General features: G+C 46.1%; 1 protein-coding gene across 2 annotated transcripts; it reads right to left on the bottom strand.

The window, feature by feature from the left end:
* Nucleotides 1-11587: 11587 nt before the first annotated feature.
* Nucleotides 11588-121522, bottom strand: plekhm3 (pleckstrin homology domain containing M3). Of its 2 annotated transcripts, none has more exons than XM_085985476.1 (8): nt 121371-121519; nt 113528-114977; nt 105960-106850; nt 67788-67933; nt 58859-59052; nt 47118-47181; nt 27246-27403; nt 11588-14805 (listed from the first exon to the last, which is right to left on the bottom strand). In XM_085985476.1, exons 2-8 carry the CDS (start codon nt 114111-114113, stop codon nt 14631-14633), a joined length of 2214 nt encoding a protein of 737 aa, XP_085841602.1. In that variant the 5' UTR covers nt 114114-114977; nt 121371-121519; the 3' UTR covers nt 11588-14630. The 2 variants fall into 2 exon arrangements, with proteins under 2 accessions (XP_085841602.1, XP_085841603.1); XM_085985477.1 differs by having other exon boundaries at nt 14714-18218; nt 121371-121522.
* Nucleotides 121523-130792: the final 9270 nt, after the last annotated feature.

The raw sequence follows: 130792 nt of genomic DNA on the forward strand, positions 1-130792 counted from the left end.
TGACTGTCTAGAACGTTTGTTCAAGTGATGTTGATATCGTTAAATTTACTTGGCGAATTACCCATGATTGTTGGCCTCTTACTGGTGTCTTTTCGAGTAAATATCCCAGGAAGTAATTGTTTAGTACGTTAACTAGTTCAGTTCATCCTCAGTTTCAACCACGTTAAGAGATCTCAAACTTACTCTGATAGCGGTCTTTCCTCCCTAAACCTCTCCGCCTCTCTACCTCCCTCTCCTCCTTTAAGAGGTTCCTTAAAACCTATCTCTTTGACTAAGCTTTTGGTCACCTTTTCTTGTATCTCCTTATGTGGCTCAATGTCAATTTTATTTTGAATATGCTCTTGTGAAGGGCCTTGGGACGTTTTACTATGTTAAAGGCACTATTTAAATGCAAGTTGTTGTTGTTATCCTTACAGTGCTGAAAGAGTTTCAGCTCCAGTCTCCAGCAGTTCTCATCAGGTAGACCCATGGCACAGCACGGAGAGCCGGATACACTTTCACTGGACGGTCAGATGGTAGGTTTTGAAAACATTCTAGAAAATTTTAAAATAAAACAAAAACAGATCCCATTCTTATTAAGTACATAAATCCGGGGTCTGCGCTCCCCAAGAAGATTGGCTCATTACGCTTTTCCTACTTTAGGCTGACAATGTTGGCACGGTGGGTAACACTCTTACTGCTGAGTCAGAAGGTCATGGGTTCAAGCCCCACTCCAGAGATTAAAGACAAAATCTAGGCTGACGCTACAGTGCAGTGCTGAGAGAGTGCTGCACTGTCGGAGGTGCCGTCCTTCGGATGAGACGTTAAACCGAGGCCCTGTCTGCTCTCTCAGGTGGACGTAAAAGATCCCAATGCACTATTTTGAAGAAGAGCAGGGGAATTCTCCCTGATGTCCTGGCCAATATTTATCCCTCAATCAACATCATTAAAACAGATCATTTGGTCATTTATCATATTGCTATTTGTGGGAGCTTGCTGTGTGCAGATTGGCTACTGTGTTTCCTACATTACAACAGTGACTACACTTCAAAAAGTACTTCATTGGTTGTAAAGCACAAGTTGTGAAAAGTGCCATATAAATGCATGTCTTTCTTTCTTATAGAAGCAGGCTCAGATTAATGCTTTTGAGCGTTTTTGTTTTGTGATGAGTTAGCAAGAAATTAGTGGATCAAACTCCATTTGGAAAAGTGGGGTCATATGCTTAAGTGGACCATCAGGGATCAGAGTTACTCCATAAATTGACCACCTGGGATCAGAGTCAGGTCCATAACCTGATCGCCCGAGATCAGAGTCAGGTCCATAACCTGATCGCCCGAGATCAGGGTCAGGTCCATAACCTGATCGCCCGAGATCAGAGTCAGGTCCATAACCTGATCGCCCGAGATCAGAGTCAGGTCCATAACCTGATCGCCCGAGATCAGAGTCAGGTCCATAACCTGATCGCCCGAGATCAGAGTCAGGTCCATAACCTGATCGCCCGAGATCAGAGTCAGGTCCATAACCTGATCGCCCGAGATCAGAGTCAGGTCCATAGCCTGATCGCCCGAGATCAGAGTCAGGTCCATAACCTGATCGCCCGAGATCAGAGTCAGGTCCATAGCCTGATCGCCCGAGATCAGAGTCAGGTCCATAACCTGATCGCCCGAGATCAGAGTCAGGTCCATAGCCTGATCGCCCGAGATCAGAGTCAGGTCCATAACCTGATCGCCCGAGATCAGAGTCAGGTCCATAGCCTGATCGCCCGAGATCAGAGTCAGGTCCATAACCTGATCGCCCGAGATCAGAGTCAGGTCCATAGCCTGATCGCCCGAGATCAGAGTCAGGTCCATAACCTGATCGCCCGAGATCAGAGTCAGGTCCATAGCCTGATCGCCCGAGATCAGAGTCAGGTCCATAACCTGATCGCCCGAGATCAGAGTCAGGTCCATAGCCTGATCGCCCGAGATCAGAGTCAGGTCCATAACCTGATCGCCCGAGATCAGAGTCAGGTCCATAGCCTGATCGCCCGAGATCAGAGTCAGGTCCATAACCTGATCGCCCGAGATCAGAGTCAGGTCCATAGCCTGATCGCCCGAGATCAGAGTCAGGTCCATAACCTGATCGCCCGAGATCAGAGTCAGGTCCATAGCCTGATCGCCCGAGATCAGAGTCAGGTCCATAACCTGATCGCCCGAGATCAGAGTCAGGTCCATAGCCTGATCGCCCGAGATCAGAGTCAGGTCCATAACCTGATCGCCCGAGATCAGAGTCAGGTCCATAGCCTGATCGCCCGAGATCAGAGTCAGGTCCATAACCTGATCGCCCGAGATCAGAGTCAGGTCCATAGCCTGATCGCCCGAGATCAGAGTCAGGTCCATAACCTGATCGCCCGAGATCAGAGTCAGGTCCATAGCCTGATCGCCCGAGATCAGAGTCAGGTCCATAACCTGATCGCCCGAGATCAGAGTCAGGTCCATAGCCTGATCGCCCGAGATCAGAGTCAGGTCCATAACCTGATCGCCCGAGATCAGAGTCAGGTCCATAGCCTGATCGCCCGAGATCAGAGTCAGGTCCATAACCTGATCGCCCGAGATCAGAGTCAGGTCCATAGCCTGATCGCCCGAGATCAGAGTCAGGTCCATAACCTGATCGCCCGAGATCAGAGTCAGGTCCATAGCCTGATCGCCCGAGATCAGAGTCAGGTCCATAACCTGATCGCCCGAGATCAGAGTCAGGTCCATAGCCTGATCGCCCGAGATCAGAGTCAGGTCCATAACCTGATCGCCCGAGATCAGAGTCAGGTCCATAACCTGATCGCCCGAGATCAGAGTCAGGTCCATAACCTGATCGCCCGAGATCAGAGTCAGGTCCATAACCTGATCGCCCGAGATCAGAGTCAGGTCCATAGCCTGATCGCCCGAGATCAGAGTCAGGTCCATAACCTGATCGCCCGAGATCAGAGTCAGGTCCATAGCCTGATCGCCCGAGATCAGAGTCAGGTCCATAACCTGATCGCCCGAGATCAGAGTCAGGTCCATAGCCTGATCGCCCGAGATCAGAGTCAGGTCCATAACCTGATCGCCCGAGATCAGAGTCAGGTCCATAACCTGATCGCCCGAGATCAGAGTCAGGTCCATAACCTGATCACCCGAGATCAGAGTCAGGTCCATAACCTGATCGCCCGAGATCAGAGTCAGGTCCACAACCTGATCACCCGAGATCAGAGTCAGGTCCATAACCTGATCACCCGAGATCAGAGTCAGGTCCACAACCTGATCACCCGAGATCAGAGTCAGGTCCATAACCTGATCACCCGAGATCAGAGTCAGGTCCACAACCTGATCACCCGAGATCAGAGTCAGGTCCATAACCTGATCACCCGAGATCAGAGTCAGGTCCACAACCTGATCACCCGAGATCAGAGTCAGGTCCATAACCTGATCACCCGAGATCAGAGTCAGGTCCACAACCTGATCACCCGAGATCAGAGTCAGGTCCATAATTTGACCACCCGAGATCAGAGTCAGGTCCATAATTTGACCATTGGAGAATGGTGACAGGTCCATAACCTGACCACCAGGGGTTGGGGACAGATCCATTTGCTCAGTTATGAGCACCATCCCTTTGGAAGGAAATACCAGCCTTGGATGAGGTACAGTGCAGATTCAACAGAATGATACTGAGGCTTAAAGCGTTAAATTATGAGGTTACATAAACTAGGCTTCTGTTGCCTGGGACTTTCTGGGTGGGAGGCTGAGCAGGACATGGCGGGAGTGGGGGGAGATGGGGAGGATCTTCACGAAAAACCTGGACTGCCATATTCATTACGACCTTTGGGAGCCTGCACCCCACTCCGTTCCAAATCCGGAATGGCTGGAAGTGCAGGAAAGAACAGGAAGTATGTAGTAGTGGGTCCTTAAAGCTTTAGTACCTCTACCATTCCTCTAACAGAAAGGGGCATTCTTTGTGGCTTTTCTGTAGCTATGGCAGTTTTGGTACCATGGGTTTTTTGTGCGCCCATGGACACGAGGGCAGATTGCATCACAGGTAGGTAAATTCTGACCCACTGGAAGGCAGTAGGGTTGCCAGCTGTGGTTGGACATATTCCTGGGAGTTTCATCACATGAACTCCCGCCTCCACATGCCCCACCCAGTCAAAGAGCCTTTTTATCCGTCTCCAATATTTTTACAACTAATAAATGAATGTGTTCAAAGATAATGAAAAAAAAAATTAAAATTTTAAAATGCCGCTATGATTTTTCTCCTGGGTTACTCGCAGTACTGTCCTGGAGATTAGTCTTCAATTCCTGGAGACTCCAGGGCAATCCTGAAGGGTTGACAAACCCTAAAAGACAGTGACCCTGTTGTTAATGAGAGGGTCCCTCATTTTCACACTCGGTGTGTTACCTCTCACTCACAGAGTCAGGGCGAGCCGGCAGAGAGCTATCAATGCACTGTTTGTCTTTTACACCATAGCACAGCACAAAGTTCAGGTATGAGCAATCCTAGGTGAATGATTTATTAGTGTACTCTTTTAAAGGGGCCTTGTCAGCAGTATAAAGGCAGGGGTTATAGTGGCACAATCGACTATGCCTTCATGCCAGCAGGCAACTGATTGCATCCAGCATTTGGAGTTGCTTGTTTTAACTTTTTTTAAATAACGTTAAATATAAAACAAAAGTTGGGCATTGGGATGTGGGTTGCTAGGCAAAGCACATCACAATCGTAGTGGGAAGACTAGAGGGGAAAGTTGAGCCCTTTGGATAGAGAGACTATCAGAGCTGCTCCGTGTTAGTAAAAGAAAGATCTGCATTTCTATATCGCCTTTCACAACCTCAGGGTGTCCCAAAGTACTTTACAGCCAATTAAGTATGGTTACTATTGTAATATAGGATATGCTTGGTCAAAGGGGTAGGTTTTAAGGAGCATCTTAAAGGAGCAGAGAGAGATAGAGAGGCCAAGAGGTTTAGGGAAGGAATTCCAGAGCTTAAGGCCAAACCCCTGTCTCTGTGCAAAGCTCTGTGTTTATGTGATTTGTTTTAAATTTGTGCCCTTTTTGTTACTATCTCACCAACCAGTGGAAATAATTTATCACCATTTACCATATTATAACGCTTGGTAATCTGGAAGGCCTCGCTTAGGTCACCTCCTTAACCTTCTTGGCTGCAGTGGAAAAAAACTTGATTACTAAAGCCTCTTTATTCTGCAACAGGCTTGAGCTGTCCTAATCTGAGAGTGCTCAGTGCTGACACTGGATGCTCATAGTTTGAAATGTGCTCCATTTCCCAGCACTGACTTCCTTTAGATTTTGAAAAATTCATTTTTGGGATGTGGCCGTCGCTAGCAAGGCCAGCATTTATTGCCCATCCCAAGTTGCCCCGAGAAGGTGGTGGTGAGCCGCATTCTTATTGAACTGCTGCAGTCCGTGTGGTGAAGGTGCTCCCACAGTGCTGTTGGGTAGGGAGTTCCAGGATTGTGACGCAGTGACGATGAAGGAATGCCGATATATTTCCAAGCCGGGATGGTATGTAACTTGTAGGTGATAGTGTTCCCATGCGCCTGCTGCCCTTGTCCTTCTAGGTGGTGGAGGTTGCTTGGTAAACACAAAACAAAAATATAACCAGTAACAAAATAGTCATGTAATTTGCAGTGTTTCAGTGCACTCAGAGTAGTTAGATTTGGGTCCTTCCTTACTTCTCTCTGGCTGTGATGACCTCACGTTGGGGTAGATTTTAAATTTCACCATATGGCACAAAACTGGCCTGTTATACACCCCGCCTGATTTTCAAGTCAATGGAAAGGAAAACTGGTTAAAGTTCAAATCTGTCCACAAAAGAGAGAGTGGGTGGGGGGGAACATAATGAGGTTTGCAGGGGCCCTTTTGCAGGACAGCCTCTGGTAGCTCAGTGATATATCTGTACAGGGTTTAATCAAAGTAGACACAGAGAACGACATGTTTCTGGTTAAGTAATAAGTTTTCACACAATGATTAAGGAAGAAAATTGCAACTCATCGCTGTCTCTCCATCCTTGGTAATCACTGCTGTAAAACCATAAAACTATATATATATAAAATTTAGGTGATAGCCGTGGCCCAGTAGTTTTTCAAAGCCTCCTTGAAAAAGTGCAACACCCCCACCGACACCTGGGAATCCCTGGCCCAAAACCGCACAAAGTGGAGGAGAAGCATCCGGGAAGGCGCCGAACACCTCGAGTCTCTTCGCCGGGAGCAAGCGGAAGCCAAGCGCAGGCAGCGCAAGGAGCGCACGTCAACCCAAGCACACCACCCACCCACCCACCCCTTCAACCACCGTCTGCCCCACCTGTGACAGAGACTGTAGGTCCCGCATTGGACTAATCAGTCACCTGCGAGCTCATTTTTAATGTGGAAGCAAGTCATCCTCAGTTCCGAGGGACTGCCTAAGAAGAATAGTAGCACTCTCGCCTCTGAGTCAGAAGGTTGTGGGTTCAAGTTCCACTCCAGAGACTAGGCTGACACTCCCAGTACAGTACTGAGGGAGTGCTGCACTGTGGGAGGTGCCGTCTTTCGGATGAGATGTTAAACCAAGTCCCCGTCTGCTCTCTCAGGTGGGCATAAAAGAGCCCACGGCACTATTTTGAAGAAGAGCGGGGGAAGTTCTCCCTGGTGTCCTGGCCAATATTTATCCCTCAATCAACATCACTAAAAAAAGATTATTTGGTCATTATCACATTGCTGTTTGTGGGAGCTTGCTGTGCGCAAATTGGCTGCCCCGTTTCCCACATTACAACAGTGACTACAGCTAATTAAGTACTTTTTTGAAGAGTAAAGTGCTTAGGCATGTCCTGAGATAGTGAAAGGCGCTACAGAAATGCAAGACTTTTTTTGATAGATCACATTCCCGTTTGAAACAGCACACAAATCTCAAATATACAATTTGTAAAATAATGCTCGCGGCTGTATCTTTTAACATGATATCCAACGTGTTAAATGGCGTTAAAAAAAAAGCTCGATGTAATTTAATTAGCTTTGGCCTCCTTTAGTTGTTGCTGAGAGTGCGCCCAGGTTTCATTCTGGTTTAAAACAGCTGGATCTAGCTGCCCTATACCACTACGTTCTGTTCGTATAATCAGTTCCAGGACAAGTAAATGGTCCGCAAGGGCTGCTTTTGATTGCCGCAATACTATTGGCAGGCTATCCCAGACAGTTGGCATTGCCGCTGTCTTTTAAAGGCAGGTAAACAGCAGGCTGTTTTGAGGGGGTGTGACACTGTCTCAGACCAATGCTCTACAGTTCAGGCAATGGCTGAGAAAATGAGAGGTGAAGTATAGTGAGGAAGGAAGTTTCAACAACAACAACTTGCATTTATATTGCATTTTAACATAGTAAGACCTCCCAAGGCGCTTCACAGGAGCATAATCAGACAAAAATTGACACCGAGCCACAAGAAATAATTCATAATTCTCAATGAATATACATTCCCTTGAAGAATAAAAACTCCACTGGAAAAGTGGTACAACCCTGGCTAACTAGAGAAGTTAAGGATAGTATTAGATTCATAGAAGAGGCTTACAATGTTGCCAAAAAGAGTAGTAAGCCTGAGGATTGGGAGGGTTTTAAAAATCAGCAAAGGATGACCAAGAGAGTGATAGGAGGGAGAAAATAGAATGAGAGTAAACTAGCAAGAAATGTAAAAGATTGTAAGAGCTTTTACAAGTATGTAAAAAGGAAGAGATCAACAAAAGTAAATGTGGGTCCCTTAGAGGCAGAGACAGGAGAAATTATAATGGGAATAAGGAAATGGCAGAGACGTTAAACAAATATTTTGTGTCTGTCTTCACAGTAAGAGAGCCAAGGGTCTAATGAGAGTGAGGAACTTAAAGTAATTATTAATAAAGAAAAAGTACTGGAGAAATTAATGGGACTAAAAGCCAACAAATCCCCTGGACCTGATGGCCTACATCCTAGGGTTCTAAAAGAGGTAGCTGCAGGTTTTGATTTTCTGCATTGGTTTTGATCTTCTGGAATTCTCTAGATTCTAGAACGGTTCCTGTGGATTGGAAGGTAGCAAATGTAACCCTGCTGTTCAAGAAAGGAGGGAGAGAGAAAACAGGGAACTATAGGCCAATTAGCCGGACATCAATAGTTGGGAAAATGCTAGAATCTATTATTAAAGACATGGTAACAGGGTACTTGGAAAATCACTATGATTGGGAGAGTCAGCGTGGTTTTATGAAAGGGTAATCATGTTTGACAAATCTATTAAGAGTTTTTTGAAGGTGTAACTAGCAGGGTAGGTAAGGGGGAACCTGTGGATGTAGTACATTTTGGATTTTCAGAAGGCATTCGATAAGGTGCCACGCAATAGGTTGTTACACAAAATTAGAGCTCATGGGATGGGGGTAATATATTAGCATGGATTGAGGATTTGTTAATGGGACAGAAAACAGAGTAAAAATAAATGAGACATTTTCAGGATGGCAGGGTGTAACTAGTGGAGTCTAGAACTAGCGGTCTTTGTCTCGGGATAAGGGGTTAGCCATTTAGGACTGAGACGAGGAGAAATTTTTTCACTCAAAGGGTTGTGAATCTTTGGAATTCTCTACCCCAGAGGGCTGTGGATGCTCAGTCGTTGAGTATATTCAAGACAGAGATCGATAGATTTTTGGGCACTAAGGGAATCAAGGAATATGGGGATCGGGCAGGAAAGTGGAGTGGAGGTCGAAGATCAGCCATGGTCTTATTGAATGGCAGAGCAGGCACGAGGGGCCGTATGGCCTACTCCTATTTCTTTATGTTCTTATAAGTTGATATTAGAACAGGTGACCAAAAGATTGGTCAAAGAGGTAGGTTTGAAGGAATGTCTTAAAGGACGAGAGAGAGGTAGAGAGACGGTGAGATGTATGGAAGGAATTCCAGAGCCCAGCTGAAAGCACGGCTGCCAATGGTGGGGCGAAAGAAATCGGGGATGTGCAAGAGGCCAGAATAGGAGGAATGCAGATATCTCAGAGGGTTGTATGGCTGGAGAAGGTTACAGAGATAGGGAGGGATTTGAACACGAGAATGAGGCATTAACACCGGGCAAGATAGTGATGACCTGTAGGATCATCTCATCGAAGCACAATATTGGTCTAGGAAAGGTGTGGCATTTTATTGTATATAATATATAAAACATTTGTTGCAAAAGCAAGGCCGCTGGTTTGAAGCTTTCAATAGAAATGGGCAACGTGGTGGAATGGAATCCCAAATCACTAGTAAAATTCTCAGAATCCCCACATAATAAAAATTGGAATTTTACTTATCACAGAATCACACAGAAACCCCACAGTGCAGATAGAGGCCATTTCGGCCCATCGAGCCTGCACCGACACACATATCCCACCCTATCCCCGTAACCCCACGTATTTAATCCCCCACTTAGAAACCCAGTGGCCTCGATTAGAGGTCACACTGCACCTTTGCATATACTAGACAATGTGTAATTTTTCCCATTTTCGAGGAAAAGGCAGTCAGAATTATGGAATGTCATCCCTGATAAGTCATGGAATTCTGAGCAATAAAATGGAATTTGATTTATTCAGTCACTGTAAATCCAGTGACCCTAATTGCAATGCATGACTGTCCATGGTTGAAAGGTCTTCATATATTTGACTGTATGTTGTCTTTTTTTATATGTCATAGAATCTTACAGCACAGAAGGATGCAATTCGGCCCATCGTGCCCGTGTTGGCTCTTTGAAAGAGTTAGCTAATTAGTCCCTACTGCCTCGCTCTTTCCCCATAGCCCTGCACATTTTTCCTTTTCAAGTATACTGTTGCTGGATAAGGTTATTTGTAAAATAGGAGAGAATTTCTTGTGTGTTTATGGGCCAGCAACGTTTTAAAATAAAATCCATGTTGCTCTACCAAAACAAAATAGTTCAGGGATATTAAAGAAAAGGAATCGGGGAGGAATCTGCCTCTTTTAAACTTTAAAATAACTGCAAGGACTTGTCTTTTGAAAATAAAGTTCCGTTAGAATGAGGCAAGCAGTGTTCTTTCCACAGCTGAATCCACTAATTACATCCAAGCCCCCCTCGAGTCTCTTTGTGCGGCGAGGGAGGGCTTGAATGGGAGGCTTCCACTCCAAGCTTTCACAGGGCTGGGACCTTACACTGCATCGCAGCTGCTTTTATTTCCTGATGGCATTTTCCGTCCATGTTGCAGGATCTCCACACCACCCCCCACCCCCTCCTCCTTCTCCTCTCCCTGCCCCCCCCCCCAAATGAATCTTGACTGCCCGCAGTCCACAAGGGAAGCACAGAAAGCCCCCATTGCGCTTGCTACAGTGATGCTATTGTGCGGCTCGACAATGCACTAATTGGAAGCGACAACGAGGCACTAAGGCCGCTCACGTTTAATTTGCGAGATCCTCAATAAAATCACTCCACCAAACGAGCTAGACGACAACAACAAATTGGTTACCGTTGATATAAAGTCCCACGAGTTAAACAGGGGGAGAGAAGCGTTGCCAAGCACCCCCCTCCAGCACTTGGAGGCTGGCAGTGTGTTGACAGCTCTAATGTGCTGGTACTCATGGGAAAAGGAGAGTTTGGGGGCGGGGGTCGGAGGGGGTGGAACATGGGTAGAAGAAAAGTACAGAAATGTAACCTGACTGAAACGTTTAGCTTCCATTGAAGTGAAAATCCAAATCTTGCAGAATCAATCAAACCGAATAGGTGAAAAACATCCCAATGGAAATCAGGCGTTTCAGTTTGCTCATAGGTGTCAGCCATGGCTCAGTGGGTCACACTCGCGCCCGAGTCAGAAGGTTGTGGGTTCACAGTCCCATTCCAGAGATTTGAGCACAAAAATCTAAGTTGGCACTGCAGTGCCGTACTGAGAGAACATAGGAACACAGGAGGCGGCCATTCAGCCCCTTGAGCCTGTCCCGCCATTCAATTATCTTAATCCAACTACTCGCCTTGGTTCTGAGGGAGTGCTGCACTGTCGGAGGTGCCGTCTTTCGGATGAGATGTTAAACCGAGGCCCAACTACCCTCTCAGGTGGATGCAAAAGATCCCATGACACTATTTCGAAGAAGAGTACAGGAGTGCTCCCCGGTGTCCTGGCAAATTCTTATCCCTCAACCAACATCACAAAATCACATTGCTGTTTGTGGGAGCTTGCTGTGCACAAAATAGCTGCCACGTTTCCTACATTACAACAGTGACTACAACACTTCAAAAAAGTACCTCACTGGCTGTAAAAGCACTTTAGGGCATCCTGAGATCATGAAAGGCAGCGCATTCCAGGTCAGAACAACACGCTGCGTTAAAAAGTGTCCTCATTTCTCCCTCCATCCCCCCACCGCCACCCCCCCCATTTCTTTTATCAACTATCTTAAATTCTGTCTCCTCTGATTACTGACCCTCCTGCCACTGGAAATAATTGCTGTTGTGCTGTGTGTTTGGTAAAGAAGGTTTTTCCTCCATGGGATATTGAGCCCAGGCATAGTGCCTTCAACCTCATTGTAGCTGAGATCAGCGAAGATAGCACAGATCGGGGATCAAATCTGGGATCTTCCCGATTTGTACAGCCCATTGAAAGATAGCGCTTTGAAACACAATTAACAACATACAAAACGGTGGTGCAATAGAATTAAATACCTTTATTATTTTCAGGACAGCTTTATGGGCTCCAACTGTACAAAAATGAATCTCAGGATAATTGTTCCTGTCAAGATGTATATACATAAATATATTTTATATTATAAAAGCAGCAGACTTCAAGTTAAGAGTTTTACAATTGCAGCAGGTATTAAGATGAAAGATAATAGTTCACACATGTCTGGTGCAGTTTCTATACATCTATGGTAGACACCTTAGTGCAGAATTGTTGATTAGAGGTGTAATCCTGTCACGGCAGGACAGGGCAGATTGCGAGTGATGGTATCTCAAGTTTTTTTTTAAATGACTGGATGAGACGGTGTCCAGAGTCGGAGGCAGGTAACAGCAGCCAAGTCAATGAGGCGCGACCTCCCCTGCAAGACTTCACAAGACACTCTGCACTGTGATGTGGTGTCACGAAATGGTACCGAAAAGTTACATTTCCAGTTGTTTTTTTTCCCTCCATCAAACCTTCACTTCTGCTTTTCACTGTTTTAAAAAGCAACGCCGCTCACTTCACTTTTCCAAAATACAGCAGCACTTCTGATACATGACATCATTTATACACACACATTAACTCGACCCTGAGTGCTTTCATGCTCAAACCCAAATTGACATCCGTGCTGTTGAAAGGGTTAAACAGCGGCCTGCTGCTGTGTTTCAGTGCGATCTCTGCAGCACCACCCCCCCCCCAACCCAGAGAGCTTGCTGTTGTACTAGGAAACCTTACTTAAAGGGGACTGGACATGGGTCACATACTAAACCTAAAATGGCTGCGTAGCCCACACTGAATTAGTACATGTACCAGTTAGTGGGACTGCACCCACAGCAGGGCAGGTACGGGTAGTGCCTACTGTTACAAGAACCCGAAACCTGACCCTTGATTTACAGTAACTGCTTTGCTCTAAACAGGCTAAAAAAAAAACACACCTTTTTAAAACCCTCTCACTGTGTGCCAAATACAACTTTATTTTGAACACAACTAAAATTAACTTTTACAAATTGCTAATTCTTTTATTTTTATTTGCTCCAGGCGAACTTTAACTGGAGGAAGTGACTCTGACAGAGACGAAACGTACCTTGGATGACAATGAGGTGGGTTAGTCGGAGAGATGGGGAGAAGCTGGAACATGCTGTATTAGATGCAGCAGAATCTGATCAGTGGGTCTTTACATTCAAAACTGCAATTCCAGAATGTGGGTGAGAAAAATGTATTTTCTATGCTGCCTTTAGTTACCCTCAAAATCCCACTCCTCCTCAGGATCTTCCACAACCCCCCCCCCCCCATCCTTAATTGTGTACCCACTGTGATCCCAAAGTGTACCCTTTATATCCCAGTTTTCCCTCAGTGTACACATTCTATGATCTCACTGTTGCCCACTGTGCATTTTCTGTAATCCCACAACCCTCAGCGATTATGTAGATCTGAACTCCACCCATGCGCTCCATGTACAGCAATGACTGTCAACGTTTGCAACTATGCACACGTTCATTTTATTAATACTTTGCTCTAATTTTTCCATCTTAATAAAAAGGAACAAGAGTGAGTTTTTACCTATTTCTAGTAAGGCTTTTTGGGGCCTAATCCGCTTTGTCTTAACGACTTTCTTCTTTCTTTTCCATTGCTCACTTTGACCCTTTCTCTCCCCATCACCAACCCTCCCTTTAAAAAAGAAAAAAAAAAAAAAAAAATTCCTCAGGAATGTGCAAGGCCCAGTGATTGGGAGAATGGATTCCAAATTTGGAGGCTTGACAAATGTGCATAACCTTTTATGTGGGACTAGAACAAAATGGCCACTGTGAAGTGTCGTCACCCTGGACGGTGCAATGTTTAATCCTAAAGAGGTTAAGATTCTGGTAAGCGCCCGCTTATCTAATGATCCCTGCGAGAAGTCAAGAAATCTTCTCTCATGTTTGCTTGTGAATCGCTCTACTCTGTAGATTATGGGCCCAATCCTGGCAATTTGTCACTTCAATCTGCCTGCGACAGCTTGCGGTGCACTCGAGCGTAGATCAGTCGGCCCTACGCTCTGTGTATTGCTCCTCCCGCTGGCCAACCAACGCCAAAGAGAAACAGAATGCTGTCCCAGAATATCTGCACACTCTCCTGCACACAACTTTAACCGGAAAAGCAGGAAACAAAAAGAAGAAAAATATATTGTGGAATAAAATAAGTTTTAAAAAAGGGAAGCAGCTATGGAATTGATGGAGAATCTGATCAGTTCGAAAAGCACAAGGGAAAATTACTGTTACTGTTAAAATATCTTTTCCCCAATAATACTCAGCTGGTTGTCAATAAGTAATAGATCTTGGATAGTACCCTAATGCTTTTCAGATGAATTGTTAAAATAGAAATTGTACTAACCCCAATAGGACACCGGGAAGTGTGTGTGTACATTCCTGTTGTCCTAGAGTAAGGGGTGAATCTTGTGCCAAGGTGAGGGATGTTGGGATTGGGAAACGGAATATTTTAACCACCCTTTGGCACTCAGTTCCCACAACAAATACTCCCAGGGTCGGGTATGGTTAAAAATGAGATGCAACGTAAAAGTGTTGTCTGATCCAGCCCAGGAATGCACCTCAACCCAACCTAAGAACCATACCACAGCAAAGTGGCCCGACCATTTTTCACACCAGCTCGGAATGAGGATGCTAACTTGGCGCCAAATTAAAAGGGACTTCTGTGTACCCACTGGAAACCAATCCACGCTCATTTCACTCAAGAGTCTTCCAACTATCAGAGAGGAGATGGTTCTTACATTGCACATAGGGACAAGACAACAAACTCTCAAAGGATATATCTTAAATACAATCTACATTGTGCATTATGTGAAGGGGGAGTCTCTTGCACTCCGTGCTTCTTTCTTTACTACACCTTGTCCCATTGCACCCTGCTTATGTTCACTAACAAAATATCCTCTTTCAATTCATTGTGTTGCTGTACACGGAGATCAGAATGCCTTACTTCTCCATCAATGAAAGATTAGCCGGAGAACTCTACACTGTGCTAAATCTGACCTGGACATCAGGTGTTTGGACAAGAGAATTCGAACGCACTGCAAAGCTCAAAGTTGTCGTCCAAGTTGAGTTCGCGCCAGAAAGACCGGGGCTTCTTCTGCAGCTCCCTGTGCACGCACCGAGGGCAGGGAACGCTCCTCGACTTGCACTCAGCGTGGAAGACCGCTCCACAAATCTCACACCTACAGAGAAAGAACAAAGCCTATGTACACTACCAAACTGTGATACTTGTCCAGATTATAAAGAAAACAAAAGAAAGAACTTGCACTTGCGCCTTCCATGACCTCAGGATGTCCCAAAGAGCTTTATAGCCAATTAATTCCTTTTTAAAGTGCAGTGACTGTTGTGAAGTACATCACTAGGAGACTTTAATAAGTATCTTATATAAACAGGGAAGACATTTAAACCAGTAGAGCCACACAGCAAAGGCGGCCATTCAGCCCATTGTACCAGCGAAAGAGCTATCTAATTAGTCCCACTCCCCATAGCTCCGCAAATGTTTCCTTTTCAAGTATATATCGAATTCCCTTTTGAAAATTACTTTTGAATCTGTGTCCACCACCCTTTTTCAGGCAGTGCATTCCAGATCACAATAACTAGTGCCTAGAATGTCCACAGGGATACATTATTCTATCATTTATATGGGAGTGTTGAAACTCAGTAATGCAGTATTCTATTTTTTTTAAAAACATATACAGACGTGTTAATGACTTCAGTAACACAGTGTGTAGTATTGTACTCTATAACATATACAGGAGTCAAATTTACCCCCCCCCCCCCAATGTGTGCAGATGTCAGGTGAGCAGACAGGAATGGTGTGACACCCCCACAGTCAAATAGCCCACTGCCACTTACTGTCTAGCTCCACATGTGAAGACTGGACACTTGGACGAGGTACCGGAGCCTGTGGAACTGGAGTCATGTATAGGAAGGAGAAAATCATTGGAAGAACCTCCCATGATCAGTGATCCATTTTGTCTCTTCGTTTCTGCACTAATTATTGGTGCGTGAAATAGCGAACAATTCTATAGTTTCTTCAAATCTGGCCTATTCATGAAAACCTAGAAAGCCTAAGGAACAAAACCCACCAACTACCTTCTTCATTTTGTCAGCCCTGTGTAAGTAACAGCACGCATCTCTTTAGGTTAATCTTTACAGATAAACAGCAAAACAATCACTGCTATCACATAATCTTGTGAACCAGCTATTAAGAACTCAGTGATAAACTCATTGACAGCATATTTGTTATAACATGTCCTGTCAGCACAGTGGCTTAGAAAATCGTGTGGGCCCGTTTTCAAGCCTGAAATGGTCAGCGCGTTTGGAGTGGGTGCCAGAAGCTGATGACCTGAAAAAGCACGCAGAGTGAGACACAAGGCCCGGGGGGGGGTGGGGGTGGGGCTAGGGAGGCCCAAGGACTCCTTGCGAGACCTAGGGGGAAGCACTCCTGCTCCTCCAGGCCCACAAGGAGTTCACAGCAAAGTTATTTCTTTAAACACTTCTGGTCACTTGGCGGTTTCGACACCAGGCAGGCCTCAGAATCATGCGAAAAATCACACTGCAGTACCAATGACATCATTGGGCCGCGACCTTTACATTTAAATTAGGCCCTCGCTTGCCTGCAGCAAAAAAGTCAGCGAAGGTAAGATGTTGCAGGGCTGGAACGGTAAGAGAACTCGGCCAAATCTTAACCCCCTCCCACGTGCCATTCTCGCTGGGTGAGGGGAGTGTTAAAATCCTGGACAGTGTGTTTTTTATGATGGGGCGGGGGTGCGGATTGGACTGGTACCACAGCACCAGTGGGACAGAGCTCGACACAGCACGAGCTTGAAAAGCCAATCAATTCCACTTGGTCCAGAATTAGAAATAACAGAAAATGCTGGAAACACTCAGGTCAGGCAGCATCGAGGAGAGAGAAACAAGAGTTAACTTTTCAGGTCGAGGACCCTTCGTCAGAACTGGAAAAGGTTAGAGAAGTAACAGATTTTTAAGCAAGTGCAGGGGCAAGGACAGGGAGGAGGGGAGGAAAGAATAACGAGGACTGTGATAGTCAATCTCTCCTGCCTTCCAGTCTGACAAAAGGGATGATGGTACAAGGCAAGAAGAGAAGGTAATGGGACAGGTTAAGAAACAAAAGATGACTCGAGATGAGGTGTAAATGGCGATGGCAGAATCATCAACAGCTACCATGTGGAAAAAAAAAGGGGAAAAAATATAGGGGCCGAGGTTATAGTCTGAAATTGTTGAACTCTATGTCGAGTCCAGAAGGCTGTAAAAGTGCCTAATCCTTCCTCGAGGAACAGCACCTCATCTTTCGATTAGGCACAGCCTTCTGGACTCAACATCCATCCTTGCACCATCATCCCTTTTATCAGTCAATCTCTCCTGCCTTCCACCCGATCACAGTTCCTCCCTTTGTTCTTTCCTCCCCTCCTCCCTTTCCGTGTCTCTGCTTAAAAATCTGTTACTTCTCTAACCTTTTCCAGTTCTGACGAAGGGTCCTCGGCCCGAAACGTTAACCCTGTTTCTCTCTCCTCGATGCTGCCTGACCGGAGTGCTTCCAGCATTTTCTGTTATTTCAGATTTCCAGCATCTGCAGTATTTTGCTATTGCATTGGTCCAGAATTAGAACTTCCAGTTCTTGGTCCCACTTAAGATTAAACATGGCTCTGCTTTGGAAAATTTTACAGATGAGATGGCGAGACTCAATTGTGGATTGATGAATAAAATTTCAGAGAACAAGTCTGTTATCTGCACTCTAATCGGTCATCGTAATGAGCGCTCTAGTGGGCTCTGTCCGGGACCTTGGACTGATGATGAAAAAGTATGTCCGTGTCTTGCATTCAATCCTCTATTCCAGCCGTGGATCAGTGGATAGCATTCTCGTCTCCAGAGACTTGAGCCCATAATCCAGGCCAACACTCAGTGCAGTACTGAGGGAGTGCTGCACTGTCGGAGGTACCGTCTTTTGGCCGAGATGAAAATCGTGGCCCTGTCTGCACTCTCTGGTGCCTGTAAAAGATAACGGCACCTTACGGCACTATTTGAAGAGCAGGTAGTTCGCCCCGGTGTCCTGGCCAATATTTATCTCTCAACTAATAGCAAGGTCCCAAACTGAAATAAACCTGTGTGCAAATTGGTTGCCACGTTTCCTACATTGCAACAGTGACTACGCTTCAAAAGCACTTCATTGGCTGTAAAGCACTTTGGGACGTCCAGAGGTGGTGAAAGGCGCTATATAAATACAAGTCTTTTTTTTTGTGATTTTACACACAAGACCACCTTCCCCACCATCCCCAGTGCAGTGCCCTCCATGATTGCCTTTAAGTTAAAGTGCCGTTCCTTTGGTTACAGAGTGAATTCCCGTCACTAAGAGGCCAGGCGTACTGCACACCTGTGCTAAGGCAAAAGGTGTGGCTCTTCTAGACAGCTGGGCTTTGCTTCAAAGGAAGTTGGGTGTTTCTGATGGACCATTTATCCATCCATCCATCCGTCTCCCCTCAGCTGTCTCGGTTTTCTTTGTAGCCTTTATGACTTTCAGAGGAGTTATTATTGGTCTCTGCACGACCTAAATGCTGGATGAATCACGCATTCTCTTTGAAGGGAAACGGAACAGAAAAACACTAGAAAAAATACATGCATGGCCCAGAATGTTTAAACAAACATACAGTAACACAGTCTAGTTGATGAAGCACAAGGAGTTTGTCTTGTGCTAATACTAACAATTCTCAACAGATATGAACAAGCTTTTCAAAATAACCACAACCAACTGCTTTAAACACACCTCTTGTGTTATTTTAGAAGCACCTACCTCACCAAAAGAGGCAATGACTTATTTTTGCTGTTCTCACTTTCTCTTATTCCCCCCTCAAGCACCCTTGATATCTCTACCTCCCTCCCTGATTCTAGAAGCCTTCACAAAACTCAACTCTACAAAAGATTCTTGGCGTCCATTCCTTTTCTTCCTCTGTGAAGTGCCCTGGGATGCTTTTCTGTGTAAGAGCTGGTATGTGATAGTCATGGCTCAGTGCGTAGCACTCTCGCCTCCGAGTCAGAAGGTTCTGGGTTCAAGTTTAACTCGAGAGACCTGTGTACAAAATCCAGGCCGACACTCCCAGTGCAGTACGGTCGGAGGTGCCATCTTTCGGATGAGACGTTAAACCGAGGCGCCGTCTGCCCTTTCAGTTGGATGTAACAGCAAGGGAGTTCTGTCTGTGTCCTGGCCAACATATATCCCCTAACCAACATCACAAACAGATTATCTGGCCATTATCACATTGCTGTTTGTGGGACCTTGCTGTGCGCAAATTGGCTGCAGTGTTTTCTACATTACAACAGTGACCACACTTCAAAAAGTACTTCATTGGCTGCAAAACGCTTTGGGATGTCCGGAGGTCATGAAAGGCGCTATATAAATGCAAGTGTTGTTTCTTGTTTATAAATGCAAGTTACTGTTGTTCTCCTTTCCCTCCTCTTCACGTCCCTCCTCCCAAAGCTACTTTCGTGATTCGAAGGTTTCTCAGCTCTGCACTGGCGGTTCCATCATAAGGGGGTCTATCATCCTCTCAGCTATTCCTGGTGAAATTGAGGGACCGGCCACTCCGCAAGCTGCAATGTAGTCAAAGCCTCCACTGTGCTTCAGTCGGTTAAGTGTTGAACTGAACAGTGCAGAGCGGGAAAGTATCAAGTTCCACCCGTGATCCGCACTGACCTAGCTAAGTTCTCAGCCAGATTGTGTTCAATTCTGGGCACCACACTTTAATAAGAATGTCAAGGCCTTGGAGAGGGTGCAGAGGAGATTTGCTGGAATGATATGAGGGATGAAGGACTTCAGTTAGGTGGAGAGTCTGGAGAAGCTGGGGTTGTTCTCCTTAGAGCAGAGCTGGTTAAGGGGAGATTTGATAGAGGTGTTCAAAATCATGAAGAGTTTGATAAGAGTAAATAAGGAGGTACAGTTTCCACTGGCAGGAGGGTCAGTAACCAGAGGTCACAGATTTAAGGTAATTGGCAAAAGAACCAGGAGGTGAGATGAGAATTTTTTGTTTAGACAGCGAGTTATGATGATGTGGAAAGCACGGCCTGAAACAGTGGTGGAAGCAGATTCAATTGTGGGAATTGGATAAATACTTTAAGGGGAAAAATTTTCAGGACTATGGGGAAAGCTATTGGGAGCAGCAGCGAGAGCGGACCGACCTGTGAGGGAACAAGCGAAGGAGGAGCGAGGAAATAATGCCCGAGGCTCGAGGCCCAGACCTGTGAGGGAACAGGCGAAGGAGGAGCAAGGAAATAAAGCCCGAGGCTCGAGGCCCAGACCTGTGAGGGAACAGGCGAAGGAGGAGCGAGGAAATAAAGCCCAAGGCCCAGACCAAGCCATTGGGAGCAGCAGCGAGAGCAGACCTCAACAAGCAACATTCGAAAGTGACGTCAGACATTAAAAGTGATGTCGGCACAAGGGAAGGAGCTGATTGGTAAGTAGGGCCTGGTGAGTATTTCTACAGTCCAGTCGTTAAAGTAAAAGTAAGGTCTCTCGTTTAGAGTAAGTAGTGTTTAAAGTGAAGTAAGGTCCCTAGTGTATTTAATATTCTTTAATTTAAAGGAAGTAAAAGGAGTAAATTAAAGGTAGGACATGGCAAGGCAGCTCGGAGTGCTCCTCCTGTGCTATGTGGGAAGTCATGGACACTTTCGGTGTCCAGGGCGAACACGTGTGCAAGAAGTGTCTCCAGCTGCAGCTACTCGAAATTCGCGTTTCAGAGCTGGTGCTGCAGCTGGAGTCACTGTGGAGCATCCGCGAGGCTGAGATCTTCGTGGATAGCACGTTTAACGAGGTGGTCACACCGAGGTAAAGAGTGCACAGGCAGACAGGGAATGGATGACCACCAGACAGAATAAAAGAACTAGGAAGGTAGTGCAGGAGTCCCCTGGGTCCATCTCCCTCTCCAACAGATTTTCCGTTTTGGATACTGCTGGGGGAGATGGTTTCTCGGGAATGCAGCAAAAGCCAAGTCCATGGCACTACGAGTGGCTCAGCTGCACAGGAGGGGAGGAAACAGAGTGGGAGAGCAATACTGATAGGGGATTCTATTGTAAGGGGAACAGATAGATGTTTCTGTGGCCACAGACTTGACTCCAGGATGGTATGTTGCCTCCCTGGTGCCAGGGTCAAGGATGTCACTGAGCAGCTGCAGGACATTCTGAAGGGGGAGTGTGAACAGCCAGAGGTCGTGGTCCATATCGGTACCAACGACATAGGTAGATAAAAGGACGAGGTCCTGCAAGCAGAATATAGGGAGCTAGGAAATAAATTAAAAAGCAGGACCTCAAAAAGGTAGTAATCGCAGGATTACTCCCAGTGCCACGTGCTAACGAGAGCAGAAATAAGAGAATAGACCAGATGAATGCATGGCTGGAGAGATGGTGTAGGAGGGAGGGATTTAAATTCCTGAGGCATTGGACCGATTCTGGGGAAGGTGGGACCTGTACAAGCTGGACGGGTTACACCTCGGCAGAAGCGGGACCAACATCCTCGCAGGGGGGTTTGCTAGTGCTGTTGGCAAGGATTTAAACTAGTTTGTCAGGGGGCTGGGAACCTAAGTTTGGGCCCAGAACGGAGAGAAACAAAGCTGAAAGTGCAAGTTAGAAAAGTAGTTAGCAAAACTAGTAGGGAGCAGAAACAAAGGCCAACAGTAAAGAGGGTCAAAGTGCAGAAAAATATTAAACAGGCAAAGTTGAAGGCACTTTATCTAAATGCATGTAGCATTTGCAACAAGGTGGATGAATTAGTGACACTAATAGAAGTAACTGGGTATGATGTAATTGCCATTACAGAGACATGGTTGCAGGGTAACCAAAGCTGGGAACTGAATGTTCCAGGGTACTCAACATTTAGGAAGGACAGACAAAAAGGGGAAGTAGGTGGCGTAGTGCTGTTAATAAGGGATGAGATCGGTACGGTAGAGATAAAACATCTTGGCTTGGCAGATTATGATGTAGAACTGGAATCAGTTTGGGTGGAGCTAAGAAACAGCAAAGGGCGGAAAACATTGGTGGGAGTTGTGTATAGGCCACCAAACAGTAGTGGTAATGTAGGGCACAGTGTCAATCAAGAGATTAGAAGTGCATGTAACAAGGGCAATACGGTAATCATGGGGGACTTTAATCTACATATTGACTGGGTAAATCAAATTACCATTAACGGTGTGGAGGACGAATTCTTGGAATGCATGCGAGATGGTTTCCTGGATCAGTATATGGAGGAACCAACCAGGGAACAGGCTATTCTGGATCTGGTACTGTGTAATGAGAAAGGGCTAATCAATAATCTTGTGGTAAAGGGGCCTTTAAGGACAAGTGACCATAATATGATTGAATTTTACATTAAGTTTGAGAGTAATGTAGTCCAATCTGAAACTAAGGTCTTCAATCTAAACAGAGGAAACTACAAGGGTATGAGGGACAAATTGGCCATGGTAGATTGGGAGACTACACTAAAAGGTATGAAGGTGGACATACAATGGCTAACATTCAAGGAAATAATGCATAATTTGCAACAAACATATTTCTCTAGGGCATAAAAACCCAAAAGGAAAAGTGATCCAACCATAGCTAACAAAAGAAATTAAAGCTAGTATTAAGTCAAAGGAGGAAGCTTATAAAGTTGCCAGAAAAAGCGGTCAGCCTGAGGATTGGGATCTTTTTAGAAATCAGCAAAGGGGGACCAAGAAATTGATAAAGAAAGTGAAAATGGAATATGAGCATAAACTAGCGAAAAATATAAAAATGGATTGTAAAAGCTTCTATAGGTATGTGAAAAGGAAAAGACTGGTGAAGGTAAATGTAGGTCCTTTACGGTCAGAGAAGGGAGAATTTATAATGGGGAATGAGGAAATGGCAGAGAAATTAAATAAATACTTAGTTTCTGTCTTCATGGAGGAAGACACAATAAACCTCCCAGAAATACAAGAAAACCAAGGGTGTGATGAGAATGAGGAACTTAAAGAAATTATTAGGTAAAAAAACAGTACTAGCAAAATTAATGGGACTAAAAATCGAGAAATCCCAAGAACTGGATGACCTACATCCTAGGGTTTTGAAAGAGGTGGCCATTGGAATAGTGGACGCATTGGTTGTCATCTTCCAAAATTCTATAGATTCTGGAATGGTTCCTGCAGATTGGAGGATAGCAAATGTAACCCCGCTATTTAAGAAAGGAGGGAAGAGAGAAAACGGGGAAGTACAGACCTGTTAGCCTCACATCAGTAGTTGGGAAAATGCTGGAATCTATTATAAAAGGATGAACTAACTGGGCACTTAGAAACTAACAGGTAGAACGTCCCCAATCCGGCAACCTCAGGACTGAGGCCGAGCTGGTTTTCTTGGACTTCGGAACGGGTTTCTGATGTCCGAAGTCCGGAAACGCCTGAGCCCAGGTTGCGCTAGTTCCTGACTTCGGACATCAGAAACACGTGCCGAGTCCAAAAATGTCTGGGCCCAGGTTGCGCTTTTGGTAAGCCTCCCTCGGTGTCCAGATTCCGGAACATTTTACGGATTCCGGACCCCTGCCACCAATTGTCCCGGAGTCCGGAACGCTCAACATGTAGTAAGATTGGGCAGAGTCAACATGAATTTATGAAAGGGAAATCCAGTTCAACAAACCTATTGGAGTTCTTTGAGGATGTAACTAGTGGAGTAGACAAAGGGGAACTGGTAGATGTGGTGTATCTGGATTTTCAGAAGGCCTTCGATAACATCCCATACAAGAGGTTGGTGAACAAAATTAGGGCACATGGAATTGGGGGTAATATACTAGCATGGATTGAGAATTGGTTAACAGACAGAAAACAAAAAGAGTAGGGATAAACGGGTCTTTTTCAGGATGGCAGGCTGTGACTAGTGGGGTACCACAAGGATCGGTGCTTGGGCCCCAGTTATTCACAATCTATATCAATGATTTGGATGAGGGGACTAAATGTAACATTTCCCAATTTGCTGATGATACAAAGCTAGGTGGCAGTGTCAGTTGCGAAGAGGATGTGAAGAGGCTTCAAGGGGATCTCGACAGGCTCAGTGAGTGGGCGAGAACATGGCAGATGGAATATAATGTGGATAAATGCGAAGTTATCCACTTTGGTAGAAAAAACAGAAAGGCAGAGTATTTCCTAAATGGTGAACGATTGGGGAATGCAGATGCTCAAAGGGACCTGGGTGTCCTTGTACATGAGTCACTGAAAGTGAATGTGCAGGTGCAGCAAGCTATTGGGAAGGCAAATGGTATGCTGGCCTTCATTACAAGAGGATTTGAGTACAGGAGTAAAGAAGTCTTACTCCAATTATATAGGGCCTTGGTGAGACCACACCTGGAGTACGGTGTACAATTTTGGTCTCCTTACCTAAGGAAGGGTATACTTGCCATAGAGGGAGTGCAACGAAGGTTCATGAGATTGATTCCTGGGATGGCGGGACTGTCGTATGAGAAGAGATTGAGTAAACTAGGCCTGTATTCTCTTGAATTCAGATGAGGGGGGATCTCATTGAAGCGTACAAAATTATTACAGGGTTTGATAGGATGGATGCTGGGAGAATGTTTCCCTTAGTTGGAGAGTCTAGAACCAGGGGCCACAGCCTCAAGATAAAGGGTAGGCCATTCAGGACTGAGATAAGAAGAAATTTCTTCAGAGGTTGGTGAATCTTTGGAATTCTCTACCCCAGAGGGCTGTGGAGGCTCAGTCATTGGGTATATTCAAAACAGAAGTCGATAGATTTCTGACTAGTAAGGGCATCAAGGGATATGGCGATAGGGCCGGTGAATGGAGTTGAGGCAGAAGATCAGCCATGATCTCATTGAATGGCGGAGCAGGCTCGAAGGGCCGAATGGCCTACTCTTGCTCCTATTTCTTATGTTATGAAAGAGCAGGGGAGAGAGAGTAATTGGATAGCTCTTTCAACGAGCCGACACAGGCACGATGGGCGGAATAGCCTCCTTACGTGCTGTATGGTTCTATAAATTGTATTACTGCAAATAGTTACAGCCATTAACTTGCTCCTGAGGTTTCTTGTCTCACCGTTGTGTAGAGGGCTTACTGAGCATGGTCACAAGGTAAAGAAAGAAAAAAAGTAACTTGTATTTATATAACCTCAGGATGCCCTCAAGTGTTTCACAGGCAATGGATGTATAATCACTTGTTATGTAGCCAAATGCAGCAGCCAATTTTTGAATAGCAAGGTTCCACAGCAGCTAATGAATAACCAGTTAATCTGTTTTAGTGATGATTAATCAGGAGGGAAAAAAGTGATTATGGGGGAGGCAGGAATTTTGGCCAGGATCTTGACCGGGGAGAACTTCCCTGCTCTTCTTGAAATAGTGCCACGGGATCTTTTACGTCCACCTGAGGGCAGATGGGACCTCGGTTTAATGTCTCATCTGAAAAGATTCCATCTCCCACAATGCAGAGGGTAGCGGTCCCTCCTCTTCTATCTCCCCATGTGTCTGTTACCAGAAGCTCAGCTGTGGGCATGTATCTGTGCAGCTGTATACAGATGTGGAGGCCTACCTCCACCCTCTGATGACCAATGCTTTCTTTTTACTTTTTTTCCCCCAATTTACCCCACTACCGCTCCCCTCTAGAAGAGACTCATGCTCGAATATAGTTCCTTGGGTGCCAGCACCGATTCAATACCTTGCCCTGTGTAGTGATCAGCAGTGGGTGTTCCAGGTGATCTTCCTTCCCTCTTGAATTGCAGCATCTCACCTCTACACTTCCTATCTCTGTAACCTCCTCCAGCTCTACAGCCCGCAGATCTCTGCACTGCTACAATTGCGATCAACTGAGAATGACCAATTTCCTTCACGCTACCATTGACGGCCGTGCCTTGTGTTACCTCGGCCCCAAGCTCTGCAATTCCCTCCCTAAACCTTCTCTACCTCTCTCCTCCTTTAAGACGCTCCTTAAAACGTACCTCTTCGATCAAGCTTTTGGTCACTTGTCCTAATATCTCATGTGGCTTGGTGTCAAATTTTGTTTGATAACGCTCCCGTGAAGCGCCTCAGAACATTTCATTACGGTAAAGGCGCTATATAAATGCAAGTTGTTGTTTCCTGTTGAAATCACCCAAATCAACACAGACTGAGGATCAAAACGTGATCTTCTGTGACCATAAGTATATGTCGAACAGCACACAGTGCACCTACCCAGAGCCATTAGGAAATGTCACAACGAGCATTTTCAATTGTTTCCGTGCTGAAACATATCTCGTTTGTTGTGACCTTAACACATAATGGCTATAGCATTTTGAAATGTAGGGACAGTGAGGAACAGCGTGCTTACAAAGCAAGTCATACAGAGGAGGACCAGTAGAAGAAAAGGCTCCAAAATTGGCTTGCCTAGACACGAAATCCATGAAGATCACAGCGAGGCACAGTTGAAAGGGACGTGCTCAATAGTTTGAAGCAACTCTCAAACATAGAACTTAGATCACATTTCAGCAGTGCAAGGATCCATCAAGCATGCTTGCCCCTTTTATCGAAGTGACTGGACATTTGCCTGACCCGTTGGGTTACAGCAACTTGAATAGGCAACATTCTAACACTGGGATATACCATCTGCTATAGGGGAGCGGGGGTGGGGAGGCAGAGAATAGAGAAGAGGGCTCATTGTGTATTAGAAAACAAATATGTGCGCATACATGCCAGTCTATAATTAGGCCTGTTCCTGAACTCATGAGGTCATAATATAGACTCCCCATTCAGAATCATAAGCCAACTATGTCATAATATACCATTCCTCATGTTGCCAAGCTTAAGGCCTTAAAGGGGAAATAAGCCCCAGCTGTGAAGTCATTCCTTTTCACATTACTCACATTTCTCCTTCTTTAATTACTATTAATTAGCCTGGGGCTACAGATCACTACAACAGCAGACTTGTATTATTAAAGGCAAACTCTAGGTTGAACATGAAAGAAATTAATTCATGGCCAGGATTTACTTGCCCTTTAAGAGATCACGAGCTTATAAATTAGCTTCATTATATAGTGGCATTGGGTGAAGTTGACTGAGCCCAATTAAAGTTTTTTTTCAGGGGAAGAGGGCAACAAACCTGTATACAGAGGTGATGGTCAATATACATTCACTTTTCTGTGACAAAAATACAATGTTTGAAGATTAAGTAAATCCCCAGGAATCGGTAATATAAAAAGGGATGGGTAGTACCCTGGCAGAATAGATGAGTTCCCTCCAGCAACAACTTGCATTTATATAGTGCTTTTAACGTAGTAAAACATCCCAAGGCGCACCACAAGAGCGACATCAGACTAAATTTGAGAGGGACTGGCAAGGACATCGAAGGATTTGAACACAAAGATGAGATTTTTAAAATCGAGGCGTTGCCATACCAGAAGCCAATGTAGGTCAGAGTGTACAGGGGTGATGGGTGAACGGGACTTGGGGCGAGTTAGGACACGGGCAGCAGAGTTTTTGAAGAACTGAAGTTTACGGATGTTGGGCTATTCGTCCACTCTCAATTCCCTGCTCCCCTGACCCAAGCCAATTTGAAAGTGGGTGTCAGGCTGAAATGCTCCAGCCAGATTTGAACTCTACAATTATCCCATGCCTAGACACTGACAAACCAACCTTCTGGTGGCGGTTCCTTCGAAGGGATAGATGATTTGCCCGTTGTTGCATATTTCACAGATGAAGCCTTTCTGGCTGCATAGGCTGCAGCTGTACACGTGAGCACTGGCAAATTTGTTGATCTTCACGAGGAATGGAGTGAGCTTGCCTTCGAAGACCTGGAGAAGGGGAGAAAAGACCAGAGGTCACAATCAGGCTATCAAAATGGGAATGCATCTGCTGGTGAAACCCTCATCCATGCTTTTGTTACCTCCAGACTCAACTATTCCAATGTTCTTTTGGCCTGCCTCCTTCACCCTCCGTTAACAACAGCTTATCCGAAACTCTGCTGCCTGTATCCTGACTCGCACCAAGTCCTGTTCATCCATCACTGCGCTCACTGACCTATATTGGCTTCCGGTCCAGCAACGCCACAAATTTAAAATTCTCATGCTTGTGTTCAAATCCCTCCCTATCCCTGTAACCTCCTCCAGCCCTACAACCCCCCCGAGATCTCTGTGCTCCTCCAATTCTGGCCTCTTGTGCATCCCATGATTTCCATCGCTCCACCATTGGCAGCTGTGCCTTCAGCTGCCTCAGCCCCAAACTCTGGAATTCGCTCCCTAAACCTCTCCGTCTCCCTACCTCTCTCTCCTCCTTTAAGACACTCCTTAAAACCTACCTCTTTGACCAAGCTTTTGGTCACCTGGCCGAATATCTGCTTATGTGGCTCGGTGTCAATTTTGGTCTGATAACGCTCCTGCAAAGCGCCTTGGGAGGTCTTACTACTTTAAATGTGTTATATAAATACAAGTTGTTGTTGTTAAAGGCGCTATGTCAATGCAAGTCGTTGTTAAAGGCGCTTGTAAATGCAAGTTGTTGTTGTTAAAGGCGCTATGTAAATGAAAGTTGTTGTTAAAGGCACTATGTCAATGAAAGTCGTTGTTAAAGGCGCTTGTAAATGCACGTTGTTGTTGTTAATGGCGCTATGTAAATGAAAGTTGTTGTTAAAGGCACCTGTAAATGAAAGTTGTTAAAGGTGCTATGTAAATGAAAGTTGTTGTTAAAGGCGCTATGTCAATGCAAGTCGTTGTTAAAGGCGCTTGTAAATGCAAGTTGTTGTTGTTAATGGCGCTATGTAAATGAAAGTTGTTGTTAAAGGCGCTTATAAATGAAAGTTGTTGTTGTTAAAGACGTTATGTAAATGAAAGTTGTTGTTAAAGGCACCATGTAAATGCAAGTTGTTGTTGTTAAAGCCCCAAATATAAATGAAAGTGGTTATTGCTGCAATGGCAAAGACTTTTTTTTTTTTAAAAACAGTTTCTTCTCCTCTGCCCTCCTGAAGACATTACTCATTGGGGTAGAGATCCACTGGCCTTGGCAGTCTCCTACTGGCTCATCAAAGTGATCATTATTCACGTGTGAGCCTAGACATTGAGCACCAGTGGACCATCCGACTGTGGGGTATTCCAGTGGAGCCGGATCCCGTCGTCACCCAGAAAATCCGCACCAGCAGCAAGAACACTGCCCCTTGACCCTGGGGCACTGGAGATCCTTGACTGAGATCAGCTAACTCAGCAGAGAACAGGCCTCAAAGACTTTAATTCACATTTTGAGACTGCAAATATGAATTTCTGCTCACCCTCTCCTGGATGTGTTTTGTGACATTAGTAAGTCACAGTGAACTATTTCCTCAGCTTGCAAAGGCTTGGCTCAGTGGGTAGCACTCTTGCCTGTGAGGGTTCCACTCCAGAGACTTGAGCACAAAATCTAGGCAGACACTCCAGTGCAGTACTGAGGGAGTTCTGCGCTGTCGGGTGTGACATCTTTTGGAGGAGATGTTAAACCGAGGCCCCGTCTTCCTTCTCAGGTGGATGTAAAAGATCCTATGGCACTATTTCGAAGAGGAGCAAGGGAATTCTCTCTGATGTCAATATTTATCCCTCAACCATCATCACTAAAACAGATTCTGGTCATCATCACATTGCTGTGTGCAATTTGGCTGCCGCGTTTCCTACATTTCAAAAGTATTTCATTGGCTGTAAAATGCTTTGAAACGTCCTGAGGTCATGAAATGCGTTATATAAATGCAAGACTTTCTTTTTTCCATCTCTGCAACCTCCTCCAGCCCTACTTTAATTGGTCGGTCTTTCTTCCAACAATCTTAACTTGTGCTTTCAGCAGATTGGGAACCCTAGTGTGCCACGGGACAATACCTTTTAACCACAGCATACTGTATAAAGGACCACATGGGCTGCCCACCATGCTCTCCTGTCTCCTCCAAATGACAATACCATACAGTTAGACTTTTACATTCAAGCTAAAACTAATAACCAGAACTCCCATGTCCTCTGGTTACCGACCCACCTGCCAGTGGAAACTCATTGCTCAATCAAAACTTCGTAATTTTGAACTCCTCTGGTGAATCTCCACTTCACCTCTGCTTTAAGGAGAACAATCCCAGCTTCTATAGTCTCTCCACATGGTACCAGTCTGGTAAATCTCCTCTGCAACCTCTCCAAGGCCTTGACATCCTTCCTTAAGTGTGGTTCCCAGAATTTCACTATACTCTGGCTGAGGCCTAACCAGTGTTTTGTTTTTGTTTTTTAAAAAGATTTAAGCATAACTTCCTTGCTTTTGTACTCTATTCCTCTATTAATAAAGCCAAGGATCTGTATGCTTTTTTTTTTTTATAAAAACAGCCTTCTCAACTTATCCTGCCACCTTCAAACATTTGTGTATGTGAACCCCCAAGTCGCTCTGTTCCTGCTCTCCCTTTAAAATTGTACCATTTAGTTTATATTGCCTCTCCTCATTCTTCCTACCAAATGCATCACTTCATACTTTGCTGCATTAAATTTCATCGGACATGTGCATTTCACCAATCTGTCTATGTCCTCTTGAAGTCTGCTACTATCCTCCTCACTGTTTACTACATTTCCAAGATTTGCGTCATCTGCAAACTTTAAAATGATTCCCTGTATACCAAAGTCCAGGTCATTAATATATATCAAAAAGAACAACGGTCCTAATACCAACCCCTGGGGAACACCACTGTATACTTTCCTCCAGTCTGGAAAACAACAGTTCGCCACTACTGTCTGCTTTTTGTATTCACGGTGCCACTCTCCATTAAATCCCATGGGCTTCAATTTTGCTAACAAGTCTATTTATGTGGCACTTTATCAAACACCTTTTGAAAGACCATATACACAACATATTACAAGAAAGATCATTGCACAGAAGCGGAAAGACCAGCAAGTTACTGATGTTACAAATATTTAGAAAGCAATAGAATCAGTCCACAAGGGATTAAAATATTCTTTCTTTCTACAATATATTTCTAACAGAGTTCTTTACCCAACAAGGCTTTTGAATAAACAGTAACAATCCTTCAAGATGTGATGGTTGTACCTCAGTGTTACAAAATTTCTGCCCACTGCACATAGCTCAGCTGTCATTTAGAAAGTGCCCAAACTAAAGATATGAAGTGTTTACACGTCGTCCCCGCCTTGTTTATTTATTAATGATTTAATCATATACAATTTTATTAGCATAGGACAAAACTTCCTCACCTTAGGAAATTTACAGATCAAACAACTTGGGCTTGTCCTGTAGCCAATTTGCCTATAGGTCTCCATTGTGAAGTGGGACAAATAAATTCAACTTCCATCTCAACTCTGCCTCAGTTTCATACATTGGCCTCTCCTCTGATACTGACAAAGTAGGCTGAACTCAATTTTTTAATGCAATTTATGGGGTCAGCCATGGCTCAGTTGGTAGCACTCTTGCCACTGAGTCAAAAGGTCCTGGGTCCCACTCCAGAGACTTGAGCACATGATCTAGGCTGACACTCTAGTGCAGTACGGAGGGAGTGCTGCACTGTCGGAGGTGCCGTCTTTTGGATGAGACATTAAACCGAGGCCCCGTCTGCCCTCTCAGGTGGACGTAAAAGCTCCCCTGGCACTATTTGAAGAGGAGTAGGGGAGTTCTCCTCGGTGATCTGGCCAATATTTATTCCTCAACCAACATCACTAAAAAAGAGATTTCTGGGGCCTTGTTGTGCGCAATTTGGCTGCTGCGTTTCCTATATTACAACAGTGACTACACTTCAAAAGTACTTAATTGGCGGTAAAGTACTTTTTTTCCCTTTTCTTCTGCTGGATGAAGTTCCATCTCTCAGCTGTTAAGGGAACGTACATCCTGATCCTACAGAATAATGTACACAGCAGATCACCTTGTAAGGTCATACTCTGAAATGACAGAAGTAAAGTTGTATGCATCAATTATAATACACATGCTGGGTTCATGACCTCAGCTAGTGCTTGATGAATCCAGTGGGACAGATTGCTTTGCTGAGTGATAGAATATTAACAATGAGAAGTGCTTAAAAACAGAACTGAGCCAGTCTTATCCTGAACCTTCCCAGAATATTTGCATTAATGTGCATACTGCACGCAGCTTTTCTGTGTTAAAGCATCAGACATAAAGCTCAGGCCCTTGCCAATAAAGAGATTCTACATGAAGAAAGACTTGGGCCTAGAAATTCACTGGCCTTAGCGCCGCTTTTGAGGCGCTAGAGGGCCTAGCGGCGAAGTTATGGCCAGTTTTGAAATTGACAGGGGCCCTAAATCGGCGTTAGGCCGGTAGCGCTGCGCCGGCACCGATGACGTCATCGGTGTGCGCAGCGTCCCGGTTGCCATGGTAACCCGCCCGAACTCGGAAATTGAGTTGCGGCCGCCTCGCCCGTGGCAGCCGCAAGCAACGTTCTGGCAGAGGTGCCTTACAGAACGTTGCGCCGGCGCATTAAAGGCCCCGCGGCAGCCGGCCGCTTTCCCGCCGCCCGCCTGGCCGCAGCTCCCTCCCCGGACTTCCCCCCCCCCCCCCCCCCGGAACAGAAGCAAGCCCGGCACTTGTCCGAGGTGCCGGGCTCATTTTTAAAAAGATTATCGCGGGCCGCGGCCGGGTGCAGGCAGCTCCTCCTTAAGGGAAGGAGGAGGCCTGCACTTCCCGAACCTGCCGCACCGCAGCGGGCGCCGCAGCGCCGGAATAGCGCCGAAATTCAGCGCATAGCGCCAGTTTTCAGGCGCTAACAGCTTTCAGCAGCGCCGGCAGCCGTTTGGGCGCAGAAGTAGTGAATTTTTGGCCCGCCCAGCGCGACTTAGCTCCGGCACTAACTTCCGGCGCTAAAGCCGTCGCTGCGCCAAAACCCAATTTCTAGGCCACGCACTTCTACAGCGCCTTTCACATCCTCAGGACGTCCCAAAGCGCTTTACAGCCAACGAAGTACTTTTGAATTGTAGTAACTATTGTAATGTAGGAAACGCGGCAGTCAAATTGCACACAGCAAGATCCCACAAACAGCAATGTGATAACAACCAGATCATCTGTTTCAGTCATGTTGGTAGCGGGATAAATATTGGCCAGTACATCGGGGAGAACTCCCCTGCTCCTCTTCGACTAGTGGCACGATATCATTTACATCAATCTGAGAAGGCAGACGCAGCCTCAGTTTAACGTTTCATCATAAATATATTAAGAGTAAGAGGATAATGAAAGAAAGGGTAGGGTCTATTAGAGATCATGAGGGTAATCTGTGTGTGGTGGCGGGAGACGTCGGTAGGGTTCTTAATGAATACTTTGCATCTGTTTTCACAAAGGAGAGGGGCGAAGCAGACATTGCTATCGGGGGGAGGAGTGTGAAATATTAGATGAAATAAACAGTGAGAGAGGAAGAATTAAGGGATTTAGCAGCTTTAAAAGTGGATAAATCCCCAGGCCTGGATGTAATGTATCCCAGGCTGTTAAGTGAAGCAAGAGAGGAAACAGCAGAGGCCCTGACCATCATTTTTCAATCCTCTCTGGCTTCGGGTGTGGTGCCGTAGGACTGCTAATGTGGTACCCTTGTTTAAAAAGGGAGAAAAGGATAGACCGAGTAATTACAGGCCAGTCAGCCTAACCTCGGTGGTGGGAAAATTATTGGAAAGAATTCTGAAGGACAGGATAAATCTTCATTTAGAAAGACACGGATTAATCAAGGATAGTCAGCACGGATTTGTTAAGGGAAGGTCGTGTCTGACAAACTTGATTGAATTTTTTGAGGTAACAAGGAGGGTAGATGAGGGTAGTGCATTTGATGTAGTTTATATGGACTTTAGCAAGGCTTTTGATACGGTTCTACATGGCAGACTGGTCACGAAGTTAAAAGCCCATGTGATCCAGGGCAAAGTGTCAAGTTGGATTCAAAACTTGCTCGGAGACAGGAAGCAGAGGGTAATGGTTGATGGGTGTTTTTGTGACTGGAAGGCTGTTTCCAGTGGGGTTCCGCAGGGCTCAGTACTAGGTCCCTTCTTTTTGTGGTATATATCAATGATCTAGACTTGAATATAGGGGGTATGATTAAGAAGTTTGCAGATGATACTAAAATCAGCTGTGTGGTTGATACTGAAGAAGGAAGCTATAGACTGCAGGAAGATATCAATAAATTGGTCAGGTGGGCAGAACAGTGGCAAATGGAATTCAATCCGGAGAAGTGTGAGGTAATGCATTTTGGGAGGGCTAACAAGGAAAGGGAATACACATTAAATGGTAGGACACTGAGTAGTGTCGAGGAACAAAAGGACCTTGGAGTGCATGTCCACAGATCCCTGAAGGTAGCAGGCCAGGTAGATAAGGTGGTTAAGACATACGGAATGTTTGCCTTTATTAGCCATGGCATAGAATACAAGAGCAGGGGGGTTATGCTTCAACTGTATAAAACACTAGTTAAGCCTCAGCTAGAATACTGCGTGCAGTTCTGGTCACCACATTACAGGAAAGATGTGATTGCACTAGAAAGGGTACAGAGGAGATTTACAAGGATGTTGCCGGGAGTAGAGAATCTTAGCAATGAGGAAAGACTGGATAGGCTGGGTCTGTTTTCCTTGGAACAGAGGAGGCTGAGGGGAGACCTTATTGAGGTGTATAAAATTATGAGGGGCAGAGATAAAATGGATAGAAAGGACTTGTTTCCCTTAGCGGAGGGATCAAAAACCAGGGGCAGAGATTTAAAGTAATTGGTGGAAGGTTTAGAGGGGATTTGAGGGGAAATTTCTTCACCCAGAGGGTTGTGGGGGTCCGGAACTCACTGCCTGAAAGGGTGGTAGAGGCAGGAACCCTAACCACATTTAAAAAGTACTTGGATGTGCACTTGGGATGCTCCAACCTGCAGGGCTACGGACCAAGAGCTGGGAAGTGGGATTAGACTGGATAGCTCTTTGTTGGCCAGTGCGGACACGATTGGCCGAAATGGCCTCCTTCCGTGCTGTAACTTTCTATGATTCTAAAGGCGGCACCTCCGGCAGTGCAGCGCTGGATTGCCAGACTTTATTTTGTGCTCAAGTCTCTGGAGTCGGACTTGAACCCACAGTTTTCTGACTTGGGGTGAGTATGCGACCCACTGAGCCATGGCCAACAACATTGTGCCAACGGAACTGCACGTTTCCAGCTTTGTATAAGACAGGGAGAAAATCGAGCAGAAGGAAAAAAAACACAAGAGCTTCAACATGAAGCGTGGAAGGAAAGTTATAGGCCAGTCAACAGCTTGACTGTTAGAGGTATCCTGAAGGTGAGGCTCCATTTGTAAAAGGCGACACATTGACCAGACTCCCACTTCAATTAATTATTGTAAAATCTAAACAGTCTGCTTGTCCCTTCAAGTGATTAATGGCAAATTCAGTAAATTAATGAGGAAAAAAGTAGACTCCTGCCTCTCGCCGGGTTTTATTAATTGGTTAGCAGAATAGTTGAATCCTGATGAAAGTGCAATTGGCGAGCCAAGAAATATTACGCTTGAGCAAGGATCCCTATAAACTGTATTATGTAAAATAAAAACAGGCAATTTGCAAAATTTTGCAACAAGGTCTATTTGAATAAATAATGAGAGACCAGGATAGTCCCAGGTTCAGTCCCCGGGCTCTACTGGGAAGTGGCAAGGAGTCAAGGACACAACAGTTGGCCGTTCAATGCCAGTATTAGCGGGGAGAAATAAAATCAGTCAGGGTTCCTGGCCTGCTCCAGATTGCTTTAAAGAGGAACCCCCTGATGGAACAGCACGTGTGGACCGGATTGGGATTGGCTGTGATGTCCTTTGCACTTGAATAAACCCATCTCTTTAACCAAAGTTTCCATCTCTGTCTCTGCCACCATTTTTTGACCACGATTCTGCGAAGTGGCTTGGGATGTTTTACTACATTAAAGGCACTATATCAATGCAAGTTGTTGCTGGTGAATAGCTGGCCAATACTTACCATCAAGGTTCAAACACGATTAGTGGTGACTTGGGGGAAGATACCAAAAGGAAATCACTGCCTGAAAAACCAAAGACTAATTTAGAGAGTCAAGGCCTTCAGGGGAGTGGCTGAAAATTGGAATGGAAAACAATTTTTTTTTTTTTTTTTTTTTTTTTTAAACTTATTACACACGGAGAAACAACAATCTATTTCTGCTGGCTATTTGATACAGGTGGAAATATAGCACTGTGTCTCCAAATCAACCTACTAAGAAATCGAGACCCACCCGCAGGGTTTGTTTGCCCAATACAAGAGTGCTACGAGACACCAGTGATGTGCAGTGCAAAAGGCTGAGAGGAATGCGTGGCAATATTGAGGGAGGATTCTTACAGCTGCACAGAGGCTGCACTTTTGAAACAGGAACAAAAAGACTCAAATTTAAGCATAAATCTGCTTTTATATTGCATGAAACTCATTGCCTGATAGTAGCACCCGCACCTGATGCACTGCACAGGAAACCAAGAGTTATCTCACTGGGATTCACTTCAGTTTTTATCTGGTCTTCCTGCACAAGACTTAGCAAATCCAAGCAAGTTTACTTTCTAGTTGTAGCCAGCTGCATGAGATCCATTGTTAACAACCGACACCGCTAGTACAGGTCTTAGCGCAGTATAAAAGCAACTTTAGATTCTGGCCTCTTGTGCATCCCTGATTTCCTTCACCCCACCATTGGCGGCTGTGCCTTCAGCTGCCTAGGCCCTACATTCTGAAATTGCCTCCCTAAACCTCTCCACCCCGCTCTTCTCTTTTAAGATGCTCCTTAAAACCTACCTTTGACCAGGCTTTTGGTCGCCTGTCCTATTATCGGTTTGTGGCTTGGTGTCAAGTTTTGTCCGATAACACTCCTGTGAAGCACCTTGGGACGTTTTACTACATTGTTATTGTTAAAAGCCCTTTTTAAATTTGTTTACTAGATGTGCATGTAACTAGAACCTCTCCTCCACTCTGAACACTAACTCTACCCACTCTATCTGGTGGAATTACTGTTATGTAGATTAGATTTAGATGAGATTAAGTAAAGAATGGCCCGTAATTTCCAATAAGAGGCATCCTGCGTGTGGATGCCTCTTATCGGGAAAAAATCTACGCCCTTACCCGAGTGCCGGACTCTTCCGCTCCTGGGCCTCTCCTGGTGCACGCAAAGGCCCAGGTATCCCAGGGGTGCAGGCAGTTCGCAAGCGTCCCCGGGATCACGTGGGCCAGGCGAGCCAATGGGAGAAGGGAATCCCTGAAAAAAGACACTACAACATTAAATAATTTTTTTTTTTTTTTTAAATCACATTTTTAAAAGGAGTTAAAATGACATTAAATTAAATATTTTAAACAAAAATTTAATTTATTGAAAAAAATAATCCAAGTTTTTTTACGGGGCTAAAAATAAACTTACTTTTTTAAAAAGTATTTTTACGTTATAAATGAGTGAAATTTTTATTTTTTTAAACTTTTTTAAAACTCTAATGCTGGTAAAAGCAGGCCTTACGCCTGCTTTTACCAGGCATAATATTTTTTTAAGGGGTTTCAGTGGGCGGAGGTTCTGCAGAAAGCGGAACTCTCCACCCACAGAGACCCTTCTCCAGGGCAGGTGTGCGATCTGTCAAGAGGATTCTTGACAGATCGGAAGTGCCGGTTTTCAGCGCATGCGCTTCACATGCCTGAAACCGGCACTTACGGAGGTCTCTACGGCCGTGTACACAGTGCGTACCCACCCATAGGGATCGGAAAATACAGGCCATTGATAAACTTCAGGCCTGTTTTACCTTGGGTTAATTTCAAAATTCTAGTAATTTTTAAAGAGAGGAGAATGATTTTCAGTTCTCTGTTCAGCAAGAGATTCTGAGTCAAAGTGAATAAAGATAAAGATATTTCCTTTTCAAAAAAAAAAAGTGGGGGTCAACTTTAGAATGACCATAAACTTCACCAAGGATGTGTGGATCAGAGAAAATGAAAGTGACACGTGAATATCGGAGGTCTGAAAAACAGGGCACGAGAATAATTTGTTTATTTATAAATTTAAAAAGGGGACTTGGGCCATTGCAAAGAAAATGTACAATGTTTCTGGGACTTTCAGTATTACTGGCTTCCCTGTTAAGAATTGCATTCACAGAATTACATAGTATTTACAGCACAGAAACAGGCCATTCGGCCCAACTGGTCTGTGCTGGTGCTTATGCTCCACACAAGCCTCCTCCCACTCCTCTTCATCTCACCCTAGCAGCATATTCTTCTATTCCTTTCTCTCTCATGTGTTTATCTAGCTTCCCCTTAGATGTATCCATCCGTTTCAACCACGCCCTGTGACAGTGAGTTCCATATTCTAACCGCTCTCTGGGTAAAGAAGTTTCCCCTGAATTCCCTATTGGATTTTTTAGTGACTACAGGAAACTCTCTTTTAACCGGCAAAATTCAGGAGTAGGTTCAGGTAAGTTTCACTATATATTAGTGGCCGTGTAACCGAGGTTCCTGGATCTGTGGCCTTGTAACCAGGGTTCCTGCACCTGTGGCCGTGCAACAGGGACTCCTGGATCTGCTCCGTGTAACCGGGGCTCCTGCACCTGTGGCCGTGTATGGGGCTCTCGTACCTTGGTAAGTATACCTCTCTGTAATCTGGACTTTTTGATCAACCGGCACCACACCGGTCCCGGATAAAAAAAAGTTTCCTGTATCTTATATTTATGGCCCCTAGTTCTGGTCTCACCCGCAAGTGGAAACATCATCTCTACATCTACCTTATCGAATCCCATCATAATCTTAAAATACCTCTATTAGGCCACCCTTCTCTTTTCTAGAGGCCCAGCCTATTCAGCCTTTCCTGATAGTTATAACCTCTCAGTTCCGGTACCATCCTTATAAAATTAATGTGCTGTACTGATTTAGTGGACTAGTTACAGCAGCAATCAGCTCCCCCCACCCCCCCATTCCCATTAATCTGTTATCACGGCCTCTCCTGCGTGTGATACAGCCATTCTTTCAGCTCAAAGCTGACTAGGTCTTCAGAACGCCTTGGGGAGCCAGTGACGGGTAAACTGAATAACAATTGTTCCAGGGGCCTGTCACGCATCGTTTTTCTGCCTGTTGAGTTTGAATTGCTGTAATTAGTTATCTTGCCTTGCGAAGCAGGTCTTGAATAGGGGATAATGAAGTTACAGAGCAGGAAAGGAGAGGAGGGGGACGGGGGAGGGGGGGGTGGAGAAGAGAGGGGACCCCTCCCGTGAGAGGCATGCTTATGCAGCCTCTGGTGCTGAGCAGCTTCCATGGCTGGTTGGAGGCTCGGCCATGCGTGCTGAGGCAAACTGACCATTTACAGAAGCAGGATAATCATGTAGCTTGACAGCCCACAGCTTCCCATGTAGCACTTCACCTGCTGTGATCTGGTAAGACAATGAAAATCCCAATTTACCTTCAAGTACAGTAGGCGAGACCCTGCTCTCCACAGTATTGTCCTGGGAAGGAGCCCAAAAAACGCGGTGTCGCCAGAGAGCTGGGATGCAGAAGCCTATCAATTAGGACGGTCCCCAAACACATCTTGTACCACTTTCAGTTTGCTCTCCTGTGATTTTCTCATACTAATTTCATTCTCTAGAAGTGCGAATGTTTTAAACTGAAAATAGCCATTTACCTTCAACAACAATGCCTTGCATTTATATAGTGCCTTTAACGTAGTAAAGCGTCCCAAGGCGCTTCACAGGAACGTGATCAGACAAAGCTTGACACCGAGCCGCAGAGAGAAATTAGGGCAGGTGGTCAAAGAGTTAGGTTTTAAGGAGCGGCTTAAAGGAGGAGAGGCAGCGAGAATTCCAGAGCTTAGGGCCGAGGCAGCTGAAGGCACATCCACCTATGGTGGAGCGATGAAAATCAGGGATGCACGAGACCAGCAGAGAACTCTTGATGATATACCACTGGGGTTCATGCCTGGGACTGAGCCGAACTTTATTGCTAAATGGTCAAATGGTCCCAGATTCAATTGCTAGTCTGTACTGAGTTAGATGATCTCACCAGAGGGAGGGAGGGGGGCAGGGCTTCTGCTCGCTATCCAGTAACACGTTAGAAAGTGCACGTGTATGATTGTTGGGCGATTACAGGGTCAAGCTCAGCTCTGATCATCTATCGATACCCAGCAGCTAGGCTCATGCTGGAAGAATGGCCTCTTGGACATAAGAACATAAGAGCAGGAGTAGGCCAATTGGCCCCTCGAGCCTGCTCCGCCATTCAATAAGATCATGGCTGATCTGATCCTAACCGCCAATCCACTATGACAGGACTATCTCCTGAATCTAACAGAATTAGACACACGAAATAGGAGCAGGATCAGGCTACACGGCCCCTGGGCCCGCTCCGCTACCCACAGGGCCATTACCTATCCGAACCTAGACTCATGTCCAAATTCCTGCCCGCTCCCCGTAACCCTTAATTCCCTTTTCTTCTAGGAAACTGTCTATTTCTGTTTTAAATTTATGTAATGATGTAGCTTCGACAGCTTTTTGGGGCAGCATATTCCATGGACCTACCACCCTCTGAGTGAAGTAGTTCCTCCTCATCTCAGTTTTGAAAGAGCAGCCCCTTATTCTAAGACTATGCCCCCTAGTTCTAGTTTCACCCATCATCTGGAACATCCTCCCTGCATCCACCCGATCCAACCCCTTCATAATCTTATATGTTTCAATAAGATCGCCTCTCATTCTTCTGAACTCCAATGAGTAGAGTTCCAATCTACTCAACCTCTCCTCATATGTCCATCCCCTCATCCCCGGGATTAATCGAGTGAACCTTCTTTGTACTGACTCGAGAGCAAGTATGTCTTTTCTTAAGTATGGACACCAAAACTGTATGCAGTATTCCAGGTGCGGTCTCACCAATACCTTGTACAACTGAAGCAATACCTCCCTATTTTTATATTCTATCCCCCTAGCAATGAAAGCCAACATTCCATTGGCCTTCTTAATCACTTGCTGCACCTGCATACTAACCTTTTGAGTTTCGTGCACCAGGACCCCCAGATCCCTTTGTACTTCAGTACTTTCAAGTTTCTTGCCATTAAGATAATAACTTGCTCTACGATTTTTCCTGCCAAAGTGCATAACCTCACACTTTCCAGTATTGTATTCCATCTGCCAAATCTCTGCCCACTTACTTAGCCTGTCTATGTCCCCTTGCAGGTTTTTTATGTCCTCCTCACTCACTACTTTCCCTCCCATCTTAGTATCATCTGCAAACTTTGATGTGTTACACTCGGTCCCCTCCTCCAAATCGTTAATATAGATTGTAAAGAGTTGGGGACCCAGCACTGACCCCTGCGGAACACCACTGGTTACTGATTGCCAGTCTGAGAATGAACCATTTATCCCAACTCTCTGCCTTCTGTTAGATAGCCAATCCTCTATCCATGCCAGAATATTACCCCCAATCCTGTGATTTTTTATCTTAAGCAAGAATCTTTTGTGTGGCACCTTGTCAAATGCCTTTTGGAAGTCTAAATACACTACGTCCACTGGTTCACCTTTATCCACCCTATATGTTACTTCCTCAAAGAACTCCAGCAAATTTGTCAAACATGACTTCCCCTTCATAAAACCATGCTGACTTTGTCGTATTAAATTATGATTATCCAAATGTCCTGTTACTGTCTCCTTAATAATGGACTCCAAAATTTTACCTACCACAGATGTTAGGTTAACCGGTCTATAGTTTCCAGCCTTCTGTCTGCTGCCCTTTTTAAATAAGGGTGTTACATTAGCAGTTTTCCAGTCTGCCGGGACCTTTGCTGAGTGCAGGGAGTTTTGGAAGATTATTACCAATGCATCCACAATCCCTACCGCCACTTCCCTCAAGACCCTAGGATGTAAGCCATCAGGTCCAGGTGATTTATCCGCCTTGAGTCCCATTATTTTACCGAGTACCACTTCCTTAGTGATTTTGATCGTGTTTATCTCCTCCCCCCCCTATAGCCCCCTGCTTGTCAAGTGTTGGGATATTCTTGGTGTCCTCTACTGTAAAGACTGATACAAAATATTTATTCAGTGTTTTTGCCATCTCCATATTTCCCACCATTAATTTCCCGGTCTCATCCTCTAAGGGACCAACATTTTTCTTTTTATATAACTATAAAAACTCTTACTATCTGTCTTTATATTTTTTGCTAATTTACTTTCATAATATATCTTCCCTTTCTTAATCAATCTTTTTGTTATTTTTTGCTGTCTTTTAAAGTTTTCCCAATCCTCTATCCTCCCACTAGATTTGGCTACCTTATATGCCCTTGTTTTTAGTCGAATACTATCCTTAATTTCTTTACTTAGCCACGGATGGCTGTCTTTTCTTTTACACCCTTTTCTTCTCAGTGGAATATACTTTTTTTGGAAGTTGTAAAATAACTCCTTAAATGTACACCACTGATCATGTATCGTCTTACCCTTTAATCTATTTTCCCAATCCACTCTACTCAATTCCACTCTCATTAACTTCATAGTCTCCTTTATTCAAGCTTAGCACGCTTGTTTGAGATCCAACCTTCTCACCCTCTAATTGAATATGGAATTCAACCATGTTATTGGTCATTCCAAGGGGATCCTTTACTAGGACATTTTTAATTAATCCGGTCTCGTTACACAGGACCAGATCCAAGGTTGCTTGCCCCCTGGTTGGTTCAGTTACATACTGCTCAAGAAACCCATCCCTAATACACTCAATGAACTCATCCTCAAGGCAGCCCTGCCCAATTTGATTCGTCCAATTTATATGATAGTTAAAATCCCCCATAATTATAGATGTTCCCTTATTACAAGCCTCAACTATTTCCTGATTGATACTCCGTCCAACCGAGTTGCGACTGTTCGGAGGCCTATATACTACGCCCACTAGTGTTTTTTTCCCCTTATTATTCCTTATCTCCACCCAAACTGTTTCATTATCCTGATCTTTTGACCCAGTATCATTTCTCTGTATTACAGTGATTCCTTCCTTTATTAACATAGCCACCCCACACGAGGTGCAGGAGGAACGTTGATGCCGTGAATGTGTACGCCAACCATGACTAGCATTTCCAATAGAAGAGTTGGGGGGGGGGGGGGAGGGGGAGGAAAGCATTTAAAGAGGGCTTTGCTGCATTTAACAGTATTGCCAACAGGTCACTCACCCTCCTGAAATGTTAGGGAGGGAGTCAAACAAGAATGCTTCAATATTCAACGTACAAGTCCTGTTGCCAGTTGATATCCGTAATGCATCTACACGTGTCTTAAATAAGCATCAGCAGGAGGTCTACCTTCTGAGGTGCAGTTGGATTATGTTGGTGCCAATTCAGAACAGGGAATTTTATCACAGTAAACAGTTCAGATTGTACACAGGATCCAATCTGCAGTTGTCATAATACATGTTACCAAGCCCCCTCTATTTACCTTGTACCTGTGGCGTGACACTTAAGCAGCTTTCATAAGATCAGAGTCTGCCTGATTACACTGCAGGTACAGTAGGGTAGCTCAGAATAATTATAAAGCTGCCTTTTTAAAAAAATATGGGCCTTGGTTTAATTCAGATCCTGTAGACCAGCCCCTGGCGCTCACATCACTAAATTCAACTCTCTTATCCTGGTGGGAGATTCGTGGACCCATGAATGACTGGGACAAGGGAACTAGCTTTATTACTGCAAATGCTGGGAGCTGCCTTACAGATACGAGTCCGAATTAAAGCAAGGCCAATGTAAAAGTGGCTTTTAGAGTGTCTGAGTGACCACATCAAGAAGGTGGAGAACTTTGTCACACGACTGTCATCTCCAATACCCGAGCAGCAACTGGATTGTCGCGACTGATATTTTTACACTGTGCTAAGCAGTCAAAGGGAGACCTGCAAACTCCATAGATCACTCTGCCCTACTTACTTTTCCTCCTGTCACTCCTGATAACAAGCTTAGATACCCTTGATTCCCACAGCCAAGAGAAAGGGAGTCCAGCCCCATGGGTTTAGTTTTAAATGGAGATTTGATGGCAGCTTGTGGTGCCGTTTGGTCACTTATAATGCAGAGCACCACGGACAGTGGGAGAACTGTGTGTGTGATCCACAGCATTCATACAAGGTAAAGGCAATGTTACACTGGCGGGAGTGCGACTAGCTACAGACACACGGCACCCCCGCCATCGACAATATTCTACCATATAAATGGCCCGATCTCAGGAGATCCAACAGTCAGAGATCCACATTTTGGTGAGTCTTGCGCAACCTCCTCCAGCCCTACAACCCTCCGAGAACTCTGCGCTCCTCCAATTCTGGCCTCTTGCACATCCCCAATTTCCTTCGTCCCATCATTGGTGGCCGTGCCTTCAACTGTCTAGGCCCTAAGCTCTGGAATTCCCTCCATAAACCTCTCCACCTCCTTTAAGACCCTCCTTAAAACCTACCTCTTCGACCAAGGTTTTGGTCACCTGTCCTAATATATGTGGCTCAGTGTCAAATTTTATGCTCCTGTGAAGCACCTTGGGACATTTTACTATGTTAACGGTGTTATATAAATATAAGTTGTTGTTTCTTGTGAGTTGCCATCAAGTCTCCCATTAAACCTAAACACCCAGAACCAGATAGCCCCACTTTCAGCTATGGGAATCTCAGAGTGATGAGGAGCAGCGGCAGGAGGAAAAGTACAGCAAATAGGGAGAGCAGTTCACAGAGGTTGCAGGTCTCTGCTTCAGTCCTGCTGCCCCTGGGAACACTTTATATAATGTCGGAGAATTATCAAACACCTGTACTGTTCAGGTGTGATGGAGTTCCAGAGTTGAGGAGGCCTGATCACCAATACAACAATTTGCAGTAAAATGGTGTTCCTTGCGTCAGACAAACATGGGGACCAAAATTAAGCTGCTTTAATTCTGCCATGGTACCTAAAGGGTTAAAACACCTTTATCACAGAAATGGTTCCCCAGTTTAATTTGATGTATGTGTTACAGAATTAAGAAAAAGAAATTGCATTTCTATAACACCTTTCACATCCTCAGGACGTCCCAAAGCACTTTACAGCCAATTAAGTACTTTTGAAGTCCAGTCACTGCAGTAATGTAGAGAAACGTAGCAATCAATTTACACACAAAGATTCCACAAACAGCAATGAGATAAATGGCCAGATAATCTGTTTTGGTAGCATTGGTTGAAGGAAAAATATTTGCCAGGATACCTGTACTCCCCTGCTCTTCTTCAAATAGTGTCATTTATGTCCACCGTAGCAGGTAGACAGGGACTCAGTTTAATCTGACAGACAACACCTCTGACAGTGCAGCACTTGCTCAGTACTGCACAGGAGTGTCAGCCTAGATTATGCGCTCGGGTCACTGGAGTGGTTTGTCGGAGACTGCTGTTTGAGGGAGGAACCAGGTCAGGCAGTTCAAATGCAAACAACCAAGGTTTCACAAGTCTGTTCAGGTGGATGATAAAGATTCTGTGGCACTTTCTGACGAGGAACAGGGAGCTTTGCCAGTGTCCCTCCTTTAACTAACTGAACAAAAAAAAAATTATAGATCAACCGGCCATTCATCTCACTCCTGTTTGTGGGATGTAGCTGGTACAGAAATAGCAGCGATATGTCTCTACATATCAGTCGCTGCACTTCAAGTGAAGTGCCATGAGGTGTTTTGACGAATAAGTGCAACTATTATAATACTCACTTAGAATAAAAAAAGAAAAGGTATCACTGTTAAGATCAGGCCTTCCTGATGTAGAAAGAAGGAAAGAAAGAACTTGCATTTCTACAGCGCCTTTCACAGCCTCAGGATGTCCCAAACGCTTTGCAGCCAATGGAGTACTTTAAGTGTCGTCACTGTTGTAAATGTAGGAAATGCAGCCAAGGGTACAACAATTGGCCTCAGTGCCCTTGATTAGGGAGTAAAAAAAAAATCAGCTAGGGTTGCCTCTCCTGAACAAATGTCCAGTCAGCCCAGTTGGAAGAAGCACGGCGTTGGGTGGTGACCAGATCGGGCTCGGTTTTCACAACCCCATGTGCTCGAGTAATCTGCCAACACTCAGGCAAAGTTTGCACAGGCTGATAATGGACAGTGGTGCCGGGTGCCAACAAAACAAAATCAACGCCTTCAGGAGGCAAGAAAATTGGCAGGGAAAATAAATCAACATTAAGCCAGTAGAGCCTTTTTATTTTAACAAAGAATTACTCTGACTTCCTTTTTAATTGCACAGATTGTTCACGCAAGATCTGGACGTTAAATCACAAAAAAGCTTGGTTATTTTAGTTACAGTGAACGGTTCCATTCAATGCAACTTGCTGCTCTGGGGACTGCATGTGCCACTTCCTATGTCCACAGGCTGATCTGATCTATTGACTTGATTCAGGTCACACTAAGCTACAACCTACCGGGACCACTGAGGAACAGGTTTGAGCTTGTTTCCCAAATAAACAATCTGACAATCTGAACAGAAAAGGACAGGACAGCCCAAAGGGTTTTGAAAAGCTGCTGAAAGGACTCTGTGCCTGCAATATAACATTTCCATCTGATTAAAGTCACTTACACGAACTGCAGCACCAATCTGTTGGCTTTCTGTTGTCATTAACTGGCTTTCGCATCAATAGTGTGGCAAAGTGCCAGTGACAACTCCCCTGCCACAGAGGGGGAGCAATAACCCTTCACTGCCTGTGTGCAAACATCTCGCGCATCCCCGATTTCCTTTGCCCCACCATTGGCGGCCATGCTTTCAGCTGCCTAGGCCCCAAGCTCTGGAATTCCCTCCCTAAGCCTCTCCTCCTTTAAGACGCACCTTAAAAAACACCCCTTTGACCAAGCTTTTGGTCACCTGTCCTAATAGCTCATTAAGTGGCTCATATTTTGTCTGAAAACGCTCCTGTGAAGTGCCTTGGGATGTTTACTACATTAAAGGTGCTATATAACTGCAAGTAGTTGTTGTATAATGCTCTGCTTATATCGAATGGTTCCATTTGTGTGAGTCTTGACAAAGGGTTTGACCCGAAACGTTGACTCTATTTTCTCTCCACGGATGTTGCCTGGCCTGCTGAGTTTTTCCAGCATTTTCTGTTGTTATTTTGCATTGGAGCTGAATTTGCCTTCTTTTATGCAGTGAATTCAGCAACAGTGCATGGTCAGCACACACAACTTGAATTTATATAGCGCCTATAATGTAATAAAACATCCCAACTTCACAGGAGTGTTATCAAACAAAATTTTACACCAAGCCATATAAGGAGTTGTTCAGACAGGTGACCAAATACTTGGTCAAAGAGGTAGGTTTTAAGGAGCGTCTTAAAGGAGGAGAGAGAGGCGGCGAGGTTTAGGGTGGCAGATGAAGGCACGGCCAACAATAGTGGGGAGAAGGAAATCGGGGATGCACATGAAAATCGTGGGGGTCACATCAGAAATGGGCAGCTGATTTTTACCTACCCAAGCGGAGAGCTGAAATGCTGAGGCAAATTGCACTTTGCCCCTATCTTTGCTCTGGCTGAGACTGGCCAACACAGCAGAGACGGGGGATAGAACCCGGAACAATCTAGTCTGGATGGGATTATTTTTTAAACAGATGCTGTGTCTAGGGCATTACGGTGAATATCGATCGCCGTGTTACATACCTGTTGAAGGTCAACTAATGAGTACAAGTGCACGTGCTGCAGAATGTATTCCCTGGGAAAAATCCTACAGAGGGAACAAAATAAGTAAAATTGTTAGAAAGCTTTTTTTTGTTATTATATTGCAAAGCTAAATATGAATCTCTGACCCATCTAGTAAAAAAGCAAGCTTCGCCATTGGGGCTTTTCGGCACTACAAAGCATTGTTACGAAATTCAATATCCTTCTGCTTATTTGACCTAGCAGTTATTCCTGCTTCTCCCTCTCACACGCCTGAAAGCAATGAAGCCTGTTGGAATACATTTTTATGGGAACTAACAGCTGTCTCATCGAGTCATGCGGGAGCCTCAATAACAAGTTCCGGCTGGCTATTCGACAATGGAGGGCGCCACACCGGAGCCCTGTCCCATCGTTACCTAATGTCCGTACGTGACTTTTCCAGCGGGAGTCACCGGATAATGACTTCAATAGTAGGAAACCTGGACACATTTTTTTCTTTGCGTAGCCCGAGAACACTGAGGCCTTATATTAGTGTCCCAAAAAGAAAAAGGAAAGACTCGCATCTCAATAGCGTCTTTCATAACCTCAGGATGTCCCAAAGTGCTTTACAACCAATTAGTGCTTTCGAAGTGTAGTCACTGTTGTAATGTAGGAAACGCAGCAGTCAATTTGCATACAGCAAGCACCCATAAACAACAATGGGTAAGAAGATAATGACCGGATAATCTGATTTTAGTGATGTTGATTAGGGATAAATATTGGCCAGGACACGGGGGAGAACGCCCCTGCTCTTCTTCGAAATAGTGCCGTGGGATCTTATACGTCTACCTGAGAGGGCAGATGGGGCTTCGGTTTAATGTCTCATCTGACAGTGCAGTGCACCCTCAGTACTGCACTGGGCATGTCAGCCTGGGTTTAATGTCTCACCTGACAGTGCAGCGCACCCTCAGTACTGCACTGGGCAGGTCAGCCTGGGTTTTGAGACAATAGTGCTACCAACGGAGCCACGGCTGACATTCATCACACCTGGTAAAATCGGTTAACTCAGCACGGATCAGGGAGCGAACCTGGGACTCACCTGACCTGCACGAGTCAGGGTGACACCACCCAGTGCAGATGCACATTGATAATTTGGATTTTTAGAAAGGATTCTAATGATGCCAAAGCTTGATAAAAGGGTATTTATTGGGATAGAGAAATTGAACCCAGAACAATACTCTCGGATACACCAGGGCAGTGCGAAAAGATGGTACAGGTGTGGGGGTGTGAAGCTGAAGGAAGGCAGGAACTTGCATTTATATAGCGTCTTTCACTACTTCAGGCAGCAAATTTGCGCACAGCAAGCTCCCAGAAACAGCAATGAGATGCTGTCAGCAATGAACAGATAATCTCTTTTAGGTGTAGGTTGATCTTTAAATATTGGCCAGGACACTGAAGAAAACTCCCCTGCTCTTCTTCGAAATAGTGCCGTGGGATCCTTCACGTCCACCTGAGGAGGCCGATGGGGACTCGGTTCCAGCCCTCCCTCAGTGCCAGCCTAGATTTTGTGCTCAAGTCTCTGGAGTGGGACTTGAACCCACAATTTCTGACTCGGAGGCAAGAGTGCTACCCACTGAGCCACGGCTGAAAATATTGAGTGTTGGGGCTATTCACAATTGCAATGAGTCTACTAGCAGGGTTTGCTGGATGGGACTCAGGAGTGGGAACTTTAGCCTGTTGATACCGAAACTGAGAACAGCACCCTCACTGTGTACTGCGACCTTCATAATCTGCATGGCGCAGCATTACGCTATTTGCTGCATTTAGGGAAGCCATCAAGCTTGGTCTAGTATTTCAAACCTTTCATGTAGGACTCAGTGCTTCATCTGTAATTAACATTTCCCTTTAAGGGCACGTGACACTGAAGGGGCGCTGACATTTGGCGCTCCTGCAGACTTCGAATCGGTGGAGCCCTGATGGTATCAAGAGACCCACGTTTCCACAACTGCCACGAGTTGCTGTTGGGTCTATCCACTTGCAATTCAACCTGATTCCCTCCCTTTTAGCAACAGGAATCAGGCTCTCTCGGCCTCCAAAAGGGCTCGATCATGAATGGTGACACCAGCTAAAGTAGGGGAGACTGGTCTCGGGTCTCGGACTAAAAGAAAAAAGACTTGCATTTATATCGCGCTTTTCACGGCCACTGGACGTCTCAAAGCACTTTACAGCCAATGAAGTACTTTTGAAGTGTAGTCACTGTTGTAATGTGGGACCATTACAAGTAGCACTCCCAGTACCGCTCTCCTGGGAGCCCATAGGAATATAAACTGGCCTTATGACATTCCTCTCTCGACCATCCATCATCACCAAAAAAAATTGATGAATTGGTTATTCATCTCATTTGCTGTTTGTGAGACCTTGCTGTGCACAAACTGGCTGCTGCATTTAGTCACGTAACGACAGTGACTGCACTTCAAAAGTAATTCATTGCTTATGAAGCGCTTTGGGATGTCCTGAGGATGGGATAAGCTACTATTTCAATGCAACTTTTTTTTCTTTCTTTTAGTCTCTCTTTTATGAAAATGTACACACACTACTCAAATACATTTTTACCAATAACTCACTATGAATTTCACACAAATGTAGCTCTATAATGATTAAGTTAACCCTACAGAACAGTCAGACATTGTGCACATTGTACACTCTCCACAAGGCATACTTTTTTTTCCCCAATTACCATGGAAACAATGCCACTAAAAGGGGTCTTGGAATGAAAGGTTAATTGAATTTCGTGTAGAATCTGTTACTAATTCGGATGTCAAAAGCTTTGCTGCGTCTGTTTCTGCCGAAGATAAAGTGGGAAGTGCTCTGAGTTGACGCAACCTTGTAAAATATTACAAAGATTTCCTTACTCGACGCTTGCATCGGAATGTGAGGTGCGAAGGCCATCCAGATTGCACATTTTCTTTTCAACAAACGTAACTGTATTGCCAAAATATAAACATTTAAGTCTCTTCTACAACCACTGTAATTCCAATCTAATTATAGACTCAGTTCTTTGCAATACATCACTCCCTTTAACCACACTTTCTGTAACAGAACTCTGACATGTTGCTCAGATTGTACAGCCACCCACCATGTGATGTATTCATTGGTCTGTACAACTGCCCCATATGATGACCTGCTCAGTCCATACAGCTCTCCATGTGATGGACTAATCAGTCCATACAACTACAATAACAACTTGCATTTATATAGCACCTTTAACGCAGTAAAATGTCCCAAGGCGCTTCACAGGAGCGTTATCAAACAAAATTTGACACCGAGCCATATAAGGAAATATTAGGACAGATGACCAAAAGCTTGTTCAAAGAGGTAGGTTTTAAGAAGCGTCTTAAAGGAGGAGAGAGAGGCAGAGAGGTTTAGGGAGGGAATTGCAGAACTTAAGGCCCAGGCAGCTGAAGGCAGGGCCACCAATGGTGGGACGATTAAAATAGGGGATGCACAAAGGCCAGAATTGGAGGAGTGCAGAGATCCTGGAGGGTTGTAGGGCTGGAGGAGCTTACAGAGATAGGGAGGGGCGAGGCCATGGAGAGATTTGAAAGGATGAAAATTTTAAAATTGAGGCGTTGCTGGATTGGGAGCCAATGTAGGTCTTCCATATGATGCACTAATCAGTCTATACAGCTCTCCCATGTGATGCATTGCTTGCTCAGTACTATCATATTTAGAAAAACAATTGGTTACTTTGAAGGTCTACAATTAATTTTTTTTGTTTAAAAAACCTCACATACAAACCTGCCACACAAACCCTGCCACTTACACCCTGTACTGATCTCTGTCCATGGCTGCTGATAATCACAGAGCCTTAACCTATGACGTAGAGAGGAAAAACAAAAGTATGGTCTCTAGCCTTGCAGCATCGCAATCCAATCACCTGGCCTGAGTTTATTTAATTGGTGTTAGCCAGGATAGTAGGTATCAGTCGTAGTTTAGTGGGTAGCACTCTCACCTCTGAGTCAGAAGGTTGTGGGCTCAAGTCCCACTCCAAAGACTTGAGTACAAAATCCAGGCAGACGCTCCCAGTGCAGTACTGAGGGAGTGCTGCACTGTCGGAGGTGCCTATTTTGAAAAAGAGCAGGGGCGGACTCTCTGGCAATATTTATCCCTCAACCAATATGTAACAACAGATTATGTGGTCATTATCACATTGCTGCTTGTGGGATCTTGCTGTCCACAAATTAGCTGCCGTGTTTCCTACATTACAACAGTGACTACACTTCAAAAGTACTTCATTGGCTATAAAGCGCTTTGGGACGTCTGGTGGTCGTGAAAGGCGCTGTAGAAATACAAGTCTTTCTTTCTTCTATAATGGACCTCTTGTGAATGCAGGGGTGATGTAGGAAATCAGCCAGTTTTCTGATCCGGATTACTATCCAGTGACTCCTGCAAACATCAGGGAAGTTCAGGGTCGGTTCATCTACATTTTCTCCCATGCTCGAATACCATATCGATATTTACTGTCCGGGCTCACATGCTCGAATACCATATCGATATTTACTGTCCGGGCTCACATGTTCGAATACCATATCGATATTTACTGTCCGGGCTCACATGCTCGAATACCATATCGATATTTACTGTCCGGGCTCACATGTTCGAATACCATATCGATATTTACTGTCTGGGCTCACATGTTAAGAATGGCCACTCAAATGGAGTTAGAGGAGGGTTGCCTGCATGGCAAGGAGAAAGGGAGGTTAGAAAACTGGCCGAAAAAATAAAAGAGATTGGATTGTGGCGGGAGATACAATTTAGCAATTAGCCGGTTATTGCAGTGCTACAGTCCTGTATAATCAGACTGCTTGCTAATGGGGGCTGTCTCTAACAAGGAGCCTGCAGCACCTGAGGGAGAGATGCATCATGCCGACATCTCTTCTTTAACGCTGTGTTTACGCTGAACCGTCAGAGTGCTAATTACATTTGCACATCAATGAGTTGTCTCTTGTATACTGTGTTCCCTTTTCATTACGTTACTGTGATAACCTACAATCAAATTATTAGCTAGCAACACACAGTAGCTATGTTGTTTTATATTAAGAGGCAGGCATTAATCTGTGGTACAATTTTGCATTCCTAAAACAAATTCGGCTATTGCAATGCAAAGGCTACAAAACTACTTGCTTGCTTTCTCCTGTGCTGTTTTTCATCCAAAGCTCAGCTACCTGTATCCTGACTCGCACCAAATCTCCCATCACTCCCTGACCTACATTGGCTCCCGGTCCAGCAACGCATCAAAAATTAAAATTCTCACCCGTGTTTAAATCCCTCCATGGCCTCGCCCCTCCCTATCTCTGTAACCTCCACCAGTCCTACAACCCTCCGAAAACTCTGCGTTCCTCCAATTCTGGCCTCTTGTGCATCCCCGAGATTCATCGCTCCACCACTGATAGCCATGCTGCCTAGGCACCAAGCTTGGAAATTCCCTCCCTAAACCTCACCGCCTCTCTCCTTTAAGACGCTCTTGAAAACTTTACCTCTTTGACCAAGCGCTTTGGGACGTCCTGAGGTCATGAAAGGCGCTGTATAAATGCAAGTTCTTTCTTTCCTGACCCTAATAAGGCGCAATGTATGTGGGCCACTAATAGGGTGGCCCAAGCCCTACAAACCTGAAGCTCTCAGGTTGAATTCCTGGTCTGTGCGGAGTAAGCTAATCTCGGGCAAGGGCAGCAAATGGGTGGTACAATTGTCCTCAGTGCCGCTGGGCTAGGGAGGTGGAAATAAACAACCACTGGGACCAATATCCTCGCGGGGAGGTTTGCTAGTGCCGTTGGAGAGGGTTTAAACTAGCCTGGCAGGGGGATATTCAGAAGGGAGAGAAGCAAAGCTGGAAATGGAAGGCAGTAAATTAATAAGTGAATTTGGAAGGCAGAGGGAAAAAAGGCTAGAAAATAGACAGTCTAGTGAACAAGGCAGATGAGCTGAAGGCACAGACAGACATGTGGAATTATGATATCATAGCTATTACCGAAACATGGCTGAAAGGGCAACATTCCAGGTTTTTCAAATGAGATAAAAAAGGAGGGGGGGGGGGGTCGCAATATTGGTTAAAGAAACAATTACAGCTGTGAGCAGGGATGATATGTTGGAAGGATCATCAAATGAGGCCATATGGGTTGAACTGAAGAGCAAAAAAGGGGCAATTACACTGCTGGGAGTGTACTATAGGCCCCCAAATATTCAGAGGGAGATAGAAGAGCAAATATGTAGGCAAATTTCTGAGACTTGCAAAAACAATAGGGCAGTAATAGTAGGAGATTTCAACTACTAACATTAACTGGGATAGAATCAGTGTAAAAAGTATAGAGGGCACAGAATTCTTAAAATGCATTCAGGAGAACTTTTTTAGCTCAGCAAGAGAGGGGGCAGTTCTGGACTTAGTTTTAGGGAAGGAAGCTGGGCAGGTGGAAGGTGCATCAGTGGGACAGCATTTTGGTGGTAGTGATCATAATTCAGTTAGATTTAGCATAATTATGGAAAAAGACAAAGATAGATTAGGAGTAAAAGATCTCGATTGGGGAAAGGCCAACTTACCTAGGCTGAGATGTGATTTAGCAGAAGTGGACTGGAAACAGCTACTTGAAGGTAAATCAGTGTCAGAGCAGTGGGAGGCATTCAAGGAGGCGATAGTGAGGATCCAGAGCAAATATGTTCCCACGAAGCAAAAGGGTGGGATTCCCAAACCTAGAGCCCCCTGGATGTCAAGGGGCATACAGGGTAGGATAAGGCAAAAAAGCAAAGCTTATGTCAGATACCGTGAGGTAAACACTGCAGAAAGCCTAGAGGAGCACAGAAAGCGCAGGGGTGAAATTAAAAAGGAAATTAGGAAAGCAAAGAGAGGGCATAAAAAATATTGGCAAGTAAAATCAAGGAAAACCCAAAGATGTTTTATAAATACATAAAGAGCAAGAGGATAACCGTGGCGGTCGCAGGGTAAGCGCTCTCCCTGAGTCGGTCGGCCCACTCCCGCTACAGATGCTGTGCATCGGCGCTGATGAGTTCGGCGAGAGGCAGCGATGGAGGCCACGACGACCCGCTGTAGCATGGCGGCCGGCAGCTCCTCGGCGGGAGGCTCAGAGGTCGAACTGGTAGGAGGGGAGGCGGCCAGCGGACCGAGGGCAGGAAAAGCAGGCCCTGGAAGGTCGGACACCGCGAGGCTCAAAGGTCAGACCGGGTGGAAGGAGAGCCAGGGAGAAGCAGGCCCCGGGACGTCGGTACCACGGCGGCTGAAGATTGTCGGCAGGAGTGCGGGAAAGGCGGAGCGAGGCGAGAGCGGGCCCTATTGTGATGGCGCCGATGAAGATGGCTGCCGTCCTTGCGGGCTCCGTGCGTACCAGGCAGCTAAGTGTCCTTTGCTGCTTGGTGCGCTCAGCTCGTTACGAAAAAAGCATTTCACTGACTGGATTTCACTTGTTGTACATTATTTGGTTATGTGACAAATAAAATTGAAAAATTGAAAATTGAAAAAAAAAAAACTAAAGGGTAGGGCCTATTAGAGACCAAAAAGGAAGCTCGTGTGGAGGCGGAAGATGTGGGTATGGTTCTTACATAGGATATATGGCACAGAAACAGGCCATTCGGCCCAAGCAGTCCATGCCAGCGTTTATGCTCCACACAAGCCTCCTCCTGTCTTTTCTCATCTAAATCTATCAGTATAACCTTCTATTCCCTTCTCCCTCATATACTTGTCTAGCCTCCCTTTAAATACATCTATACTTTTTGCTTCAACCACTCCCTGTGGTAGTGAGTTCCACATTCTCACCACTCTTTGGGTAAAGAAGTTTCTTCTGAATTCCCTATTGGATTTCTTGGTGACTATCTTATATTGATGGCAATAACAACAGAAAATGCTGGAAAAACTCAGCAGGCCAGGCAACATCCGTGGAGAGAAAATAGAGGGTTAACCCAAGGGTTAGACCCGAAACGTCGACTCTAAATGTGTCTAACCAAGGTTCGATACAGGTTTAGCATAACTTCTATACTTTTCAATTCTATCCCTCTAGAAATAAACCCTAGTGCTTGGTTTGCTTTTTTTATGGCCTTGCTAACCTGTGTCGCAACTTTTAGTGATTTGTGTATTTGTACTCAGAGATCCCTTTGTTCCTCTACCCCACCTAGGCTCGCACCCTCCAAGTAATGTGACCTCCCTATTCTTCCTACCAAAATGTAATACCTCACATTTATCTGTCATGAACTTCATTTACAAATTATATGCCCAGTCTGCAAGTTTATTAATGTCCTCCTGTAACTTCTTGTAGTCCTCCTCAGTATTGACTATCCCCCCCCAATTTGGTGTCATCCACAAATTTAGAAATTGTGTTTTTGATTCCCAAGTCTAAATTCATAATCATAATCAACTTTGTCATTGTTAGTGCATAAGTGCAGTACAACGAAATGTAGGCTTGCGGCTCCCGAGAGTGTACATTTAGATTAAGACATTTAAACATTCAACATACATTTGGCTTGTAATACATTAACATAACCATAATAAAGTGCATTGGCAGATGTGCAGGCTTTAGAGTTTATTTGTGGAGTTCAGTAGGATGACAGCCCTGGGAAAGAAGCTGTTCCTAAATCTGGTCGTACGGGTGCGAATGCATCTGTAGCATCTCCCAGATGGCAGGAGGGCGAACAGACTGTGGCTGGGGTGGGTAGGGTCTTTGATGATGGTCCGTGACCTCCGTAAACAGCGTTTCTGGTATATGTGCTCTATGGTCGGTAGCTGGGTGCCGGTAATGCGTTGGGCAGTTTTGACTACCCGCTGCAGGGCTTTCCGGTCATAGTAGCTACAGCTGCCATACCATACTGTGATACAGTTCGTCAGGATGCTCTCTATTGTGCAGCGGTAAAAGTTAGAGAGGATCAGGGGTGACAGGTTACATCCCTTCAGCCTCCTTAGGAAATATAGGCGCTGCTGGGCCTTCTTCACCAGAGGAGGTATTGAGGGACCAGGAGAGGTCTTCTGTGATGTGGACTCCGAGGAACTTAAAGCTGTCCACCCTTTCCACCACAGCCCCATTGATGTGGATGGGGGTGTGACTTCCGCCTTTAGACTTCCTGAAGTCCACAATGATTTCTTTGGTTTTCTTGATGTTAAGGGCCAGGTTGTTATCGGCGCACCACTTCACGAGATGCTGGACCTCCTCCCTATAGGCTGACTCATCGTTGTTGGTGATCTGGCCTACTACCGTGGTATCATCCGCAAACTTGATGATGGTGTTGGAATCATGAACAGCCACACAGTCGTGGGTGAAGAGGGAGTAGAGGAGGGGGCTCAGCACACATCCTTGTGGGGCCCCCGTGTTCAGGGTCGGGGGGGGGGGGGGGGGGGGGGAGGAGGTGTGGTTACCTAATTTGACAGACTGGGGTCTGTTTGTTAGGAAGTCCAGGGTCCAGTTGCAGAGGGAAGTGTTCAGGCCAAGAGTGTGGAGTTTGGTGGCCAGCTTGTTGGGGACGATAGTGTTGAATGCTGAGCTGTAGTCTATGAACAGCATTCTGATGTAGGTCTCTTTACCATCTAAGTGATTCAGTGCAGAGTGTAGAGCAGTTGTGATTGCATCCTCCGTTGATCAATGAATACTTTGCGTCTGTCTTCACAAAAGAGAGGGACGATGCAGATATTGTAGTTAGTTAAGGAGGAGTATGAAATATTAGAAGAGATAAACAGTGAGAGAGGGCGTATTAAGGGGTTTAAGCATCTTTGAAAGTAGATAAATCGCCAAGCCTGGTTGAAATGTATCCCAGGCTGTTAAGAGAAGCAAGGGAGGAAATAGCGGAGGCTCTGACCATCATTTTTCAATCCTCTCTGGTTACAGGTGTGGTGCCGGAGGACTGTTTCGGCTGGCACAGACACGATGGGTCGAATGGCCTCCTTTTGTGCCGTAAATTTCTATGATTCTAGGGACACATTTCTTATCATTACCTGGTGACGCCTGTCATAAAAGGCACGTGTGTAGGCTTTAACTGAGGACAGTGTCAGGCTGGGCTGCAGCTCCCCCCAACTCCATGGTCAAATGGCCTGCCGGCTGCCCCAGGCTCTCACACGGAATAGCACCTGGGTAAGGTGCCAGAGGACTGCAGACAGACGTGAAACCATGTCCCAGCGAGAGTTAGGGCCTTCAGGACAGGAGAAGAAATCTTGGGGGAACGGGAGGGGGTAAGCATTCCGAGTCACTCGCAGGCATTCCTCTTGGGTTCTTAAACGGTTTGAAATCTTTCAATCAAACCAGTCTGACACTACCTTGCAACTGGGTTTATCTCATTCTGCCAATCAACATGAGTCATAAAACAGGCCCTGCTGCACCTGCAGTGGTGCAGTACAAAGTCTCCCATTATCACCGCAATTAGTCACCCTCCCTGTAATTAAGTAGATGATTGACCGGCAGGTATGTTTGGAACCAAATTAACATGACAACCGTTGTTAAGTGCATGCCGTTCCAATGCACTTGACAGTAACAATTGATTGCAAGGTCCCAATTCTTCAGAGCAGCCTGTCAGATAACATTAGACCTTTAACCCTTTCACTGGGCCTGGCTGAAGGGCCGAGAGAGGTGGGGGAAGGGGCCGGTTTCTCAAAAGCTTCGTGTATTTTAAGGCCTATGAATTGCAAATTGGCCGTGTGATATTTTGAGGGCCTGGATCCTACTTTCGTATAGTGCAGGGTCATAAGTGACACTCATCCGTGTGTTCAAATCCCTACATGGCCTCGCACCTTCCTATCCCTGTAACCTCCTCTAGCCCTACAACCCGCCGAGAACTCTGCTCTGGCCTCTTATGCATCCCCAATTTCCATTGCTCCAATCTTGGCGCCGTGCCTTCAGCTGCCTAGCCCTAAACTCTGGAATTCCTTCCCTAAACACCTCTGCCTCTCCACCTCTCTCCTTTAAGATGCTCCTTAAAACCTACCTCTTTGACCAAGCTTTTGATCATTCGCCCTAATAATACCTTCTGTGGCTCTGTCAATTTTTGTCCGATTACACACCTGTGAAGCACCTTGGGATGTTTTACTACATTTAAGGCGCAATATAAATACAACTTGTTGTACAGTATGGTAGTGCCATACCTGACCTGTGCTCCCATCGAGTGCAGCTCCGTGCTGGGAGTACAGGATCGCTGAATCTGACTCTTAAATCTAAATGGAGGAAGTGAGGCACCAGGGTCATGCCATCCTGAATACAACAGCCTTTAATGCCAACCTCAACAATAACAGTTAGAGTCTAGGAACAAGTCAACTATAGACCCTTTGGGAGGTGGTGGAGGTAGCATTGCAAGGTGCAGGCAAGGGGGAACCCTAAAAGGGGAGAACAAATAAATGTTGAGAAGGAAGGTAGAAAGGTATCAAAAGGGTTACTGTGTATGCCACACCATCAGAACCTTCCATGCAGAAAGAAATATAGAATTATAAAATATATATATTATTTAATAAAATATATGTATATATAAATAAAACACACACACACATTATTTACCAATATGGACATGACATTAGAAGAAGAGTGAAAGAGATGAGAGAGAGCGGGGGACAGCAACACAAAGACAACAGAGACATGCAAGGAAAACAGTCTCCTCCGACTCACCCAAAGCACTGCCCAGGATATCTGCTAGTATATTATAAAACTGTAACCCTGGAAACCACAGTACTTTTCCGACAGTCACTACACACACGAGTCTCATGCCACAGCCGGGAGCAGGTTTGAGGGGCATACCTTCTGCGCAAATCTTCTGCCACGGAGGCCCTGCAGCTGAACAGGTAGGCTCTCAGCGATTTGAGCTGCTGACGCAAGCGGAGGACAGTCGCCAGTGCTTCCACGTGTTCGTACAGGTGCGGATTGTCCTGCTGGACATCAATGAGCGGCTCTTCAGAGACGTACTCCAGGAACTCTTTCGCTTGTTTTGAAATCTGCAGAGGACAAAAAGTTGAAAACGGTAATGTACTAGTGAAGTGGATATGGTAGCGTAGTGGTTATGTTACTGGGCTAGTAATCTAGATAACACGAGTTCAACAACAAAACAACTTGTATTTATATAGCGCCTTTAATGTAGTGAAACATCCTAAGGTGCTTCACAGGAGTATTACAAGCCAAAAAATGACACCGAGCCACATAAGGAGAAATTAGGGCAGGTGACCAAAAGCTTGGTCAAAGAGGTAGGTTTTAAGGAGTGTCTTAAAGGAGGAGAGAGAGGTAGCGAGGCAGAGAGGTTTAGGCAGGAAATTCCAGAGCTTAGGGCCGAGGCAACAGAAGGCACGGCCACCATTGGTTGAGTGATTATAATCAGGGATGCTCAAGAGGGCAGAATTAGAGGAGCGCAGATATCTTAGGGGGTTGTGGGGCTGGAGGAGATTACAGAGATAAGGAGGGGCAAGGCCATGGAGGGATTTGAAAACAAGGATGAGAATTTTGAAATCGAGGCGTTGATAAACCGGAAGCCAATGTAGGTCAGCGAGCACAGGGGTGATGGGTGAACGGGACATGGTGCGAGTTAGGACACGGGCAGCCGAGTTTTGGATCACCTCAAGTTGATGTTGACCATTGCAGTTTGAGAATTTGAATTCAGTTTATAAAATCGGATTGTTGTAAAAACCCCAACTGGTTCACTAATATCCCTTTAGGGAAGGAAACCTGCCGTCCTTACCCGATCTGGGTCTATATGTGACTCCAGTCCCACACCAACATGGTTGACTCTTTATCTGACCTCTGAAGTGGCTGAGCAAACCACTCTCAGTTGTCTCAAACTGCTTCACCTTCTCAGGGCAACTAGTGATGGGCAATAAATGCTAGCGATACCCACATCCCGGTAATGAATTTTTAAAAAATGGGACAGTAGAGGTAAAAAGCTTCAGCCAAAATAAACCAATTTTTCTCACAATCAGCAGTGGCTACATCTAAAACATCACCCATTTCAGCTGCTACCTCTCCCCTACCCTTTAACAAAATTCTAGTCCAAGATTTTTTATTACCAAAGGCCCTATTTACATAATGCTCTCCTTGCTGTCCTCCCCCCACAAACGACAACGGTGACTCCGAATACTCCACACCCGACATAAAATGTACGGCAGAGAAACCCGAATACTCCACACCCGACATAGAATGTACGGCAGAGAAACCCGAATACTCCACACCCGACATAGAATGTACGGCAGAGAAACCCGAATACTCCACACCCGACATAGAATGTACGGCAGAGAAACCCGAATACTCCACACCCGACATAGAATGTACGGCAGAGAAACCCGAATACTCCACACCCGACATAGAATGTACGGCAGAGAAACCCGAATACTCCACACCCGACATAGAATGTACGGCAGAGAAACCCGAATACTCCACACCCGACATAGAATGTACGGCAGAGAAACCCGAATACTCCACACCCGACATAGAATGTACGGCACAGAAACCCAAATACTCCACACCCGACATAGAATGTACGGCAGAGAAACCCGAATACTCCACACCCGACATAGAATGTACGGCAGAGAAACCCGAATACTCCACACCCGACATAAAATGTACGGCACAGAAACCCGAATACTCCACACCCGACATAGAATGTACGGCACAGAAACAGGCCATTGGGCCCAACTGGTCTGTGCCGGTGTTTATGCTCCACACCAGCCTCCTCCCAGCTCTCTTCACCTAACGTTATCAGCATAACCTTCTATTCCTTTCTCCATCATGTGCTTATCTAGCTTCCCTTTAAATGTCCTATGCTATTCACCTCAACTACTCCATGCGGCAGTGAGTTCCACATTCTACCTATTCTCCGGATAAAGAACTTTCTCCTGAATTTCTTATTGGATTTATTAGTGACTGTCTTATATTTATGGTCCCCAGTTTTGGTCTCCCCCACTTGAAACATCTTCTCTACGTCTGCCCTATCAAACCATTTTATAATTTAAAGACCTCTATCAGGTCACTCCTCAGCCTAATTTTCTCTAGAGAAGGAAGGCCTGCTCCCCCCATCACGCCCCGTCCTCTCCGAGATCCACTGGCTCCCCGTGCCGCAAACTTGCCCTTGCCTCCGATTCCTTCTGCTGGGCCTGGCCCCACTCTACCTGCGGTCCCCCCCCCCCCCCCCCGCCTCTCTGGGATTGTCTCCCTCAACACCTGCGCTTTGTTAGTCCCTCTTCCCACTTTCAAACACCTACTAAAGACCAATCTCTTTGCCCGTGCTTTCACTTCACTCACCTCTCTCTCCTGCTCAATGTCCAATCATTATTATCCACAACCCTGTCAAGCACTCGGAGAAATGTCTCTATACCCGAGGCACGCTATAGAATATAGAAATGTTAAGTTGTGCTGACAAGAGAACTGGGCTCCGCGGCACTGCCTGCCATAGCTGAATTGGTCACCAGGTATGCCAGCAAATGTACCAACACCTTCAGGAGAGGTGGGGAGGGAGTTGTCAATGAGGGGGAAACGTGGTTGGCAAGAAAGGAGGTGTGAACTTAGAGATTTCATCAACTCAGAGAAAATGAAGAAAAACAGACTAGCACTTATATAGTGTTTTTCATGACCTCAGGATGTCCCAAAGTGCTTCACAGTCAACAAAGTACTTTTGAAGTGTAGTCATTGTTGTAATGTAGGAAACGCAGCAGCCAATTTGCACACAGCAAGCACCCACACAATCCCAAGGACTGATGGATAACTCTGATCAATGCACAAACTTCCTTTGTCATCCCATCTCACTTACTTCTGCCCTGCTAAAGTGTCACTTTGACCAGTCACGCCAAGCAGTTTTGTTTACATTTGAACCTTTAGTCAAGCAAGGTGGTGTCATGGCCCCGTGTGTGTGTTGAATTATAATGCATTGTCACATCTGTCAAACACGGATCAGAATGTGTGTGTATAAATCACCACACCCCTCGTAGGGTTGCACTTGGAAACTCCGGGGCAATTCTGGAGGGTTGGCAAGACTTGAACATTAATCTGCTGCGAGCAACTCGTGAGAAAAATCTTAAGGTCATTAAAAAAGTTGTGGTCGTTTTTTAAAATTTTCTTTGAACAATTTTGCTTATTAGTTATAAAAATGTCAGATATGGGGGGAAAAGGCGGATTGACTGACAAGTCAAGCATCAACCAATTGGGTAATGAAGAGTCTATTCACTTTCCGATTGTGGTGGGAAGGTGATGCGCCAGGAGGATAGATGTTTTCAGCGACCAATGGCGGGAGTATTGGGGGTGGGGCGGTTGGAGGCAGGAGGTCATGTGAGGAAACCGCCAGGAATATGTCCAACCAGTGGGCAACCCTACCATCTCAGCCAATAGTCTCTGACTCATGGGGAGTATGGGGAGTTCCACAGTGGTGGTACCTCATCTAAGCGGCCGTGCTTGTGTGAGCCAAGACAGGCTATTCTACCATTGATAGTAGCTCAGTCGGTACCACTCTCGCTTCTGAGACAGAAGATTGTGGGTTCAAGTCCACTCCAGGGATTTGAGCATAAAATTCAGGCTGACACTCCAATGCAGAACTGAGGGAGTGCTGCACTGTCGGAGGTGCTGTCTTTCAGATGAGACCTAAAACCGAGGCCCGTCTCTCCTTAATATCTTGAAAACTTTCATCATATCACCCCTTAATTTTCTAAAGAGGAGAGATTACACAAACTAGGGTTGTATTCCCTGGCATTTAGAGGATTAAGAGGTGATCTGATTGAAGTTTTCAAGATATTAAGGGGAACTGACAGGGTAGATAGAGATAAACTATTTCTGCTGGTTGGGGAATCTAGGATTAGGGAACATAGCCTAAAAATTAGAGCCAGGCCTTTCAGGAGTGAAGTTCAGAAACAGTTCTATATGCAAAGGGGGGTAGAAGTTTGGAACTCTCTTCTGCAAATGGCAGTTGATAAGATCATAAAGAAATAGGAGCAGGAGTAGGCCATTCGGCCCTTCGAGCCTGCTCCGCCATTCAGTGAGATCATGGCTGATCTTCTGCCTCAATTCCATTCACCGGCCCTATCGCCATATCCCTTGATGCCTTTACTAGTCAGAAATCTATCGACTTCCGTTTTGAATATACCCAATGACTGAGCCTCCACAGCCCTCTGGGGTAGAGAGTTTCAAAGATTCACCACCCTCTGAAGAAATTTCTTCTCATCTCAGTCCTGAATGGCCTACCCTTCATCCTCAGGCTGTGGCCCCTGGTTCTAGACTCCCCAGCTAAGGGAAACATTCTCCCAGCATCCATCCTATCAAGCCCTGCAATAATTTTGTATGCTTCAATGAGATCCCCTCTCATTCTTCTGAATTCAAAAGAATCCAGGCCTAGTTTACTTAATCTCTTATACAACTGTCCTGCCATCTCAGGAATCAATCTTGTGAACCTTCGTTGTACTTCCTCTATGGCAAGTATATCCTTCCTTAGGTAAGGAGACCAAAATTGTACACAGCACTCCAGATGTGGTCTCACCAACGCCCTATATAATTGGAGTAAGACTTCTTTACTCGTGTATTCAAATCCTCTGTAATGAAGGCCAGCATACCATTTGCCTTCCTAATGGCTTGCTGCACCTGCACATTCACTTTGTGACTCATGTACAAGGACACCCAGGTCCCTTTGAGCATCGGCATTCCCCAATCTTTCACCATTTAGGAAATACTCTGCCTTTCTGTTTTTTCTACCAAAGTGGATAACTTCACATTTATCCACATTATAATCCATCTGCCATGTTCTCGCCCACTCACTGAGCCTGTCGAGATCCCCTTGAAGCCTCTTCGCAACTGACACTGCCACCTAGCTTTGTGTCATCAGCAAATTTGGAAAGGTTACATTTAGTCCCCTCATCCAAATCATTGTGAATAGCTGGGGCCCAAGCACCGATCCTTGTGGTACCCCACTAGTCACAGCCTGCCATCCTGAAAAAGACCCGTTTATCCCTACTTTTTGTTTTCTGTCTGTTAACCAATTCTCAATCCATGCTAGTATATTACCCCCAATTCCACGTGCCCTAATTTTGTTCACCAACCTCTTGCGTGGGACCTTATCGAAGGCCTGCTGAAAATCCAAATACACCGCATCTACCAGTTCCCCTTTGTCTACTCCACTAGTTATATCCTCAAAGAACGCCAATAGGTTTGTCAAACAGGACTTCCCTTTCATAAATCCATGTTGACTCTGCCCAATCTTACTAATAGTTTCTAAGTGCCCAGTTATTGCATCCTTTATAACAGATTCCAGCATTTTTCCAACTACTGATGAGGCTAACAGGTCTGTAGTTCCCTGTTTTCTCTCTCCCTCCTTTCTTAAATAGTGGGGTTACATTTGTTATCTTTCAATCTGCAGCAACCGTTCCAAAGGAAGATGACAACCAATGCATCCACTATCCCAATGGCCACCTCTTTTAAAACCCTAGGATGTAAGTCATCCGGTCCTTGAGATTTATCGACTTTTAGTCCATTAATTTTGCTAGTACATTTTTTTTTCTAATAATAATTTCTTTAAGTTCCTCATTCTCGCCACACACTTGGTTTTCTTGTATTTCTGGGAGATTTTCTGTGTCTTCCTCCGTGAAGACAGAAACAAATTATTTATTTCATTTCTCGGCCATTTCCTCATTCCCCATTATAAATTCTCCCGTCTCTGACTGTAAAGGACCTACATTTACCTTCGCCAGTCTTTTCCTTTTCACATGCCTATAGAAGCTTTTACAATCCGCTTTTATATTTTTTGCTAGTTTGTGCTCATATTCCATTTTCCCTTTATCAATTTCTTGGTCTCCCTTTGCTGATTTCTAAAAAGATCCCAATCCTCAGGCTGACCACTTTTTCTGGCAACTTTATAAGCTTCCTCCTTTGACTTAATACTAGCTTTAATTTCTTTTGTTAGCCATGGTTGGATCACTTTTCCTTTTGGGTTTGTATGCTCTAGAGGAATATATGTTGCAAATTATGCATTATTTCCTTGAATGTTAGCCATTGTATGACCACCTTCATACCTTTTAGTGTAGTCCCCCAATCTACCATGGCCAACTTGTCCCTCATACCCTTGTAGTTTCCTCTGTTTAGATTGAAGACCTTAGTTTCAGATTGGACTACATCACTCTCAAACTTAATGTAAAATTCAATCATATTATTATCATTTGTCCCTAAAGGCCCCTTTACCACAAGATTATTGATTAGCCCTTTCTCATTACACCCTACCAGATCCAGAATAGCCTGTTCCCTGGTTGGTTCCTCCACATACTGATCCAGGAAACCATCTCGCATGTATTCCAAGAATTCATCCTCCACACCATTAGTGGTAATTTGATTTGCCCAGTCAATATGTAGATTAAAGTCCCCCACGATTACGGTACTGCCCTTGTTACATGTACTTCTAATCTCTTGATTGATACTGTGCCCTACATTACCACTACTGTTTGGCGGCCTATACACAACTCCCACCAATGTTTTCAACCCTTTGCTGTTTCTTAGCTCCACCCAAACTATTCCAGTTCTACATCACGATCTGCGAAGCCAAGATCTTTTATCTCTACTGTACCGATCTCATCCCTTATTAACAACGCTACGCCACCTCCTTTTCCTTTTTGTCTGTCCTTCCTAAATGTTGAGCACCCTGGAACATTCAGTTCCCAGCTTTGGTTACCCTACAACCATGTTTCTGTAATGGCAATTATATCATACCCATTTACTTCGATTAGTGCCATTAATTCATCCACCTTGTTGCGAATGCTACGTGCATTTAGATAAAGTGCCTTCAACTTTGCCGGTTTAATATTTTTCTGCATTTTGACCCTCTTTACTGTTGGCCTTTGTTTCTGCTCCCTACTAGTTTTGCTGACTACTTTTCTAACTTGCACTTCCAACTTTGCTTCTCTCTGTTCTGGGCCCACACTTAGGTTCCCAGTCCCCTGACAAACTAGTTTAAATCCTTCCCAACAGCACTAGCAAACTCCCCTGCGAGGATATTGATCCCAGTTCGGCCGAGGTGTAACCCGTCCAGCTTGTACAGGCCCCACCTTCCCCAGAATCGGTCCCAATGCCTCAGGAATTTAAATCCCTCCCTCCTACACCATCTCTCCAGCCACACATTCATCTGGTCAATTCTCTTATTTCTGCTCTCGTCAGCACGTGGCACTGGGAGTAATCCTGAAATTACTACCTTTGAGGTCCTGCTTTTGATGCTAGATCAATTGTTAATTTTACATCAGAGATTGATAGATTTTTGTTAAACAACAATATTAAGGGATATGGGGCAAGGTGGGTATATATAGTTAGGTCACAGATCAGCCATGATCTCATTGAATGATGGGACAGGTTTAAGGGACTAAATGGCCTGTTCCTATATTCTCTCTCAGCTGGACATGAAAGATTGCATGGCACTATTTTGAAGGGCAGGGGAGTTCTCCCCGATGTCTTGGCCAATATTTATCCCTCCAGCAAAATCAAAACAGATTCTCTGGTCATTACTACATTGCTGTGGGAGCTTGCCGTGCGCAAATTGGCTGCCGTGTTTTCTACATTACAACAGTGACTACATTTCAAAAAGTACTTCATTGGCTGCAAAGCACTTTGGGATGTCCCGAGGTTGTAAAAGGCACTTTATACAAATTCAAGTCCGTCTTTGTTTTTCACTATTAATTCCACAGTGCCCCTCATTATGGTTCTTTTTTGCTTCCGTTTTAAATTTATTTATTCCCTGCCATTTTAGTGTAGCCACACCATGCACCAATCCCCAAACTGAGATGAGGGCGACCTTCTCCAGGGTCCTTGTTCTCGAACCATCCAGCAGCAAGTCTGCAAAGGTTGACTTACTTGGTGAATTCGCCAGCTCTTCTTTGAAATAGTGCCATGGGATCTCTTGCGAACACCCGAGAGGGTAGACGGGGCCTTGGTTTAACTTCTCATCCGAAAGACGGCAGCGCTGCCTCAGTACTGCACTGGGAGTTGGTCTAGATTTTGTGCTCAAGTCTGTGGAGTTGGACTTGAACCCAGGATCTTGTGGCCCAGTGGCAAAAATGCTACCAACTGAGCCACAGCTGACAGGGCGAACAATCATTGCTGTTCAGCATCAGGACATTTCCATCTGTACATTACTCCAAGCACGCCCGTGAAAAGCGAGAGGCGCACTGGGAAACTTACAGTAAATTTAAGACTGGCTACAAAAATAGCTGCATATTTTCTTCATGAACTGATGAAGCTACCATGTTTATCGCTGCTGCGTGTCCAAGTCCTGTTCACCCATCACCCCGTGCTCGCTGACTTACATGGGCTCCTGGCCCAGCAACATCGCGATTTAAAAAATCTCATCCTTGTTTTCAAATCTTTCCATGGCCTCGCCCCCCACTATCTCTGTAACCTCCAGCATTACAACCATCCAAGACCCCTTCGCTTCTCCAAAGTTGGTCCATCATTTCCACTGCTCCACGATTGGTAGCTGTGCCTTCAGCTGCCTAGGCCCTAAGCTCTGGAATTCCCTCCCTAAGCCTCGCCGTTTCTCCTCTCCTTTAAGATGCCCCTCAAAACCGACCTCTTTGACCGAGCTTTTGCTCACTTGTCCCAATATCTCCTTATGTGGCTTGGTGTCAATTTCTGTCTGATAACGCTCCTGTGAAGCGCCTTGGGACATTTTACTACGTTACAGGCGCTGTATAAATGCAAGTTGCAGTCCGAGAGAGGTTGTGAAGGAGTAACGCACCTTATGTTTTGCAGTGTCCCAGTTGTGAACCAGTCGAGCAGGGATCAGAAACACATCGTCCACGTGACATGCTTGGCAATAGTACCAGCCACTGTAGGCGCACACCTTGGCATTCCCATAGGACAGTCCCACTGGTCTCTGACATCCTATTAAAAAAAATAGAATTCTTGGAATTGTAAATTAAAGAATGAAAGGAAGGAAATGCAGCAGCCAATTTGTGCAAAGCCAGGTCTCACAAACAGCAAGGTGATAATGACCAGATCATCTGCTTTTTTTTTTTTTTTAGTGATCTTGGTTGATGGCTAAATATTGGCCAGGATACCAGGGAGAACTACCCTGCTCTTCAAAATAGTGCCGTGGGATTTTTACATCCACGAGAGGGAGGTCGGGGCCTCAGTTTAACGTCTCCTCCAACAGTATTGCATTCCCTCAGTACTGCACTGGAGTGTCAGCCTAGATTTTGTGCTTGCGTCTCTGGAGTGGGGCTTGAATCCATGACCTCCTGACACAGTGGCAAGAGTGCTACCCATTGAGCCACGGCTAACACCAGATTAAAGATTAAATACCGAGGTTGTTGACTGTTTAGAGAGGTGACAAATGGGAGAATAGATTCTAAATATAGGGGAGTAAGTTAGAGAATATGATTTTTAACAAAAAAAAGTTACTGCACAATTGTAAGGAAATTACTTCTGCCCAGTTTCATCCACAGTCCTGTGAACACATTGTATGGGAGGAAATTTGCATCTTATTTCTCACAAAAGCCTTGGAAATTTGCAGACGCACATCATGGCGTTTTCAGCCATTTCATCGGTTTTGTAAAGGGAGGGATGTTGCTGCCGTTCACTTCCTATTTTGGGTGCCCAGCATCAATATCAAGCAACGAGTGTAGAGTTCACTCTACTGTGCCCCAGTGACGTGCTTCAGTCTCCCAAAATCAGAAGGGCGCTTTTTCCAATGCTCACACCAGTGGTCTCGCAGTGTTGTTGCCAACTAGCACCAAATTGGGGATGGTTTTGTGTTGTAGGCGAACGCCTATTGGGAACTGGATTGCAGCTGCCCATAGCTAATAGAAGAGCTCATCAGTCTACGTTGAGCTTCAACCCGGGTCCCAGAGGTGAAAGGTCACTGTGCCACCCAATGTCCCCACAATGATTGCAGCAGTAAGATATGCAACACTACATCAACTAGCCGCGCATCCCCTCACAGGGGGCCAATGCTGATAATCTCCTCTGTTGTCATTCCAATTTCAGTAATAGCGCCGCCAAATGCCAGCACCGGCAGTGCTTAAATGGAGTGGAAGTGCATATAACTGAGCATGTGCAGCAGAGCTCCACTGAGCCACTGCGAAGACAGCCTTGTGAAAGTGCAGCAAGACGGCGCTGGCAAAGAGGATTTCCAATCAATTTCACGCACTGCTGGAGAGCTGCCCAGTTCCAAAAGAATAAAGTTCAGCGAAACCCTCAGCAGAAAAAGAACCAAACACAGGCCCTTGCTCTTTCTTTACAGTGCAGTGATAACATTGACTAATGTTGGGATCTGATATTACAGACGCTGCCTGCCTCAGCCACAGGTGACCATTTGTCTTATATCTGATTGGACAGCGAGGGTCAGGTGACGACACACCCTGGGCTGTGCCACGGCCTAGCCCAATTCCGTCCTCGTGCAACACCTACATGTTTGCACTTTCCAATGTTCAGGAGCTGGAATCTGGGATGATTTTTTTCTTTGCCCTCAGCAGCCCAAAGACAGCAAGAGCAATCGCATGAGCCCCATTGATCGATTTCCTGTTTTAAATAGCACAAACTTAAAAGCAAAGGACCATCTCGCACATCCAGGCAAAGAACTGAATGATTGTGAAAATGCCTTCAGTAAAAACTACCTTACAAAATTATTATTTTCACTTCTGTTATCTATTGATGGTAATGGAAGTGTTTCAGTCTGTGTCAGGACACTAGTAAAGGAGCTACAATTGGCCTCAACATTGCATTGACCTGAAACATTAACTCGGTTTCTCTCTCCACAGATGCTGCCTGGCCTGCTGAGTATTTTCCAGCATTTTCTGTTTTTATTTCAGCATTGCTGAATTGGGAGAAGGAGGGGAAAAACACATCAGTAAGGGTTCCTGTCCCCTATTCATCTCCAGTAATCCCTCCTGGAAAGTGCGAGTGAGGGCAAGATGGGGCTCAGCTACGATGCCTCCCGAGAATGGGGGTGCTCCTGCTGCCCAGGAAGGGGGGAAAAAGAGTGGGAGAGCAATAGTGGTAGGGGATTCTATAGTAAGGGGAACAGATAGGCGTTTCTGTGGCCGTAGACGTGAATCCAGGATGGTTTGTTGCCTCCCTGGTGCCAGGGTCAAGGATGTCACTGAGCGGCTGCAGGGCATTCTGGAGGGGGAGGGTGAACAGCCAGTGGTCGTGGTCCACATTGGTACCAACGACATAGGTAAAAAGAGGGATGAGGTCCTGCAGCAAGAATTTAGGGAGCTAGGTGAAGGATTAAAGAGCAGGACCTCAAGGGTTGTAATCTCTGGATTACTCCCGGTGCCACGTGCTAGTGTGTATAGGAATAGGAAGATAGAACAGATGAATGCGTGGCTAAAGGGATGGTGCAGGGGGGAGGGCTTTAGTTTCCTGGATCAATGGGTCTGCTTCTGGGAAAGGTGGGACTTGTACAAGTCGGACGGTTTACACCTGAACCAGAGGGGAACCAATATCCTTGCGGGGAGGTTTGCTAGCACTGCTGGGGGGGGTTTAAACTAACTTGGCAGGGGGATGGGGTACAGAGTGGAGCTATAGTAGGGGGTGATTTACAGCCAAATACAGAGGGAAAAACAAGTCAGCTGGGAAGGCAGAGCAAATATGTGAAGGCAAAAGAGAATATGGCAGGGCTGGAAGGCATTTATTTTAATGCAAGGAGTCTTGCAAATAAGGTGGATGAACTGAAGTTGTTGTTGAACACATGGGAGTACGATATTGTTGCTATCACGGAGACATGGTTGAGGGAGGGTCAGGACTGGCAGCTCAATATTCCGGGGTATAGAATCTTCAGGCGAGACAGAGGGGGGTGTAAAAGGGGAGGGGGTGTTGCAATATTAATTAAGGAGTCAATTACTGCTGTAAGGAGGGATGATATATTAGCGGGTTCCTCTAATGAGGCCATATGGGTAGAACTTAAAAACAAAAAGGGGGCAAGCACTTTGCTGGGAGTGTACTATAGGCCCCCAAACAGTCAGGGGGAGATAGAGGAACAGATATATAGGCAAATCTCAGAAAAGTGCGAAAATAATAGGGTAATAATAGTGGGGGATTTCAACTTCCCCAATATAAATTGGGATAGTCAGAGTGTGAAAGGCTTAGAGGGTGCAAAATTCTTAAAGTGCATCCAGGAGAGCTTTTTGAGCCAACATGTAGAAAGTCCTACAAGAGAGGGGGCGGTACTGGACCTAATTCTGGGGAATGTAGCCGGGCAAGTGGTGGAAGTGTCAGTAGGAGAGCATTTTGGCGACAGTGACCATAATTCGGTGAGATTTAAGGTGGTCATGGAAAAAGACAAGGACGGCCCGGAAATAAGGGTTCTAAATTGGGGGAAGGCCGATTTTAATATGATAAGGCAGGATCTGGCCAAAGTGGACTGGGAGCAGCTACTTATAGGAAAATCCACATCAAAACAGTGGGAGACTTTCAGAAGGGAAATAGAGAGAGTACAACGCCAACATGTTCCTGTAAAGGTCAAGGGTGGGACCAACAAGCAAAGGGAACCTTGGATGACAAGGGATATACAAAAATGCACTAGAAATAAAAAGGGGGGCTTTTAGCAGTTACAAAAGACTAAAGACAGAAGAAGCCCTAGGAGTATAAAAAGTGCAGGGGCATACTTAAAAAAGAAATTAGGAGGGCGAGGAGGGGCCATGAAATAACACTGGCGAGCAAAATAAAGGAAAATCCTAAGATGTTTTATAAGTATATTAAGGGCAAGAGGATAACCAGGGAAAGGGTAGGGCCCATTAGGGACCAAAGTGGCAATCTGTGTGTAGAGCCAGATGATGTAGGCGGGGTTTTAAATGAATTTTTTGCATCTGTGTTCACTATGGAGAAAGACGATGCAGACATAGAAATCGGGCAAGGGGACTGTGACATACTTGAACATATTAGCATCGAGAGGGAGGAGGTGCTAGCGGTTTTAGCAGGCCAAAAAGTGGATAAATCCCCAGGCCCGGACGAGATGTATCCCAGGCTGCTGTGGGAGGCAAAGGAGGAGATTGCAGGGGCTCTGACACAAATTTTCAGAACCTCTCTGGCCACAGGGGGATGTACCAGAGGACTGGAGAACAGCTAACGTAGTACCATTATTCAAGAAGGGTAGCAGGGATAAACCAGGGAATTACAGGCCAGTGAGCCTAACATCTGTGGTAGGGAAATTATTGGAAAAAATTCTGAGGGACAAAATTAGTCTCCACTTGGAGAGGCAAGGATTAATCAGGGATAGTCAGCATGGCTTTGTCAAGGGTAAATCATGTCTGACCAATCTGATTGAATTTTTCGAGGGGGTGACTAGGTGTGTGGATGAGGGAAATGCTGTGGATGTGGTTTACATGGATTTCAGTAAAGCTTTTGACAAAGTCCCGCATAGGAGACTGGTCAAGAAGGTAAGAGCCCATGGGATCCAGGGTGCCTTGGCGCGTTGGATCCTAAACTGGCTGAGTGGCAGGAGGCAGAGGGTGATGGTCGAAGGTTGCTTTTGTGACTGGAAGCCTGTGTCCAGTGGGGTACCTCAGGGGTCGGTGCTGGGTCCCTTGTTGTTTGTGATCTACATAAATGATCTGGATGAGAATGTAGAAGGTATGATCAGTAAGTTCGCAGATGACACGAAAATTGGTGGGGTGGTAAATTGCGAGGAGGAAAGCCTCAGGCTACAGGACGATATAAACGGGTTGGTCAGATGGGCGGAAAAGTGGCAAAAAGAATTTAACCCTGAAAAGTGCGAGGTGATGCATTTTGGATGAACAAATAAGGCAAGGGAATACACAATGAGTGGTAGGACCCTAGGAAGTACAGAGGGTCAGAGGGACCTTGGTGTACATGTACATAGATCCCTGAAGGCAGCGGAACAGGTAGATAAGGTGGTTAAAAAGGCATATGGGATACTTGCCTTCATTAGCCGAGGCATAGAATATAAGAGCAGGGAGGTTATGATGGAGCTGTACAAAACGCTGGTAAGGCCACAGCTGGAGTACTGTGTGCAGTTCTGGTCGCCTCACTATAGGAAGGATGTGATTGCTTTGGAGAGGGTGCAGAGAAGATTCACCAGGATGTTACCTGGGATGGAGCGCCTCAGCTATGAAGAGAGGCTGGACAGGCTGGGGTTGTTTTCCTTGGAGCAAAGAAGGCTGAGGGGGGACCTGATTGAGGTGTACAAAATGATGAGGGGCATAGATAGGGTAGATAAAGGAGGAACTTTTCCCCTTAGTAGGGGGGTCAATAACAAGGGGGCATAGATTCAGGGTAAGGGGCAGGAGATTTAGAGGGGATTTGAGGAGGAACTTTTTCACCCAGAGGGTGGTTGGAATGTGGAACTCAATGCCTGAAAGGGTGGTAGAGGCAGGAACCCTCAACATTCAAGAAGCATTTGGATGAGCACTTGAAATGCCATTGCATACAAGGCTATGGACCAAATGCTGGAAAATGGGATTAGACTGGACAGGGATGGATGGGCGGCGCAGACACGATGGGCCGAAGGGCCTCTTTCTGTGCTGTAAAACTCTATGACTCTAATAGCACGACAACGCTCACCTTTAAGGCTCAGACATGAATAGTGGCCACTTGGGTGAGACACCAGAGGTGTCTGTGCAGTCATATGCCAAACATGCGGTTACCGCTTTCAGGAGGGGAGAAAAGTTCATGAAATAACGGAGGAAGCAAGCACAGCGGCGTGAGTATTTATCCGCCACATTCTTCCTTCAGCCTGAACATAGACCTCGAGGCCCTTCTCCCTTTATCAGTGTCTGTCATTCACTTCCTCAGCTCCTTAGTGCTTTGTGCTTTAGGTTAGTAAAACGCACCTGGATGGAATGCCTGTATGATGTGTGTACAGCATCGCCAGCCAGTGTCGTAAGGGATGACTGCACGTCCAAAGAACAAACCCCTCCCCCTCTTCAGCTGACTCAGTTTTGCCAGTGCAAACATAAGCAAGGCAAAAACACACGGCCGGCCGTTGTCACAGCAACTACGCAATAATAGATAAAACTAGGCCTTGATAAAGAAAGTGATAAGTCGGTGACAAAGCACTGCTGAAAGTAGATGCTAGAGATAGAGTTTAACAAACGGACAAAGATTTTGTGTCAGTAGCAAGCCAGAAGATCTCGGGTTCATGTCTAGGTCTGTGCCGAGTTAGCTGATTGCAGCTGTGACAGCAACTGGTGTGTCGCGACAGACTGGCCTCAGCTCCCCGCTCGATTACTGCCCCCGGGCTAGGAAGGGGGAAAAAGAAAACACACAGCCACACCTCCTGTTTTCGCTGCTACCCAGGGCCCTCTTGCTGGTAAATGGACGGTGGATGAGGACAGGGCTGTTCCCAGCTGTGCTAACCTTCATGGTTGAACAGCCAACAATGCTCACTCGTGAAGAATGGCTGCTTGGGTCGGGAGGGGGGTACTGGAAGGCCGCGGGAGAGCAGGGGTGCTAAATTGGTTCATAGTGGTTGGCACATCATGGAGTGCTGGGACATGAATCCGTACCTGCAATTTCACATATGGTGGGCTCAGAAAGCCCATCAATTAGCAAGTTGCTCTCCTCCTGGTGGCAGGTTTAAGGCCTACAGATTTCATAGAAGCATACAGCACAGGAGGCCGCCATTAGGCCTATCGTGCATGTGTCAGCTCTTTGAAAGAGCTATCCAATTAGTCCCATTCACCTGCTCTTTCTCCATAGCCCTGCATTTTTTCCTTTTCAAGTATTTGTTTAATTCCCTTTCGAAAGTTACTGTTGAATCTGCTTCCACCACCCTTTCAGGCAGTCTCTCTCTTAGGCAGTCCCTCGGAACCGAGAATGACTTGCTTCCACATTAAAAATGAGTTCTCAGGTGACTGATGAGTCCAATGCGGGACCTAACAGTCTCTGTCGCAGGTGGGGCAGACGGTGGCTGAAGGGGCGGGTGGGTGGGGTGCTTGGGTTGACGTGCGCTCCTTGCGCTCCTTGCACTTGGCTTCCGCTTGCTCCCGGCGAAGAAACTCGAGGTGTTCGGCGCCTTCTGTGATGCTCCTCCTCCACTTTGTGCGGTCTTGGGCCAGGAATTTCCAGGTGTCGGTGGGGATGTTGCACTTTTTCAAGGAGGCTTTGAGGGTGTCCTTGAAGCGTTTCCTCTGCCCACCTGGGGCTCTCTTGCCATGTCGGAGCTCCAAGTAGAGCGCTTGTTTCAGGAGCCTCGTATCGGGCATGCGGACGATGTGACCCGTCCATCGGAGCTGATCGAGCGTTGTCAAAGCTTCGATACTGGGGATGTTGGCCTGAGCGAGAACACGGACGTTGGTGTGCTTATCCTGCTAATGGATTTGCAGAATCTTGCGGAGGCAACGTTGGCGATACCTCTCCAGTGCTTCGAGGTGCCTGCTGTACATGGTCCATGTCCGAGGCATACAGCAGGGCGGGTATTACTACTGCTCTGTAGACCATGAGCTTAGTGCCGGGTTTGAGGTCCTGGTCTTCAAACACACTCTTCCTCAGGCGACCGAAGGCTGCACTGGCACACTGAAGGCGGTGTTGGACTTCGTCATCGACGTCTGCCCTTGTTGATAGTAGGCTCCCGAGGTATAGAAAGTGGTCCACGTTGTCCCAGGCCTTGTCGTGGATTTTGATAATCGGGGGTCAGCACTGTGTGGTGGGGGCAGGGTGGTAGAGGACCTTTGTCTTACGGATGTTTAGTGTAAGGCCTATGCTCTCGTACGCTTCGGTGAAGGTGTTGACGATGGTTTGGAGTTCGATCTCTGAGTGAGCGCAGACGCAAGCATCGTCTGCATACTGTAATTCGATGACAGAGGATGGGACGACCTTGGATCTGGACTGGAGGCGACGGAGGTTGAACAGTTTCCCGTTTGTTCTGTAAATTAGCTCCACTCCAGCGGGGAGCTTACTGAGGGTGAGATAGAGCATTGCAGCAAGGAAGATCGAGAAGAGCGTTGGTGTGATGACACAGCCTTGCTTGACCCTGGTCCGTACATGAATTGGGTCTGTGGTGGAACCGTTGATCAGGATCACGGCTTGCATATCGTCGTGAAGCAGGCGGAGGATGGTGGCAAACTTTTGAGGGCAGCCGAATTTGAGAACACTCCATAATCCCTCATGGTTGACCGTGTCGAAGGCCTTTGTGAGATCAAAGGCGGCCATGTACAGCGGTTGGTGCTGTTCCCTGCATTTCTCTTGTAATTGACACGCGGTGAAGATCATGTCCATTGTGCCCCTTAGTGGGCAGAATCCGCATTGCGACTCTGGGAGGAGCTCTTCCCAGATGCTCTTTCCAGTGCATTCCAGATCATAACTACTCGCTGCGTAACATAATTTCGCTTCATCTTCTGTCTGGTTCTTTTGCCAACTATCTTAAATCTGTCCCCTCTGAACTTTGCTGGAGCACAAAATCTAGGCTCACACTGCCAGTGCAGTACTGAGGGAGTGCTCCACTGTCGGGGGAGCGGTCTTTCGGATGAGACACTAAACTGAGACCTCTTCTGCCCTCTCAGGTGGATGTAAAAGATCCCATGGCATTGCTGTATGCCTCAGAGACATGGACCATGTACAGCAGGCACCTCAAAGCACTGGAGAGGTACCACCAACGCTGCCTCCGCAAGATCCTGCAAATCCATTGGCAGGATAGGCGCACCAACGTCAGTGTTCTTGCTCAGGCCAACATCCCCAGCATCGAAGCTTTGACCACGCTTGATCAGCTCTGATGGACGGGTCACATTGTCCGCATGCCCGATACGAGACTCCCAAAACAGACGCTCTACTCGGAGCTCCGGCACGGCAAGAGAGCCCCAGGTGGGCAGAGGAAGCGCTTCAAGGACACCCTCAAAGCCTCCTTGAAAAAGTGTAACATCCCCACCGACACCTGGGAATCCCTGGCCCAAGACCGCACAAAGTGGTGGAGAAGCATCCGGGAAGGCGCCGAACACCAAGTCTCTTCGCCGGGAGCAAGCGGAAGCCAAGCACAAACAGCAGAAGGAGCGCACGTCAACCCAAGCACCCCACCCACCCGCCCCTTCAACCACCGTCTGCCCCACCTGTGACAGAGACTGTAGGTCCCGCATTGGACTCATCAGTCACCCGAGAACTAATTTTTAATGTGGAAGCGAGTGATCCTCGGTTCCGAGGGACTGTTTAAGAACAGTAGCTACACTTCAAAAGTACTTAATTGGCTGTAAAGTACTTTGAGACGTCCAGAAGTCATGAAAGGTGCTATATAAATGCAAGTCTTTGTCTTCCACGAGTGAAAATCCATTTCCATGGAAGTTACCAATTAAAAACCCTGTTGATATTTGTTAGCTCCCCCTGGGTGTTCTCTGTGGGAACAGCAATGCAGTGGGACGCCAACATCTGGAGACAAAGAGCTGACAGACACACTTGCTTCACTTGACTTTAATCCCTTGAACGAGAAGTGCACCTTCCAATCTCCACAGAAAAAGCTCTTAAATCATAAAAAATGTGAAAGTACCCGTGCCACATCAATTAAAGAAATGGAACCACATTCAACGCACTCACTCCAGCAGTCAGCTTCCCCCATTTAACAGTTACCATTAGGTACGGGTGGGGGGAAACATTAACTTTGAAAATAGTTTGAAGTCTATGCAGGAAGAACAAAGGCTAAAAAAATGAATTACATCGAGTCTATAGCAGATGTGAGCATGGGATCACACATCCACCTATGGTCATGAAGCTCTGGTTGGCTAGAATATTATGGAAGTATGACTCGCAGCTTCTGGTAAGCAAAGTGTATCGTGAATAGAACACCAAGCTTGGAAACAATCCTTCTCCTTTATTGGGGAAGTGACACTGGAAATTATAAAGCCGCTTTTACATGAGGGCAGTGCACTGACAGCAGACATACAGCTCGTCCTCCGTTTCACACATTCCAAATTGGGAAACAAAGCATCGCACACCCACGGAATCTGTGGTCAGATTCACTCCTCTTGATCGGAGAAAGTTAACGCAAAGAGCCTTAGTATACCTCGATACACTCCGTCTTACTGACGTACAACACTCTGTATATATTATACACTGACACACTGAGTATAACACTGTATATATTACACACCGACAGTTACTGGGTGTTACTGGTATAACACTCTGCATATATTATACACTGACACACTGTTACTGGGCATAACATTCTGTATATATTATACACTGACACACTGGGTGTTACTGGGTATAACACTCTGTATATATAACACACTGGGTATAACACTGTATATATTATATACTGGCACACTGGGTATAACACTATATATTATACACTGACACACTGGGTGTTACTGGGTATAACACTATATATGATACACTGACACTAGATATAACTATATATTATATATTATACACTGACACACGGTGTTGCTGGATATATATATTTTTATTCGTGTTACGGAGATGCAATGCTCTTGTAAGTGTTTAATAGTTAAAATTACTAAAAGAATTATATTTAGATCATATAAGCTTCCATGCATAAATTCACATAATAAGTGAATGGAATTCTATCTGGCACACAGATTGTATATGCCATTATTGGAACTAAACTTGGAAATCACCAGCTGGAATGTGTTTATAACTATTATGGTCCTTATTCAATACAGATCACAATATAGCATATAACAGCCAGCAGCCAATTCCAGACGCTTGCTCATCAGCTATTCTAAAGTGACATTGTTCTTCGAGTGGATAGGAAATGGCCGCCCCACGATGCCTCAGGAATCCCCTGGTCACCACTTCACCTTTAGGGAGTTTTGGGATTGTTCAGCTTCGACTAACACAGATGTTGCAGGATTCCTTTTGATAAACGTGGGGCTCTACGTATTTCATCTCACGCGATCGAGGAGGCACATGTACTGGGTTTCAGTAGTGCCTGCTCTATTCAGCATTCTACCCCATGCATCACAGTACTTGAATAGCACGGATAAGTTTTTTTTTTGCTACCGCCATGTCTGAATTGCATTATACAGCTACTTATTTACATAGATCTTGGAAAGAGAGAGAGAAAAAATCACCACAAAAGGAAGTTGTTCCTTTGATGTTGCATTCAAAAGCAACGCGCGATGAGAAATGTATTCACTCTCGGCCACTAATTAGCCCCGTTTGTTACATGAATGGGAAGTCTTAGTACCTCACCAACAGGAAGACAGTCTACCTACAGTGAAGAGGCTGCCCAGAGAGTGTGCACTCCCTGCCCAGACCATACAGCCCTTTGTTATACTTCCCAGGGTCAGGGTTCGATTAGTGTTAAAGAATGGAACATTCAATTGGACTAAAAAATAAGGGAGTGGGAGGGGGTGGTGGGGGTAGAGAGAAGGAATTGGGACAAAGCTTTGTTCATTCAAAGCTTCATTTAGCAACACTGGCTTCAAAAGGAACATTTTTTAACCTTGCATCCTTCACAGTGACATCACTGGAAGGGAGAGTTGGCTTTCTCCCATCTCTATCTTTATAGCATCTCTCTATGGCTCTCTCAAAATAATGTTTAGCATCAATGAGAGTTCACAGGACCTACAAACTGATTTTTTTTTGGAGGGGGTGAGAGGGATTGAACGAAGGGCTAACAAAAGGGAAGATTGAAAATATTAAGGTCTCCTGTTTGTTGCCACTATAGAAAATTCCACTGTATTAAATTACCACCATTAAGTGCAATAGAATCCATATGAAGACAAATGACTTTCCATACACTCCCTCCATATATACTAGAGTCCCAATGGACCACGACACTTTACATTCCATTCCGTTACATACTGCTGAATTCCACTGGATACGAATCACTTTAGCAAGTATTATAGAATTCCAATGTATTCCAATGTCTGCCTCATCCATACTGTATAATTCCATCGACTTTAGCACTTATAGTATGCATCATAGAATACCAAACACTGATACACGGAGACACACACCTCCAAGTTGGATTGACATCCCAATACAACAGCTGACATCCTAATTCAATACAACATTGCCTGCAATTCCTGTGCCATGCGGGAACTCCAGGACACTTCACGTGTCCTGGATACCAACATGTGTAGGAAGTGCTTCCTGTTGCTCCAACTCAGGCTCAGGGTTCCGGAGCTTGAGGAGTGGCTGGAGTCACTGCAGGGCATACAGGAGGCTGAGAATTTCCAGGAGCGCATATTCCAGGAAGTGGTCACCTCGCCGCTGGAGTTCAGGAGGATAGTAAGTGGGTGGCCATCTGGCAGGGTAAGAAGAGGCAGGCGGTGCAGTAATCCTCCGGGAATGTGGCACACTCAAATTGGTTTTCAGCGCTGAATACCAGTGAGGGTGATGACACCTTAGGGGAGTGCAGTCTAGAGCACATCCATGGCACTGTGGGGCAAATGACTGCACAGGGGGGCACAGCAGAGTGTAGAAATGCAGTGGTCATCGGGAATTAGATTGACAGGTGTTTCTGCAACTGCTGACGCAAGTCCCATATGGTGTGCTGCCACCCTGGTGCCAGGGTAAAGGACATAACTGAAAGGGTGCAGAACATTTTGAGCTGGGGGGAAGGAACAGCCAGAATAGGAAGTAAAAAGGTTGAGGTCCTGCGGTCGGAGTTTCAGGAACTAGGGAGGGAGTTAAAAAGCAGGAACACAGAGGCAGAAATCTTTAGATTACTCCCAGTGGCACATGCTAGCGAGTATAGGTTAACACATGGCTGGAGAAATGGTGCAGGAGGGCATCAGACTCCTGGGGCATTGGGACGTGTTCCATCTCATCAGAGCTGGGATCAATCTCCTCGCGGGAAGGTTAACTAGTGCTGTGGGGGGAGAAACATAAGAAATAGGAGCAGGAGTGGGCTACTTGCCCCTCGAGCCTGCTCCGCCATTCAGTAAGATCGTGGCTGATCTTGGGCTCAAAGCCACTTCCCTGCCCGCTCCCCATAACCCTTCACTCCCTTATCTTGCAAAAATTTGTCTATCTCCAACTTAAATGTATTTAATGACCCAGCCTCCACAACTCTCTGGGGCAGAGAATTCCACAGATTTACAATCCTCAGAAGAAATTCCTCCTCATCTCAGTTCTAAAAGGGCAACCCTTTATTCTAAAACTGTGCCCCCGTGTTCTAGATTTCCCCACGAGGGGAAACGTCCTCTCTGCATCTACCTTGTCATGCCCCCTCAGTATCTTATATGTTTCGATAAGATCACCTCTCATTCTTCTAAATTCCAATGAGTATAGGTCCAGCCTGCTCAACCTTTCCTCATAAGTCAACACCCTCATCTCTGGAATTAACCTAGTGAATCGTCTCTGAACTGCCTCCAATGCAAGTATATCCTTCCTTAAATAAGGAGACCAAAACTGTACGCAGCACTCCGGGTGTGGTCTCACCAATACCCTGTACAGTTGTAGCAGGACTTCCCTGCTTTTATACTCCAACCCTTTTGAAATAAAGGCCAACATTCCATTTGCCTTTTTGATTACTTGCTATACCTGCATGCTAACTTTTTGTGTTTCATGCACAAGGACCCCCAGGTCCCTCTGAACTGTAGCATTTTGTAATCTCTACATTTAAATAATAGTTAGCTTTTTTATTTTTCTTGCCAAAGTGGATAACCTCGCAGTTTCCTGCATTATACTCCATCTGCCAAATGTTTGCCCACTCACTTAGCCTGTCTATATTCCTTTGCAGATTCTTTGAGTCCTCTGCACAACTTGCTTCCCCACCCATCATTGTATCATCCACAAACTTGGCTACATTACACTCGGTCCCTTCATTCAAACCATTAATGTAGATGTAACTAGTAGAATAGACAAAGAGGAACTGGTAGATGTGGTATATCTGGATTTTCAGAAGGCCTTCAATAAGGTCCCACACAAGAGGTTGGTGAACAAAATTAGGGCACATGGAATTGGGGGTAATATACTAGCATGGATTGTGAATTGGTTAACAGACAGAAAACAAAGAGTAGGGATAAACGGGTCTTTTTCAGGATGGCAGGCTGTGACTAGTGGGGTACCACAAGGATCGGTGTTTGGGCCCCAGCTATTCACAATCTGTATCAATGATTTGGATGAGGGGACCAAATGTAACATTTCCCAATTTGCTGATGATACAAAGCTAGGTGGCAGTGTCATTTGCGAAGAGGATGCGAAGAGGCTTCAATGGGATCTCGACAGGCTCAGTGAGTGGGCAAGAACATGGCAGATGGAATATAACGTGGATAAATGTGAAGTTATCCACTTTGGTAGAAAAAACAGAAAGGCAGAGTATTTCCTAAATGGTGAAAGATTGGGGAATGCAGATGCTCAAAGGGACCTGGGTGTCCTTGTACATGAGTCACTGAAAGTGAATGTGCAGGTGCAGCAAGCCATTAGGAAGGCAAATGGTATGCTGGCCTTCATTACAAGAGGATTTGAGTACAGGAGTAAATAAGTCTTACGCCAATTATATAGGGCCTTGGTGAGATCACACCTGGAGTACCGTGTACAATTTTGGTCTCCTTACCTAAAGGAAGGATATACTTGCCATAGAGGGAGTGCAACGAAGGTTCACGAGATTGATGCCAGGGATGGCGGGACTGTCGTATGAGAAGAGATTGAGTAAACTAGGCCTGTATTCTCCTGAATTCAGAAGAATGAGGGGGGAGCTCATTGAAGCGTACACAATTATTACAGGACTTGATAGGATAGATGCTGGGCGAATGTTTCCCTTAGCTGGGGAGTCTAGAACCAGGGGCCACAGCCTCAAGATAAAGGGTAGGCCATTCAGGACTGAGATGAGAAGAAATGTCTTCACACAGATGGTGGTGAATCTTTGGAATTCTCTACCCCAGAGGGCTGTGGAGGCTCAGTCATTGGGTATATTCAAAACAGAAGTCAATAGATTTCTGACTAGTAAGGGCATCAAGGGATATGACGATAGGACCACTGAATGGAGTTGAGGCAGATCAGCCATGACCTCATTGAATGGCGGAGCAGGCTCGAAGGGCCGAATGGCCTACTCCTGCTTCTTATGTACTTATTGTAAATAGTTGAGGTCCCAGCACCGATCCCTGTGGCACCCCACTAGTTACTGTTTGCCAACCGGATAATGACCCATTTATCCCGACTCTCTGCTTTGTTAGTTAGCCAATTCTCTATCCATGCGGATATATTACCCCCAATTCTGTGAGCTCTTATCTTATGGAGTAACCTTTTATGTGGCACCTTATCGAATGCCTTCTGGAAATCCAAATACACTACATCTACTAGTTCCCCTTTATCCATCCTGCTCATTACATCCTCAAAGAACTCTAATAATATTCTTGTGGAGGCAGAGGGCATGACTGAGGTACTAAATGAGTACTTTACATCTGTCTTCACCAGAGAAGAGGATGCTGCCAATGTAGCAGTAAAGGAGGAGAAGCAATATTAGACAGGATAAAAATTGATAAACAGGAGGTACTTAAAAGGCAGTCCTCAAAGTAGAAAGGTCACTTGGTCTGGTGGAATGCATCCTAGGTTACTTAGTGAAGTAAAGGTGGAAACTGCAGAGGCCACAATCTACCAATGCTCCTTGGATATGGGGATGGTCCCAGAGGACTGAAGGATTGCAAATGTTACACCCCTGTTTAAAAAAGCAGAGGGATAAACCCGGCAATTACAGGCCAGTCAGCCTAGCGTCGGTGGTGGGGGAACTTTGACACACAATAATCCGGGACAAATTAATTGGCATTTGTAAAAGTATGGGCTAATGAGTGAAAGTCAGCACCAATTTGTTAAAGGTAAATCGTGTTATGACTAACTTGATCGAGATCTTTGATGAAGTAATGGAGAGGGTTGATGAGGGCAGTGCGGTTGATGTTGGGTATATGGACTTTCAAAAGGCATTTGACAAAGTACCATATAATAGACTTGTTAGCAAAATTAAAGCCATGGGATTATAGGGACAGCGGCAGCATTGATACAAAATTGGCCACGGGAAAGAATGCAAAGAGTAGTGGTGAACGGTTGTTTTCAGACTGGAGGGAGGTACACAGTGGTGTTCCCCAGGGGTTGGTATTAGGACCACTGCTCTTTTTGATATATATTAATGACCTGGACGTGGGTATATAGGACATAATTTCAAGTTTGCAGATGAGACAAAACTTAATGTAGTAAACAAAGAGGATAGTAACAGACTTCAGGAGGACATAGATAGACTGGTGAAATGGGCAGACACGTGGCAGATAAAATTTAACACAGAAGTGTGAAGTGATACATTTTGGTAGAAAGAATGAGGAGAGGCAATATGAACTAAATGGTACAATTTTAAAGGGGGTGCAGGAACAGAGAGACCTGGGGATTCACATACACAAATCTTTGAAGGTGGCAGGACAAGTTGAGAAGGCTGTTAAAAAGACATATGGGATCCTTGGCTTTATTAATAGAGGAATAGAGTACAAAAGCAAGGAAGTTATGATAAACCTTTATAAAGCACTGGTTAGGCCTCAGCTGGAGAATTGTGTTCAATTCTGGGCCCAAACTTTAGAGAGGACATCAAGGCCAAGAGGGTGCAGAGGGGATTTACTAGAATGGTACCAGGGATGAAGGACTTCAGTTATGTGGCAGGCTGGATAAGCTGGGGTTGTTCTCCTTGGAGCAGAGAAGGTCAAGAGTTGATTTGATAGAGGTGTTCAAAATCATGAATGGTTTTGATAAGAGTAAATAAGGAGGAACGGTTCAGGCGACATGAGAAAACTTTTTTTTAACAAAGTGAGTTGTTCTGATCTGGAAAGGGTGGTGGAAACAGATTCAATAGTAACATTCTAAAGAGAATTGGATAAATAAAAAATACAGGGCTATGAGGAAAGAGCAGAGGAGTGTAACTAATTGAATAGCTCTACCAAAGAGCTGGCACAGGCATGATGGGCCGAATGGCCTTCTTCTATGCTGTACCATTCTACGTTGTATCATTCTATGATTCTAAAGGAGGTTCAAAGTCTGTTTGGCTCAGTTGGTAGCACTGCCTGCCTCAGAGTCATAAGGGTTGTGTGTTCAAGCCCCAGTGTAGGACTTAACCACATAGGCGGACACTCCAGTGCAGTGGTGAGGGAGTGCTGCATTGTTGGAGGTGCTGTCCTACAATGAGATGCCAAAGCAGGCCCCCACCCTGCCCATTTTGGTGGACAATAAAGATTCCACAGCAGTATCTGAAGAGGAGCAGGGAACTCGGTGTCCTGGTCAACACTCCTCTCTCAACCAACACAAAAAACTTTCATTCATCTCACTGCTTTTAGACTTGCATACATAGTATTTACAGCACCGAAACAGGCCATTTGGCCCAACAGGTCTATGCTTCACACGAGCTTCATCTAACCCCATCAACACATCCTTCTATTCCTTCTCCTTCAAGTGTTCCTCTTAAATTCGTCTATGCTAGCCACCTCAACTACTCCTTGTAGCAGCAAGTTCCATATTCTAACTACTCTCTGGGTAAAGAAGTTTCTCCTGAATTTATTAGTGACTATCTTATATTTATGGCCCCTAGTTCTGGTCTCCCCCCCGCCCCCCCAAAAGTGGAACCAGATTCTAAGTCTACCCTTTCAAACCCTTCTATAATCTTAAAGATCTCTATCCGATCATCAAATAATAACCCAATGATACAAGTTAATTAGCATGGGATTGTGCTTGGTGACTTTATCCAGGTGTATATAAAGAAAGACTTGTATTTATATAGCACCTTCCACAAACCTCAGAACATCTCAAAACATTTTACAGCCAATGAAATACTTTTGAAGTGTAGTCACAGTTGTAATGTAGGAAACACGGCAGCCAATGTGTCTATTAGTAATCAACTGAATTGATATGATTGAATAATATATAGGCAAAAAAAAGCCAGAGCCACTCTCTCAATGTGCAGTTGCTGTTATTTTGAAGGTGATCTCTTTCTCATGAGCGAAGAAATGCAGTATCAAGGGAGAACCCATAAAAAAAATGTGGACAAAAATACGCAGGTCTGATACCTGAGCTCACTGAATATGTACAGAACCCCGGCACAGGTCTGATACCTGAGCTCACTAAACACGTACAGAACCCAGCACAGATTGAAGTATCTGGAGCCGATTTGTGCGAGTCTTAGTGATGTCCTGCACCACAGGACTAGGCCCATCACCAAAAATTTTCAAGAAGAAAATTCCTCCAGCTTCACTTTTTGAATGCCCGAATGGAATGACTGCCTGAAATCACTCCAAAGTATCCCCTATTTCCGAATATATATTTTAAAATTCCTATCAATATCCATCTTCAGACTAGATCCTGCCTTTGATTGAAGGAGTTAAAATTGTTAGTGCAAATGAAAAAATAATTATCCAGCTCACCAAAAAAGCAACAAGGCTTATAGGAGAGCAGGTTACACAGTTGCGTGAGGAGTTATCCTATTTCAACATTGAGTTTTTAAATAATCAGACACATTCAAACGGATGGTGAAGAAGGGCATTTTAGTTTAGTTGAAGGACCATTTCCCTCTGATCAGCTGTCTCATTCTGTTACATGTGTGATGTACTTCCTCACCCCCAGCCCCCCATTCCCCTCTCTCCCTCTCCTGAAGTCACGGGGGAAAAATTCAGTATCTTAGCGCCTCCCGTTAGCGTTAACGGGGCGCTAGAGCATTATCGCTGGGACGAGGCGAATCCAACGCCGCCCCCTGTAGCGCTGCCACTAACAGTTATCACCAGGAGCCTTATCGCCAGGTGGAGCGTGCGACGTCAGTGGCTGTGTAATGCTCAATGACCACCCGATCTGCAAAATTGATTGTCGCCAACTACCTTAGCACCAGGAGGAAACAGCGACAGGGACAGGTGCCGTGAAGCAACAGGAAGCCGGCTCCAGGGACCTTTTTTAAAGGGATCATCAGTAATGAGTCGCAGCTGTAGGTTAGTGGAGTTTCAGTGCTTTCTTGTCAGTTTCACATACTGCAGTAGTCCCATTCTGTAATTTCAACATTATTTAGTATCAGGAGTGTTGTGGCAACTAAAAAGTAGCTACATTTATTCTTTAAAAAAAATCAAACTGTTACACTTGGTTACATTAATGGGGGCTGTACTGGCAGTCGACCTCGCCCTCCAGGATCTACAGCGGAGGGAGCAGAGGCAGCGAGAAAAACTAGAACATGTGGCCGGAGGGAGGAGGAGGGCCATCAGGGCTCTCAACAGGAGGCTTTACCCTCCGAGGGTATTCCGAGAGCACTTCTCTTACCTCCAATTAAGCGAGGAGCAGTGTATTAGAAGGCTCCTCTTCACCAAGGAGGTGGTCACAGAACTCTGCCACCTCCTGCAACCAGACCTTCGGCCTCAGATCAGGGCGACCACGGCTCTCTCAGTGGCAGTCAAGGTCACCGTCGCCCTCAATTTCTTCGCCAGCGGATCCTTCCAGTCTGCAACAGGAGACATAGCTAACATCTCACAGTTCGTCACCCATCGCTGCATCCGGAGGTCACTGAGGCTCTCTACAGTAGGAGAACAGACTACATTTCCTTCTCCATCACCAGAAAGAAGTAGGACGAGTGTGCATGTGGGCTTGCTAGGATAGCGGGATTCCCCATGGTGCAGGGCGCCGCTGACTGCACCCACGTGGTTTTGCGGGTACCGCATAACAATCCTGAGCTCTTCATAACCACAAAGGCTACCACTCAATAAATGTGCAGTTGGTGTGAGGCCAGCTAATCCTCAATGTCAATGCCCGCTATCCTGGCAGCAGTCACGATGCCTTCATTCTGCACCAACACTCTTCCAGCCACTATGTCAAGCTCGCGGCTGGTTGGTTGGAGACAAGGGCTATCCGCTCTCCACCTGGCTCATGACTTCCCTCCGCATCCCCCACACTCGTGCCCAGCAGTCATATAATGAGAGCTATGCTGCCACCAGGAACATCATCAAGCAGGCCATCGGCCTGCTGAAGCAACGGTTCCACTGCCTTGACCGCTCGGGAAGAGCCCTCCAGTACTCGGCTGAGCGGGTGTCCGATTTTGTGGTGGTCTGCTGCACACTCCACAACTTGGCCATCATGAGGGCCCAGCCCTTGCCACCAGGTGTGACCACCTCAGGAGGAGGAAGAGGGAGAGCAGGAGGAGGAAGACGAGGAAGACTAGGAGGAGGAACAGGAGCAAGGGAGAAGGCAGCCACTCAATTGGCCTTCCGGAAGGGCAGTCCAATGAATTAAACCCCAGACGCCCATCCCCATCATTCCATCCCTGTCGCAGGCCATATCACAGCACAAAGCTGAAATGAGACACCACAAAAGAATCCAAACTGAATTAATAAATTTATCAAAGATCAGTGAATACATATTTACAACAAGAATATTAACTATTCACCCTTGTGCAATCCCTTAGTGACTCTCGTTACTGTGCCTTTGCCTACTCTAGTGCTACTAACGAAGTGTTGGCCCAATCCCCATAAAGGCCCCGGTCAACGGTAGTAGACCCAACCATGATGGCAGCAGTCAGAGCTTGCGTGGCATCAAGCTGAGACTGCATGAGAGCAGTCTGAGATTGGATGCCACCAACCACAGACTGCATTACAGCACTAAGATGTTGCATCACTTCCGCCTGTGCTGCAATGGAAGTTGCCAGATCGCCCATCACACGCGGCATCAGGTCTGGGTCGCCATGGTCTCTCTGGGAGTCTACCATTCTTTGCAGACTGGAAATTACATAGGATATACGGCACGGAACAGGCCATTCGGCCCAACCAGTCCATGCCGGCATTTATGCTCCACTCGAGCCTCCTCCAGTCTTTCCTCATCTAAATCTATCAGCATAACCCTCTATATTCCCTTCTCTATCATATGCTTGTCTAGCCTCCCCTTAAATGCATCTAAAGTTTTTGCTTCAACCACTCCCTGTGGTAGTGAGTTCCACATTCTCACCACTCTTTGGGTAAAGAAATGATGGGCTCCATGGTGTGCGCAGAGCCTTGTGCAATGTTAGAGGCGGACTCCTCCACGCTCCTGATCATTGCCAAGAGGCAATCAGGCCCCCTTGCCATTGCACCCATCATCTCCATGTGCGTGCCCATCACCCTTCTTCTAAACGCCTCCCCATCGAGGTCCTCATCAGAGTCCTGTGCAGCAGAACTCTCGCGTGCGAACTTGCCCTCCAGGGAGCTGGCCTCCTGAGCTACCCTTTCCCCCTGGCCTTGCTGAAGATCACTCATCCCTGGTGCCTCACCCTGTGCAGATCCCACTACTATACTAGCCTTTAAAGTACGTGTAGTGCCAGTATCTGGGCTGGTGCCTGCGGGTGAGACATGCAGTGACAGTGTGTTCTTCCTCCTCCTCTTCTCACGCCTCACTCTCTATGACGCCCTCAGGTGCTTGCTCATTATCTGAAAGCATAAAGGCACAAGAGTTGGGTTAAGGTGAGGGGAGGGGGGCAGGAAGGGAGAAATGCATGCATACAGCATGATTAGCTGGAAAGTGCAATACGCTTGTGGGGTGAGAGGGAAGTGGGATGTGAGAAGAAGGAGCAGGGATGAACATACCCAAGGGGGTCAACATCACCAGTGCCCACGGCGCCCACCACCTGCTGCCCAATAATCTGCAGCACTCTATTTTCCAGCGCAGACAGTGGTTGGGTGTTGGCTTGTCCCTCCTGTTGTGAGCCACCTTGGCCTGCAAGAGAAAGGATAGTGAGGGAGTGTGTAGAGCAATGTGTTTGGGCGATGTGCCTGTCATAGTTGAATTGCTGTCATTGTATGCAAGGTGCGAGATGTGGGTGTGAGCATTGGTAGGTAGAGATTGTTGCTGGGTGAGTACTGGGGGTGTGGTGCTTTGAGCAGTGTTTGAAGGCTGTGGTTCAGATGGTGGTATGTATCATTTGTTGAAGCATTTACTCACCCTGACCACCGTAGTGAGGTTGTTAAATTTCTTCCTGCACCGTGTGGGGGTCCTGGGGACCACAGTGCTGCCCAAGACCTGCTGGGCTATCTCCCTCCACATGGTGCAGAAGACTAGCGGCAAGGGCCTCCTGCCGCTTGCCGGGTAGAGCACCGCCCTCCGTCTCTCCACAACGAACACCAACGCCTCCAATGCTTGATCACAGAATCTGCGGGCTCTCTCCCTGGGGCATGGATCTGCCATGAGTACAGCTGCTTCACTCCTCCGGCTCCTTCTCCTTGACCTGCTGCTGCTTGCTGAGACAGCTGCACAGCCAGCAATGCTGAGAATGAGGTTCTGCAGCATCAATGAACCTCCCCTTTAAGAACTGAAAAAAGCCTGTGGCAATCATGACTTGCAGTTAGACTGCACCCTTGTTTGTAACGCCTGGCACTAATTCTCCAACTTTTCTAATGATATCGCCCATTCCTGGGCTATAATAAATTTCTAGCCCATTGACTCTTGCTGGGGTACAGATCCACAGAAGCCAGCAAACCCCTCCCATATTGTCATCCATTCTTTATCTGTCCTTCAACAAATGGATGGTGAAGAGGGCAAGTTGCATAGACTAGGCTTGTATTCCCTGGAGTATAGAAGAGTAATGGGTTTTTGAATTGAGGTGTTTAAGATGATTAAGGAATTTGACAGGGTAGATAGGGAGTCCAGAACAAGGGGGTAAAACTTTAAAATTAGAGTAAGACCATTCAAGGGTGATGTCAGGAAGCACTTCTTCACAAAAAGAATAGTGGAAATCTGGAACTCTCTTCCCCGAAATAGCTGTTGAGGCTGGGGGTCAATTGAAAATTTCAAAACCGAGATTGGCAGATTTTTTGTTAGGTAAGGGTATTAAGGGCTATGGAACCAAGGCGGGTAGATGGAGTTAAGATACGGATCAGCCATGATCTGATTGAATGGCGGAACAGGCTTGAGGGGCTGAATGGCCTCCTGTTCCTATTAGTCACTTGAAACACTGGAGCATACAGGTAATAATTTTTTATAATGTAGCTCAGCAGCTTAATCAAACCAGCTTGACTAATTCAGTAAAAACACACACGTTAGCTTAATGCGCATGTTGCTTGCGAATGATGCTGCTAGTGGTCCCTCACTTCTCATCCCCAAATCCTGACAGGCCGATTCAACAGCGACACACACAAACAGCAGCAAAGCGCGCCAGCCCACATCCTGCCGCTCTACGTGTCTAATAGCATTTAAACGTCAATCAATTAGCTGCCAGGGACAGGGCCCACACATCTTCTATTACAATTTAAATCGCCTTTACTAAATAAATAACAGGCCTCGAGGTGCCGTTGCTGGGATTATATGTATTTAAAAAACAAAAGCTTTGCTGTCCATTGGCCGGGTAGGACCTCGCAGAGTGAGACAGGGTTATTACTGTAGCTTTAATGGTCTTTCTAGCACTTTCTTTTAATTTCCGCACTGTCGCTGCCACTTTCTGGCCTCAATTTGTCAAGCCGAACAATGCGGGATTTGTTTGGCCAGCAAGTTCTCAATTAGACATGGCTTTTGGCGTATTATTCACCATTCAGGCAAGGTACAATGGGAGTAATTACGGGAATCTGTACCAAGGGGCTGAGGAATTTGGAGTTTAAAAAAAAACTTGTTTTTTCTCCTTTCCCCCCACCCCCAAAAAACCCCACACAACGTAACTGGCTGTCTCTTTACTTAATCCATTGACAAAAGCGACAGGGCTGCTCGTCAATTGCCGCGAGGTCGGGTGATAAATAGACGCGGGGGCGAGTTGGGTGAATTCAGGCGACGACCTTGGGTCACCGGTGCTGCAATTACCTGCAGAGTCCTGTCAGGTGTGTGAAAGTAGGGAATGCACGAGCGATGTGAAAGGAAAATCAAATAGAAGGGAGAAAGCGTCAACTGTCAGGTCTACCATGAGCTTAACGCTTCCATCTTTGAGTGATCAACAGTTTGTTGTGAAACATTAATTCTTCGGTATTAAATATAACTAGCTGCATTGAGCGGTTGGTGCAGCTAACAGGCCCTCCATCTGTAGAGAAATTGCAGCAGAGTTTATAAAGAACTATGCTGATTAATCATTTTTTTTTGCTGCGTTTTACACTCCACAAGCTAGGAGGTGGCAATGCTAGGTAGGAATGGAACTCTTTTCCCTTCTACTTTCAAACTCCTTTCACTGACAAACCAAGGCCCATTGTGCGACACCAGGAAAGTATGTCAGCCGTGGCTCAGCGGTAGCGCTCTCATCTCGGAGTCAGAAGGTTGCGGGTTCAAGTCCCACTCTAGAGATTTGAGCATCCGGCCCGACACTCCAGTGCAGTACAGAGGGAGTGCTGCATGGTCTGTGGTGCCATCTTTCAGATGAGATGTTAAACCCCCTCAGCTGGATGTAAAAGTTTCCACGGCACTATTTTGAACAGCAGGGGAGTTCTCCCTGATGTCCTGGCCAATATTTATCAACCAACACCTAAAACCAGATTATCTGGTCATTATCACTCCAGAACCAGGGGTCACAGTCTAAGGATAAGGGGTAGGCCATTTAGGACAGAAATGAGGAGGAATTTCTTCACCCAGAGACTGGTGAACCTGTGGAATTCTCTACCACAGAAGGCAGTAGAAGCCAATTCATTAAATATATTCAAGAAGGAGTTGGATATATTTCTTAAGGCTAAAGGGATCCAGGGGTATGGGGAGAAAGCAGGTACCGGGTACTGAAATTGGATGATCAGCCATGATCGCATTGAATGGCGGAGCAGGCTCGAGGGGCCGGATGGCCTACTCCCGCTCCTATCTTCTATGTTGTTTGTGGGACCTTGCTGTGCACAATTTGGCTGTCGCGTTTCCTACATTGCAGTGACTACACTTCAAAATTCCTTCATTGGTTGTAAAACGCTTTGGGATGTCCCGAGGTTGTGAAAGGCGCTATATAAATGCAAGTCTTTTTTTAAAAAAGAGAGGCAACAAGGAAAAGCAGGAAGGTGATTAGAAATAGCTAATTTTTTAAAAATAGTTTTAAAGGTATGAAGATGTCCCAGTGTCCTGTTGACAAGAACTCCCAATTCAAGTGTAACAACGCGTAGAGGTCTCTCGGTTCTGTTCCGTCCCAACATGGAACATTAAGCCCAGCCTCCTCAAAGCAGCCCCTGCTGTACCAGACTGGTATTGCCAAAGCATACACCAGCCAGCCACCAGGCCGATATGAATGAGACTAACAAACTGCCGCTGAGCTATGGCCAGTTTTCGGCATTGGTTCCATGGCCACTAGGACCTGGATTAAGACTGCCCAGCCTCAGTTAACGCAGGATCCTCACAAATGGACAGAGATGAAACTTTCAGCCTGGGCTTGATTTGAATCCTGGTCACAAAAGGTGAAACAAAAGCTTAAACTTATTTGGCATTAAGTTCACCTCACCAATTAAACAGATTCTAACAAAGAATACAATATAAAGAAAAGATAAAGCAAATGGAACCAGCTTCATTATTATATTTTCACAAACAATGGGGAAAAAGGTGGTCATCACTGCTGACCTGAATTACCAAACAACTCTTCTCAATCAACCAGATGACGTGAGCACGGCCAAATGCTTGTAGCTCACAATTAGCACTACCTGCAGTCTGAACTCACACTTAGATCAGCATGCAGCTCATGGAGCTTGTTATTAAATTAGACCTTAGGGTGAGTTCATGATTCAGTCAGACCCCGGGGTGAGTTCCTGATCCCACAGACCCCGGAACGAGTTCCTGATCCCACAGACCCCGGAACGAGTTCCTGATCCCACAGACCCCAGGGTGAGTTCCTGATCCCACAGAACCCCCGGGTGAGTTCCTGATTCAGTCACACCCCAGGGTGAGTTCATGATTCGCAATTCACGATCATGAGCTCAGTTTCTTAGAACAGTAAGTTGTGGAACCAACCAGGGAACAGGTCATTTTAAATCTGATAATGTGTAATGAGACAGGATTAATTAATGATCTCATAGTAACGGATCCTCCAGGGAAGAGTGATCGTAACATGATAGAATTTCACATTCATTTGAGGGTGAGAAACTTTGGTCTGAAACTAGCGTCTTAAACTTAAATAAAGGCAATTACAAGGGTATGAAGACAGAGTTGGCTAAAGTGGACTGGGAAAATAGATTAAAAGCTAAGACGGTAGATAAGCAGTGGTAGACTTTTAAGGAGATATTTCATAACTCGCAGATATATTCCAGTTAGAAAGAAAGACTATGAGAAGGATGAACCATCCGTGGCTTACTAAGGAAGTTAAGAAGGGTATCAAATTGAAAGAAAAGGCATACAATGTTGCGAAGATTAGTGGTAGGCCAGAAGATTGGGAAATTTTTAGAAACTTGCAAAGGATGGCGGAGAAGCACTATTGGCGCGAATATATGAACTCATTTCTCTTATTTGGAAGGGGGAAGAGCATGCCAGGGGATCTCGGAGATGCCATAATCGTGACCATCTTCAAGAAAGGTGACAAGTACGATTGCAGTAATTACAGAGGAGTCTCCCTGCTGTCTGCCACAGGGAAAGTCATTGCAAGAATCCTCCTCAATCGCCTTATCCCAGTGGCTGAAGAGCTCCTCCCAGAGTCGCAATGCGGATTCCGCCCACTAAGGGGCACAATGGACATGATCTTCACCGCGCGTCAACTACAAGAGAAATGCAGGGAACAGCACCAACCGCTGTACATGGCCTTCTTTGACCTCACAAAGGCCTTCGACACCGTCAACCGTGAGGGATTATGGAGTGTCCTCCTCAAATTCGGCTGCCCTCAAAAGTTTATCATCCTCCGCCTGCTTCACGACGACATGCAAGCCGTGATCCTGACCAACGGATCCAACAGACCCAATTCACGTACGGACCAGGGTCAAGCAAGGCTGCGTCATCACACCAACGCTCTTCTCGATCTTCCTTGCTGCAATGCTCCATCTCATCCTCAGTGAGCTCAGCTACAGAACAAACGGGAAACTGTTCAACCTCCGTCGCCCCCAGTCCAGATCCAAGGTCGTCCAATCCTCGGTCATCGAATTACAGTATGCAGATGACGCTTGCCTCTGCGCACACTCGGAGGTCGAACTCCAAACCATCGTCAACACCTTCACCGAAGTGTACGAGAGCATGGGCTTTACACTAAACATCCATATGACAAAGGTCCTCTACCAACCTGCCCCCACCACACAGTACTGCCCCCCAATTACCAAAATCCATGACAAGGCCTTGGACAACATGGACCACTTTACATACCTTGGGAGTCTACTGTCAGTTCAACACCGCCTTCAGTGTGCCAGTGCAGCCTTCGGTTGCCCGAGGAAGAGAGTGCTTGAAGACCAGGACCTCAAACCTGGCACCAAGCTCATGGTCTACTTATGGTATGCTTCAGAGACATGGACCACGTACAGCAGGCACCTCAAAGCACTGAAGAGGTACCACCAACACTGCCTCTACAAGATCCTGCAAATCCATTGGCAGGATAGGCACACCAACGTCAGTGTTCTTGCTCAGGCCAACATCCCCAGCATCGAAGCTTTGACCATGATCGATCAGCTCCGATGGACGGGTCACATCGTCTGCATGCCCGATACGAGACTCCCAAAACAAGCGCTCTACTCTGAGCTCCGACATGGCAAGAGAGCCCCAGGTGGGCAGAGGAAACGCTTCAAGGACACCCTCAAAGCCTCCTTGAAAAACTGCAACATCCCCACCGACACCTGGGAATCCCTGGCCCAAAACCGCACAAAGTGGAGGAGCAGCATCTGGGAAGATGCCGAACACCTCGAGTCTCTTCGCCGGGAGCAAGCGGAAGCCAAGCGCAAACAGCAGAAGGAGCGCACGTCAACCCAAGCACCCCACCCACCCGCCTCTTCAACCGCCGTCTGCCCCACCTGTGACAGAGACTGTAGGTCCCGCATTGGACTCATTAGTCACCCAAGAACTCATTTTTAGTGTGAAAGCAAGTCATCCTCGAAGAAGACTAAGGAAGTTAAGGAGGGTATCAATTTGAAAGAAAAGGCATACAATGTTGCGAAGATTAGTGGAAGGCCAGAAGACTGGGAAATTTTTAGAAACTTGCAAAGGATAACCAAAAAAAAGGGAGAAAATAGATTGAGAGTAAACTAGCAAGAAATATAAAAACAGACAGTAAGAGCTTCTACAAGTACATAAAAAGGAAGAGAGTAGCTAAAGTAAACATTGGTCCATTAGAGGGTGAGGCTGGGGAATTAATAATGGGAAACAAGGAAATGGCAGAGACTTTGAACAAATATTTTGTATCTGTGTCCACAGTAGAAGACACTAAAAGCATCCCAATAATAGTGGAAAATCAAGGGACAAAAGGGAGGGAGGAACTTAAAATAATTACTATCACTAGAAGAAAAAGTACGAGGCAAACTAATGGGACTAAAGGCTGACAAGTCCCCTGGACCTGATGGCCTGCATCCTAGGGACTTCAAAGAAGTGGCTGCAAAGATAGTGGATGCATTGGTTGCAATCTTCCAAAATTCCCTAGATTCTGCAAAGGTCCCAGCGGATTGGAAAACTGCAAATGTAATGCCCATATTCAAGAAAGGAGGGAGACAGAAAGCAGGAGACTAAAGGCCAGTTAGCCTAACATCGGTCATTGGGAAAATGCTGGAATCCATTATTAAGGTAGTAGCAGCAGGACATTTAGGAAATCATAATACAATCAAGCAGAGGCAACATGGTTTTATGAGGGGGAAATCATGTTTGACAAATTTATTAGAGTTCTTTGAGGATGTAATGAGCAGGGTGGATAAAGGAGAACTAGTAGATGTGGTGTATTTGGATTTCCAGAAGGCATTCGATAAGGTGCCACCTAAAAGATTACTGCACAAGATAAGAGCTCATGGTGTTGGGGGTAATATATTAGCATGGATAGAGGATTGGCTAACTAACAGAAAACAGAAAGGGTGGAAGGACTTCCTGTAAGGACTCTATTCCATTCTCCCAGTTTCTCCGTCTCCACTGCATCTGCTCCGAGGATGCCACCCTCCATACCAGTGCTTCCGACATGTCTTCCTTTTTCCTCAACCGAGGATTCCCCTCTACTGTAGTTGACACGGCCCTTGGCCGTGTCCGTTCTATTTCCTGCACTTGTGCTCTCACTCCTTCCCCTCCCTCCTGGAACCAAGATAGGGTTCCCCTTATCCTCACCTTTCACCCCACCAGCCTCCACATTCAACGGATCATCCTCCGCCATTTCTGCCACCTCCAGCGTGATCCCACCACCAAACACATCTTCCCCTCACCTCCCCTTTCAGCATTCCGAAGGGACCGCGCCCTCCGCAACACCCTGGTCCACTCCTCTATCACCCCAACACCCTTTCCCCTTCACCCGGCACCTTCCCGTGCAAGCGCAGGAGATGCAACACATGCCCTTATACCTCCTGCCTTCCCACTGTCCAGGACCCCAAACATTCCTTCCAGGTGAAACAGCGATTTACTTGTACTTCTTGCAATTTAGTATATTGTATTCGCTGCTCACGATTCGGTCTCCTCTACATTGGGGAGACCAAACGCAGATTGGGTGACCGCTTTGCGGAACACCTCCGTTCAGTCCATAAGGATGACCCCGAGCTTCCGGTCGCCTATCACCAATTCTCCGCTCCACTCCCACTCTGACCTCTCCGTCCTCTTACACTGTTCCAATGAAGCTCAACGTAAGCTCGAGGAACAGCACCTCATCTTTCGATTAGGCACTTTACAGCCTTCTGGGCTCAATATGGTGTTCAACAATTTCAGACCATAACCTCTGTCCCTATCTTTTTTTCTCTCTCTCTCTCTCACATGGCAGCTGTCAATCATTCTGTCTTTGCCATTTACACTTCATCTAGAGTCATCTTTTGTTTCTTAACTTGTCCCATTACCATCGCCTTTTGCTGTGCACCATTATCCCTTTTGTCTCTTAATCTCTCCTGCCTTCCATCCTATCACAGACCTTCCCTTTTGGTCTTTCCTCCCCTCCCCGCTTTCCCTGCCCCTACACTTACTTAAAAACCTGTTCCATCTCTAACTTTTTCCAGTTTTGACAAAGGGTCATCGACCTGAAACGTTAATTCTGTTTCTCTCTCCACAGATGCTGCCTGACCTGCTGAGTATTTCCAGCATTTTCTGTTTTTATAACAGAAAACAGAGTTGGGATAAATGGGTCATTTTCAGGTTGGCAAACTGTAACTAGTGGGGTGCCACAGGGATCAGTGCTGGGGCCTCAACTATTTACAATCTATATTAATGACTTGGATGAAGGGACCGAGTATACTGCAGCCAAAGTCGCTGATGATACAAAGCTAGGTGGGAAAGCAAGTTGTGAGGAGGACACAGAGTCTGCAAAGGGATATAGATAGGTTAAGTGAGTGGGCAAAAATTTGGCAGATGGAGTATAATGTGGGAAAATGTGAGGTTATCCACTTTGGTCGTGAGAATAGAAAAGCAAATTATTATTTAAATGGAGAGAGACTACAAAATGCTGAGGTACAGAGGGATTTGGGTGTCCTCGTACATGAAACACAAAACGTTAGCATGCAAGTTCAGCAAGTAATTCGGAAGGCAAATGGAATGTTGACCTTTATTGCAAGGGGGATGGAGTATAAAAGTAGGGCAGTCTTGCCACAACTGTACAGGGCGCTGGTGAGACCACACTTAGAGTACTACGTACAGTTTTAGTTTCCTTATTTAAGGAGGGATATACTTGCATTGGAGGCAGTTCAGAGAAGGTTCACCAGATTGATTCCTGGGATGAAGGGGTTGTTTTATGGACAAAGGTTGAGCCTCCTACTCATTGGAGTTTAGAAGAATGAGTGGTGATCTTATTGAAACATAAGATTCTGAGGGGGCTTGACAGGGTAGATGCCGAGAGGATGTTTCCCCTCGTGGGGGAATCTAGAACTAGGGGGCACAGTTTCAGAATAAGGGATCGTCCATTTTAGATAGATGAGGAGAAATTTCTCTCAGAGGGTCGTGAATCTTTGGAATTTTCTACCCCAGAGAGCTGTGGAGGCTGGGTCATTGAATATATTCAAGGCGGAGATAGACAGACTTTTGAACTACAGGAGAGTCAAGGGTTATGGGGAACAGGCAGAAAAGTGGAGTTGAGGCCAAGATCAGATCAGCCATGATCTTACTGAATGGCAGAGCAAGCTTGAGGGGCCGAATGGCCTACAGTCCTGCTCCTATTTCTTATGTTCTTATGATTCAATTAATATGTAGCACAAAGATGGCCAAATACTATAATTATGTTGTAATTGAACTTAAGAATATTCACTTCAGGCTCCCCACATTAAATCTGGATATTTGAGATCACTCTGCTTCAAGCGCACTCCTGTCTGGAGAAGATCCTTGACTGAGGAGATAAAATGAACTGAATTTTGCCCAGAACAGTGATATATCACAAGGCCACAATCTTAGGAGGCACGGGAAATACTTGGACATGATAAACAATGTGCACAATTTTGAGCGAGAGATTATCTGACATTAACTTCACTGGATTACGCATCTTGGATTTATTGCCACTATGATGAATGATGTTTGGAGGTTGCTGCAGCATTGGTTCTGTTCTCCGTAACCTTTGCTGTACCCTTTCTTATGGGCCTTCATTTTTTCATTCCTCATCTCTGCAACCTTAAGGTTGTCAAGTAGGCCTGCTCTGGTTTTAGTGCCTGTTCCACGTACACAATAAATCAAAAAGAACTTAGTGGTTTATGGAAAAATAACCTGCTCAGTTGATGGGCACATAACTGACATCCGCATTCCCTTCTCATCCGTCGCTCATGTATCTTATTTATAAAGTGAGGAACTTTCCAGAAGTTTAAGATAAGTAATTCTAATTGTTCAGCCTGTTTACATTAGGTTATAAGATTGGATGGCAACATGCTGTTAAGTGAATCTGTGATCAAGCTCTTTGTGTCAATACACTCGTGTTAGGGTGTGCAATGCATGCGAACTCATCCATGTGCAACAGTATGCAACATGTGCAAACATGACCGTAAGTGGCTGTGTCAGGAAATATGGCAGCCAATTTACATACAGCAAGCTCCCACAAACAGCAATGGGATAATGACCAGGTACTCTCTTTTTGTTATGTTGATTAAGGGATAAATATAGGCCAGGACACCAGGGATAACTCCCCTGCTGTTATTCGAAATAGTGCCATGGAATCTCTTATGTCCACCCAGGGCCACAGGACATCCCCAAGAGGTACAATTAAGTTATTTTGAAGTGTAGTCATTGTTGTAATGTAGGAAACGCGCAGCCAATTTGCGCACCGCAAGGTCCCCCAAACAGCAAAGTTTGATTATATGGTACACGTGTGTAATATGTAAACTCGAGGGAATTGTCACAAGAGGTTCCTGACCACAGACACACTATAGACAATAGGCGGGTGAGCATGTCTTCAGAGAGTTAACGGAAAGTAAAAGCAAAAAGCAAAGTCATTCCTTGGGTCACTCGAGCACTTCCTCTCACCACTTCAACTTGTATCAGACTTGACTCAGTGGTAGCACTCTCACCTCGGAGTCAAGGTCATGAGACTGGAGCGCAAAATCTAGGCGGACACTCTGGTGCAGTACTGAGGGAGCGCTATACTGTTGGGTGTGCCATTAAACTGAGGCCCATTCTGCCCTCTCAGGTGGATGTAATAGATCCCACGGCACTATTCAAAGAGTAGGGAGTTCTCCCCGGTATCCAGGCCAAAATTTATCCCTCAACCAACATCACAAAAAAACAGATTATCTGGTCATTATCTCATTGCTGTTTGTGGGACCTTGCTGTGCTCAAATTGGCTGCCCATGTTTCCTGCATTACAACAGTGACTACACTTCAAAAGTACTGCATTGGCTGTAAAGAGCTTTGTGATATCCTGAGGTCGTGTAAGGCGCTAAAGAAATGCAACAACAACATGCATTTATATAGCGCCTTTAATGTAGCAAAATATCCCAAGACACTTCAGAAGAGCATTACAGGAGCGTTATCAATCAAAATTTGACACCGAATCACAGGAGATATCACGTCACATGAACAAAACGCTTGTCAAAGAGGTAGGTTTTAAGGAGCATTTTAAAGGATTAGAGAGGCAGAGAGTTTTAGGGAGGGAATTCCAGAGTTTCAGGCCTTGGCAGCTGAAAGCACAGCCGCCAATGGTGGAGCGATTCAAATCGGAAATGCACAAGATGCCAGAATTGGAGGAGCACAGAGATCTCAGAGGGTTGGAGGAGTTTACAGAGATAGGGAGGGGCGGGGCCATGGAGGGATTTGAAGATAAGGGTGAGAATTTTAAAATTGAGGCGTTGTGGGACCGGGAGCCAGCGAGCACAGGGGTGATGGGTGAATGGGACTTCGTGAGAGGCAAGATACAGGCAGCAGAGTTTTGGATGAGTACAAGTGTATGTCGGGTGATAGATGGGAGGCCGGCCAGGAGAGCATTAGAATAGTCAAGTCTAGAGGTGACAAAGGTATGGATGAGGGTTTCAGCAGCAGCGGGTATGATAGGGATTACGGAAACATGGCTCCAGGGTGACCAGGGCTGGGAACTCAACATCCAGGGGTATTCAATATTCAGGAAAGACAGGCAAAAAGGAAAAGGAGGTGGGGTAGCATTGCTGGTTAAAGAGGAGATTAACACAATTGTAAGGAAGGACATTAGCTCTGATGATGTAGAATCTGTATGGGTAGAGCTAAGCCAAGGGACAGAAAACGTTAGTAGGAGTTGTATACAGACCCCCCAAACAGTAATGCGGAGGTTGGGGGATGGCATTAAACGGGAAATTAGAGACGCGTGCAATAAGGGCACAGCAGTTATCATGGGTGACTTTAATCTACATAGATTGGGCTAACCAAATTAGTAACAATACTGTGGAGGAGGAATTCCTGGAGTGTTTACGGGATGGTTTCCTGGACCAATATGTCAAGGAACTAACTAGAGATCAGGCCATCTTAGACAGGGTATTATGTAATGAGAAAGGATTAATTAGCAATCTTGTTGTGCGAGGCCCCTTGGGGCAGAGCGATCATCATATGATCGAATTCTTCATTAAGATGGAGAGTGAAGTATTTGACTCGGAGACTAGGGTCCTGAATTTAAATAAAAGGAAACTACGATGGTATGAGGCGCAAGTTGGGTAGGATTGATTGGGGAATGTTACTCAAAGGGTTGACGGTGGATAGGCAATGGCAAACATTTAAAGATCGCATGGATGAACTACAGAATTTGTTCATCCCTGTTTGGCATAAAAATAAAACAAAAAAGGTGAATCAACCGTGGCTAACAAGGGAAATTAAGGATAGCATAAGATCCAAGGAGAGGACATATAAATTGGACAGAAAAAGCAGTAAACTTGAGGATTGGGAGCAGTTTAGGATTCAACAAAGGAGGACAAAGGGATTAATTAAGAGGGGGGAAATAGAGTATGAGAGTAAGCTTGCAGCGAACATAAAAACTGACTAAAAGCTTCTATGGATATGTGAAGAGAAAAAGATTGGTGAAGTCAAGCGTAGGTCCCTTGCAGTCAGAATCAGGGTAATTTATAATGGGGAACAAAGAAATGGCAGACCAATTAAATACATACTTTGGTTCGGTCTTCACAAAGGAGGACACAAATAACCTCCCAGAGATGTCAGGGAACATAGGGTCTAATGAGAGGGAGGAACTGAAAGAAATCAGTATTTGTAGGGAAATTGACAGGATTGAAGGCAGATAAATGCCCAGGGCCTGATAATCTACATCCTAGGGTACTTAAGGAAGTGGCCCTAGAAATAGTAGATGCATTGCTGGTCATCTTCCAAAATTCTATAGACTCTGGAACAGTTCCCATGGATTGGAGGGTAGCTAATGTTACCCCACTATTCAAAAAAGGTGGTAGAGAGAAAACAGGGAATTACAGACCGGTAAGCCTGACATCGGTAGTGGGGAAAATGCTAGAGTCCATTATAAAAGATGTAATAGCAGAGCACTTGGAAAACAGTGACAGGATCGGACAAAGTCAACATGGATTTACAGAAGGTAAAGCGTGCTCGACTAATCTACTGGAATTTTTTGAGGATGTAACTGGTAAAATAGATAAGGGAGAACCAGTGGATGTGGTGTATTTGGACTTTCAGAAGGCTTTCGATAAAGTCCCGCATAAGAGATTAGCGTGTAAAGTTAAGGCACATGGGATTGGGGGCAAGCTACTGACTTGGATAGAGAACTGGTTGGCAGACAGGAAGCAAAGAGTTGGAATAAACAGGTCTTTTTCCGAGTGGCAGGCAGTGACTAGTGGGGTACCGCAGGGATCGGTCCTAGGACCCGAGCTATTCACAATATATATTAATGATCTAGACGAGGAACTAGATGTAATTATCTCCAAGTTTGCAGATGACATAAAGCTGGGTGGGTGTGTGTGCTGTGAGGAGGATGCCGAGAAACTCCAGTATGATTTGGACAGGTTGGGTGATTGGGCAGATGCATGGCAGATGCAGTATAATGTGGATAAGTGCGAGGTTATCCACTTTGGTGGCAAAAACAGGAAGGCAGATTAGTATGTTGGCCTTCGTAGTAAGAGGGTTCGAGTACAGGAACAAGGATGTCTTGCTGCAGTTGTACAGGGCCTTGGTGAGACCGCACCTGGAGTATTGTGTGCAGTTTTGGTCGCCTTATCTGAGGAAGGACGTTCTTGCCATGGAAGGAGTGCAGCGAAGATTCACCAGGCTGATACCTGGGATGGCAGGAATGACATATGAGGAGAGATTGTGTCACTTGGGCTTATACTCACTGGAGTTTAGAAAATTGAGAGGGGATCTCATCGAAACCTATAAAATTCTGTCAGGCCTGGACAGACTAGATGCGGGAAGGATGTTTCCGATGGCCAGGGAGTCCAGAACCAGGGGTCATAGTCTAAGGATAAGGGGTAAGCCATTTAGGACAGAGATGAGGAGAAATTTCTTCACCCAGAGAGTGGTGAACCTGTGGAATTCTCTACCACAGAAGGCAGTTGAGGCAAATTCATTAAATATATTAGATATATTTCTTAAGGCTAAAGGGATCAAGGGATATAGGGAGAAGGCAGGGACAGGGTACTGAATTTGGATGATCAGCCATGATCTCATTGAATGGCAGAGCAGGCTCGAGGGGTCGAATGGCCTACTCCTGCTCCTATCTTCTATGTTTCTATGTTTTATCTGAACAGCAATAGATTGGGAGAAGGGGAAGTGCAACGAGACCTGGGTGTCCTTGTGCACCAGTCGCTGAAGGTAAGCATGCAGGTGCAGCAGGTGGTTAAGAAGGCAAATGGTATGTTGGCTTTCATAGCGAGAGGATTTGAGTACAGGAACAAGGATGTCTTGCTGCAGTTGTACAGGGCCTTGGTAAGACCACACCTTGAGTATTGTGTGCAGTTTTGGTCGCCTTATCCGAGGAAGGATGTTCTTGCCATGAAGGGAGTGCAGCGAAGATTCACCAGACTGATACCTGGGGTGGCAGGAATGACGCATGAGGAGAGATTGGGTCGATTGGGCTTATACTCGCTGGAGTTTAGAAGAGAGGGGATCTCACTGAAACTTATAAAATTCTAACAGGACTAGACAGACTAAATGCAGGAAGGATGTTCCCGATGGCCAGGAAGTCCAGAACCAGGGGTCACCATCTAAGGATAAGGGGTAAGCCATTTAGGACAGAGATGAGGAGAAATTTCTTCACCCAGAGTGGTGAACCTGTGGAATTCTCTACCACAGAAGGCAGTTGAGGCAAATTCATTAAATATATTCAAGAAGGAGTTAGATATATTTCTTAAGGCTAAAGGGATCAAGGGATATAGGGAGAAGGCAGGGACAGGATACTGAATTTGAATGATCAGCCATGATCTCACTGAATGGCAGAGCAGGCTCGAGGGGCTGAATGGCCTACTCCTGCTCCTATCTTCTATGTTTCTATGAGCTGAGGCAGGGGCAGAGTCGGTTGATGTTAAGGAGGTGGAAGTAGGCAGTCTTGGTGATGGAGCGGATATGTAGTCGGAAGCTCATGGCAGGGTCAAACACAACACCAAGGTTGTGAATGGTCTGGCTCAGCTTCAGACAGTTGCCAGGGATGAAAACGGTGGTCAGGGAACAGAGTTTGTGGCGGGGGACAAAAACAATGGCTTCGGTCTTCCCAATATTTAGCTGGAGGAAATTTCTGCTTATCCAATACTGGAGGTCAGACAACCAGCGTGACAAATCAGAGACTGTAGAGGGGTCAAGCGAGGTAGAGCTGAGTGTCGTCAGCGTACATGTGGAACCTGACGTTGTGTTTTCAGATGATGCTGTCGAGGGGCCGCATGTAGATGAGAAATTGAAAGAGGCCAAGGAAAGATCCTTGGTGGACTCCCGAGGTAACAAGGCCTTTATCTCTGTTATATAAACCTCTGGTTAGACCCCATTTAGTGTATTGCGTTCAATTCTGGGTACCAAACCTCAGGAAGGAGATACTGAACTTGGAGTTGGTGCAGCACAGATTCACGAGAATAATACTGGGGCTAAGAGAGTTAAATTGTGAGAACAGGTAAATTAAGGGGTGACCTAATTGAGGTGTTCAAGATGATTAAAGGAGTTGATAAAGTAGAGAGAGAGAAACTATTTCCTGCGGTGGAGTACTCCAGAACAAGGGGGCATGGCCTTAAAATGAGAGCTTGGCCATTCAGGGTGATGTCAGGAAGCACTTCTTCACACAAAGGAACTTCTCCCCCAAAAAGCTGTGGAAGCCAGGAGGTCAACTGAAAATTTAGAAACGGAGATTGATAGATCTTTTGTTAGGGAAGGGTATTAAGGGATATGGAACCAAGGCAGGCAAATGGAGTTAAGTTACAGATCAGCCATGATCTAATTGAATGGCGGAACAGGCTCGAGGGGCTGAATGGCCTCCTCTTGTTCCTAAGTCATGCTTCCTTTCTTAACTGCTGCACCAGCGGAAGCTTGAAACAGGTCACCTGCCTGCCTCCCTCCTCAACTAGTTTCCCGAGAAAACAAGCAGAAGCAGTGCTATCTTCCCTGGGGAAAAAGGCCAGTGCCACCAAAATTGAGCTCCTGAAAGCTTTTCTTATTTAGTAAAGGATGTAGCTTTTCTTATTTAGTAAAGGATGTAAACATTCACCTGCACACCTGAAGCTCTGAGCCGTGAGCCCCTTCTCCACCGCTATCACCGTCAGGAGGCTGAGAAAGCTGCTGGTCACCGAGTACCGTTTATTCCTCCGTGTGTCCACACTACTGGAGTCCGTCTCCTTTGCCTGCTCAGAGCTATCGGACGCCCACGTGGTGTTAATCGCGGCCTTGATCGCCTCTGTCCACTCTTGGGCCTCTTGTTGTGTCTCTGCCATGAGAACGAGAACCTCTTCTGGAAAAGTCACCTTAAGGCGGGGAGCGGAGCCCACCGTCACTTCTGACTGAACGTTGAGGCATTGACTAATCTTGTAAGACACCAAGGGCTCCTCTTCTACGCCATTGGTTCGAAAATACTTGAGTTGGCTTCCGCTAAGGACAAAGGTGTATGAGTTCCAGTTGTTCTGAGGCATTAACTTATGAAGTATCCCGATCCGAAGCGCACCTACTGCGGGCAAGGGGAGGGTTCTCGGCCGCACGGCCTCCACTTGGCAAGTCCCAGGATGCCAGTCAGGAGGTGGCGGGCCATGGATCCCGATTGACAGGCCCGACGTCTGCGGCGGACGCAGGGCGAGCATTCGTTCCAGGAGGTCCCGCCTCCAGTCTTCAGCCTCCTGTTGGGAGCTCGCTTGCAGTTGCAGCCATGCGCCATTGGAGAAGAGGGCCTCCAGGACGCGGTCACCATGGTTGGCCGACACAGTGATGCTTTGGCAACGGCTCAGGTAGTACACGTTGCACAGGTGCCAGTCATCCCCAGTCCCCACGCTGTACAGGCACAGCTCTCGGGGACAAAGCTCGACGTAGCAGTCCTTCCACGGGCCAGCGTGATCCTGTCTTCTGGCCAGGCTTCCCTTCTTCAGGACGTCTCGACTGCGCGGCCGAGGATCTGCGGGACGGAAGACAGAAAAATTGGTGCCTTGGTCATCCATGCCGCGTCACCTCCAGACTCAACTATTCTAACACTCTCCTGGCCGGCCTCCCATCTTCCACCCTCCGTAAACATCAGCTCATCCAAAACTCTGTTGGCCGTACCCTAACACGCACCATGTCTCATTCACCCCGGTGCTCGCTGACCTACATAGGCTCCTGGTCCGACAATGCCTCAAATTTAAAATTCTCATCTGTGTTTTCAAATCCCTCCATGGCCACGCCCCTCCCGATCTCTGTAACCCCAGAGGGCGGTGAAGGCCAGTTCATTAAATATATTCAAGAAAGAGTTGGATATATTTCTTAAGGCTAAAGGGATCAAGGGATATGGGGAGAAGGCAGGGACCGGGTACTGAGTTTGGATGATCAGCCATGATCTCATTGAATGGCGGAGCAGGCTCGAAGGGCCGAATGGCCTACTCCTGCTCCTATCTTCTATGTTTCTATGTCCAGCCCTACAACCCTCTGGAAATCTCTGTGCTTCTCCAATTCTGGCCTTTTGCGCATCTCCAATTTCCATCACGCCACCATTGGTGACCGTGCCTTTACAAGTCTAGGCCCCAAGCTCTGGAATTCCTTCCCTAAAAAAGGTGAGAGAGGTGGAGAGGTTTAAGACGCTCTTTAAAACCTACCTTTTTGACCAAGCTTTTGGCCACATGTCCTAATATCTTATGCGGCTTGGTGTCAAAATATGTCTAAATACACTCCTTTGAAGCACCTGAGGATGTTTTAGTATGTTAAAGGCGCAATAGAAATGCAAGTTGTTCTTGCTTTTGAAAAGAACTGCAAAAATCAGTGCACTGCTTCATTAGACAGCAGAGTCTGACAATTTCATACATTCTTTTTTGGAAGTGTTCATGGAGGTGAGGAAAATGCTCGCACTGTTAACAAGAGCAGTTTTATTTGCTATTGCACCCAGTGTTGAGCACTCCCAACCTAACAAAAGCACCTCCTGCCGCTCCATTGTGACATTTCCGTTCCAGCTGTAACTGTGGCCCTCCCGAAGCTGTCCATTTAACACCAAATTAAGGCGTAGTTTCGTGCAGCAAATTAAAAACCGCAGGCAACTGGGTCAAAAATGTTCTGAAGTCGCTTACCTCGGGACAAAGATTGAAATCAGGAGAGAAAGGAGGCTTTCACCCAGTGAGCTAGATTCAAACTTATGTCCGACAGTCAGAGATCAATATTTGCTGTTCTAACCGGTCGTACTGCTCTCTCTCTCTCTCCCAAAGGTATATTGGTTTCCTTCCAATTTTATTTTCTCCTCTTGTGACAACGGTGTGGGTGAGTGGATAGCACTCTCACCTGAGTCAAAAGGTTCACGTCCCACTCCAGAGACTGGAGCGCAATATCCAGGCTGGCACTCCAGTGCAGTACTGAGGGAGTGCTGCACTGTCAGAGGTGAGAGACATTAAACTGATGCCCCGTCTGCCTTCTCAGGTAGACGTAAAAGATCCTGCAGCACTATTTTGAAGAAGAGCAGGGGAGTTCTCTCCATTGCCTGGCCAATATTTATCCCTCAACCAACATCACTAAAAAACTGATTATCTGGTCATTTATCCCATTGCTGTGTGTGGGACCTTGCCGTGTGCAGGACCTTGCCGTGTGCAGGACCTTGCAGTGTGCAAATTGGTTGCTGTGTTTCCTACATTATGACAGTGATGACACTTCAAAAATACTTCATTGGCTGTGAAACACTTTGGGACTATTTTTTTTAAAATAATGAAGGGTTTGACAGGGTAGACATAGAGAAGACGTTTCCACTTGTGGCAGAGCCCAAAACTAGAGGCCATAAATATAAGGTAGTCACTAATAAATCCAATAAGGAATTCAGCAGCAGTTTCTTTACCCAGAGAGTGGCTAGAATGTGGAACTCGCTACCACAGGGAGTGGTTGAAGCAAATAGCAGAGATGCAGTTAAGGGGAAAGCTAGGTAAGTATATGAGGGAGGAAGGAATAGAATGATATGCAGAAAGGGTGAGAAGAAGTAGATTGGGAGGGGCCTCATGTGGAGCATAAACGCTAGCATAGATCGTTTGGGCTGAATGGTCTGTTTCTGTGCTGTACATTCTATTCAAGTATGTAATTGTGAAGTTGTGAAAGGTGCTATATAAATGCAAGTTCTTTCTTTTCTTGAACGCTGACTGGGCTACAATTGCATGGGGGCCAGTCTCACTTTGGTGCTTTGCCTAAGTAGCTTGTTCATGTGTCAGCTGAGACAGTAGGGGCTAGATTGGCCACGGTTGGTGGACTGGGGTGCTACTCTACCACAACGCAAGAGTGCCGGCAGCTTCCAGGCTGCTGCTAACACGGCGGAAATTTATTGTTAAAATTTTCGCCCCCACCGTATTTCCCTAATCTTACAATAAGGTCACCCACTCAGCAGGGAAATGGAGAAATGAAGTTTGGGGGGGGGGGGGGGGGGGGGGGAAGATTGACATACAAATAGGCAGGGGCTTGGGAGACCGCAACCCCAAGCAATTCCACCCACCCTGACCAAAAAAATATATAGAGTCAGTGGGGCTGGGGCAGGAGATCCCAGGCTTAGTGTCGGCAGGGTATTGTCCATGTGTTTCATCAAAGCTAAGCTTGATCTATCTACATCCAATACTTACACAACTTCCAGCAGGGATTCACTGAACAGTGATCAGGAGTGGGAAGCCTGACTGAGTAGATCCCTTCAAAGTTTAGGGGTGTAGTATCCCTTACAGCACCTGGGCTGAGATTAAGCTACCTTGACATTGACCAGCGATCGCCCTGTGGACCTTCCACATCTGAATGACTCGGCACTACACTGGGCAGTGCCTCTCTCTTTAAGGTAAGCCTCTAAGTTTTGTTAACGTTTATGTTCCATGATTTTGCAAAACCAACTCTAGCATCTAGTCTTATGTAACATCATTTTCCAGATCAGAATAAGGCTTTGAAAAAATAAATTAAATATACAACAGTAGGATTCTGGAGGGAAGAATCAGTTTCGGTGCAAGAAATGGCCTGTGTGATTGAATTAGTGTTGGAATCATTTATACTACAATTCTCTCACAAATCCTTCAACATTGGAGCATTGAAATGTGAAAACTAATCAAAGAGAATAGCACTTTTCCAACCCCACTGCTGCTATTTTAAATGTGAGTGCACAGAGTAATCCTGCTATCATCCCTTTCCCCTCCTGTTCCTAACACACCAAGTCCCATTCACCCATCACCCCTGTACTCACTGACCTACACTGGCTCCCGGTCCGGCAATGCCTCAATTTTCAAATTCTTATCCTTGTGTTCAAATCCCTCCGTGATCTCGCCACTCCCTATCTCGAAGTTCCTGCAGCCCTACAACTCTCCAAGAACTCAGCACTCCTCCACTACTGGCCTCTTGTGCATCCCTGATTTCCTTCACCCCACCACTGCCAAGCTGTCTAGGCCCCAAGCTCTGGAATTCCCTCCATAAACCTCTCCGCCTCTCTATCTTCCTTAAAGAGGCTCCTGAAAACCTACCTCTTTCACCAAGCTTTTTGGTCACTTGTCCTAATATCTCTATGTGGCTCGTGTCAAATTTGGTTGAGAACGCTCCAGTGAAGCACCTTGGAATGTTTTATTACATTAAAGGTGCTATATAAATGCAAGTTGTTGTTGTTGCTGCTGCTGAAGTTAATTTCCATTCTCTGCAACTGTTTAATTCTTTTTTGAAAAAGGTTCCTGTTGGCAAATTGCTCGCTATAAATGTTCGGGCTGCAAAAAATTGCTTTCCTTTTACTGTGGAGATGGAAACTAATCTCTGCTCCTTCGAACGCAAGTGAGAGCTCCTGCCATTCATTAGTACCTCTCATACTTAAAAACCATTACATTCAGCAGTCACACTAATCCCCTATTTGCTGGATAATAGATGTATGTTTTGCCACTGCACTTTCCCTATTAATCCAATAATGCAAATGCTCTTATTTTCCCTGCTACATGTCACTTGGCTGCAGACGACAGTGGTCCATTTTTCTCCCCCCCCCCCCCCCGCCCCATTGACTATCAACGACATTTCAAGGGATCTGCAATCAGCGAGACCAATAATGCTCTCTCTGCATGAGGGAGGTCTGCAGCGCCTTTTGTTGTACGAGAGAAAGCCTCATTCAGACCTGTATTTTTCTATCTCTATAATATGGGATGTGGCTTTTCTCTCTCTCTCTCTCTCGCCCCCTCAATGAGGGGGGAAAGAAAGCTAGAGAAAGATTTCTCAATTAAAATGATTCGGACCACATGGATCAGGGAGGATGCATTCAATTGCACAGTCTCGTACACAAGGAGGCAGATAATAGCTCATTTTTTGGAGTGCAACCTCAAGATGCCATCTCTCTCCAAGCCATTTTACTACCAGTGCGGCATAAAAAAACAAAAAACAAATTTAAATGAAGAGATGGAAAGTTAGTGAGCAGTATATACGAACATACAAAATTGATGGGCAGGAAAAGACCAGTCCATCAAGCCTGCACCACACTCCATGATGGATGGAGCATCATGACCAGAAACTTCAACCGCCCCACCCTACCCCCACCATGTAATTCCTGGGGGAGGCAAAAAAAACAGAAAGAAACCCAGGGCCAATAAGGGAAACAATACTCTGGAAAATTCCTCTCCGACAATCGAAACCAGTCCAGGAGATCACGTGGACCAAGTGTTATCTGTAAACGATAACCAGGGCTCGTAGGAGGTGGTCGTTGGATCAGAGGCCGAAACCATTGTAGCTCGGAAAGCAGCGGTGTGATTGATTACATTATCTAACGATATAGTGTCTCATCTGAACAGTGCAGCACTCCCTCAGTACTGCACTCAAGTATCAGCCTGGATTTTTGTGCTCAAGTCTCTGGAGTGAGACTTGAACCCACAGCCTTCTGACTCAGAGGGTGCTAGCACTGAGCTACAGCTAACACCCAAGGGAAACAGTATTTCCTCTGGTGGGTGAGTCAGTGACAAGGGGTCCTCCTGTTATATTCCCTTGGTCTCAAGTTTTCAAATTCTGAAACTCAAAGCATTTCAGTCTTTCACTTTTATCCTAAAATAATGACCACTTGTCCATCTACCCTCTGGCTACAATTTCACACTTCCAAGAGACCCAATATTACCTTCTTTTGCAACCCTTGAGCTATTTATAAACAATTCCTACAATGATTATTCAATTAAATGATAAGCAGTTTATCCCCTTCTCTCCAAGTTGGGCCAAAGGGCACCAGGTGCCCCCTGATACTGCGCAAAAGTGACCAGTTATCCTGGAAAGTGTTGGGAAGGTTATTTGCCATGGAAGTCAGCACAGGGGTCACTGGAGAGCAAGCAGATGCAGGATCCCAGGCTGATTGCCCCCTCCCTTGCCCAGTGGTGCCGAGGTTAGTAATAATCTATTCTGGATCAGAGAACTTCCATCATCTGGAACCATACCTCAGTATAATCCACCAGCTTCAGGGGAGCAGAGCAGAAAACTGATGGGAAATTTAAAAAAATTGGCAACATATCATATGCATTTCATGAACAATAATAAAAGGTTGGAGGTTGTATCAAGGGGTGAGCCTGTGTACTTTCCAATCAATGTCAAGGCTCTATTTGATAATGTAAGTTTTCTTCACTTGCCTGACAAGGGATCACTGAGAGCAGAACCCCCACTATTAAACTGTAGTAGAATCAGAAAGTGGACCTACATAGGAACAGGAGGCGGCCATTCAGCCCCTCGGGCCTGTTCCACCATTCAATTAGATCATGGCTGATCTGTAACTTAACTCCATTTACCCGCCTTGGTTCCATATCCCTTAATACTCTTGCCCAACAAAAATCTATCACTCTCAGTTTTGAAATTTTCAATTGATCCCCAGCCTCAACTGCTTTTTGGGTGGGGGGTGGGGAGTTCCAAATTTCCACTACCCTTTGTGTGAAGTGCTTCCTGACATCACCACTGAATGGCCTAGCTCTAATTTTAAGGTTATGCCCCTTGTTCTGGACTCCCCCCGCCAGAGGAAATTGTTTCTCTCTATTTACACTATCAAATAATGTAATCACCTTAAACATCTCGATTAGATCACTCCTTAATCTTCTATACTCAATGGACTACAAGCCTAGTCTATGAAACCTGTCCTCCTAATTTAACTCTTTTAGCCCGGGTATCATTCTGGTGAAGCTGCACTGCATCCCCTCCAAGGCCAATATATCTTCTTGACATGCAGTGCTTAGAACTGAACGCAGTACTCCAGATGCGATCTAACCAGAGCTTCGTACAGGTAGACTTTCCTTTATCTGAACTTCCGAAAACCGAAAACCTCTAAAAACCGAAAGTTTTTTCGTTCAGCGTAAGTCGTGCGCACGACGCCGCCCCCCGCCGCCGCCGCCCCCCGCCCCCCGGCCGACCCCCACCGCCGACGCCCGACAAATTTCCCAGTCTTATAAAATACCTTCCGAAATCCGAAATTTTCCGAAAACCGAAACACGGCTGGTCCCGAGGTTTTCGGATAAAGGATAGTCTACCTGTACAACTCTAGCATAACTTCCAACCCCTTGAATTCCAGCCCCCTTGAGATAAAGGCCAACATTCCATTAGACTTTAGACCTGCAGCACGACTATCACTTAGTGCAATAACAGAGAGGTGAAACCACCTGCGGTATGGGTGGCACTTACTGCCTTTGCTTCGAGCGGCTGTCGCAATGTCACCGCCTTTGTCAAACAAAGATGAGGAGGCAGCACTGGAGGGAGGTAACTCGGAATCCAACGGACAGTGGGTTGGCGTCGTTCCAGATTGCAACCGGTAGCAGGAAGGAATGACATCGGATTGCGATCGGAAGAGCAGCGGCCGGTTGGTTGACCGTTCTTCAGCCGGATTGCTCCTCCTGGCGTGAGCCACGCTGTAACTGTTCGAGACGAAGGAGCCCTCAGTGTCCGCACCATTGGCCCATTGCTGTGTTGGCCAGTTGGCCACTCTAACTGGTTTGCTGGCGAGTGTATTTCTCCTCACTTCTATTTGTGTCGCAGTCTCTGGTTTGCTCATTTTCTGAGGTGTAATTCTGGTGCCATCTCTCTTGTGTGACCTCTCACCCCTGACCTTTAGGACTTCACGTCCGATGATCACTGGGACCTCCTGGATGCCAAACACCTCTTGTTTTGGGAGATCCTCACGTCCTATCCGGTCATCAATGCCACTGAAAAGAAAGAACTCCTCAGTGGCCTCCAAAGCAGGGCTGATATCATCTGCTTCCAGTGCCTCCATTGGCTGGGGTCTTTAAACTCTGGGCTGAGTTACCAACGGTTCAGTGATGAGTCTGATCAAAAGGACAGCAAAAACAACTCGCGAAAGTCCAGCAGGTCTTTTCCCTTTAAAAGGTTCCTTGAACATCAAAGAAAGCCGTGGGTGAATATCCTAGTCTTCCAACCCATCTATAATCTGCTGTGACAAGCCAGTTCCATTAGTTATTGGCGGAGCGCCTAACCTTGCATCCGGCACTGTACAGTCCATAAAAGAACCGCCAGCAAGGCGTGCCAATCTGACAGCTCAAACCTACTCAAAGAAAGATTTGGAGTGGTTGCTTTACTTTGTTCAAAAGGTCTATAATTGGACCCAGCCCTAGAGACTACAAAAGATGCTGAGCAAAGTGACTGAAAACATACAGCTAAAATTCTGACACCGAAAACAAAGTATTTTTATCGGCTAATAAAAGGGTTCATGTCTTCTCTTCACCTGGAAGCCTCTAACATGCTATCAAAGCAAAGCCTTGTTGATCGGCTGGTATGGTCTGCAAGTCAATGATGAACCTGGAATTCTTAAGTCTTTTCACTTCAGGAATCTTGTAGTCTGTCAACAAGCTATGATGCTGTGTCGAGTGATCGGAGTACATAGAAATGCTTTTAGATCACCGCTCCATCTCGTCAAGGCAATCTGCCTGCATAATACAAGGAACACCAGACCTGCCCAAGGAAAAACGGGTGTAGATTGACAGTTTACAATCAATTAGAATATTTCTGTGCTGCCACATATGGGTCTTGTTTCTCAAGAGTTTAGCACTGATGTCCATTACAAAAGCACGCCGTGCCCATTGTTCAATTATCTTCCATGTCAGGCAGAACAGGTCAACCCCTGAGGGAAAAAAAGAGAGGTGACTTTTATTTTGTGCTTTCCACAGTGAAGGCACATCAGGCATTAGTTTATAAATGTGCTGAATGTAAGGTTAAGCTGCAACATCTACATTAAGAACTACATTATTTCTCACATGTTCAATAAACAAATGCAATGAATTCAGGTGGTTTATATGTAGATTAATAGATACCCAGGAGTGAGTTACAGGCTGGAATCTAATCGAGGGGTTCAGATAACCAACCAAACCACAGCAGTAAAATGATCTCAGTTCCTGAAGTTCGATCACATCCTTCAGCTCCCTCTTTAAATGACATGCACAGTGATGTGTTCTGATTTTTTCACATTTCTAATTTAAGGAGGGTTTAGTTCCTGTCGGCTACATTTATCATCATATTTCTCCCTCTTTTATGGAGCAGCATCAGGGCAGATGTGGGGAGCGGGCGTGATCATATTCGGGATTTCCCTTCGGAAGTGGTGGGGGACAGGTGGCGACGATGCCCCATCAGTATCTAGGCATTTAAAGTGAAATGCAATGTAAATGAAGGAACTGCATATATTTTCTTTGCTTACAACAGCTGTCTTGCATCCCGCATTGCAAAGGAGATCGGGGTGGGATTTACATTTTAAATGAGCCACAAGTGCAAACAAAGGCACTCAGCCAGCACGCTGCAGGGGAGCCGGAGGCTTGGGACTTCCCTCGCCACCCAATCCCAAGACGGGCTCCCTCGTTCTTCCAGAAATCCCATCAGGAGCCCACCTAATACTATTTACATTAGCCCACCCCATCACAGTTCTGATGGGACTACCGTCACGTCCTGATGCAGCAGGGTATTTGTAAAAGGGCATCAATTTGTTGTGATGTCACGTGGGGACAGTAATGAGAAAAAATACTTGGGGAGTGGTTTGAGGCATCTTCCAATACAAACATCCACCCCCTCCACCGTGTCTGCAGTGTGTACTATCTACAGGATGCACTGTAGCAACTCACCAAGGCCACTTCGGCAGCACCTCCCAAACCCACGACCTCTATTACCTAGGACAAGGGCAGCAGGCGCATGGGAACACCATCACCTCCAAGTTCGCTTCCAAGTCACACATCATCCCAACTTAGATATGTATCGCAGTTTCTTCATTGTCGTTCAGTCAAAATCCTGGAACTCCCTACCTTCACCACATGGACTGCAGCAGTTCAAGAAGGTGGCTCACCACCACCTTCTCAAGGGCAACTAGGAATGGGCAATAAATGCCAGCTTTGCCCACATCCTGAGAATGAATTGTAAATAAAGTACTTCCTGCCTCTTAAATTTTGCCCATTTTAGTTATCAAAAGTTCTTTCAGGTGTTGGAGGAACCATCAACAACAACATTTAATGTAGTAAAACGTTCTGAGGCACTTCACAGGAGTGTTATCATACAAAATTTGACACCGAGCCATATAAGATGATGGGGGGGGGGCGGGGGGCGGCAGGAATGAAATCTCTCTTGGGTGGTAGTGCAAAATGGTGACAGCAAACCAGGAACCCGTCTTACTCCCCACCCAATTTTCTTTTCCCTTGACTTCAATGGAAAGGGAGAATCGAACAGGGTGTAAAACTTGCTGCCGATTTGCTATGGCCCGTTTTGCGCTCCCACCTAAAAACAATTTCAACGCCCCCCCCCCCTCCCCCCAAACAGCCAGCACCCCCGGCCACACCGCTCAGGTGGATGTAAAAGATCCCATGTCACTATTTGAAGGAAGAGCAGGGGAGTTCTCCCCGGTGTCCTGACCAACATTTATCCCTTGACCAACATTACTAAAAAACATTATCTGGTCATCAAACTGCTGTTAAGGATGCAAAGAATCTCCAAAGGGATATAGATAGGCTAAGTGAGTGGGCAAAAATCTGGCAGATGGAGTTTAATGTGGGAAAATGTGAGGTTATCCACTTTGGTAGGAAAAATAAAAAAACAAATTATTTAAATGGAGAGAGATTACAAAATGCTACAGTTCAGAGGGACCTGGGGATCCTTGTCCATGAAACACACAAAAAGTTAGCATGCAGGTACAGCAAGTAATTAGGAAGGCAAATGGAATGTTGGTCTTTATTGCAAAGGGAATGGAGTATAAAAGTAGGGAAGTCCTGTTACAACTGTACAGGGTGTTGGTGAGACCACACCTGGAGTACTGCGTACAGTTTTGGTCTCCTTATTTAAGGAAGGATATACTTGCATTGGAGGCAGTTCAGAGAAGGTTCACGAGGTTGATTCCTGGGATGAAGGGGTTGTCTTATGAAGAAAGGTTGAGCAGGTTGGGCCTATGCTCATTGGAGTTTAGAACAATGAGAGGGCATCTTATTGAAACATATAAGATTCTGAAGGGGCTTGACAGGGTAGATGTAGAGAGGATGTTTCCCCTCGTGGGGGAATCTAGAACTAGGGGGCATAATTTCAGAATAAGGGGTCGCCCATTTAAAATCGGAAATGAGGAGGAATTTCTTCTCTGAGGGTCTTGAATCTTTGGAATTCTCTTCCCCAGAGAGCTGTAGAGGCTGGGTCACTGAATATATTTAAGGTGGAGATAGACAGATTTTTGAATGTTATGGGGAGCAGGCAGGGAAGTGGAGTTGAGGCCAAGATCAGATTGAATGGCGGAGCAAGCTCGAAGGGCCAAATTACCTATTCCTGCTCCTACGTCTTATGTTCTTATGTAATGGGAGCTTGCTGTGCGCAAATTGGCTGCCGCATTTCCTATATTACAACAGTGACTACACTTCAAATACATACTTCATTGGCTGTACAGTGCTTTGGGACATTGAGGTTGTGAAAGGCGCTATAGAAATCCAAGTTTTTCTTTCTTACAATTTTTGTCATTCCTTCCAAAACATTAGGAAATGTTCTTTTTGCTGTTTATTTATTCCAGTTATGACAGCATTCTGTGCTCACTCTCTGGACCTACACTTTGATTTCCTGAGTGTATTGATTATGAATAAATGATGGATTCTAGTCCATATTGCAAGATATTATTCTTGTTCACCCTAAATAATGAAGCAGATGTCATGGGTGAAAGTGGGGGTGGCGGAAGAGACGAGGACTTTATATAGGAATTGTGGCTCATTAACACAACATTCTCAGCCAGAAGGTGGGTTTATGCCACTAGTTACCATGATAGGAACACCAAAAGAAAGAAGAAAAAGCACAGGGCAGAGAATGTGGAACACATTGCCTCAGATGACACATGATGCAAAGATAACTGAGGAATTTAAAAGGGAGATAGAGGCTTGAGAAGTAAAGACATTTAAGGGAAAAGGAGAAAGGGGAGGGAATTGGAATTCATAGAATGATACAGCACAGGAGGAGACCATTCGGCCCATCTTGCCGGTGCCAGCGCTTTGAAAGAGCTATCCAATTAGTCCCTCTCCCCATCTCTTTCCCCATAGCCCTGCAAATGTTTTACATTCAAGTATTTATCCAAATCTCTTTTGAATGTTACTATTGAATCTGCTTCCACTACCCTTTCAGGCAGTGCATTCTAGATCACATCTCACTGTGTAAAAAAATGTTTCCTCATCTCACCTGAACAGTTTCTCCTTATTTACTCTATCAAACCCATTCATGATTTTGAACATCTCTATCAAATCTCCTCTTGACCTTCGCTGCTCCAAGGAGAACAACCCCAGCTTCACCAGTCTCTCCACATAACTGAAGTCCCTCATCTCTGGTACCATTCTAGTACATCTCTTCCACACCCTAAGGGCTGGAAACCCTTTCTAAAGTGTGGTGCCCAGAATTGAACACAATACTCCAGCTGAGGCCTAACCAGTCCTTTATAAAGGTTTATCATAACTTCCTTGCTTTTGTACTCTATGCCTCTATTAATAAAGCCAGGGATCTCTCAACTTGTCCTGCCACCTTCAAAGATTTGTGTACACAGGTCTCTCTATTCCCGCACCCCCTTTAAAATTGTATCGTGTAGTTCATATTGCCTCTCCTCATTCTTCCTACAAAAATGCATCACTTCACACTTCTCTGCATTAAATTTCATCTGCCATGTGTCTGCCCATTTCACCAGGCTGTTACTATCCTCCTCATTGTTTACTACATTTGAGTTTTGTATCATCTGCAAACTTTGAAATTATGCCCTTTATACCCAAATCCAGGTCATTAATATATACCAAAAAGAGCAATGGTCCAATACCGACCCCTGGAAACTCCACTGTATACCTCCTTCCAGTCTAAAACACAACCATTCACCACTACTCTTTGCTTTCTGTCCACACTGCCACTGTCCCTTTAATCCCATGGTTTTAATTTTGATAACAAGTCTATTGTCTGGTGCTTTGTCATACGCCTTTTGAAAGCCCATATACCCAACATCAACCACACTGCCCTCATCAACCCTCTCCGTTACTTCTTCAAAGAACTCGATCAAGTTAGTCAAACAAGATTTGCCTTTAACAAATCTGTACTGACTTTCATTCATTAGCCCATACATTTCCAAATGCCAATTAATTTTGTCCCGGATTATTGCCTCAAAGTTTCCCACCACCGACGCTAGGTTGACTGGTCTGTAATTGCTGGGTTTATCCCTCTCCCCTTTTTTAAACAATGGTGTAACATTTGAAATCCTCCAGTCCTTTGGCACCACCCCCATATCTAACGATGATTCGATGACTGTGGTCAGAACCTCTGCAATTTCAACCTTTACTTTCCTCAGTAACCTAGGATGCATCCCGTGTGACACTTCTACTTTGAGCATCTTTTAAGTACCTCCTCTTTATTTTTATCTCATCAAATATCCCTACTGCCTCCGCCTTTACTGAGACATTGGCAGCATCCTCTTCTCTAGTGAAGACAGATGCACATACTCATTTAGTACAGCAGCCTCCACAAGAATATCTCCTTTTTGGTTCCTAGTCCACCCTTCCTGTGACCACCCTTTTGCTATTTGTGTGTTTATAAAAGACTTTTGGGTTCCCTTTAATGTTAGCCGTTAATCTAGTCTCATTCTCTCTCTTTGCCCCTCATTCCCATTTTTAGATTTTCTCTATTTTCTATATTCAGTTTGGTTCTCTAATGAATTCTGAACCTTACGTTTGTCATAAACTTCCTTTTTGTCTCATTTTAACCTTTATATCTTTAGTCATCCAGGGAGCTCGAGCTTTGGATGCCCTTCCTTTCCCCCTCATAGGAATGTCTCTACTCTGTACCCGAACCATCTCCTCTTTGAAGGCCTCCTGTTGTTCAATTATTATTTTGCCTACCAATTTTTGATTCCAATCCACCTGGGCCAGATCCCTTTTCAACTCACTGAAGTTAGCCCTCCTCCAGTTAAGTATTTTTATGCTCGATTGTTCCTTGTCCTTTTCAATTACTATTCTAAACCTGATGATATTATGATCACTGTTCCCCAAATGCTCTCCCACTGAAACATGCTCCACTTGCCCTACTTCATTCCCCAGAACGAGATCCAGCACTGCTTCCTTCCTCATTGGGCTGGAAACACACTGATCAAGGAAGTTCTCTTGCACACATTTCAGGAATTCCTTCCTCACTTTCCCCTTTACATGGTTACTATCCCAGTCTATATCAAGATAATTGAAGTCCCCCATTATCACTACTCTAGTGCTTGCATCTTTCTGTAATTTGCCTGCAAATTTGCTCCTCTATCTCCATCTCACTACTTGGTGGCCCAGCTCCTTGGTTCCAGACTGAGCTCCGCATTTATACAGCAGGACTTCACAACGTGCTTTACAGCCAATGAAGTACTTTGTGAAGTGTCGTCACTGTTGTAATGTAGGAAACGTGGCAGCCAAGTTGTGCACAGCAAGGTCCCACAGACAGCAATGTGATAATGACCAGATAATCTGGTTTTTGTTGAGGGATAAATATTGGTCAGGACACTGGGGAGAATTCCCTTACTCTTCTTCGAATAGTCCCATGGGATCGGTTACGTTCACCTGAGAGAGCAGACAGTATCTCGGTTTAACGTCTCATCCAAAAGACGGCGCCTCCGACAGTGCGGTACTCCCTCACTGCACTGAAGTGTCAGCCTGGATTTTGTGCTCAAGTCTCTGGAGTGGGACTTGAACCCACAACCTTCTGACTCAGAGGCAAGAGTGTTACCAACTGAGCCATGGCTGACATCTTATAAGCAACAATATCCCGACTGCCAACAGTATAAGCAAAGTAATCTCACCTAATGTGGACGGAACGGTTTCTGATCGCCGGTTAGTCTCATCTCCTTGCAGCTCATCCTACTGTTGATTACCTCTTTCACCATCATACTATAACTCCCTTAATTGCTGATGTTGTGCATCTCACCCCCAATGACTTTGGTTCATTCCCTTATTCTTGCAACCTCAGCATTATCATCCAGCCATCCCCCGAGTTTCACTGTCACTGCTCACACAGGTACCTTTTAGTTGTGACAGGCAGTGGCACTTCAAGCACTAGAATTTCTCTTCCCACATCCCGGCCTAGTCCTGTTCAGCTCTGGCGCACAGGACACAGTAGCATCGTCTGTACTGCCGAGATGGCAAAACAAAAACAACCCATCCTTTGGGCCTTGGAGAGGTGACCTCATTGATTTAAAACGCAGCACTGATCGAGCTCTCTCACACAGTTTCAGAAGCACGTTGCAGTGAAAATGCTTGCCCTTGTAATCCTGGGGCATCAATATTTAACGGCCATTACGTAATGAAAAGCCAATCAAGTGCTGCGACTGTGCATAAATAACAGGAGGAGGGAGAGGAAGAATGGAAAGGATCATTTTCAGAAGCTGGTTTTGAGCTTCTTCTATAATGCATTTTCTAGGTATAAACTGTGGTGCAAACCTTTTACAGACTGTTAACTAAAAGGTGTCTATATGGCAGCAGGACTGTCGGCATTTACAGTTCTAGTGAAGGGCGAGGAAAAAAACCTTTACCACAAAGATAGGGGTCCGTATGCAAGTTTAAATGCATTATTCCCTGTAAGCCTGTGATATTTTCTATGACTGCGCCCCACAGTGAGTTATCCCTCTTTGACGTCATCCTTCTCCCATGCTCTCTCCTCCACTATCCATGGGATGGCTCTCACTTGGTTCCACTCCCACCTATCCGATGGTAGCCAGAGAATCTCTAGCAATGGCTGCTCTCCCGACCTCTGCCTCCTTCAACGATCCACCCTTGGCCCTCTCCTCTTGGTCATTCACATGTTGCCCCTTGGCAAGAGCATCTACAGGCATGGGGTCAGCTTCTACATGTACAGCTGATGATACTTGGCCCTACCTAGGTTGGGGGGGGGGGGGGGGGGGGGGGAGGGCGTAAAAATTTTTAAACCAGGAATACGACCCCAATCGGCCATTTTCACAGCGGTGGCTTTCGGGGAGCCCGAATGTTGAGGCGGGCCACTTCAGGATCGGGATCCCACAGTGCAATCGGGAGCCTGATTTAAATTTTACAGGTGCCAGGTGGGTTTTGCAGGGGTCAGGGAAATCATGAGAGAGGCGGGAGCTGCCAGCTCAAGGAGGTAAGTTACAGCACTACTTGTGTGCCAGGAGGAGCAGGAACGCTCCTCCCCACCGCCTATGGTTGCGAAGGGGTGGAAAGTTTCCGGTGAATTTCTGGAAATTTTCCACAGGAAGTTTAGCTTGGGAATTTTGCCCAAAAAAGCACATGCTAGCATAATATTCTTTTTTTTTCTATTACTTTCATTTTTCCCCCCCCACGGGTCTTCTCTTAAAATTACTAACAGAGATGGATTCTTAATTATTAAGGAATTTCTTAATCAATATATGTTTATCTTCTTACTTGGCTTGTTTTAATAATTACAAGTTGTGTGTGTGACTGTGAACAACTGTGCCCTGATTGGTTGGATGAGTGGATGAGCGATTAGCTCCCTCTATTGGTGATGTAGCATTGTGCGTGCACAGGTCATGCTTCCATCACATGGAGCATCAGGAAAAATTTACTCACCCTATTGCAATCGTGCTGATCGACCACAGTTCGACACAGAGGTGAATGCCCTTTATTTCTCTGCATAGAACAATGCCACGTTTACCGTCGGATGTGTGGAAGCATTTTACCCCAGGCATTAAAGATGGAAAGACTGTGTACATGTGCAAACACTGTACAAAGCCGTTTGTAAAGAATGCCACAAAGATGCAGCAGCAGTTATCCAAATGCAACAACTTCACTCAAAGCTCACAGCAGTCAGCCCAGAGTTCCTCTGCTTCCATTCAAGATGATGATGGTTCACATTCAGCATCAGGCTCCTTATCAGCAGCAACTCCTGGCCCACTTGGAAGGTTATTTGATACAATGGATAACCATAGTCAGAAGAATGCAGATGAGTGCCTTGCTTGTATATGCGACAAGCTCACCCCTCATGCTCACAGCCAATGTGGACTGGAAGAGATTTTTCAATGTTATTCACCCTGCATACTGTCCTCCCACCAGACATGCTTTGTCTACTTATTTGCTGGAGGCTGAGTATAACAGAGTCCAAGGAAAGCTCAAAGAAACGATAGAGATGGCAGACTGTGTTGCAGTTATCTCGGATGGGTGGTCAAATGTACGAGGGGAGGGCATCATAAACTACATTGTCTCCACTCCTCTCCCAGTGTTCTTCAAGAGCACAGACACGGACAACAGACATTGCTGATGAGCTGAAAGCAGTCATCAACGATCTTGGATCACAAAAGGTCTTTGCAGTAGTTACTGACAATGCAGCAAATATGAAGGCTGCTTGGGCTCAAGTGGAGGAGGCCTACCCTCATATTACGTCTATTGGGTGCGCAGCTCATGGGCTCAACCTGCTCCTCAAGGACATCATGGGTTTGAGAACAATGGAAACACTGTACAAGAGAGCCAAGCACATTGTTAAGTATGTCAGGGGAAAACAGGTAGTTGCAGCAACCTACAACTCCAAGCAAACGACAAAGAACAAGAACACCACACTGAAGCTGCCCAGCAACACTAGATGGAGTGGCGTTGTCATAATGTACAACAGCCTTCTGGAGGGTAAAGAGTCGCTGCAAGAAATGACAGTCTGGGGATATGGAAACCATCATCAAGAAAATACTGCTGGATGATGTGTTTTGGGAAAGAGTGGTTAGCAGCCTTAAACTACTCTCACCAGTAGCATCTGCAATTGCTCAGATTGAAGGAGATGACACTGTCTTGTCAGATGTTCTCAGGCTTTGTGCTGATTTAAAAGAACAAATCAGCATTGCCCTACCCACATCCCTGCTGCTCAAAGCAGAGGAGAAGGCAATTGTTCAATTCCTACAGACGCGTCAAGAATTTTGTGTCAAGCCGATTCATGCTGGACCCAAAGCATGTTGGGAGACCAATACTTTCTGGAGAACAGACCAACAGCGCTTAGTGTGATTTCTACCCTCTCACGCCACCTCAATCTGGACGTGGGCAAAGTTATGGGAAGTCTGGCAAAGTTCTCTACCAAGCAAGGTCTTTGGAATGGGGATGGGATATGGGAATCATGCAAGCATATCAGTGCACATACCTGGTGGAAGGGACTTTGTGCATCTGAGGCCCTGTCACCCATTGCATCGGTGATACTCCAAATCCCACCTTCATCAGCGGCCTCTGAACGAAACGGGTCACTTTTTGGGAATACGCATACAAAGGTGCGCAACAGGCTGACTAACAAGACAGTGGAGAAAGTGGTGGCTATCCAGGCGAACCTACAACTTACTGAGCCAGATACAGAAGTGTCCACTAGACAGTGACACAGAGGAGGAAATGGACACGTCAGAGCCAGAGTCAGAGAATCAGGAGGAGCAATGATGAGTAGAAGACTCAGAAGACTCAAAGGGACAAAATACAGGCTAAATAAGCTGACGCTCTTTATTCTATTTTAGATGAGTTTTTTGTGGGGGTTCAATAAAGTTCAAAATTATAACCTAAAATAAAGTTTTGAAAGCCTGTTTTTATTTGTATGGAACAGTATGTCTATTTTGATGACAAAGATAATATAAGGGTCAGAGACAAAAACCATTAACATGCAAAAAAACTCAAAATTCCCATAAATTCCCTGAAAATTCCCTCTTTTAAAAATTCCCAGAATTTTGCAACCCTACCACCGCCTCCCCACAGCCCCTCAAAGAAGCCTTTGACATCCCCCCCATCCCGCCACCCCCCAAGCACCGATGTCCGCTCCATGCCGTGATCGTGGCCAAATTTGCCCCACTCCTTGGCCTTCTTCCCCGCCAGATTGCCAAGGACCGTCCTGACAGCCTGGCCTCCCGCCACTGGTTTCCCAGCCCAGCAGCTGGCCAGATTGTCAATTTGGCCAGCTTGCCAGGTGGGAAACAGAAGAACAGCCCTACCACCTCCTCCCCTGAACATTCCATTCCTCTGACTCCGGCCCCTTGTACACCCCTCTCCACCACCACCACCCCATCACTGGCAGCTGTTCCTTCAATTGCCTCAACCCCATGCGCTGGAATTACCTCCCTACACCCCTCCATTAAGATCCTCCTCAGCATACTTCCTAATGTCTCCTTTTTATGGCTCAGCATCCAACTTCCTAATGCCTCTGAAGGGTCTTGGAACCTCAGCTCTTAAGGCAGAGGGGGTTCCTGGCCCTGATGGTATTCGTTCTAAAGCACTAAAAGAAATAGGGGCTGCGCTATATGTCAGCCTTGGCTCAGTAGCACTCTCATCCTGTCTGACCTGTCAGGTGGACATAAGTGAACCCAGGGCACTAGTTTGAGGAAGAGCAGTGTCCTGACTAATATTTATCCTTCAACCAATATCACCAAAACAGATTATCTGGTCATTAACACATTGTTGTTTATGGGAGCTTGCTGTGCGCAAATTGGCTGCTGCACGTCACACGCTGCAACAGTGACTGCACTTCAAAAAGTGGTTCACTGGCTGTAAAGCGCTTTGGGTCATCGTGAGGTTGTGAAAGGTGGTATATAAATGCAAGTTCGTTCCTTCTTTCTTTAGAAGGACAAAATTTATAACTGAAATTCTGCTAGGTGTTGCTTGCAGTTTAGATAGTACAGTACACCGATTTCAGACACATGAAGCAACGTGGACAACAAAAAGCAGCATCCAAAATGTTGGCACTGTGACGTGGCAAATAAAGAAAACAAAGTAGTCTGTTCAGGGACTATAGCTAAATGATGTAATGACAATCGCAGCTCACAGCTGCACGCTAGCAATTCTCCTGCTTCACTGACTGATGGTGCTTCTGTGACATATGCAGATTATTTTGCTTCACATTGATGTGTTACTGAAATCCCAGGACAACACTCCGACTCTTAACAGTATTTTAAAAACAGCTTAACCAACTCCTACTGCACAAATTTATCACAAGACACTCGCACCGCATGGAAATCAATGATACTTGACCACAAACTTTTAAACTATCAACGTCAGCTCTTTAACTTCCCCATTAATTACAAACTGTGAGTATCTCCGTACACTGAGGGAACACCGTCCATTACAGTGACAGCAAACAATTAGCCTCACAAACACCAAATATCAGATTTATTTCCTGATTATACATGTGGGGTAATTCAGAATGCAGATTAATACACAACCATCAAAACTACCTGCTCCCTCACATTCCTCTTCACCCTCAAGATTATCCAGCAACACAACAGCTGTCAGGAACTGGGAAAGGCCATTAGGCCCCAACAAGCCTGTTGCTATTTTGTCAAGGTTTCAACTGCTTATCTACCCTTCTCACAATGGAACATTCTGCAAGGCCGTGCTCACGATGGGCCTGCGGGTTAGAGAACGGAGACTGCAGAGCTGTCTCCGGCTGTCTAGAGAGACTCTGCTACCAGGCACGAGCTGGCTGAATTTTTCCTCATATTCTTCAATCCTTTCTCGCTTCACAGATCCAACTGCCTTTTATTTATACTGTTCCTTTTAACAATATCACCTGGTAAATTATTCCATGACACTATATATTACATAATAAATGACAGTGAATCTACAGCAGAGGCCATTCGGACCATATGCTGGTGTTTATACTCCACACAAGCAAAGGTCTTCCCACTCTTCTCACCCTGCCCTCCCACCACCACCCCCCCACTCTTCTCACCCTGCCCTCCCACCACCACCACCCCCCCCCCCCTTTGTGTATGCATCAAGTCTACCCTTACTAGTATTAACGTTATCTGCGTCAGCCATGGCTCAGTTGGTGGCACTCTCGCCTCTCAGTCAGAAGGTTGTGGGTTCAAGTCTCACTCCAGAGACCTGAGCCCAAAATCTAGGCCGACACTCCCAGTGCAGTACTGAAGGAGTGCTGCACTGTCGGAGGTGCCATCTATCGGATGAGACATTAAACCGAGGACCTGCCTGCTCTCTCAGGTGGATGTAAAAGGTCCTATGGCACCATTTCGAAGAAGTTGTTCTCCTCGGTGTCCTGGCCAATATTTATTCCTCAACCAACATCACTAAAAACAAATTATCTGGGCATTTTTTCATTGCAGTTTCTGGGGCCTTACTGTGCGCAACTTGGTTGCCGTGTTTCCTACATCACAACAGTGACTACACTTCAAGAGTACTTCATTGGGTGTAAAGCGCTTTGGGATGTCTTGAGGTCATGAATGCCACTATATAAATGCAAGTCCTTCTTTCTATAGTGTAAAAGGGCTTCTAAAGGTCCAGGTTCCAGTACTGGTGTGGTTTCCTACGAAGAATAGTTCAGTCAGCCACATAATGGTGCTAATTTTCTGCACATTGCATATATAAGTTAGCAACTACATGTCTCAGGGAGCACTGCAATACTCTGTTTAGTAGCAGAGCCCAGCTGGTTTGCAACTGAAGGCAGTGGATTTTCTGACACATTGCTGTAAACACACACTAGTAACTTATTTATAGCAGCAAACAGGAGCCAAAATAACAGAGAAATTAGAATGATCCAGATCCCGTGTGCCAACACAGAGACTTTTTAAAAAATCTCCTCTTTAAAATGTTCTCCCCTTTGCTGAAAGCACAGACTCTTGCTGGAATGCAGATCCATTAGGCACAGACAGCTCATCTGGCATACCTCTCGTGTGATGGGGAGTGCAAATGGGCTGTTCCACCATGTTGGGCACCACAGCCGAGCCTTGGCACTGCTCTCACCTGACCTCCAGGTGTACACACTTTACAGGGGGGGGGGGGGGGGGGGAAGAAAAGGCACTGGATAGAAATCAGGAGCATCGATCATTTTTATTTCTCGCGCCTCCCCCCACTTTAGAGTAGTGTGGCAGAGAGCCGCTATCTCAGAGCGAGGCTGGGACTTCTGACCCTCCTGGTCTGTGTGGTGGAGATACTCAATGCAACCAGCTAAACCAGAGCGACAGCTGGATATCAACAATCCGGGAAGAGAAAAGACAGGTGGAAGAACCTTCATCGGCACTGAAACACTAAATTGTATTTTCTCTTTCAGATGCCGTGCACTTTATGATTTTATTTTCGATCTCCAACTGTTATTTTATATTTTAGGTGTCAGCCATGGCTCAGTGGGGTCGCACTCTCACCTCAGTTGGAAAGCTGTGGTTCAAGACCCACCCCAGAGACTGGAGCACAAAATTCAGCTGACACTCCAGTGTAGTACTGAGGGAGTGCTGCACTGTCGGAGGTGCCGTCTTTCAGATTAAACGGAGATCCTGCCTGCCCTCTCAGGTGGACTTAAAAGATCCCACGGCACTATTTGAAGACGAGCAGGGGAGTTCTCCCTGGTGTCCTGTCCAATATATATCCCTCAACCAACATCACTAAAACAGAGTATCTGGTCATTATCACATTGCTGTTTGTGGGAGCTTGCTGCACGCAAATTGACTGCTGCATTTCCTACATTACAACAGTGACCACACTTCAAAAAAAAGTACTTCATTGGCTGTAAAGGGCTTTGGGACATCCGGAGGTCATGGAAGGCACTATATAAATGCAAGTCTTTCTTTCTGGAGTATGTAATGAAGCCTGCCTCAGGTAATAGGATTTAATTAATAAAACTGCCCGCTTTACATTACATACAACTGTCCTGGGGGGGGGGAGTGAGCACTGAACTGGGGGGGGGCAGGGGAGGGAGTGAGCACTGAACTGGGGGGGGGCGGGGGAGGGAGTGAGCACTGAACTGGGGGGGGGGGCGGGGGAGGGAGTGAGCACTGAACTGGGGGGGGGCGGGGGAGGGAGTGAGCACTGAACTGGGGGGGGGGGGGGCGGGGGAGGGAGTGAGCACTGAACTGGGGGGGGGGGGGCGGGGGAGGGAGTGAGCACTGAACTGGGGGGGGGGGGCGGGGGAGGGAGTGAGCACTGAACTGGGGGGGGGCGGGGGAGGGAGTGAGCACTGAACTGGGGGAGGGAGTGAGCACTGAACTGGGGGGGGCGGGGGAGGGAGTGAGCACTGAACTGGGGGGGGGCGGGGGAGGGAGTGAGCACTGAACTGGGGGGGGGCGGGGGAGGGAGTGAGCACTGAACTGGGGGGGGCGGGGGAGGGAGTGAGCACTGAACTGGGGGGGGCGGGGGAGGGAGTGAGCACTGAACTGGGGGGGCGGGGGAGGGAGTGAGCACTGAACTGGGGGGGCGGGGGAGGGAGTGAGCACTGAACTGGGGGGGGGGGCGGGGGGAGGGAGTGAGCACTGAACTGGGGTGGGGGGGTGGGGGGGGGGGCGGGGGAGGGAGTGAGCACTGAACTGGGGGGCGGGAGGAGTGAGCACTGACTGGGGGGCGGGGGAGTGAGCACTGAACTGGGGGGGGCGGGGGAGGGAGTGAGCACTGAACTGGGGGCGGGGAGTGGGCACTGACTGGGGAGGGAGTGAGCACTGAACTGGGGGGGCGGGGGAGGGAGTGAGCACTGAACTGGGGGGGCGGGGGAGGGAGTGAGCACTGAACTGGGGGGGGCGGGGGAGGAGTGAGCACTGAACTGGGGCGGGGAGTGAGCACTGACTGGGGAGGGAGTGAGCACTGAACTGGGGGGGGCGGGGGGAGGAGTGAGCACTGAACTGGGGGGGCGGGAGGAGTGAGCACTGAACTGGGGGGGCGGGGAGGAGTGAGCACTGAACTGGGGGGGCGGGGGAGGGAGAGTGAGCACTGAACTGGGGGGGGCGGGGGAGGGAAGTGAGCACTGAACTGGGGGGGGCGGGGGAGGAGTGAGCACTGAACTGGGGGGCGGGGAGGAGTGAGCACTGAACTGGGGGGGGGCGGGGGAGGGAGTGAGCACTGAACTGGGGGGCGGGGAGAGTGAGCACTGAACTGGGGGGGCGGGGGGAGTGAGCACTGAACTGGGGGGGCGGGGAGGGAGTGAGCACTGAACTGGGGGGGGGGCGGAGGGAGTGAGCACTGAACTGGGGGGGGCGGGGGAGGAGTGAGCACTGAACTGGGGGGGGGGGGCGGGGGGGGGAGGGAGTGAGCACTGAACTGGGGGGGCGGGGGGGAGGAGTGAGCACTGAACTGGGGGGGGGGCGGAGGGAGTGAGCACTGAACTGGGGGGGGGGGCGGGGGGAGGAGTGAGCACTGAACTGGGGGGGAGGGAGTGAGCACTGAACTGGGGGAGGGAGTGAGCACTGAACTGGGGGGGGCGGGGGAGGGAGTGAGCACTGAACTGGGGGGGGCGGGGGAGGAGTGAGCACTGAACTGGGGGGGGGCGGGGGAGGGAGTGAGCACTGAACTGGGGGGGCGGGGGAGGGAGTGAGCACTGAACTGGGGGGGGCGGGGGAGGAGTGAGCACTGAACTGGGGGGGGCGGGGGAGGAGTGAGCACTGAACTGGGGGGGGGCGGGGGAGGGAGTGAGCACTGAACTGGGGGGGGCGGAGGGAGTGAGCACTGAACTGGGGGGGGGCGGGGGAGGGAGTGAGCACTGAACTGGGGGGGGGCGGGGGAGGGAGTG

This window comes from Somniosus microcephalus, chromosome 4 (assembly GCF_052327205.1).
Source record: "Somniosus microcephalus isolate GS21.2 chromosome 4, FLI_Smic_1.0, whole genome shotgun sequence".
Lineage (NCBI taxonomy): Eukaryota > Metazoa > Chordata > Chondrichthyes > Squaliformes > Somniosidae > Somniosus > Somniosus microcephalus.

Bases quoted from the DNA above. Each gene is read 5' to 3' on its own strand.
- plekhm3 (XM_085985476.1), bottom strand. From the start codon at position 114,113: ATGGAGGCACTGGAAGCAGATGATATCAGCCCTGCTTTGGAGGCCACT. The intron at 59,053-67,787 runs GTGCGTTACTCC...TGTCCTCTGCAG, and splicing joins GGGACACTGCAAAACATAAG to ATTTCAAAACAAGCGAAAGA. The intron at 27,404-47,117 runs GTATGTAACACG...CCCCTTCTCCAG, and splicing joins CATTAGTTGACCTTCAACAG to GTCTTCGAAGGCAAGCTCAC.